The sequence below is a fragment of the Clytia hemisphaerica genome, unplaced genomic scaffold, assembly GCF_902728285.1.
Source record: "Clytia hemisphaerica strain Z4C2 unplaced genomic scaffold, Clytia hemisphaerica genome assembly, whole genome shotgun sequence".
Classification (NCBI taxonomy): Eukaryota; Metazoa; Cnidaria; class Hydrozoa; order Leptothecata; family Clytiidae; genus Clytia; species Clytia hemisphaerica.
Genome location: NW_027103358.1, coordinates 374,736 through 512,795, shown reverse-complemented (window position 1 = coordinate 512,795; position 138,060 = coordinate 374,736). Strand labels below are relative to the sequence as shown.

The window sequence follows — 138,060 nt, the reverse complement described above, 5'->3', positions numbered from 1 at the left end:
ATCTTTATCACATGTTGTTCTTGTTGTTAGCTTTAGAACAATAATAATAATGTCAGCCATATGTAAAAGTTCCAATAAAATTGGTTTGTTGGTTCTCTCTTTTTTGCATAAAATTCTCATTTCTTGACAGAATGTTTGGTTGGTTTGATTACTAATGCTTAGAAAGATTAAAAAATAGAAAAAAAACGTATAATTATAAAAATACTAGTCCCTTTTGATGTTTAATTTTTATTTTATTTAGTATTTTCAACACTTGCTCTCCTTGAGGTCAGATCTCTGATCTTCACCATATATATTAGAAGTTTAGCTTCACAGAAAAAACACACACACGTGTACAATATTTCGACGTTTGTCTTTGTCAAGTTATGAAGTCTGTACAAACTGAGGTGGTATTTACATGATTTCTGGCTAACAATATAATCGTCAAGGGAATAAAAAAAAAAAAATTATTAAAAGAATAAAAGGGTTTGTTTGATAAAAGAAATACTTAGGGAATAGAAATTAAATTTGTAAAGGAAAAATTAATTGATAATGATAAAAAACTTTATGTACAGGTATTTAAAAGTGTTAAAAAACAGAAATGATGAAAAATTCTCATGAGAACAAGCTAAAATTAGCAAGGGAGGCATGATGAGCAAGCAGATACTCCTCGACAAAAATTTAAAAACATATTCTATTGTCTCCAACTAAAATCAAGACAATAGAAAAAATAAAAACACATTAAAGCACTATTACATTTATAAGAATAATCTAGGTATAAAACTAGCTAAATGTCTACCGGGTGCACCACAAAAAAGTTTCTCTCTTTGAAACTCATTTTCTCGAAATCGAAAAATTTTAAAAGAATCATTCCTATTCCATTGGAAAGAAGAAAGATACACTTAAATTTTGATGGGTCATTTAATAAATTCGGTTCATTAGATCAAAAGTTATAAATGCTCAATTGAATAAAAAAGTTACTTTCAGAAAGTGCCCGAAACCGTTAAAAATCGACATATCAAAATTTTATTTTAAAACTAACAATCGCAATAGGCTTTACATGATTAAGAACATTTTTCAGTAATTAAACACATAAATTTTGAAATTGATGGGTCAAAAGGGTTGAGAATCTTCATCAAAATCATTTTAATTTACTTTTACCGAGATTTCCTTCAGATTTTTGGTTGTAGACTGGATAAAGTCTATGTAAGGCTGGATGTATCTCGAAACCCATATTTTATCAATTTTTTGGCTTTTTTCGACAAATTTTCTTCCTTTTAATGTAATTCAACCTTCCTTTGTATAACAAAAGGTCATTTAGACAACCAATTATCATTTTTGATGACTAAAACGAAAATACTGATGTATCATGTAATTATGCTTCTGTTTAATTTGATAGGTCAATTTTTAACGTTTTTGAGCACTTTCAGAAAGTAACTTTTTTATTCGATTGAGCATAACTTTCGATCTGATGAACCAAATTCAATAAATGACCCATCAAAATTTAAGTTTATTTTTCTTCTTTCCAATGGGATAGGAATGGTTCTTTAAAAAATTTTAGATTTCGAGAAAATTAGTTTCAAAGAGAGAAACTTTTTTGTGGCGCACCCGGTAGTATATAATGGGCCCTTACTCGCTAGGCTATTGTGACCCACCAAATATAATTACATATTTGCAGAGAAAACTCAATTATAAATGTCCAAAAGGCAAAAATAGTACCGACCAAAAATAAAGAAAAAAGGAATTATGTAATTAAAAAACTAAAAAATCGGAGTGCGGATTAAATCTAGCCAAAGTCCTCTAACGGCACATCTCGATCATTAAGACCATAGGGAGCAAATGAGTTTAGTTTATATTGCCAAAATGACTCCATACGGCGTACTGATGGAAGATCTGGAGCCTCATCGATTAGAGTAAGTTCCCAATCATCCATACTGTGATGGTCTGCCTGTTCGAAATGTGCATGAAAGGAGGCTTGGGTAACGATAGAACCTGATTTGTGTTTCCTATGGCAGCACTTGTAATTGTTAAACCTAGATCGAAAAGGAGTGCTAGCGCTACCAACATATTGTATACGGCAAGTTTTGCAGGTAAATAAGTATACAACACATTTGGAGTTACAATTCAAGTTCTTCGCCCTGATCTTATATTCTTTGCCGTCCTTACCTGAGAATGAACCTGTCTCTTTTATAAAGGGACAGACGCCGCAGCGTTTTCCTCCACATCGACCACTACCCTCGTTGCCCTCTGATTTAACAGGCAACTTAGCACGAACAAAAGATCTTTAAGACTTTTCCCCCGCTTAAAACCAACAACCGGGACGTTTCGGAAAAGATTGCAGTGTTCATTGTCAGGTGTTAGCAAGATATGGATCTTAGATAATATCGACTTTAGCCTAGAATAAGAAGGATGGTAAGTAATATTCAACACTATCCCTGGGTTGGTCTTTTTCCCCCGTTCTCGAAAAAGGAGATCGTCGCGTTTATGTTCACGCGCTCTAAGGATCTGATCACGTACCATCTTCTCTTTATAACCTCTCTCCAAAAGCCACTGTTGAAGCTGATAGCACCGTTGGTCGAAAAAACTAGGCTCTGAACAGATGCGATTGAGTCGAAGAGCCTGACTGTATGGTATCGAGCGTTTCCAGTGATACACATGACAGGAAGACGCATGGAGATATTGGTGCGTATCAGTGGGCTTTATGTAGAGATCGGTTACTAGACTATCCCCATGACGAATAACTTTAACATCCAGGAATTCAACTGAATCTTGAGAAAAATTAGCAGTAAACTTAATGCTAGACTCAGCTTGGTTAAGATGATCTAAAAATAACCGAAGTTTTTCTTCCCCGTGTTCCCAAATGAAAAAAACATCATCAATATACCGCCACCATACTAGAGGCTTGTCAATGGCACTCTCGAGAAGGCTTTGCTCGAGTTCGTCCATGAAAAGAATCGCGTATGATGGCGCCATCTTGGTACCTATGGTAGTCCCCCTCTTTTGTTTAAAAAACCTACCATCGTGCTCAAAGATGTTATTCTTAAGCACGAGCTCAGTGAGTTCTAAAAGAGTGTCAGATGAAATAGACTTATCCTCTCGACGCTCAAGAGCCTTACGGACCGCAGCTAGACCCTCGTCATGGGGAATATTTGGATATAATCCTACAACATCTGCTGTGCATAAAATGGCATCTTTAGGCAAGTTCTTAATGCCCTGAAGTTTACAGAGAAAATCATTGGTGTCCTTGATAAATGATTTAACCTGTTTAGCTAGGGGCTGGAGATGATGATCAACAAATGCTGAGATATTTTCTGTGAAATAACCAGAATTTGAAATAACTGGTCTCCCGGGGACACTATGCAGCCTCTTGTGTATTTTAGGAAGCAAGTAGAATCGACCCAGGCGGGGGTTATCAACAAGAAAATAATCCATGGTTTGTTTAGGAACATCACCTCTAGAACTTATCTTCAAAAGACAATCCTGTATAGTAGCTATAAGAGGACTGATACAATCGCAAAAATCTCCTCATAAGTAACTTTATCTCCAAGTTGATTAGATGCTTCTTGGAGATAATCATCCCGATCCCAGACTACAACCGCAGAACCCTTATCAGCCTCTTTAATTACTATACTAGAATCCTCTTTCAAAGATTTAATAGCCTCTCGTTCCTCCCTTGTTAAATTTGAATAATTAAGTTTTGTGTCTATAGCTAAAATTTCTTCTTCCAGACGACTAAGGTAAATTTCGATCGCAGCATCTTTTCCTCTAGGATTAAATTTTGATTTGGGACGGAAAAGATTGTAGTCTGTCCTCTCTTCATTTCGATAAAACCACTTCAATCTTAAAAATCGACCAAACTTCTCAAGTTCCTCCTTCAAAAGCGCACGGTTTACAAAGTTAGGAGTGGGAACGAACTTGAGTCCTTTAGAGAGCAAAGAAATTTCAGCTTTAGACAGTTGCTTTTTGGAGAGATTAAAAACATTAGAATTAACAAAAACACCCGTGAGTCTCTGATTAGTATTAGTATCATTAATATCTTCTATAGATTTTTTCAAAACATGACTTTCCGAAATTTCAAAATCTATAGAAGTGTCACTCATATTAGTTTCATCACAAACAGCATTGTTAGAAGTATTACCATCATCATTATCATTCTTCGTCTTTACTTTAGATTTACCCCCAATAAGAACCAAATTAAGCAAATTTTCAAAGTCTTCATAAATACTTTTGCAATATACCAAAAGATCTGATTTAAACAACAAGCAAGATATGTGTTCCTCCATTCTTTCCAAGGCCATTTTTCTCTCAACTGGATGTGAAATCAACTTACAAAGTTTTTTGCGTTTCCTCTTCAAGATGTTTCTCTCCTCCTTTTCCAAAAAACAAAGTAGCTCCACGAACCAATTCTCAAGTGTTTCGCTCTCAATCTCCTCTGCATACTTTGCGACATTTGTCCAGAACTCCACTTCAAAACAGATAAGTTTGTCGTGGATACCATACAACAATGTTTCAAGTAGCTGACGTTGAGTAGAATTGATTGTATCCTGCCATGATGCAAGAATTCCGCTCGAAACAAACGGAATGAACGGTTTCTTTTCCAATCTTAGACCAGCAGGAAAAACATTAAATTGCTTACATGTTTCCAAAAACGAGATATGATAATGATAAGTGATACATTTAACAGCACATCGAAAGGTAGAAGTAATGCCAGCCAGAGAATCAGTGTCTGTACAGTTAACTTTATGCTGGATTGACATGATGAAAAAAACGTAATAGTCAATGTTCCATAGTGTTGCGATATATAGCTTCCCAGAAAAAACACACACACGTGTACAATATTTCGACGTTTGTCTTTGTCAAGTAATGAAGTCTGTACAAACTGAGGTGGTATTTACATGATTTCTGGCTAAAAATATAATCGTCAAGGGAATAAAAAAATAAAAAAATTATTAAAAGAATAAAAATAACCATCATATTGTCTTCTTCGTACCAGCAAAGAGAGGCTCCTCTGGTCGCCCCTACGGAGGTACAGCCATGCTTATCAATAAAAACCAAATCAATAACAAACCGGAACACATCCTTGATGAAGACTATGCAACAGTAATCAGAATCAATACATCGCAAAACACTTCCTTACTATTAATCGGTGTCTACCTCCAGTCAGTTAACCAAAGCCCTAACCTCAAAGAAACCTATAATGCACAACTCTCAGCTCTATCTGGAGTAATATCTCACTTTGAAGACATCTCGGACATTGTTATCTTTGGGGACTTTCAAAGTTGCCCACAAACCTTCGAATCAAACAGACTCAGTCGCCCAAACGTTCTCAGTGACAGTCTGGACAACTTCCTCGACCGCCAGGCCCTGACCCCTACCGACATCACCCATGGCACAGGCCCTTTGTACACATACAGTCACCTAACTCTTGACAATAAATCTTATATTGATCACATATGTATTTCACCCAATCTCACACAAGCTGTCTCGGATACCAAAGTTCTAGACCCTCATCATCTTAACACAGGTGACCATTTACCAGTGACGACAACATTAAAAATGTACTCTTCAATTGCTGACCTCCCTGATGCTGAACACACTGACGATAACGACTTTGTCCCTACTTACTTGTGGACAAATAAAATCTTTACTGAAAAATACCAAAAGACAGTAAATGATGCTATTTCAGAGTACAAGAACCAAGGTGTAAACATTGAAAATGATATTTTATTTCTTCATCAAACACTTAAAGAGAGTGGAATAAGAACTGCCTCTGAACTACGTAAGGACAATTCTTTCCATAAAATAAACCCAAAACCTTGGTGGAACAATGAACTTTCCAAGAAGAAAAAAACTCTGCAAACAATGTTCAACGCATGGAAAGAAAAAGGTTTTACCAAAGATACAAAAAATACAGAATTCAACCGTTACAAATTAGCCCGTAGAGACTTTCGTATCCTAATTAAAACCTGCAAAAATCAAGCAACCGCAGAACACTATGTGAAACTGGATAAAATTAAACATTCAAACCCAAAATCCTATTGGAAAAACATACGTCTAGCAAAGGGACAATCACAAAAGCTATATACGATCAATGGCAAAACATCAACACAAGATATAAATCAAGAATTCAAAAACCACTTCGACAAACTCTTAAACACGCCAAGAATTCACCAGATTGACAACAATGAATCCAACACTCAACTCCAACATATCCTCGAAGATTTGATAAATGACCCATCTGATGATTTCCACGTGATTAATACGGAGGTTCAGTCTGCCATAAAAGAACTAAATAAAAATAAAACAACAGACCCATACTCAATCAAAGCTGACCATTACCTTCACGCTGTAGATGAACCTTTTCTATCCTTCATTACCCAGCTGATCAACGATATTATAAAGTCTGACGTAACTCCAACATTACTTGCCACATCTCACATCGTCCCAGTGATCAAGTCATATCGTAAACCCCTTAGCGACCCGAACAATTACAGAGGCATCAGCCTCATCCCTATCATCACTAAACTCATTGAAAAACTTATTCTGCTCAAATGTCCGAATCTCAAAAATCACCAAGATGCTCAATTCGGCTTCACGTCTGATGGCTCCACCACGCACGCGGAATTACTACTGAGAGAAACTATTTCCAAATACAACAACGAGAACACTCCAGTATATATGTGCAGTCTTGACGCTGAAAAAGCTTTTGATTGTTGTAATTGGCTGGCACTATTTCAACATCTTATTGATAAAACCACTTTACCAAAACAGGTCACCCGCTTTCTAATCGACTTGTACCTGAAAGGAGAAGCAAATGTCAAATATAGAAATCACTTCTCAGATACGTTTCGTTTATCCCAAGGAGTTAGACAAGGGTCAATCTTATCGCCATACCTGTATAACCTCTACACCGAGGAGATTATTGAAAACATCCACAATCTCAAGGTAGGGACGCAACTCGAACAATCTCTGAACACTTCAATAATAGTGTTTGCGGACGATATCATTTTACTCAGCCCGACCCTCAAACAACTTCAAATTATGATAGACACCTGTTTCAACTATGGCCAGAAGAAAGGCATCAAATTTAACACAGACAAACAAAAAACTCAATTTTTGATATCTGGAAAGCACCCATTTCCTAATCCAACCCTAAATCTAAACGGTGAAACCATCCACCCTCAAACCAACCTGAAACACCTTGGATTTCAATGGTCAATCAAATCTCGACATCTTTCTCTCTTAAGACATTTTGAAGATCGTGTCTCTGAATTATGGGCAGTCAGTTCATCACTCATCTCTTGTGGTATCCGGAAACTACATCCAAGCTCGATTGTAACACTTTTCAAATCAATAGTGATCCCTAAGGTACTGTACGGTCTGGAAATCACTAACTTGAATGTAACGCAAAGTCAACTACTTGACCGCCAACTTCGCTCTGCACTCAAATCGTTGATGGGACTCTCAAAGCACAGCACCAATGAACTTCTGAAGTACTTTAACTTGACTACAGTTACAAACCTTCTGAAGCAACGTAAGATCAATCTTGTAAACCAACTGATGAAGAATCCAATGACATCATCTTACTTGTTCTCCATTCTATCTCAACCAAACCGCTCACACTCGTTGATACAAGATTTATTAGACACCTGTCAGTCGGAGGGTATCAATGTGATCGACCTCCTGCTAAGCCCCAAGAAGCACAAGTTGACCATGGTTACCGAAGATAGCTTGGACCTGGAAACTGAAACTAGAATAAAAAACATTCTTGAAAATTGGTCTGTCATTGAGAACAGACAAGAACTGAAAAATATGCTTACAAGATATATATAATTTTTTACTGTTTTCTTTCTGTTTGACAACTTAGGCTACGTGTATCTATATTCAATTCTCCTCAATCATTTTGCAAGCAATTCCCTTTTTTTCTCATCTTTTATCCAATCTGACACTCAACCACAATTTCCTTTATATTTTGGACTTTCAACTCTTGGAATTTTTGTTTATTTTTTCGGGGAATCCTCCTCGGAGGCACCCCGATTTAGTCCATTTAGTCCATCCAGCTCATTTTCGCAATTCCCTGGCGGGTGATTCCTGCCTCCAAGACCCTCTCTAGACTAGGACCAGATATATAGATAGAATTTTTATTTTATCCTTAATTTTTTCTTAGTATACTTTAGTCCTTATTACTCTCAACTCAAGTCCGTCTTTAAGATTTTTTAGTCTCGGTCTACACTGACCCTTAGTCTCTCTTTCGAGGTGATTCCTATTTTCACCTTACGCCATCGTACCGCCCCCACTTTCACTGTAGCTCCCCTTCTGACACACATTTTTTCCCCTTTTTATTAGTACATAAAGGAAAAACGAAAACGATGTAAATATATTTTTATTATTATTATTATTTTTTTTTTTTTTCTTCAAAAAGGAAACCTTATAAATTATACCGTAGATTTTTATGGTGATTAAAGAGATGTTAATAAATAAAAAGGGTTTGTTTGATAAAAGAAATACTTAGGGAATAGAAATTAAATTTGTAAAGGAAAGATTAATTGATAAAAAACTTTATGTACAGGTATTTAAAAGTGTTAAAAAACAGAAATGATGAAAAATTCTCATGAGAACAAGCTAAAATTAGCAAGGGAGGCATGATGTGCAAGCAGATACTCCTCGACAAAAATTTAAAAACACTATTCTATTGTCTCCAACTAAAATCAAGACAATAGAAAAAATAAAAACACATTAAAGTAAGCACTATTACATTTATAAGAATAATCTAGGTATAAAACTAGCTAAATGTCTAGTATATAATGGGCCCTTACTCGCTAGGCTTTTGATACCCACCAAATATAATTACATATTTGCAGAGAAAACTCAATTATAAATGTCCAAAAGGCAAAAATAGTACCGACCAAAAATAAAGAAAAAAGGAATATTAGAAGTTTATATAGTGACCTTTTTTAATCAAAAGATTTAAAAAGACTATTCTCTCATACTTATAATGTAGATCCAAGAAACAGCTTGGTTCAAGATGAGCATCGAAAGAAGATATTGAAAGATAATCTCACTCACAGCATCAAAAAAGTATTTTAAATTTCGTTCCTCTTTTGATATGTACAAATTTAATTTCTTGGCTTCTCATGCTGAAGCGAAATTTTGGTTGAAAAGTCTAGTTGTTTTTTGGTAGTGACCCAGAAAAAATTAAAACCCATTGTGCAGTTTTTACTAAATCTTCAGAGCCATAATTAAAAAGAATTTGTGTTTTTCAGCTCCAAAAGACTCACGTGAATAAATCAACATCTGTCATTGAGAGGTGAGTTAGTCACTAACAATATAGAGTAGATTCCATCACATCTTTAAACAGAAATTCCTTGAAAATTATATCATTTTTGTTCATTTAAAACATATTAAATTTCATTATTTCGTTTTACTTGGGTGGACATTTTCCAACTCGCTGAAATTTTCAGTTCATCAGTTTACCCTAGGTTTTCCACAGCATGAAAATACTAAAACACCACCCACCCAGAGCCATATTTTTAAACATTTTAATTTTTTTTTCCATTTCAGAAATGATGAAGATGGCTTGAAAGTTTGTATTGCGTTGGAAGCAATATTTTTGCACGAATACCTCTATAAAAGTCAGGCCGTAAGTTGGAATATCATTATCTTCAACTTCAAAATTAATGTTGAATTTCAGGACAAGTTAGTTGTAAAAATGAACATCTAGAGGGACTGAACACTGTGAAAAGTCTCTAAACCTGTCGAGAGTTTCTAAACATCGACAAGAAATGGCGACCACGACCAGCGACCACGACCGGCGACCAGATAAATTTGGGTTATCGAGTTTATCTGCTCTCTCCACCGTAGAGAACATCCAAAGTCCTGATGTGACTTTCAAATGAACCACTGAGCACGTGGCTGAGAATTACTCTAGCTGAGAATACTAAAAGTGACCTTTGACGTTACCAGTCATTTTCTAGACAAAGTTACACTTTTTGACAAAAATATTGACAGGGCAATTAAGTGTGATGCCTGTAAACTTTATTACACCAAATATTTTAATTGTACCGAATGAGATGCCTTTAGTATAAATAGATAGAAATTGTCAGTAGGCAAAAGCTGGGAAGGCCAGTTTTAGAGATATGAATCTCATCAATTATTCTATTGTCCTTACATTGTCAAAATGACTTATTTTGACAAAATAATGATCTGATGATCAAATATAAAGCTTCCTAAATAAATTCCAGCACAAATTTTGCCACTAATTAATTTGATGCCGAAAATACAAAAGGATAGAAATTGACAATCTACTGTATTCAAGCTCCAAGAGCGTTGAAATGGCTGCTCTACACGTTTTGCACGTGGCTTTATAAGTAATCACTGTAGGTGAGACAGGGGTGAGCTTTACTCTTCAATTCGATAAATAGATTATCATAAGAGAAAGACTCTACGGTGGAGAAAGAGAAAAAACTCAATAACCCAAATTTATCTGGTCGTGGTCGTCATTTCTGGTCGACGTTTAGAAACTCCCAAACCTGTCTTTATCTCGTTTTTTGAAGGAGGCATAAATGAAATTAATCTTTTATATTGACATTCTATAGCAAAGTTTCAACATTTTTCTCTTCTTCCTTTCTTCTAGATGGACTTGAAGAATATGTTTGTTGATGGTATTCGAACTGCAGATGATGATGTTCTGCATGTGGTATGTTAGACTTCATTACAACCAGGTGTCATTCCTGTTAAACACCTGTTGCATTGCATCTATACATTCAGCCAATTCAATTGACATTTTTAAAAACACCGCTTTTGTCTTCTTTGTCTTCCCTGTTTTACTTAAAGGAAATACAAAAAGATTGCCAATATAATGGACTAAACATAAACGCTAAATAAATTATAAGCAGCCCTTTTTGATTGAGAAACTTATAACAAAATTCGAAATTTCAATGTTAAAATATTACAAACTTGTGGCGAAATTATACATCGCTACGCTGCCATTTTGATTTCAGATAGTGTTATTTTGTTTTGATATTTCAAGGGTGTGCAGTTTCCAATCAAATTGTTGATTGGGAATTGTTGTATTGACATTCAAAGACAAGACATATTTTCGAAAGGTTTGGCAAAATCAGCATCAAAAGCTCAGAAGAACATAAAGGTCTCGTGTCTTTGTGTTTGAAATAATCCTTTTTTTTATTTTTTAGTCGTTTTGGGATTTAGTGAAAGAAGTTACACATAAAGATGTGGTGACTCAGTTGAAGCATCTGGTTGTGACCACAGATGTCGGCTTGTGTCGGGTGAGTATCTAATAACATCTTGAAAATGTTTCTATCAGTGATTGTGGAATTGATGTTTAGGTTAATAAGGAATTTTCAGTGCGAATCACCACACTACAAATTCATTCTGTTTTTTCGTGCTAAGAAGAATCTTGTTTTATCAAAGTACTATACATATCTTAATGTCTTGTTTCTTGCTTCTAGTCATGGATTAGGTTGGCTTTGAATGATTGTCTGATCGTGAGTTACTTGGATGCTATTTTGGCCGACAAAACCCATCTCAGGTAAGACGTGATTTTACTTTGTAGTGATTTTTGGGCTACCATTAACAAAAAAAAATCGAGCGGGAACTCCTACTAATTAAAGCTAATTATGCAAGACTCGGTTTTGGCAAGCGGTCTGTCGTGTATTCAAGAAAGACTTTAAACTTTGTTATAGTGAATATTTACTCAAAACTCTATCCATCTTTCCTTTAAGCCGATATTATGCCCCGAATGCATTTCTAATGGATTCTGAGCTTCCATTCATATTGAAAGACTTTTTGCAAGGTATGTCTCTTATTATGTGTCTTAAAGAAAAGATATCAAAAATGATCGTTTTTTACTTCAAAAGAAATTTACTTACAATGGCTTATAAATTTAAATGATACAAAAGATGGCGATAATTTTTTATTTTAAGAAACATTTACCAAATAGCCTACATCGCTGTGCTCTCTGAAATTATAAGTTTAACAAAGTTTCATAACAAGTGCGTAAATAAATGGCTCTTCTGCAATGAATAATATTAGGACTTGATATCAGGAAAAGACTATCTTGCGTTCAAGTGATTCCTTTCCCATTTGTTGGTCTATCCGGGTCAATGTGTCATCAGTGGATTCAATAGGTAGAAACAGAGAAAATCTTTGTCGAGAAAATCATCTAGAAGTCGTGGTCTAGTAATTTCGAACAAAACGTTGTTACAGAATACTCAATGATGAATATTGATTTGCTATGTACATCACAAGAAAACAAAGTAGTGGAATAACTATTTACATATATTAACAAACTGTTCAATTTGCGGAAGAATTTGTCTGCTGGGAAACTGCCTGCCTTTTTTGTTTCTCCGAGAAGAACGTTTAAGCTCCAGGCTTTTAGGCGTCTCGAGCCAGTCAGGCCGCACTCCACTTCAACTAAATGCATCGGTTAACCAAAAATGAACAAAGTTTGATTTCACTTCATTTTTTCCGTCTCATCAACATTTTTGTCTCTTTCAACGATTCTTTATAACCCCTCCACTCATTCCAAACGATACCTACGGCTGATTGCGTAACAGTCCCTGGTGAAGCCCTATATAGGCCGTTTAAATTGATCGCAAAACAATTGCGCATCCACCAACCAGATGGGAATATAGCCGCACAATTTGTTGATTGATAATCATTGTCGCTATCCAAGGTACTGAATGGAACACCATCCATACCTGACCAACTTTTACCGAGATTCCTGGATGCCAGATTCGTTGGATAACCACTTTTCAATTTATATTCCGATGCTTCGTCACCGACAGCGAATCCTTCGAAATGTGCGCATCTTTCTTCACCATTGAACCGCTTACCACATATCAATAATTCAGTCGTAGCCCGACTTTTGGTGAATCGGTGGATTTGTTCGAGACCTAGCCAATGGTTTTTCCCAACTTCACCAAAACCATTTTTGTATTTTTCCCATCCTTGAGAGAAGGGTGTTTGCGCATCGGTCCGGCGCTGAAAGGCCGTCCAGCCGCCCCCATAACCCGCTTGGTCTTCCATGATACAATAGGCCTGTGTAGCTTTCCCAGCTATCATATGGCTGTAGACATCGTTTCCGTGGTGGCCCTTCTCATACCAATCTAAGCATTCTGATCGATTGGATGTTGTGGTTGATAGATGGTGGTCCATAGGTTTTTGAACTTGCTGGCTCAAGTCAGGCTCGTTGAAAACCATGAACAATTGACTTCCCTTTCGCTCAGATAACTTTGAGATGACATCATCGACATCGTTAAAAAGGTAGCATCTGAAGAGAGATTTGTATTGAATTGAGAATTGTGCGAAAACACATTTGTGTCTTTGGCAGAGAAGGGAACATTGAAGCTTGCTTGTTACTCTTCCTTCGTAAAACGGTTCAATGTCTTGAATTTCAACATTTTCACCGATTCTGTTGAACAATACGTGGGTTGCGTTAATACATCGAATAATATGAATGAAAATGAATAAAGTCTTTAACATGGCGACCCCTCAGTTGTCATTTAAAAACTGCTTCCCTCTTTCTTAGATGAAATGGTTACACCACCTTATAAGACTAGGTAGAGAAACATGTATTCCTTAGCTTCCCCTTCAGGCTCTTGTTGTGTGAATTTTATTTCGAATGCTATCTTTCTTATTGACAGTTAAAATGAAATCGATCTGATTGGGACACCTTTTGCACTTTCAATACATCTATTGATATCATGTGTAAAACATTTGACACTTCCCTCATAAAAATATATTGTATGGTATTTCGCCCTTTACTGTCGACTCATCAATTGGATTTTATTAAAATTCTTCTATTTATGTTTTCTTGACTCTCTCAAAGAAATCTCCATACATCAAAAAGATAAAAATTTTGATTTTATCTCAATAATAATTACACCGTAAGAATTTCCAATGAATGTAACATCATCAGTTTGAGATGTCGTTCATATCATCCTCCACCTAAAAATTCAAAAAACATACCAAAATCCAGGTCACTGCACATTTAATTTTGTTGACATGTATCTTCTTGCGTTTTTCCTTTCTCACAAAGAGCTCACCATTTTCGGGTTTTTCAGAGTTTTCTTGATAACTTGCGAGTTCTAACAAATACAATGAATTTAACTTCCCCTTCTTTTTAATCTCATAAGATATCACTTTCTCTGTCTACAGCGCGGCCTGCTTTTCTCTAAAGAGATGTATGACCTGCTTCTTAAGCGACTGGCCGTATACTCGATGAAAAATATCAAAGCAGTCCTCCAACTTAAGTAGATTCTTTTAAGAGTCATGGTCTTTAGAATACGCGTCTTGCACAGAGTCCCTAGAATCTGCTTAAAGATCACCTTCTTTGTAAACTTTTTCGGATGTGTCAAATTCGCAATAAAACCTCTAGAAAAACATAATTTTAGCTACCTATTTTTCTCTGACTGCGTTTAAAAAGGTTCTTTTATTCGACTTTTCCCTTTTTTCCGTCACCCCCCCCCCCCTTTTATAAATTTGTTTCCAGAGGATCCTACAGCTTCGGAGATCCAACATCTTATCTAGACATTATCATCTTTAGCCATAATCTTTTTTCTTCTCAGGTTTAGGGGTCTAACATTTACTAAGAAGTAATGCTAATGCAAAAAGGGTTTGATTTTAATCTCACTTACTTTTTTGTAGGTCTGATGCATTTCGAATTTCGTTTAAACTACAATTCATCCAAACTGAACACGTGGGAAATGGAACCGCTTGAACTTGCAGGACTCGTCAAAACTGATAAAAACCAGACTCTCAAAGGTGAGGGAGTGACAACTGATAGCAAATCAGCACAGACAGCCAAACTGAAAGACGTTACCAAGCAAACAAACAGTCCAACAACGGATAAAAAGATAAAACACAAGAGAGGTCCGGCACAATCGAGCTCAAGAAAATCTTTAGGATCGCTGCCAAAAACTTCATCGTTAGGTAATATTGGAGGAATGTTTGCGTATTTTTTCGATAAAAATGGTCTTTAAGAGTGGTCTAGAGACACACGCTCTTATAATCCAAGTATTCATGATATGCAACATTGCAATGTCTTCCACGGACCCAACAGCTAATTGGTTGAAAGTGAAGTATTGATCGATTTTACGTCACTTACAACCAATCAGCTATTGGGTCCGTGATGTAATGCCAGAAGACATTGCAATGGTGCATATCATGAATAGCTTCCTCGATCTTGAAGCGAGAAAGATTTTTTTTCGAAATCTAGAATATTTCTTCACAAAATACTTTAGGCGTAGAAACTTTCGCGAGCAGAAACTTTCGCGATTTTCGCGAATTTTGGCCCTTTTCGCGAAAGTAAATGTCTTTAAAAATTCTAGGAAGGGCCATTCGCGAAAGTTTATGCTCGCGAAAAATTCTTGACAAAATAGAAAATCTGTAAAACTTCAAACTTTGAATAAAATGTAACTTTTATGCCACTTTTTAGACTAAAGTCAAAGGACAAATGTTTCAAGCCAACCCAAGAAGTATTTGTGTCTCTAAGCCATTTTTTCATGTTAAAATTCTCAATTTTACGTCCTGATTCGCGAAAGTTTATGCTCGAGAAAAATATTTTTCCGTTAAATTCGCGAAAGTAAATGTCGTGAATTTCGCGATTTTTCATCCTCGCGAAAGTTTCTGCTCGCGAAAGTTTGTACGCCTAAAGTACACTATTTTTAGTCGATTGGGCTAATATTTTAGTTCGAATAATAGAAAGATTCGAGTAAAACAGATCCGAATTAAAATAATGACTTTTTATCGTGATGTTTTTCAGTAAAAGAAGGTTCAACGAGCAGCATGAAATCCATCGATGACGAACCAAAATTGAAATCTAGAATTACAGCAGTTGAAGATTTGCCTATCGCGAAATCGAGTTTTCTCGAGCGGAATAAAGAAAAGGTTAGCAGGATATGTATCACCTTTTCAAAATGTTAGGATTTGGACGTTTGAGGTTATGGCTAAAAAAATTGGATTATTTTTGCTCATTTGCTGTTTGAAAATATTTCGAATAATTTAAGAATGGTTAACTATAAAAACCTTTTGATTTTTATCACTTGGAACGGGTCGAGAAAAAAGCCTGTCTAAAAATGTCTGTCTAATTCAGGCAATATAAACCTCAAATATTTTCTCAAATTTCAGACTGATTCAGCTACTGAAAAGACTGGTGACAATTATCAAATAGAAAACAAATGTAAAATCACTCTTGAAAATCCAAACAATGAAAATCAGTCACGAAGCTCAACACCAAAGGATAAAGAAATAACTGAAAATGCTGAAAACTTTCAAGAAGACCCAGAATCTATAGCGACCGTAATTCAAGAAACACCTCCGAGGGTATTGGGCAATAGATTGGGTGGTTTGGGATGGTCTGGTTGGTCTTCGCAATTCGAAGAAGACGAAAACGATGGCCAGATCTCCAGAGATGTAGAATCACCAAAAACACCATTACTTCACAAAGAAGAATTCAAAACATTCGACTCCTTGTTGAAATCGTATGGTAACAATACCGAAACGTTGAGCAGTAGTTTGGAACTTTCCAGTGATGCACATCAAATAGAAGATGATGTTGTCGAAAATGTGAATGAAGATGGTGATTCGAAATTGAAAGGAGACAGTGAAGCTATTAGCGATAAGGTATACTTTCAAAGATTGTGCTCACAATTTTCATATTCAGAAGAAAAATTTGCTATTTTACATTTTTAAATGTTATAAATTCAAAGCGTGTTTGTGCTATCACTACCGTCGGCAGGGGCGGATCTAAAAGAGGGTTCAAATTTTTGATAGAGAGTGTTTCGTTCAGCCAAACTCCTCATAAGGGAATAAACACTCTCCGTCTTATTTTTCATAAATTTTTACTCTTCTCCGATCCGCCACCATGATTTGACGAAGTATAATGTAGTGCTGAAGAGAGATTACCAAAAGACAGAGATTTAACCCTTCTTATGGAATCTCATATTCGAAACTACTAAACGCCGATCCGAGTCTGAAAGATCGGTTGAGGCTACACAGTATTCACAGGTTCTGCTATGTTGATTGATTCATAACGCTAACCAAAATACTGTTATTTCAGGACAAATCTCCAGCAACATCTCCTACTGCAGGTATAAATCCTCTTTCGAATAATCGGGTGAAAAGCAAATAAAATCATTTTTTAGGCGTACGTGTGCCATATTTTCCCTATTTTTAATAATTGAAATGACTGATGTGGAAACTAGCCATGAATATCATTTCTTTGAATTTAATTGATGAAGATTACTTTTTTCTTTTTTCTCAGACCCAGCTGTGAACCAAACGTTTGAGGTATATGTTTGTTTGTTTGTTTTATTGTACGAGAGAAACAAGACATCTTTTATAAAGGTTTTGTTCTGGTATCATTTGCTTAATTATCAAGCTCTTTCATATTGAATTGACACGGATGCATCAAACAAGTTTTTGTTTATTTAGCACGAAATCAAACACAATATAACAATAGGAGACACCGGCCTGATATAAAACGGGGACACTTAATATAACACTAAACCTGTAATTGCTCGTTTTTTTTTCAAATTTTCCTCTTCTCCAAAAATAGTCTGTATTAATAAAAACTGCAAGTAACACACACCCCCTTCTATCATTGTTAATTTTTTTTACGCATAGATTGTTCCCATGGACACGCAACTACAAGGAGAAAATGTTGATAAGGTAATTTCTTTTCTGGTTTCTAGATAGATACTTGTCTAACGTGTGCAAAGTACTTGCTACTCGCTCTCCTTTCCTCGTACTGGTTACCGCACCATATTAGGCCCTCTCTTACCCTCATGTAAGACAGTTATCGAAAGATAGCTTTCGGTTTGATATCAGCTCTCGTTGAATTACTAAACCTAAGTTTGATCATCTCACATGTTTAAAATTTCTGTTACCAGAGAACTCAATCATCACTCAGCCAGCTGACAGAACTTGGTTTGGAATGGGGTCTGGACAAACAAAACTTCCAATGTAGACATTGCAATAAAGCCATCGGATTAAGTATGTACACCTTTTTGACAAAAAAAAGGATTTGAAAGGTTTTTTAGCCAATTTATCCTTAGATATTCCTGACCTTAATTTCAGGGGAAGCCAACGTAAAAGTGGATGGATAAAAAAACACGAGACTTTTGAATGACAAACGCTACAAATGAAAGAATTTCTTTTTGGCTAATTTCTCTTTTCTTTCATTATTTAGTATACGGCCCGTATCGTGTTTGTCATTTTGACGGAGGATATTATTGTTTGGATTGCCATGACGACGAGCAATATTACGTTCCTGCTAACGTCATATCCCAATGGGAATTCAAAAAGTTTAAAGGTATCAAGCATCTACTTAACCATTCTTTGCGACACCCCGAAAGTTCTATTTTACTGGCTATCAGTTTCTGAACATCCCACCTTACGCAGCTTTATCTGGCTCTGCTGTTGATGGTCTTTATATCCTATTTATTGCAACTTTTACCTTTCTATCGCAACCTATTCTCTTATTTCTTAATGAAGAAGTTTGAACCTTAGACTTTTCAGCTTTTCCGAGCTTTGCCTTTCACGGTTTGACATACATAAAAGTTCAGTTAAAAACAAAACTATAGTTTGCAATTACTTCTTCCAACAGAAGTGATCCGAAGTTTTGCTCAGAAACCAAGAGATGTGAAAGAATACCTTTTTCTTTAGTATCGCGATACAACAAATTGTTTCTAATGAAGATCGAAGAGGAGCCACTTTTTCATATGGATGAACTGAACCCGAAACTTTATGAACATATCGCTTCACTACAAGAAGTCAAGGTAATATTTATTCAGAGCTGAAATCTTATAAGGGTATGATATAAAAAGTGGTAAAGCAGGAATGAGTGCTGAAATCGGAGAACACATCTTAGCGGCACTCGTCTTTCGAGCCAATGAAAAGATTGGCTATTCCAGAAATTGTTTGTACCCCCTATGTCGAGTTGTGACGTCCAGGGTGGTCCAAAAAATACAAAATCCATTGGGGTTTATTTTTTTTGGGTCAGTAAAATGAGATTGAAATCTAAGGTGAGCAGTAAAACGAGGTCGAAAATCCAAGATGGTCCAAAAAATGAAAAAAAAAATCCAGGGGTCACCTTTCCCAAAAAATGACCACCTCGACAACGGGGGTACAAATCTTTTCTGGAATAGCCCAAAAGACTTCTGTACTTAGGTACTGTCTCAAACCACCTAGGCTGTGCGCATTCCCAGAATTTATTTTGTTATAGGGGATGCGTATCGTGTATGAAATTCTCGTCGAAGAGTTACCTCAAATTTGGCGGGTAACCAAAATTTGCATAAATTTACATAATTTCGTCACATCCAATCAAAGAAAGAAAAAAATGAAGTCATTGTGCTGTTGTTTTCATAATTATCAATTTTCGTTCATTGAACGAAGAAAAAAAGAAGTCATTGTATTGCTATGACGCATAATCAAAAAAGAAAAAAGAAAAGACGGGGGTAAGTTGGGACAGAAATATTTTAGAAGATACGCATCCCCTATATCAAATCATATCAGAGGGGATGCGTGCGGCCTACCAACCACCATGCTACTAAATAGCAACTCTCAAAAGTCCTGACTCCCCTTGGGTAAAATATCGGAAATTGGTGTTTATTTTCGGGTTTGTTTGGCATTGTATTACCACACTTTTTTGTTTTATCCAAAAATGTCCTAAATTGTGATGACTTGTGAGTCTTTACATCTTCGTTTCAACTAATTTATGAGGCTGGGAATTTATAAAAGTCACTGAATAGTCTTTTGTACACACTTCTCGGCAGAAGCATGAACAATGATCAGAATGTGTTACAATTTGTTTATGGATTTTATATTAGTAATACTACCGAAGGAGTTCCTTTATCTTCCGTCGTTTTGGCAAGGGGCTGAACATCGAGAGAGATGATGCGATGATTCTTTCGATCAAGGGTAAAGTACTTAAACCAACTCAAAAAGCTTTCATTAATCGTTAATTGCATCCAGTAGAGAGCAATAAATCGTTAATCAAACTCTTCAATACTGCGCCAATGTTTACAAAATTGATTTCGATGTATATCTTACATTCTTTTTTTCATCGAAAGTCTTAATTGCATTAGAAATCCATTTAGTGAGAAAGAAAATCTATAAACAACAATAAAAGAAAAATAGAGAGAAAAATTTAAATCTTTCAGTGTAATTTACTTTCCTTTTCCTAATGGTAAAAACGTATTGAAACCCATTATGCGATCAGCTCGTAATCACACAATAAATTGTACAATTCGAATTGCACTCGTATCATGTGATTACATATATTAATCGCCGCCAGTCTACATTTTGATATAATAAGTACTAGTAATCGTATGGTTTGGAGTGCAATTAACAATTAATCACGAGTAACAAAGGAGAAAATAGTAATTTGCACGAGTCCGAAGGACGAGTGTAAATTACGGTATTTTCTCCTTTGTTACGAGTGATTAATCGTTAATTGCACGACAAAACATACGATTCCGAGGTAATCGTCAGTAAATAATCATTAGTAAATCATAGTTTTGAAAAAGAATCTTTTTCTAACTTTTATATTTTTGTAAACATTCGAAAACCTCCTTTTTTTCTTTTGTTTAAAAAGAAAACATTGCAGTGTAATTTTTCTTTCTTTTCAATTAAAAGAAGCTATTGTAACGTAAAATTTCTTTGTTATTTTTCATATTGAAGAAAAAAAATGTCTTTGTTTTTATTATATAGTAAAAAAAAGTCTCTGGAGAGAAAAGAATAAGGGGACAAAAGTGTCCCCCGCCGAAGAGTGCAAAAAGTGGTAATAGTGCAATTAACGATTAATTGCACTCCTCTAAACCAATCAGATTCGAGTAATTTTGCACGGCTGACGATTACTGTTTTAATAACCCACTCAGCATTTTATTTTGGATCAGTGGAATGAGAAAAGCGTTCAGCGATCAAAGCGCCTGAGCCTTGTTCGCCGGCCATAAAATGCTGAGTGGTAGCGGCCTTTAGAAGCCAATTTTACAATTCGACAATAAATTAGATTTGCTTGCCTTTTGTTTTCTAGAGTGACATCAATATACCAATTTATCTCATTTTTTTTATGAGTGAGGAATTTGTAGAGATATTGATGCTTTTTGAACTGCATGGAATTTTTATGTGACATTGATGGTGTTCAGTAGCTTTTTACTGGTTTCTTTCGTGGGCTTTTCTTTAATGCAGTTACTTTAATTTATATCAAAAGTCGAACGTCTTTTTAAGGATGTTTAAAATACACATCGGGTTTTTTTCAACCTTTCTCAAGTAAGAGGAAATGACGCCGCATTTCGGAAAACATATTTAGTCTAGTGTTTTTTTTTGCCTGGAATATATTTTGAAATCTTGCGGTAAGTTTTACTTTTAAACATATCTAAATACAACACAGTCCGGGCTACTTTAAGGAAGGGAATGGATGGCTTCAAATCCTACGTAGAGAATTATTTCTAGCCTCCTAGCCTCAAATGTAGGAAATTTATTCGTTTATTACTATACTTCACCCCTTTTAAGGTATTCATTTCAGAAGTCTGGAAAGCTTATTATGAAATAAATAATAAAGCAGGCCTCTACCATGAAAGTAATAAAGATAGATGGAGGGTCGATGCCTTTGTTCTACACGCTTTTTTTTTTATAAGAATACACTTTATAAGAATGTCCATGATGAAAATGGCCAAAAAATTAAGAATATGGTAAGAATATCACCATCATGGAATTTAGCAACCGAACCTAAGAATGCCATTTTTAATGCATTTTAACCTGTAGATTGCCAATTTCGATCTTAACCTAAGAATACCGTAAGAATATTTTTGGATGATTTTCGCCAAAAAGTTAAGAATATTCATGATGAAATGAAAAAACACCATTCTTATAAAAAAAAAACGTGTATTCTGATTTATCATCGGAAGCAAACAGCTGTTTGGTTGCTTTGGGAATAAGATGATTAATTTTGGGTATACTCGTGGGAATATTTAAGATGAATGAAAAGACATTACATTTTTAACAAGTAAGTATATTGAAATATAATAGCCTTGTCATGAAAAATTGAAAAAAACTTCACATAATAAGCACAATACTCTAAACTTCGAGGAGAAGCTGCCCATAAAGCCATCGATAGATTTAAAAAAGAATTACGTGTTACGATTAGTAAACTTGTATCGATCATTTTGTCAGAGTATGAAAATCGCTGCCCACTTAGGCGTGAAGATTTCAAGATAAGAAACTTTCAATGATAATGTGATGCGACTCTCAATGTTCACAAAATGCCAGCCCAAAAATATATCCTTATGAAATTAATATATTCTTTTATCCTTAATTCAAAATCAACGGACCAGCCTCTTTCTGTTCTTATAAAGTGATAGATTGATCTTTTTTGCTTCCAATGATGGTACATCAAAGAAAAGCCGCTTTGAGTATATTTATAAAAGATTTCAACGACCATTTAGGTCATTACCGAGACGTTTTCTCTCCATCTGAATCTTTATTACCTTCATGCGTCTACCAGGCCGCTACCAACTCAGCATTCTATGGTCGGCGAACAAGGCGCGCGGCTTAATTATTGCATAAATTACATAAATCAAGCCTTCAAAGGCTGTGGCTTTGAGTGCAACTGAAACTTTTCAACTTTTTTCGCTGAGCTGTTCAGCTTCCCTTTTGTTCTTTTTTAATTAGCCAATCAGAAGAGACATTTAACTCTCTTGTACCGTGTGCAAAAGAATTTAAACAATAGAAAAAAGAAAAAAAGTGCAGCATATCTCCCCTTTATTTTGGATGAGTGGAATGGGAAAAGCGTTCAGCGACCAAAGCGCCCAAGCCGTGCGTCTTGTTCGCCGACCATAAAATGCTGAGTGGGTAGCAGCCTTAAAAGGTAGTTATTTCTGGAACGGGATGATAATTTTACGGTCATTTCTCGTCTCTTGATTAAAAAGATTTGATTAGAGAATTTCTACCTCCATACATTTTGATAATATATTTTCAAAACTTTAGTCACTTAATTAGCCTGTATCAAACCTACCCAATATAAAAATTATCTTACTTCAAGGGTCAGCGTAGCATAAGTAAGAAGGTCTGTCCAATAAAGGAAGTTGATATCGTTGAATCTCGCCCGGGGGGGGTGGCATTCGATTTCGAAACGACGGTATGTGCCGCGCAAAATCTGTTTTTCGTAATCTTACCCTTACAGTGCAGTTCAATATGGCTGAAAAGGTACCCTTTCAGTGCATTTTCTCATGATTTATCCAACCCTTATAGTGCACTATATTTTTCAGCTGTAAATCTGCGTGATAAAAGTAGCTTGGGAAATTTTCTGTTTCAAAGAAAAACTGAGAAAATTATTCTTGTCAGCTGTAATTATCTGACAAGAGAAACTTTTTCAAACAAACGAGAAGTAAAAACCTTTCTTTTTATCAATTATTTTGAATTTGTTTTAAAATTCGACCCTTGCAGTGCAATCTCACAGAAACACACACTTACAGTGCATTTTGGAATGTTGAAAAACCTCACCCTTAAGCGCGGCACATGACGTAGGCCAGATCATATGAGTGCCGAGTGCCCCCCCCCCCCCCCCCCCGAGAATCTCGCCGATTTACTAGCTAGGAAAATCAAATCTTGTTTACGCAGTTCGAAAACAAAATTGAAGGCTAGATTTAATTCATCGACACGAAATATTAAAGTTAAAATTTTGACTTCACTTTATTTTGCTTTGAAAAATCTTAAGTTAAAATGAATCATTATAATGATAATAATAGGTTTTTCACAGGCTACACTTTTTTTTTATAAGAACCAGTAAATTTTTGCTGAGGCTCGGCTGTTCAAATTTTTTTTGGCACTTTGAGCCTTGAATTGTTCTTATTTTGTTCTTATTTTTTCTAAGGTAAAAAACAAGTTTTGGCTATTTACTTTACTATTTAGAGGATTTTAGAAACCAGTGATTCTTTTTGCTATAACTCTCTAACTTCAGCCTCTCCACTGTTCTTAAATTGTTATTATTTTTTGGCATTTTTAAGCCTCATTGTTCTTATAAAATGTTTCGTATAAAAAAAAATTCTACTCAAGATTGTCATTAGAACCGATTAAAACAATCATTTCATTAGTAAAACTATTTTGATTATGGAGTGTGTGACGTAAATTCCATTTTAAATGAGTACAATTTTTCTCATTTAGTTTATCAGAATTTCTTTAATAGAGATGAAAGGGGTTAAGAATTAAAATGGCTAATTTGATACAAGAATTAATCAAGTTGGCACCTCGAGCAATCGACCCTTCAAGATGTACATCTTCGACATCGTTACATCAACAAATTACTACTGGGTCAGTCGTCAACCAACAGAAAGTCCTTGCAAACCAAGACCGACAATTTAATGTTGGCAACGGACAAACGTTTCAAGATCCGATCCTTGCTGCTGAATATCTTTTAGAGAGAGAGTACGGGGAATCTTTCGTTTTCGACTCAAATCACCATGAACCAATCTTTATACCATCAGAATTTGTCTGCAGTCAGTATTTTAAAGAGTCGTCAACTGCAGACCTTGAACCTGACATTGAAAATCAAATGAGACAAACTCTTGAGAATCTTAAAAAACAAGCTCCAAAATTTTGGCTTACCAAGGACTTAGACGTCTTTCTTCAAACCCAAAAACAAGGTAGTGAAATCGATCAAACAGAATACGAAAAGTGGATTCTAAAAGTGAAAGTGATGTACCTGTTAACTCAGGAACTGGACGTTAGTAAGCTGAATTTGCCAATGACAACATCACCTAATTTCACCCAGGAGTGTATTAAAGAGCTGAACAGTATCGCACCGAGCTCTTCCATTTTGAACATCTTGACTGCGAACAAAATGAAAGTGAAAGTGGAAAAACAAATAGCCAAACTACCGCCACAGGATCCGATACTCAGCTGGTTTATCAATTTGAAGTTGGCTAGTCGTGGAGAGAAAAACGAACGTTCCTTCTTCGAGAAATTGTTTTCACTAAAGAATGATGAAATACTGCAAGACATTCTAGTTTTATCATCAGTCAATTTCATGACAGATGTCACTAGTCAGATGCACCAAGAATTTGATATGCTCATCTTCTCTTGGTCTTGCAAGCTCATCATTGGTGTGGAAGTGAAAAGAACACTGACGAGTAAGACAACAGCATTCAAACAGCTTAACAAGTATCATTCAGCGCTGGAGAAGCAACTCGGTGATCAACTTGGACCAGGGTGGTCCTTCCATCCTGTGATATGCGTAGAAAAAAACACCATCAACTTTTCAAATCACCATTTCATCGACCTGAGTACTGATTTAAGGACATGGCTATCAAACGTTTTAAACAACAAACATTCAGCATGTCAGTACCGGATTCCTCATCCACATCCTCTGGAACAACTCAAGAAGGTCCTCCAACTGATAGTGTTCTCGATCCACATGTCAACCAAAGACCAGCCAAGACCAATCACTACGACCTATCTGTTTGAATATGTTAGAAATGCAATCGATTCTCTCTCCAATACACACAATATAGTTTTCTACTCTAAACAGCAACTTCCAGTAATAAGCAGCAAAGATCCATGTTACAATAAAGTTATATTTATGGCTGGTTTTGGAACAGGAAAGACTTTCTTATTATTTGAAAAAGCCATGATATTAAGTAAAAATGATACATTTAAAAGTCGAATACTCTATGTCATTTGTAATGGAGAAGGCTTATTGTACCACGACCGAAAAGCCCATCTTGAAGAGAAAGGAATCACTGTTATTACTGGCAAGTCTGCAATCGTAAGTCATTCATTTGTATTTTGTCGACCTGTGCATTTTCATTTTTGATGGTTGTGTCCAAAATTATGTGAATTTTTACTATATCCTTTTTTGATTGTCAAGACTTAAAATTTGGCATATAGCTTTTTAAAATTGGTACAGTGGTTCTAATGTACGCTATTCTATGCGGAAAACCACATTTTCACATTTTTAATGGCTTTTACGACACAATGATCTCAGCTGATTTTTATCAATTATCCTAACAAAAAATAGGAAAATAGTAATTCTGAGCGATTTTTCAAAAAGTTTTTAGTAAAAATTAAATTTTTAAAAAATAATTTAATTTGATACCCCATTTTTGACATGTTTTGGGCTTTTTCAAAAGCAAATTTTTGACTTCAAAAGTTCATGATTTGAGAACCACTGAGCAAAATTCAAAAAGTTTACAATTATAAAAGAATTCATTAAAATGACAATATTTGCCGTTTTTGCTGATTTAGAAAATAATAATATTGTATGTATGCAAAGTTAATTTTTTTGTTGTAAGCTATGTCAAGTAAATAGCAAAATAATTCCACAGGTCTTATCTATTACCCATCTTTAGAATTTTTAGTTCTATTCTAGGGCCCAAAATAGGGGGCCACCTACAATTTGGGGGCCATATTCTGTAACTAGTGAAAGGAAACAACCAGAACTGCGACAAAAGACTATTCTAAAATTATGCTGAGAACTTACCTTGTTTCTTTTGCAGGAAAGTTTGAAGATGCCATGGATAAGACAGCACTTCAAAGCGATCTTCTTCGACGAATGGAATGAAGATGTTCAACAAAAAATTGACGTTAAATGGTTGGACGATCTTCCCGTGTGTTGGATCGCACCAAACTCGGCTTACCGAGCGAAATCAAAAGAATTGAGTTTGCTGAAAATTCATTTCAAGGGTTTTGAAATCATTCACTTAACTTGCAATCTGAGAAATACAAAAGAAATTGTGAAGAAAACGAAAAGTATAGCTGAAACACAACTCTACGAATATGCACATGGTGTTTCAGAAACTCCCGTGAATTTCCTTATTGGAAGTCCAGCCGTGCATGTATCCTCTTTCGGCGAAGCCATATTTGAGGAGCGCTTACTGCCAAAACCAAAGGAAGGACTTCTTCTTGTTTCAGACAGCGTAAATTTCCCTGTTCCACCAAACGAACAAGTTAAATTCTTCCATTCCTCAAGAAACGATTTCAACAATGATGAAAATCCATGCGACTTCCTACGTCAAGGAAATGTTCTAGTTGTCTCTCGAAATTACGTATCGGGCTTCGAATGGCCGGTTGTGGTTTACGAAAACGCTGAATGTTGGAGGAAGATCTGGAGCACCACGAATGTAACATTTCAATGCGATGCACCACAAAACTTTACGTTGTTGGACAAAATTCTGATTCAAATGGAACAACACCCTATGTTGAGATTGTTAGCCTGCTCCAATCATATCTTGAAGATAGCCAACTTCTTAGTCGATTCAAGATTTGTGCAAGTGATTACCTTTTAGACCATGTCAAACATTTTAAACGACGTGATATTTTCACGCATATTTTGCCGGTCCTTAAAGAAACAGTTGCAAATCTTTCAAACGTCGGTGACCAGCAGAATTTCTCAGCAGAACCTATCGTAAACGTATTAAGTCCATTTTTAAGCGTCGTAAGTTCATTGCTCATGACAGAACGATTATCAAACGAGCATAACCGAGACCTTTTGAGAATGGATTGGTTCATTCACAAAACCATCGAATTAGACCTTTATCTCTGCACCACCGTTCATCAATTCCAAGACACTTTTGAATGTACTTTAAAGTTTCAATCATTGCTCAGGACCTTTGACGAATATGCCTTTGGAAAACTGAAAAGATACACTCTGCTGAAACAATCGGCGTCAATTGATTTTGGATCACTTGATACTTCATCTAAGACAGACAATCAGATTTTACAAAACTTTAGACCGTATATTAGGCAATATATTTTGGATCATTTTTTACATTTCGGAGAAATCGACTGGCTACACGATTTCTTTCCTGTATTAGAAAAGACCATTGAAAAGATGTCACGTGTTTCAACCTCTCTTTCAAAACAGAAGCAATTCTCTTTGCTTGAAAACTTGATTGAATTTATCATTGGAGATTTGGTGACGAGGCAGGGACATAAAGATGAGTGGCTCAGCAAAGAATCCATTAAAATTTATTTGAGTGTGGGATGTGTTTATATCGAAAACAATTTATTCTCGGAAACATTCGTTCATTCTCGTCTTATAAGCTTCAAAGTCCTCATAAAACTGTCTATGGATTTCGATATTTCCAAACTATCAAACATGTTGAAAGGGAAAACCCCACTTTTCGAAATTAATTTTTGGATTAAATTTGATTCCAATATATCATCAGAGCTATTTTTACCCCATCTCGGTATATTGCATTTGTCGGAGGAAGACAACGCTTTCACAAAAATGTTTAAAGTATATGCAGGAATCTTTATCAGAGATCATTGTATGTATTACAACGAAAGCTTTGAATGGTTCAAAGAGGTCCAGCCGATCTTGGAAGGTACATTAAAACAAATTTCTTGCTCCAATGTTACCACCTTATCGAAATTGGAAATAATACCGTCATTGCGTGGTTACTTGAAATTGATCATTTCAGATGTTATGAAACGAGAAGATGCAAGGAAAGTTACATCCAAAGAGTTTATCGATGAAATTATTGACGATAGTTCTATTACTGACAAACGATTCCTAGAATTTCATTGAATTCACAAATTCATCAAATATCCAAAGAAAGTAAGAGTCACTTGCGTGTAATCCGGTATCCTTATTGAGGGCGATCATTATTTGCATAAAAGCTTGAAAGACGTAGTAATTTTTATTATTAAAATGTAAGATAGGTATTTCATAAAGAATAAGGGAAATTTTCATGTTGAATGAGGTGTCTCATTTTGCGTGGTGATAGTCTTAGAGCATTTGAAAATCTCCCTAAAATATTTCTTTGCTCTCAGTGGAAATTATTCAATTTATACTTTGACTTTTGAAGATTTTTTTTCATTTTATTAGTACTAGTAATCGTATGGTTTGGAGTGCAATTAACGATTAATCACGAGTAACAAAGGAGAAAATAGTAATTTGCACGAGTCCGAAGGACGAGTGCAAATTACGGTATTTTCTCCTTTGTTACGAGTGATTAATCGTTAATTGCACGACAAAACATACGATTCCGAGGTAATCGTCAGTAAACATTCGAAAACCTCCTTTTTTTCTTTTGTTTAAAAAGAAAACATTGCAATGTAATTTTTCTTTGTTTTCAATTAAAAGAAGCTATTGTAACGTAAAATTTCTTTGTTCTTTTTTATATTGAAGAAAAAAAATGTCTTTGTTTTTTATTATATAGTAAAAAAAAGTCTCTGACACAGGACTTGGGAGAGAAAAGAATAAGGGGACAAAAGTGTCCCCCCGCCGAAGAGTGCAAAAAGTGGTAATAGTGCAATTAACGATTAATCGCACTCCTCTAAACCAATCAGATTCGAGTAATTTTGCACGGCTGACGATCACCGTTTGAAACGCTTTTTATAAATAATACATTAAATTTGGATTTTTAATTTAAAAAAACGGTTCGTCTGTTAATCACATCTTCTGTTAATCAGATCTTCTGGTTCGTTTTGATCTTGGTCGAAATGTGACCGGGACCAATTTATTGAAAGTTAGTTTTCCATTCAAAAATTCAGTTTTTCGGCTTTTCTTCAAAACAATCTAAAGGTTGCGCAACGGTGAATTATTGCCTTATTTATGAAATAATCTTTTTTTAATCGTTTTTGCGAGATTTTGCTTATCGAAAGTGTATAATCGTTTCTATCGAGGAAGCCGTGATACCTGCTCAAATCGCTTTTTAAAGGTCGGTGTACTCTCGGGTACCTAATAGATGGGAGGGTTGGGAAAAATCTCAAAACTTAATGAGTAGGGGGGGTTAGAAAATTTCGTATCTCGTGTCTAGTAAATAAAAAATAGATTTTGGCAAGAAAAAAAACAAATATCCTGGCTGATAGAAATACTTTAATGGGATTAATTTTCACGGGAGTTAAATTACGCGATTGAGCTCATCCGCCAAATTTTAAGATTTTACAGAGACTTAATTTCGCGGATGGAACTATTGGGTGACAATATTTTCACGATTTTGTCCCTTTCACTGTCAACCGTGCATGCTGGTTGCTGAAAAACGCCTTATTGGCGCTTCTTTGATGCCAGTAAACATTCAAAAGTAGTTTATTTGACATATGTTAAGTTTTGTTTCGAAATTTTTCGCGGATAAAGCCTCCAAATTTCCATTGGGACTTAATTTCGCGGATGATGCCCGAATCCGCAAAATCCGTGAAATCCCCGTGAAAATTAATCCCCGCAAAAATTAATCCCATTTAAGTACCAAAAATTAATAAGCGGACGGGGGTTGGAATAAGAATGCCCCGGTTGGAAATTTTTCGAAAAATTAATTAGCGGGAGAGGCCAAGAGTAGGTAGTTTGTATTTTTGGCCTTAAATAGATACTATCTAAAATGTAATAGAAAATTTTATTAATTCTTGCACGAGTGTAAGAAATGGAATTTTTCGTAAGGGTATAGGCGATTACTCTGCCCACTGTTAGTAGGTAGGTCTAATTCATTCATTAAAAGCGGATATTTAACGTGGATAGCCCTGTAACCTATGACGTTAAGACAGTCTTTTAGTTGTTTTAACGAGGTCTAGGGTCAGCTGGCTTGGCCATCTATGAGCTGAACAGAATTGGAAGGAATGGGAACTTTGAACTGATTTTGAACTTTTTTCTTATAGACATTACGTCAGCAACTTCAGTACGTCAAGGAATACATTCAGACATGCAGAAATGAAATTGCTGAAGATTTCCGCATAAGGTACGCTAGATAAAACAATAAATTAAGATGCAACATAACACATACGTTGTCAACCTGATACCTTAAGTGGATAAAAAAATTTCCAAATTCGGCAATTCGCCAAATTAAATCCCCGCCAAATTTTTTCGAAATTTCCCTTTCGCCAAATTAAATCCCCGCCCAAATTAAAGGGAAAATCATGTTTTTTATTCAGAAATTTCAGAAAACTATTTTTGCCTTTCTTAAGCTGATCTTGTATTTTACCTTTATAAACGATCTTATGTTACACGTACTCTCGGGTACCTAATGGCCAAATTAAATCCCCGCCAAATTTTACAAAATTGAGCGTTCGCCAAATTAAATCCCTGCCAAAAATTGCATTTTGGTCATTCGCCAAATTAAATCCACGCCAAAATTTATCCACTTAAGGTATACCATTTTTGAATTACTTGACATTAAATAAGATTTACTTGGTGATATATAATACCATGTGCAATACGCTGTCAAAAAGGTAACAACATCATATTGACCCTTAAAACTAGTGTTTTTCAGCCAGAAGCAGCTATTTTTTCCACTTTTTGAAGCTCAATATCTCCAGTTAGGTACAGAAATCACCTATACTCGCAATATATCTCTAATCTTAATTTTTTGAGAGCTTTCCAAAGATATACAACAGGTCTTTCCTTTCTCAAGCTAAAATTTTCATTAAATTTTGACCCTATGATTTTTGCCTGAGACCGTCATATTTGTCCGAAAAACACACCAAAGTGTCCGAAAAAAAATTGGCACCTATTACTTTAATCGTACAAATTTTAGCGAGACTAATTTTAGCGTATATTAGCGGGTCAGAAAAATCTTAATTTTTTTTGGATTTATTTTAGCGAATCACGATTTCAAAATATTTCGCGTGGATAAATTCTAACGAATACTCGTATTACATGATTGACTGAATTCGTCTTCTAGCATTTCTTTGCGTTGAAACCCTTCCTATTGATAAAAATGTATCAAGGCAATATAACCAGAAACTTCGCGTGGATAAATTTTAGCGATCTGTCGATTCGGCGTGTTTTAGGGAGATTTATTTTAGCGAAAATAGGAAAAACTCGCTAAAACGCTAAAATTTCTACCGGGTGTCCCAGAAAAAAGTTCCGCTCTTTGAAATGAATTTTCTCCAGTTCTATGAATTTCTAAACAATCAATTATTTTGCATTGGAAAGAGGAAGGATAAAATTAAATTTTGAGGGGTCATTTGTCAAATTTAGTCAACTGGATCAAAAGTTAAGCCAAAATGATAAAAAATTCTTTTTTTTGTAATTGCTCAAAAAACGTTGAAAAAGCGACCTATCAAATTGTTATAGAAGCATAATTGCATGGATCATGATTTTCATTGTTGAAGCAATAAAAACCTAATGGAAGTATCTTTTTATGAAAAACGAAGTAAGATTTTAAGTGAAACAAAGAAATTTATCTGAAAAACTGAAAAATTTGACAATTCCAACCGATATTTGACTTCAATAGCTACACTGATAAAATCAGCCCTACTTTTGACTTTAGGGGTCCTTAAGCCAAAACTTGAAGCTGAATTCCATAGAAAATAATTTGAAATGACCCAAATGAAAATTTTTAGTCCTTTAGAGAATTATTTCAAGCATTTTTTGTTTTCATTTCCACTTTAAATTCTTTATTCCTGCGAAAAAGTAATAATTACGTTATAAAATTTGATAGGTCGCTTTTCAACGTTTTTGAGCCTGAAATTTTTATTCATTTCAGCATAATTTTTAATCTAGTTGACCAAATTTAATAAATGACCCCTCAAAATTTAAGTTTATCTTTCCTCTTTCCAATGCAAAAGGATTGATCTTTTAAAAATTCATAGAACTCGAAAAAACTCACTTCAAAGAGCAGAACTTTTTTTCTGGGACACCCGGTACGATTAAACTACTTTGATTCCCCTTCCCCTTAACTTTCCAAAAATGTATAACAAGTGCTTTGACTAAAAAAAGTCGAGCGAGTTTACAAATTCCCCCCTACTAATAGCCCAGGCGTCAAATCAATATGTTTATCTTTCAGGTTATGGCCAAGAGAATATCTTTGTGATGATATCCATCAATACTCCTTGTTGGTAAGCCTTTTTATCTAGTTTTCAGGCTCAAAAAACTTAGTCTAGATGTATGTTCAGAAGCGACCAAAATTTGGGCAAACTTTCTTAACTAACTTTTTTAAGTTGCTATTTGGCAACAGCCCAGCTGACACACAAGGTTGTTTCAACGCTTATCTAATGTTCACAACGTCCATATCATGTTAGATGTTAGATGAACGTTGAAACAATATTGTTCGCCAGCTGGGAGTAGCACTGTTAGGCTGCTGACATCCACTAACGGATTCGTGCTCCTTATAGACCTGCGATTATACGCGCTCACTTTTATTCGCAAAAATTTCTTAAAGCTCTGAAACGAATTTCTTTTTCGAATTTCTCCACAAACACAGGATTTGATACAAGTTCACAGTGGACAATTGTCACACCATTTGAAAAAAGTGATCGCACAATTCACTAAACACATCTACAAATGTACTGTAAGTTCAATACCCTCTCTAGTACAACCGTCGTTTTGCTATCAAGTGCACCGAGCCTTTTAAAACGGGTTTGTAGCACACCCCAAGCTTTGACGGGATTGCATTCGAATCGTGGCCGGGGTGTAACCTCAATGAAGCCCTTGCAGGTGAATTCTATACAAATGTGACGACAGATTAAAATCAAATAAAAGGAATGCCGGGAAATAGTCCAATCGTAATTGACTGTTAACAAAAAAAAACCCTATGTTTGGTTCAAATTGCAACTATCTCAAGATTGCCAGGAAGAAATTTTTTGTGATTCGATAAATTTTGATTGTTGAAAATGTTTCTTTCTTTTGTTACAGCTTTGTTGTCAAAAAGGTTTCATCTGTGAATATTGTAACGACACTCAAATCATCTATCCCTTCCAAATCGACATCGCTGTTCAGGTATCGCTGTTGTCTTTTTCGGAAAATTTTCTTAATACATCCATCAACCCATTTTGCTAAGCCCTTCATGGAAAGATTTAAAACTCGAGTTTATCAATACTTGACGCCAGTCGATCTAGTAAATTGAAACAAGAACCCGATCCCTTGTGACAAAAGGATTTAGTTTATAAAGGTTCACATACCTACATTGGATATAACCCAGCTGGCACACAACGTTCATCTAGCGTTATATGGACGTTGTGAACGTTAAAAAAACGTTGAAACAACGTTGTGTGCCAGCTGGGAATTCAGGCTTTGATTCAGTGTGAAAGTCATCTCCGGTAAAAAAACACTCTGAATTCCATCCATATTAGAAAACTTTGCCAATTACCAATGAAGAAAAAATTTTGAGAATTCCAAATAGATATTTAACGCTGTGAACAATGGAATTTGAAATTCCCGAAAGAAAGACATTTTACCAATCCACAGAACACTAATTCGAAGGTATTTTCAAACTTTCTGATGATTAATTTCAGATTTTCTTTCCTCTATCTCAGTGTCCTGGTTGTTTATCAACATTTCATCGAGTCTGCCGTCAAGATAAACGCTGTCCGAAATGTGTCCGAATTCATTTGCGGACACAAAGCAGTCAAAAAGATGAAATGGAAAGGAGGCTGACTGTAACCTCTAAAGAAAGTATTGGCATTGGTGTCTTTTGATTGGCCAGTCTCTATACTTTGGTGCGTTTTGATTGGCCAGTCTCTATACTTTGGTGCGTTTTGATTGGCCAGCCTGTATACTTTGGTGCATTTTCATTGGTTTATCCCTCCTGATTTGATGATTAGAATTGTTTGACGATGACTGGTCAGTTTGGATGTCACGTGATGTAATCTAATTGGTGGATGTCTTCCACGGACCTAAAAAATGTTTATTGGCTCGTTGGGCTTTTCCAAAAATAGTTGTGTAGGGGTGTTGAGGATATCAATTTATGGTCAGTTTTAGATTGTAAAATTTGACAGTTTTGAATCTTCGATGTTTCAAGAATGAATCCTCCAGAATGGTGGGATTTAATATCTCCTCATTTTTGCATTTACTGTTGAAACTATATGACTCCCTGGACTTCCACGAAATTTGGACTTTGATCTATTGAAATGAGTTTATTGTTCGTTGCATTAATTAAATGGTTTTTTTTCATTTGCAGACTTCCCCAGGATGTCCGGTATCATAAACACACCCCTAAAGTATTTTTGTGGAATTGCCCATTACGCAAGAATCTTCTAATTCCAGGATATAACCCAACAAATAGGTTACTGGGTGCGAATGCTGTTGAAAGTTTTTATATCTTTTAGCTTGAATTTTCTATTACATTTTAGAAACAGCTGCAATTTTTTATAAATTTCCTTTCTTGTACATATTGGCAATTTCTTAATAATTTATGATGTATATTTGAAAGTAATTTAGATCTTTATTTTAGCATTCTAGAATTGTCTTATATTCTGATAACATTGAAATTATTCTAATTAAGTTGACTTTTTCAAATTAATCGTAAACAAAGGAATTGCTAGATTCAATCTGTCGTCAAAAATACGGCGCATTTTTTAAGGCTTGACTTTTTCTTGCCTGAGAAAGGTTAGAGATTGTACTCTAGCCCTTCGGGCTTTAAACTCAATGGTGGCAACTACCAACCTCCCCCTTCTAAACTACGCTAAATAAAATGAAAATTACCAAAACCATCTCCTGTGAATTACACGCTTTTTTTTATAAGAATATCTTCTATAAGAATATCAGGGTGAAAATTGGCCAAATCGTAAGAATACCCTAAGAATACCATCTAGGGTGAATTTCACAGAGTTTGATAAGAATACAGTCATTTTGTATTCGGTTAACAGGAAAAACTGCTTCCTTTGTTAGAGATAAATAGAAGCTTTGAGGAAGAAATGTAATTTTAACCCAAATGTCCACTAAAAAATCCAAAAACTCTCAAATTGATAATTTGTCATGTTTTTAAAAAAGTCAAGTTTAAAAAAGTAAGAATATGTTAAGAATATTTCACCCACCCTCAATTTTGGCACTTTCTTAAGAATACTTGACCCTCATCCAAAGTACACTATTCTTATAAAAACCAACAAACTGTAAACAAACTTATTAACTCTTTAAGTGCCACGGCTATTATTCAAAGACTCTTTCTATTTGCCACGACCAAAAAAAAGTGTTTTCAATTATCCCAATGACTTAAAAATATGTCATTTGTTTGTAAGATGGCATAATTGTAAGGTTATGTTTTCACTTTTGATTTTTTAACTCTATTGCCAAATGACGATTTATAATGAAGAACACTTTTGAGCTATTTTGCCAGATGACAAGTTATTATGAAAAATATTTTCTCTATTGCCATATGAGGTAATTTGTAAAAGAAACTTTCTTGACCAAATGGAGCTACGAGGGGGTTCATGAAATAAAGACACAGACAGCTGCATTTGCATTTGCATATGCATTTATACAAACTCAACACACAAACTGAATGATTTTCTAATAAGTTGAAAGCATCAACCATAAATAATGAGTTAAAAGGCTCTTATAAAAAGTTGCTTTGCTTTAATGAATATGTCAAGAGAAAAGAGAATAAAAAAGACAATTTAATTCCCAAATGGGCTTTAGTTTTTGGGCCTACCCCGGTGGAGGTCCTATAAATTGACCGTTGTACGTTCGTTCGTTCGTTCGTTCGTTCGTTCGTTCGTTCGTTCGTTCGTTCGTTCGTTCGTTCGTTCGTTCGTTCGTTCGTTCGTTCGTTCGTTCGTTCGTTCGTTCGTTCGTTACCAGCTTTTCTCGAGATTGGCTCATTAGTTTTTTTCTGATTTTTTGCACAAACATGCATAACTATAAACCCTCTGTTGTGCGCAGATATGTAATTTTTGCGCAGGTATGTAATTTCTGCGCAGATATGTAATTATTTTGCGCAGATATGTAATTTCTGCGCAAATATGTAATTATTTTGCGCAACTATGTAATTTCGAGCTGCGCAAATATGTAATTAAATTTTTGCACAGATATGTAAAACACGATCTTTAAAATCAATGGTACCCCCTTGATAGCTTTTACCATTACTTTTACCTTTTTTTCGACTTAAGGTATTTTAGCTAATTCCTATCAAATACAAGAGGTAATATCTTATAACAACAATTTTTAGCTTTCGGTGATTGGTTCTTTCAAAGCAAAAATGGAATAGCGCCTTAAATTAAACTAATTATTTTTCTTATAAGCATCATCTTTATAAGAAAATTCTCTATAACTTTTCAACCACTAAGTTTTAGCTTTTGGTGATTGGTTCTTTCAAAGGAAACATGGAATAGCGCCTAAAATTAAAGTAATTATTTTTCTTATAAGCATCATCTTTATAAGAAAATTCTCTATAACTTTTCAACCACTAAGTTTTAGCTTTCGGTAATTGGTTCTTTCAAAGGAAACATGGAATAGCGCTTGAAATGAAAGTAATTATTTTTTCTTATAAGAATCATCTTTATAAGAAAATTCTCTATAAGTTTTCAACCACTAAGTTTTTAGCTTCGGTAATTGGTTCTTTCGAAGCAAACATGTAATAGCACCTAAAATGAAAATAATTATTTTTCTTAAAAGCATCATCTTTATAAGAAAAATTATTCATAACTTTCCAACGACTAAGTTTTAGCTTTCGTTGAATGGTTCTTTCAAAGCAAAAATGGAATAGCGCCTTAAATGGATGTGACTATTTTTGTTATAAGCATCAGCTTTATAAGAATTAAATCAATAACTCTAGATAGACGGTCATATACCTTTCGGTAATTAGTTCTTACAAAGTAAATAAGGGACGGCGCATAATATGATCATATTTATTTTCTTATAAGGAACTACTTTGTAAGAATCAAATCAATAACTCTTGATAGAAGGTGATATACCCTTCGGTCATTAGTTTTTACCTTCTGATAAGCATATACTTTATAAAGAATCAAATCCCTTCGTTTATTAGTTCTTATAAAGTAAACAAGGGACAGCGCACAATATGAGCATATTAATTTTTCCTATAAGCAACTACTTTATGAGAATCAAATAACTCTTGGTAGAATAGTACTTACCTTTCGGTAATTACCGTATTCCTACCAATACACGCTCCTTCTCTGAGAAAAAAGACTCCCTCAATGGGAGGTTTTAAAATTTTTAATTAACATCCTTTTCTTTAACACCCTTCCTGAAAGTCTTAAAATTAAAAAGACGCCCAAGGCGTTTATTCGAAGAAATACAGTAGTTTTTACAACCTAATAGAAAAGTACAAATGAGATTTTCGATAGAACCTCGACTCGAGATAGTCACACCTATGTAAACTTTATTGATTTTGTAGATATGAATTGCATTTCTTTACATTACAGTGAGATAAAGTAAAATTCTATTGGTTGTCTTTACCAATACATTGACTAATTCATGATAAAAAAACTCCCTTTTCCTTTTCATGGCTCGATCTACGAGCAAAGTCATTAAATTTGATTGAATTATCCAATGAAATAGAGTGGGATTATCGAAGTTGTGATTCTCGCTCAAACTTTAAAGTCTAGAATGTTACACAATTCAGGAATATTTTGACACTGATTGTTAAAGATTTTTAAAAAATTATATGTCTTTCTTATTTTCCCCTTACAAATTAAACTAAGGCAAAATATTTGACTTTAAGCCATCTAAAAGGAGACAAATTTAATTTTTTTGAAGTGGAATTGGCATTCACAATGACACAATGGCTCTATCGAAAGAAATAGGGAATTTTGCTAAATCTAACATTAGTTTATTAGAATTTTATAAGAACAAGGTTTTTTTCTAAGTGGAATAGGCTTTCAGAGATTTGATTTATCAAACAAAAGCCAACAAATATTGTTTAGGAGTTATGAATTGTGTTCTTATAAAGTTGATGCTCATGAGAAAAACAAAATTTTCTAGCTTAAGCACTATCCTATGTTTGCTTTGAAAGAACCGATCACCGAAAGCCAATATTTATTGGTTTGAGAGTTTTGAATTGTGTTCTTATAAAGTTGATGCTTTTAAGAAAAAAAAAATTTCTAGCTTCAGCACTATCCTATGTTTGCTTTGAAAGAACCGATCACCGAAAGCCAATATCTATTGGTTTGAGAGTTATGAATTGTGTTCTTATAAAGTTAATGCTTATAAGAAAAATTAATTTTTCTAGCTTAAGTACAATCCTCTATTTGCTTTGAAAAAACCTAACACCGAAAGCTAATAATCATTGGTTTAAGAGTTATGAATTGTGTTCTTATAAAGTTGATGCTTACAAGAAAAACAAAATTTTCCTCATTAGCACAGTCCCCTAGTTGCTTTGATAGAACCAAACGCCGAAAGCCAATATCACTTTGATAAAAAGATATTGACTTGTTTCTTATAAAGATGATGCTTATAATAAAAACAACAATCGCCAAATGTTTGCCTTAGTCCAAGAACAATGTTCAAGATATTAATTCTTGTATGTGAAAAATTAATGTTAAAATTTAGTTAGTTTTTCAAAAAATAACCAAGTCAAAAAGGTCGTGTTTTACATATCTGCGCAGAAATTTAATTACATATCTGCGCAGCTCAAAATTACATAGTTGCGCAAAATAATTACATATTTGCGCAGAAATTACATATCTGCGCAAAATAATTACATATCTGCGCAGAAATTACATATCTGCGCAAAAATTACATATCTGCGCATAACACCCTCGAATGTGACGGAGCCCAATTTTCGATAAGAAATTTTTTTGGCAAATTTGGGCCAAAAAACGGGTGAAAAATTGGATCATTAATTTTTTTCAATTTTTTTGCATCAAAGTAGGGTACCATTATAGGTAAAAGATGGCTCAAGCAGATTTTTGCAAAAAGATTTTGTTGCCTCAAAAAATACATCTTTATCTATAAGAATCATTATTAATAAGCATACATCAATGTTTAGCCAAATTACTCAATATTTTGATGAGATCGATGTTTTTTTTTGCCCACGAAGTCTTGAATATGAAAGAATATTTCAACAGCATGAAATTTTGGTTTTTAAACGTTTTTTTTTTTATAAGAAACAAACGGCTAATTTTAATAGATCGTCACTGTTTGTGTTCTGAATGATTGTTTAATGGTCACGCTCACGTAGATATCAATTATATATGTGTTAAATGCATAACCAGGTAGGTCCATAAAAGTATCTCTTGTTCCTTTGTAAATTGTAAAAGATGGACTTTCTAATTTTCCCAAAGGGGCTTGAGTTTTTGGACCTACCTCCGGGTACCCCGGTGTGATTTTTGGCACAAAGATATCCTTATAATTGGTTGTTTTTTCGTTCAAAAACATTATTGATAGCAATGCCCACCATCAAGCATGTTTCAATTTTCAATAAAATTGATTTTTGAAGCCGGAACTATTTAAAAATCGCATGAACAGCTTATTTTTGCCGGAAAGACAGTATTTCTTTAATTTCTTGAGCTGTACTTTGTTTTTTTTATGAAATTTTTCACACTGATGCAAAATGACAATACCTAAAATGTGACCGAGCCCAATTTTCAAAAAACATTTTTTTCCGGCCAGAAAAACTGGTTTGAATTTTTATCTTTAGTTTTTTCTGATTTTTTCCAGAAAGATGCGTATTCGCAATGCTCAAAACATGGCCGAGTAAGAGTAATAGAAGGGGTGTAGAATTTTGATTGATAGAAATATTGAAGTGTGCAGATATAGACAATAGAATAAGACTACGCTTGGATTTGAACTCTCGTATCTCAATCTTAGATTGCTCTAACCGATTGAGCTATCTATCCATGTCATGAATGGAGCTTAATAAAAGCCGATGATAATAAAGTGCGCAGATAATAGACAATAGGATAAGACCATGGAATTATTATTGACACTGGATAAACAACTGACTGATTTTTACCGATTTCTCATGTTCAAAGCCTTGTCCGCAGTAATGACATTATTATTCACCTTCCTTCCACCAGTAAAATGATTCTGCATAGCATTCTTATTGCATTTCTCATCAAAATACACTTACCCAATTCCCAAATGAGACTTTAAGTTCTCCTCTGAGATTCAAACTCATCTAGTTAGTTACTAATTTATGTCGTCGTTATGACGGTTTAAAATTGCCAGAAAGATGCAAAAACATGCTTTGTATAACCATGGAGGTAATAAAAATATAGATGGAGATACCACTCCTACTATTCTATTGTATTGTATCGTTGATAGCAAACTGTTGCTTTGTTGCTTTGGGAAAAAGCCATTAATTTTGCTTTCGCTCATGGGAATCCTTGAGTCGAAGAGAATTTGAATAAAATCACGCTACATTTTTAATTTGTTCATTGTGTGATGACAGTTTTGTTTATAAAACATAAGAAGACCTTGCAAGAATAAGCACAGAACATCGAATTTAAAATGTTCGCTGCTCAGGGAATCCTTGGCAATTTTTGTAAATTTTTACATATTTATTAATGCCAATCTTTCAACTATATTCTATCAAAATTTTGAAGCAGCTGCTATTTTAGATCTAAAGATATTTATAGCAAAGAACCTTCCACAAACAACAAAGAATTCGCAAAATTTGAAGAAGTTTACTTCTCGAAAGTTTCCCGATAAAATAAAAACTTCTTTTAAAACTATAAAGAAATTATTACTCGAAAAAAATTCGCATTTTACCTAAAAATACGAGGTTTCGTTGGACAGAATAACTTTATTTTAGTTCTTATAATCTATATCTTGACTGATTTTTGCTATCAAGGATTGGTAATCAAAGGAGGCCGATTTGAAAGAAATTTCTAAAGAGTTTTATGACTTCTCTGGCTATTACAGAAAAGTTGTTACTCCATCTATTTTTCATTACCTCTATGGTATAACAAATTGAATATTGAAATTGACACCAGAAAATTTTAAACTTCAACCTCAAAAAATCCACTGTATCACCACGTACCACCAAAAAATTTTCATACCACAATGGAGCTATGAGGCTCACGTCTAATTTATGTCAATCTCAGCTCTTCTTGGAGAAATATTGGAAAGATATTCCCAATTCAAAATTTCGTGTCATTATACTCCAGGGGATTAAGGCGGGGTGAAAATGCTTGCAACGTTACAAATCATTTTCAGAAGCTCATTTTGGGCTCAAACGAAGCGTATAACTAAGTAAAATAAGATTCAGTCTTGGCAGATGTTTTTTTATTTAGAAATTTTGCGTAATTCGCAAACATCCTCAATTTTGCGCCATTTTGATGACGTCATCAAGATTTTAAAAAAAATTTAAAATATTTTGAAAATTTGTATTGAAATGCATCTATAGTGAAAATTTGAAATTATTTTGATGATTCTATCAAAAGTTATTGGAATTTCAATTTTAATGACGTCATCAAAATAGCGCAAAATTGGGGATTTTTTAGAATAACGCAATATTTCTAAATAAAAAAACATCTGCCTAGACTGAATATTATTCTACTTAGTTATACGCTTTCGTTTGAGCCCAAAATGAGCTTATGAAAATGATTTGTAACGTTGCAAGAATTTTGACCTCCACGAACACGCCTTATTCCCCTGGAGTAAGCATTTTGTTTGATTTTACTCGTCTGATGATGTTTTTCTCACACCACATTTCATAAATGTATTCGCTTGGTATTCTAGCATTTATTTTCAACATTTTGGCCAGCAAAAGTACGAATAGAAAAAGTTAGAGAGCTTTTTAGAAATAGAGCATTAATCCTTTTTATTCTAGTTCTTTGAACCACCATGGCGGTTGTCCTTTGCGGACAAAGCCTGTACATTTATTGTTTTCTGAAACAATAGAAAGACAATACTTTGCTCTTCACTGTTTCATTCGATGTTTATCCAGAGTCTCTATCTATAATAAATCCATGATAAGACTAAGATTGGATTCGAGCTTTTTATTCATGCAACAAAATAGAGCTTTTTAAGAACTTTAGGAATTTAGATAGAGGTATTAAGTTCCACAGTTCCTAGACAAACGGATAAGACTACATGGATTCGAACAACCCTCATGTCTCAATGTACGATACTCTAATCTAACCGTAGGCCCAGAATCTTCGAGTTAGGAATTTTCGAGTAAGGGATTTTCGAGCTAGCTAAATTATGACGTCATAAAAGTGCAAATTGTGACGTCATTTGACTCTACTAAGTCTAACTCGATTTTTCATTTTCATTTCAAAAAATGTTTTTCCGAGTTAGGATCAACTAGGATTTTTTCTCACACAACCCTTTTTTGAGTTAGCTAACTTGGATTTTTTCCTCTTTTTCCTACCATAAAAACATGACTCAGATCGAAGACCGGAGTGCGCATGCGTAGCTGAGATATGAAAACCGTATCGTGAAAGTAAAGTCAGAAATATTGAAATGCACAGCATGCACAGACAAAGAGGCAATAATCTTTCGGTCCCGTAAAACTATTCTAATGCGGGAAAGCTAATGTGCTTCATTGGTTTAAAATCGGAAATCCTCAAGCTATGAAAATATAGCCCAGTTTAGTCGGGTCGTGGCTTCTTCGTAAAGACGAAAGACAGATCTGGACTTACTTCGTACTTTCCAGTCTCTTGTTCGTAGTTTCTCCAGAGGAATGTAAAGAGATGGAAAAACAGCTTTTCTGATTACTCAAAGTTCAACGATCACTTCTATTGAAAATTCCATTGTAGAAACGTTGATTAGGTCATTAAATGAAAGTCCAGAAAAGACGGCTCGCCATACAAATCGGACGGTTTCTACATGATTTGACGATAAAAATGAAAATTTGTTTTTCCTTTTTTGCCGATTACTAGTTCAATTTTTAAGAATAAGGAGCAGTATTTTTACCAATGTATAGCAAAAGAAATTCTTAACGCAATGATACTAAATTGGTTCTTGTAAAACTGTTAGAAATCAAATAAAATCAAGATGAAATTATAATTTTCTCGAGCTCTATCTTTCCATATTATGGTGCGGTCATGACGCGGTTATATCAGTAGAATCGCTAGGAAATTCTGAGCAAGAAGATATATGTACCTTTTCGTATAGCCCCCCCCCATGGGGGGGATACATGTCTTTCGTCTTTACGAAGAAGCCTTCACCGTTTAGTCGCCTGACAGCCTATTTTCAATGTGAAAGGTTTGCTGCTGATGCAGGATTGGGAGCTTGCAGGTATATAATATGGTAAGTTTATTTATCAATAAAAGAATTGCTAAATCAAGATGCCCTAATCTAAACCCCATTTTTCAGAATAAATGGCAGAAACCGTTGAGATCTCCAGGGCAGACAAGACTCTTTTTTGAGGGACAGGGCAGATTTCGATCAAATTTCAATCTCAGCTCAGGGGACAGGGGCAAAAAAGCTCAAAATTTCCCTAATTTTACAAGGTTTTCAAAATTTTTGAGCAAGTTTGGCAATTTCAGGGGCAGGGTTTTCAATTTTCCACTTGTGGGGGTAGCCATGAGATGTTCTGAAAACTGGTGCTAAACCAGCCAATCATTTTAACATGGGGTGGATTGATTAGATGATTGATGATTGTTGCTCAAATCCATCAGTTACAGTCAGGGAAATCCCTCAATTGCGGTAGTAAATTTTTACTGCAATTGCAGTATAAACGTCAATTTTACAATTTTCATACACCGCAATTGCAGTACATTCAAGAATCAGAATTCAAGATTCAAGGAAAAAATAGGCAATTTTTGTACATAATTGATCATATCTTTTTAACGCACAGACAAAATATTTTTTCCCTAGATCAGATTCTTTTAATAAAGAAAAGCTTTCTTCTCGTAAGATTTTTTATAGTCGATGTTTGTTTATCTTTGTCGACCAGCACTATATGTAGTCGTTATAAGCCTTTGTAGGCTAAACACGAATGAAAACTACCGCAATTGCAGTATACCGCAATTGAGGGATTTCCCTGACTGAGTTAGGGGGATGTTAATCAAAAATTCGATTGTCGAACCAATTGAATACTGTGAGTGGTCCTAAATCTGACAGCCCTGCCTAAATCTGACGTGGTCTTTCAAAGTCAGATACAATCTAAAATAAAAACAAATCTTTTGCTGTGACGCAACGAAAATACCAAAGTGTCAACTAAACTGAGAAATTTGATACAGTTAACCAGTCGAACCAAATAATTAGGAATAATCGCTTCTTATACGAAACATGATTTTTATTGCAATATAGTATGTCCAACGTCATAAATGACAACAAAAGTAACTACTTTTCTTTTACAACTCACACTTTTTAATTATATACATTATTGACATCTTAACATTATAGCCATCTATTGTTAGATGTTTTGAATTTGTTTTGAGATTAACTTGGAGAGGGAGTGTTTGTAAACATAGAATTCTTTTCATAACTGTTATTTGGGGGGTCGGAAGAAGGCAGTGCTGTCGGATTTAGGACCACTCACGGTATAATCAAGATCAATCAAAGTGATTGGCCGAGTTGATCACTGAAGTCATTCGAAGTGATCAAGAGCGATCAATCAAACTCAATCGGAGTGATACATCAAGGTCCATATTACAGATTTCTCTGTTGACAAAGATATTTTTTACTGACTGACTGTTGGATATCTGGCCTGTATTTTCACTTACTGTTTAATCTCTTTGACAACAAATTTGTTATGATAACTCAACCAAGTTTATCAATCATACTTTCTGTCGTAACATGCCACGGTAACTTTCACTTATAGCGCCCCCTTTTTAACTTTTTTGTTTTCATTCAAAATGGCCGGATGCCAATTGTAGAATAGAGAACCGTTCTCTAGAGAACGCCCACTGCCTAACCGCCTATCACCCAATGGGATTAACATATAACGAGTGTGTAACTTACCGTGCGAGTGACGTCAAACGCTCCATTATTTTGCCACTAATTTGGTCTTCTTTGTTCCAGACATTTGTGTGTGTTCCACTACAAATTTTTTTCATGTTTCAATTTAAAAGCCTACTCGGTGCGAAAGAGAAATTGTATATTTTTTAATATGCAATTCATTAACTCAAATCAAATAGCTTTGGAGGTTCAGTGAAATGGTGGCAGAATGGGCGTCCCATGTTTTGTCAGATCTTCCCAAGTTAGAGCAGTTGACGGTAAAAATATAATATAGATCTCTAAATGGAATGGATCAAATACACATTGTTTTTAATAAGGAACCTTCACTTTGCTCTGAGCCTGGAGCTCCTTATTTTTACAGAGAATTTCAGCCTCAAAGATCCTTATCGAGTTCCTTATTTAGGGGGGGTTTGAACTTTTACGGTGTGACGGGATTGGCCCTTTTTTAGTACAGTATTACGGGATTTGACGTAAAAAGAGACAGGAAAACGGTATTTTAAAATCAGACGGTGACAGTATTTAGGTACATTTTTGCCCTGTACAAGCCGGTGTGACGGTGTTATTATTTTTTCAATTTTCTGGATTCCGGGATTCAGCAAAAATTTTGACGGGAAAACGGTATTTCGAACCCCTACAAACCCCCAGAGTGGACCGTAGCGCAAGGTGCGAACAGCATTTCACAATTATAAGAATATTTTATGTGCTTAATTCTATTTGACTTTGAGAGCTTAAGAATTAGAAAGATAAAAAATGCGCTGGTTAATTTTGTTTAAATAGGTGTGTTCTATCATTGTTGAAAATTGGAGAAATTTCTAACCGACGCAGAATTTTTTTACAGCCCATTAAAAGCACAGTCTGCTTATACTTATAAGTTTGCTATATCATCTAGGCAAAAAACGGTAAAAAAAGACGCAAACGTAATTTTTTTATGAAGGTGGTTATGATTTTTTGATTGCGCCAGAGTACAGGAACTTGACAAGTGTTCCTAACTGTCATTCTTTGAAAATGCTAAAATAGGTCTTTGCTTAAAAAATTTTGAGAACGTGTGACAATTGAGATGTATATTTGGGGCATGGAATCAAATTTTTGCCACGTGTTGGTATCGTGTATTTTAGGGGTCTTCGACACGACAAAAAACTTTCAAATTTTTTTATTGGCATTGGGCCGATAAGTTTCAGACCCCCTCCCCCTTGCACTTATCTGCCAAAATTTTTCAAAACCAACTTAACTACATCTTCAAAAACACAATTTTGTCCAATCATGTCCGCCATCGGGTTCGTCTCGCCTTCTCACCTTCTCACCTGTCATCGTTGAATTTTTGTCTATTTGCGCCAACATTGAGTTTGTTCATACCTGCATTGATATTGTTAATCAAAACAAAAGTTAAGAATACACTATGAAGTTGCAACATTTTGAAGTAAACGGCAGCACGTTGGCCAATGAAAAAAGAGTTTTTTCATCATAGCTAATTCAAAACTGTACTTTTAAAGTTGCAAATTTGTGCGCGAAGGTGAAAGTAAGTGAAATTGTATATGCTTTCAGTGGAGTTTGTGGATGAAATCAAAAAGAAATTGGCTGAAAAGTTTTTCTTCCCAATACTTGTTTTTTTATCGGTATGTAGTTGTTTCAAAAATATGAAAAATTTTCAGGAAACATTGGAAAATTGGGAAAACTCTCAAGGTCATAGGACTTCTTGAGATTTTAAGGGGACCTCGACCACCCCCTAATTTGTTTCCCCTAAGATACTTCCTCTAGAAAAGGAAGATGCTCAAAGGGTTAAGATACCTCTGTACCGAAAAATTAAGATTTTAGCACTAAAAGGTTTTTCTCTATTTTTTATCAAAAATTACAATATACAGTCTTCAGTTTTTGACGTAATTACGTCAGTTGCCAGTGTCAGCGGTCGTAAGATTAAATAACATATTTGTAAATATTTTTATATTTCAGTAAGATGTCTAGTGAAACATCAGAGAAAACATTGAAGTCCCCTCCAAAGGGTGATTTGAAAATAACCAAAGTATATCTCATTCTGTACAATGTTTCTCTTATCATTGGCTGGGGTCTGATCTTTCTAAAAGCAATGATCTACATATCTGAAAAGAACTCTTTCTCTGGATTATACAATGAAGTTGAGTTCTGGCTCAAAGTATCTCAAACAGCAGCCTTGTTAGAGTTATTACACTCTATATTTGGTTTGGTCAGATCATCTATATTTACAACTTTACCACAAGTGGCTTCAAGAATCTTTGTCCTTTGGTTTATTGTGGATCCTCTCTTAATGCAAGACGAGGTTGCTAAAGAGAGCATTGGATTCCCTATGTTGCTGTTTGCTTGGAGCATCACCGAGATAGTACGCTATTCATTCTACGCCAATGCATTAATGGATAATGTCCCTTATTCTTTGCAATGGTGTCGTTATACGTTTTTCTTAGTGTTATACCCAATGGGTGTCACAGGTGAATTGATTTCCATTTATCATTCCATTCCATATGCTACCAAGACAGGAAAGTTCTCTATCAGATTACCAAACAAATTGAATTTTGGTTTCGATTTTGTTTGGCTTTGCTACGTCTTATATCCTGTCTATATTCCTGGATTCTATCATTTGTTTACATACATGCTGCGCCAACGCAAGAAAGTTCTTGGAAAACCGAAAGCTGAATAGATATCCTGTTATAAACTTTTGATATGATTCCATGTGATGAAAATAATGTTAGAACTTAGAAACTTTTTTTCTTGGAAAATTTCGCTGATTTTTATTTTGATATTCAATGATTTCGAAATTCAGATTCCTCTGCTTGAATCATTCCGTCCATCATCAGTAGTCATAGTCATAGTCATAATTGACAAATGAAATGAACGGGAAAAAATATTTTCCTTATAATAGAAGGCATTTTGTAAAATCGCTCGATTGTTTTGGTCAAAGCACTTGTTATACATTTTTGGAAAGCTAAGGTAGGGGAATCAAAATTACTTTTTTTTCGGACACTTTGGTGTGATTTTCGGACGAATATGACGGTCTCAGGCAAAAATCATAAGGTTAAAAATTAATGAAAATTTTAGCTTGAGAAAACGGAGACCTGTTGTATATTTTTGGAAAGCTGTCAAAAAATTAGGATTAGAGATTATTGCAAGTATAGGTGATTTCTGTACCTAACTGGAGATATTGAGCTTCAAAAAGCGCCAAAACTGGACAAAACAGCTGTTTCTGGCTGAAAAACACGGTTTTCAAGGGTTAATATCTCGAGTTAGGTCCGAAAATCACACCAAAGTGTCTGAAAAAAAATTGGAACCTTAGCTTTCCAAAAATGTATAACAAGTGCTTTGACCAAAATAATCGAGCGACCTCAAAAAAACGAACAAATTTCCCCCTACTATATTAGGCAAAAATAAAAAAATGTAGCGTTTTTTTATGAAAAAAAATTTTTTTTTTCTATATGGCTCATCATAAAGAAAATCAAGTTGACTGTACAAGCTATCAAACGTCGTTTGGTTAGATATTCCTGCTTGTAAATCAAGTTTTGTTTGTTAGTAGTTGATGGCATTCAAAAATTGTGTGAGGTTTTCAAAAACAGCAAAAAAAAAGAAATTTGAATTTCCTTTTTAAAAATAACTCTTTTCAAACGAAACTTCACAATATTAGTTCTAAAGTAAGTTGAAGTAGGTTGAAAAAAAAAATTTTGTAAAATGGGCCAAAATTGCAGCACAAATCAAGAAAAACACTATGTTGATAAAACAGCAGCCACAAATTTGTTCAATGGGTAAAATATTTTTTCAGATGAAACTCGTAGCAAAAGGGTTTATCCACAAAATATCAAAAATGGAACCAAAATTATTGGGTCATTGGGCTAGAATTGTGGCTCAAAGTTGACGATTTTTTTCATATATGCTTTGATTGAAGCCACATTTCAAGCCCATTGAAAACCCTGCAGCCACAAATTAAACCCATAAGTATCTTAAGACCTTAAACTACCAATTTCAAGAAAAACGGTTAAAAAATATTCAAGTCTTAAAGCAGGACAGCACATAAGCCAACCCTAAAAATGCCAACTAATACCTAATGTAACAGCTCAGAAGGTTATAGTTACAAAAAATGGTATTTGCAGCCACAAAATGTACACTCTTTCTTAAAATAACACTGTATTGTGTCAGATTGTGTTTGTTTTGCTTTAGGCTTTGCAAATATTCATGTTTCGAAAACAAAACCCAACCTGGAATGTGTAAATTGATAAATTAGTGATTGAAGTATGATTGAAGCCACATTTTAAGCCTATTGAAAACCCTGCAGCCACAAATTAAACCCATAAGTATCTTTATCGGACCTTAAACTACCAATTTCAAGAAAAACGGTTAAAAAATATTGAAGTTTTAAAGCAGGACAGCACATATAAGCCAACCTGTTGAGTGAGCCACATGACATACAGCCACAAAACCTGCCCTCACTTTGCCATCTAATATTTCAAAACTGAGTCACTCAACTTCAAAGAGGGCCACATTTTTGGAAAGCTCATCAATTTCCTTATTTTATGGAGTTTTGTACTACACAGCAGCCACAAGAATGTCAACAATGTGGGCTAAAAAGTGGTTGTGATTGAAAACCTCACTTTTTGGGGTTCTATTTTTGAATGTAATCAGTTGATACATTAGTATTCAGGCATTCTGGAAACACTGAATTTTTTTATTTTCGCCTTAGGTATTATGTCTTCCTATTTTTATGAAACTTGATGCTAGGTCTTCCCAGCTTTTTTAATATTCTTTTTCTGAAATTAACTAGTTAATAAATAAAAGATTTAGAACCATTTTGTATTATTTAGATAGATTATTATGAATAATGATTTTTATTTTCTTGACCACAGTACTTATGTTATATGAAACGTGCAAACTATAATTTTCATGGAGGTGTCAAAATAGATTTTTTAATTCTTATGTTTCACACACAATTGTGTTTTTTATCTAAAAAGTTTAAGGTGCTAATAATACTATTGAAAATGAAGATAAAATTAGGTTTGAAAAGATTGCAAATATTTTAAACTGTTCTTCAGAAATGTTGTGTCGTGATGTGGACGTTGCTTATCTATAAATTATTAGATTTTTTTTCTAACAATACCAATCCAAACATCAGAAATCTATGTATTGTATGGCATTTCAAGTTATTTTCTAGACCTTAACGGATTAAATGGATAGAAACATAATTAATATAATTTGATTAGTTATTGAATAAGCAATGACCTACATCATCTCCATGAGAACGCCCAACTGAAATGATCAACTTCTCTTATTTTCTTTTTTAGAGGTATGAATTACTATAAAACAAAATGGAATAAGACTTTATGATAAGGTGTCTGTTCTGTGACACTGGTATAATATTGGTTATTTACAAGGATGTCGAAAAGAAAGACACTTCTATCATGGCTTCAATCCTTTGCACCTGGTTTCCTTGCCGCTCTTTTCTATGGCCTGGTTTCTGGTTCCATGTCCTTTCTTAACAAGGTAAGAGTTTGTGCGTTATAATAGTTTTTTCCTTCATGATTCTAAAGCATTGGAGATACTTGGCACATTAGAAGTAGTTTGAGCTACTTTGGTAGGGTATTTATCTATTTTATTCGAATCTCAAACAAACATAATGGAATACAATTGAACATAATCAAAGCTTTCGATTGACACACCGTCTGGACCATTGCAATGTCAGATAAAAACAAAACCCCCTCTGGTTATTCGAATTAAATTCTTATCCCCCCTGGAGCTTCGAATAACCGGGAGTCTACTGTACTTTCAATCTGGCGTTTGTGTGAAAGCTACACGGGTCACACGTTTTGGATTCATTTTTTATAAGAACAAACTATGGCTGCTGGGGTAGCCAGGGAATAAAAAAGTGGCTTCATTACGCATCCAAGAGTTTCAAATCTCTAGCACCTTGAAATCTATTCATTCCTTATGTTCTCATATAGTTTGTTCTTATAAAAAACGAGAATATGTGATGAGAAAATCGTGTTTGGGTTTTTCACCATAGGTTGTGTTGACAACATTCAAATTCCATTATCCGGATATCGTGATGCTGGCCCAAGTTGTGCTGACGTCAATTGTGGTGGAATTGTGCAGGGTGACCAAGATGTGCGACATTCCACAATGGACTTGGCAGAGGTATAATAAACGGCACACAATTATAAGAGGTAGAAAATGATATCTCGCAATGGGCTATGATAAAACACTTTAAAGATTTCAGGTCAGAAGATCTTCAAAAAATTTACTTCGTAAACGCTATGGAAAATATTTCCTGGACTTGGACTGAATTTTAGGCTTTAGATTAAAATATCGTTTTCGTTTTAGGGGTAAAGAGTTCCTGATACCAAGTCTGTGTTTTGCATTACACACGACACTGGCATTGGCTGCTTTAGCAGAACTTTCCATCCCAATGTAAGTAGGCCTTTAATCCTCTTTCGTAAAGGATCCTTTTTTTGTTTGAACATATTCCGCAAGAACCTTTGCATTAGCATGAAATTGCGATTTTCTTTATTTCTGGTTCCAACAATATCAAATCAAAATCAAAAATCAAGAATTGAACTTTATAATCCATGAAAAGCAAAAGTTCCATTCAATGAAAACATTGACTGACTTTCTCTCTTCAATTCGCATTTCTCAGATATAATGTTCTGCGACGCATGTTGCCATTGGCAAGTCTTCTAATGGCAAGATATGTATTGAAAAAGACGCTCTCACGAAAAACTTATGTCGCAATCGCTTTCACTGTTGTTGGCACTCTTATGGCTGGTATGTGATTATGAACCTATGACTTGAATATTTCTTGAACTCGATTAGTTTTATGGTCCCTTGCTTCAGTTAAGGATGACTTATAAATCTTTTTTTAATAACTCGAAATTTCCTTAACTTTTGTTCCTCTATGAGTTTTCCATAAACTCCATTGTTGATGTAATTATAGTCCAGAACAGCGAGTTCTCGGGTTCTTTAGAAGGGAACAAGATGTCATTATTTTAAACATGAATATTAAAATTTTTATTAAAAAAACTTTTTAATCACTTTAGGCTTTGGCGATTTGCAGTTCAAATTATACGGTTATGTGGACGCCATTTTGAGTGTGATGGCGCAATCTTTCTACTTGACGTACGTTCAAAAGACCGGTATCGAGAAAGGTGCATCGGCTCTTTCAGTTCTTCATTTGAACAGTATTAATTGTATCCTACCACTCATGATGTATACTTTGTGGAATGGTTCTCTGCTTCAAGCCGCTCGCTTCGAAGGATTCAAAGACTCATCTTTCAACGTAAGTTAAAATGATCCATTCTCTCTTTTCAGGAATTCTTTATTTCGTCTTTTCCTAAGAAAAGTTTAGGTATAAACAAAAATATTAAATACTCTGAGGCCTTTGTGATGAATGTTCTGATTGTTTTCTTTCTGAGCCAATGAGCTTTCACGTAGAGGTGGTGTACCTTTCGGCTCACTCAGCTTTTTGATGGTGGCAGAGAAATCTACCCTTACCCATGACGAGCCAACAAAAGCGAAATTTCAATTTCAAAATTTTTCCACACCTTTATTTTGTAGATGTCGTTCATGATCAATGTTTCCATGGGATGTGTGTTAAACTATTCGCTTTTCTTGTGTGCAACTATGAATTCTGCTCTTACGACCAGGTGAAATTATAAACGATTTTTGTTAGGACCACTGAAGTTTGGCCTGAGGCTTGTCTTTTCGAAAGTTTTCAGGCTAATTTAGCTTTATTACTCACCTGAAGAGTGTAAAAAAACTAGGAACCGTCATTCACTTTGTCATATTTGAGATCAGACTACTCTAGATTTTCTTTCTAAGGCGCTTTGGACAAACAAGACAAATTATGTTTACCTTGTATGGGTCAGTGCTTGTTTTTCTAGGAACAACACCTATCACTATAATGCACCCCCGCCCCACTTTTCTTCCCTTCAACTATTCTTCCCTTCAACTATTCGATCACATTCACATACTACGTACGCACTGAGGGGAAAGTAGCCCATTTTTTTGCATGTAAAATTCTGTGAAAGAGATAAAGAGTGAATTGCTGTCCTCGCGAAATAATAAGCGACCTTAAACAAATACATTTCATTTTTGTGTTTTTGACTGCTCATTCTCAATGCAAAAACATAAAAAGTTTCTAATTAAGTTGTCTTTTTGAAATATAGGCCCAATCCAGACGATTGCTTTTCAATTTCTTTTCGTTAGGGAGTGGAAAAAGTACTTACCAACAAGGGGGTATAGGTGTATATACGTTCGCTTGCGTACACCTCCCTTCGTGTAGTAGAGTACACGATTTTTGAAATTTTGTACGTACGTACTATGTTGACGGACCCTTAATGCAAATGATTAACCTGAAGTGATTAAAATACTCATCGTCAATGAATACAGTGAACACTTGATGGATTCTGAGAAGTCTTTTTAATTTATTCGATTTTATTTAATCTTTAATTGTTCTTTTCAGTGTTGTCGGTGTTGTGAAAGGCGTCATAACGTCCATCATTGGTTTCTTTACTTTTGGAGGAGTGCCACCCTCCGCCCTTACACTGGGTGGTGTTTCAATGAACGCCCTTGGAGGTGCGCTTTATACATTCGCAAAATATCGAGAAAAGCAGATATTGTTGCAGAAAGCTAAGACTGAATTGCCTCTATAATGAGGTTTTTCATTCTGATTTATAAAATTGATTTTAGCAAAATTTAGGTAGGCATACCATAAAAATTATGTATAGCAAAATCCTTATTGGAAATAAGAAATGTACTTGGAATGTACCATTACCTCTCAAGTATTGTAATGGCGCCTATTTCATGGGCTTGCTCTAGTTGAAGTTTTCGTTTTTTGGGAGTAGTTAACCCTTTAAGTGCCAATGTCGATATTGGACATGGGCTATATAGGAGGACGAAGCCCTCCTGTAATGCAGAAATCGTCATTTTTGGTCCAACTCGTAGGAATTGGATTGGGCTTCATGGTCAAGCAAAAAAAAAATTCAAAAGTGAGTCTTTCCAGCGAGATTTTAAGCCTAAAGGTTAAAAGAATGCAAAAATTTAACAAAGATCCACTTTTTTGAGATTTTGACCGTTTTTTTCACCATTTCTGGTCAACGAGTGATCAAAGAATCTCCAAATTTGGCCCTGCGAATTGATTTGAAGTTTTACCACTGGGCACCTTTCCGTCATTTAGTCTGGTCCGCGCAGGTGCCCAGCTTTAATTCCCCTTAACTAGCTAACCTTAACAGCTGCCGCCCAAAAAAAGAGGAGACTCTAAGCTATCCAACGAGCTATGAACGAACTTCTAACTCCTTCTAGATCCGGAGATATAAGCCTTTAAAGTTTGAACTAGCGATTTTCTTAAAAAACTTAGAGAAAAAAAGACCGTAGCACTTAAAGGGTTAGGGTAGTTTTAGTATTCTGTAGCTGATTTGTATGGCACTTTAGTAGATCTATTTTTACTTATCAGATTTTGGAACTACCAGCAATAAATTCCTATCAAATTCTAATTTTTGAAATAGTTTTATATTATTTATAAAAGATTCTATTTATATTTATTGTACTTTTGTTGTTATACCACACTTTTTATAGCTAAAGATCTAAAAAAAATCTTTACATCTAAGAGTACATTTTTTTAAGTTGTTGCCCTTATAATTACTATAACTGAAAAATGCTAAGATTCTGTGTTTATAGCAGTTCCGATATTTTATATTTTAGGCTTTAAATCTAGCTTAAATTGTCTTTCAACTTGATGTCAGTTTTTCGTTCACGACAAACATTAACCAGTTTTCCAGTTCAATTTCCTTTCATTCTCTTCCTTGGTCTCCCTCCACTACTATTGTGATCTTTCTTCGAATGGCGTTTCCTAAATTTACGTTTCGAATGTTGGAAATTAGCTTTAACATCACAGTAACGTTCTCTGATGTCTTCTAAAACGATTTCTAATATATTAACACGGTCTTTGAAATCTAACGAAGGTTTGAATTGAACTTTATATCGTCCATTCCTTGTTGTTGTTAATTCCCAACAATTCTCAGATAATAAAGTCGACAACGCTGAATTAAATGGCATACCGGATAAGTGGGATGGGGGAACCTGGGAACCTAAAGTGGGAACCTAAATGAACACCTGAAAAGTGGGATGGGGGAACCTAAGTGGGAACCTAAATGAACACCGGAAAAGTGGGATGGGGGAACCTAAGTGGGAACCTAAATGAACACCAGAAAAGTGGGATGGGGGAACCTAAGTGGGAACCTAAATGAACACCGGAAAAGTGGGATGGGGGAACCTAAGTGGGAACCTAAATGAACACCGGAAAAGTGGGATGGGGGAACCTAAAGTGGGAACCTAATTTTTTATTTATTTATTTATTTTTTTTTTATTTTTTTTTTTTTTATAGCAATATATTTCGCACGTCTATTGACCTCCTATGAAACAGAACTTTTGATTTTACATTTTATAAAGTTTTTTCTCCCTTTCTTTTATCAAACGCTCTTTGGAGACTTGTAAGGATGGTGCTTCAACAATATCTTCTTCTAGATCATTCCAAGGTTTCACACTTCTGTAAAAAAGAGAGTTGCTTTGGTAGCCTCTCATACCGTCATTAGCAAAGTTCCTTTGAAGCTCGTAATCATGCTGACGTCGTGGTCGTGTTCGAGGAGTAAATTTCTCTGATCTTATAGACTCGTCATAAATGTGGAGGTTCTTGAAAACTTCCACCATATCACCAACTTGCCGCCTGGTCTTTAGGCTAGGTAGATTGATGAGTCGTAGCCGATCTTCGTATGAGTAGTTTCTATAGCAACTAACTAGCCTTGTAGCTCTTCGTTGGACGCCCTCGATTGCATTGATATGTTTGATTAGCCTTGGAGACCATACTACATGTGCATATTCCAAATGGGGTCTGACAAATGCAATGAAAAGCGTTCGAAACATATCTGGTGAGAGAAATTCGAAGCTCCTGCTAATCAAGCCAACGATAGAGTTAGCTTTCTTGATTTTACTGAATATATGGGCTTCAAAGGTCAGGTCACTATCGATTATCACTCCTAGATCTTTTTTTTGGTCAACATGTTCTAGAACAGATCCTGATAGGGATGGACATATTTGATGTTCCAAAATTTACCCAGTGTTAAAACATGACACTTGTTCGGATGAAATTCTAAAAGCCGGACTGGCTTTGACCAAATTTTAAACCCTTAGAGTGCACTTATTCTCATTTTTGCTAATTTCCACCCTTACAGTGTACTTTGGGAAGCTTGGAAAAAAGGGCCGCACGTACGGTAGGTCGTTTACCTTGAGTGCCCCCCCCCCCCGAGGATCTATGCTTATGTGTATTGAAACGTGGCAAGCCGTGCAATATGTTCTATTTTACTATCAAACATTTTTAATTAATGAAGTGTATTCACACGCTGTACTGTTTGGTTGGTACAGAAAGAAAAACGAGCTAGAATCCGTTAAATGCTAAGCGACCCCAGCCCTGACCCGAAAATTGGAGCTGCTAATAAAAAACAATGTGTATTGCATCAAGAGTGAACAAAAACTAGATCGTAAATAATGTTTTACTAGATTCTGTATTCAAGCAAATTAGATCCGTGCAAAAGAAAGAAGAAGGTCTAAGTTATCCATCGAGCTATGAACGAACTTCTAATTCCTTCTAGATTTGAAGATATGACGGTTTAAAGTTTAAAGTTTAAAGTCAATTAAGTCAATTTACTAAAAAGAACCTTTCAAAAAGATGCACTATAAAACTGCTGATAAATAAACATGCTTTTTTGAGCTAATTGAATAAATAAATTCCCTTTGTTTTATTTTCAACATTATTGTTTGCGAACCGTAATGTAAAAAGTAAATAACTGGTGTTCTTATTATGATAAAAGGTTTTTTCTTTCCTTGCATATAATATCTTTCTTATCTTTATGTATTTGTTTTTAAAGAAAAATAATAATAATAAAAAATTAGGTTCCCACTTTAGGTTCCCGGGTTCCCCCATCCCACTTTTCAGGTAAAAAATATGGGCACATCTTTTCAAAATTTTCAAAATTTGAAAAGTAAACACAAATCGCCATTTTCAATAGACCTATTTATTTAAACATAAAGGAATTCTTCTTAAACTACGATAAGACTTGCTATCGAGCAAGTCTTATTTTTCGCTTATGTATTTGTTTCTAAAGAAAAATATTTCAATTCTATTAATAATTAAACAACTTAGGTTCCCACTTAGGTTCCCCCATCCCACTTTTCCGGTGTTCATTTAGGTTCCCACTTAGGTTCCCCCATCCCACTTTTCCGGTGTTCATTTAGGTTCCCACTTAGGTTCCCCCATCCCACTTTTCCGGTGTTCATTTAGGTTCCCACTTAGGTTCCCCCATCCCACTTTTCCGGTGTTCATTTAGGTTCCCACTTAGGTTCCCCCATCCCACTTTTCCGGTGTTCATTTAGGTTCCCACTTAGGTTCCCCCATCCCACTTTTCCGGTGTTCATTTAGGTTCCCACTTTAGGTTCCCAGGTTCCCCCATCCCACTTATCCGGTATGCCGAATTAAATCTAGTCTCTGCTTGCTCATTTTCACTGATTTCTTCGCTCTTTTCAATTTCTAATGACGTATTTTCTTCGATTGGCATTCGGTTTGCTTTTCGTTGTTTCGCTCGATAACAATCAATCCTTGTTTTGATCTCTTCCTCCATTTTCTTTCATTCCTCCATTTTTTATATAGATTATAGACTACTTTTTCTTTGAGCTTGTTTATATTCGAGCAACCTTGAATGTGTATTTCAGCCTTAGTTGTTCATGTGTAGTGTAGTTCAGCCCTTCTGCACATTTTCGGCATTCTGATTGTCTAATCTTCGGAAACAAGAGAAACAAAACACTAATTAAACCGATTAATGAGCACGTTGGTTGATCACTGCGTGGTGAAAAAAGCAAAATATCTGTGGTTGAGACGATTTCTCTTAAAATCCTAAAAATCAAAATCTTTAGTAATCTTTATGTGGGATAAATTTTCGCAATTGATTTTTCGCGCATGACATATCGGGAGACAAAGTTTTTATAATTTTGTGTCTTTTTATCCTAATTATATACCACTGGTTGTTGAAAATAATACGCATTATTGGTGCTTCTTTAATGCCAGTTAATATTTATTTAAAAGAACCTTCGTTCATTTTAAACTCAACACTCACTGTGCTAACAACACTTAAAACCCGAAAATCCTGCGTCAAGAATAGGTCCAAGACTTTTCGTTATAGCTCCTGTCCACTTCCAAGGGACAAACGCTTTTTCAAAGAGTGTAAAAAAATACCCTTCTAATAATGTTACACGTTATTTTTATCATAAGAACAAGCTATATAAGAACAGTAGGCTTCGATGGCCAAAATGTGAAGAACAAGTTATTTCTTAGGAAAATGGTCATAAGTATTCACAAAATGGTCAAAATAAAGACATGTGTCTAACTCTCAAACTGCAAGCCTTTATACTCGATTATATACTAGTTCAAAAGGATGTTGAACCTTACATACATACATACATAAATCATCCACTTGAAAGTGATGACATGACCATGTCTTTCTATCTGACCCTGTTGTGCGCCAAACGAACCATCTCGCCTTTTGTCAAGTCCAGTGTCTTGTTCTAAGACTTTGAGTAGTGTCTTGTGTGGACGACCTCTCTGCCAAAGAAGAAGTTTAGATGCCGGCTCATTTCCACTGATGACGTGACCTGCTAACTGCAATCTTCTTTTCTGGATAAGACTGCTCAATCGGTGCAGCTTACCGTACAACACTTTGTTAGTAATGTGGGCATTAGACTGGATGTTTTTGACTTTTCTCAGCATTCTCGTATACGCTCCGTCTAGTTTCTTTGTCAGAGTAGACGTTAGTGACCATGATTCACAGGAGTATAGGAGGATGGACTCGACAGTTGACTTGAAGAGTTGCACTTTTATACTGAGTGAAGCTTCTGATTTCCAGATTTTCTCAAGTGAATTAAGTGCCGACCAAGCTTGGGCAAGTCTTATCTCTATGTCATGGTTAGAGTTTGTGTAAGCTCCGAGGTATTTGAAATCGTCAACCTTTTCCAGGGCGATACCATTAACAGATTGGATGCCATCGCTTGTTGTAGGGTTGATGTGCATATATTTGGTTTTCTTAGCGTTGAGAAAGAGACCGATAGATTGAGTTGATATCTCTAGCTTGTGTAGGAGGTTTTCAGCTTCGACTACTGTTTCATTTAGAAGAGATATATCGTCTGCAAAGTCAAGATCTGCTAATTTCTCGGTATGATGTCGTCTACTTCTGCGTTTTTCAATAGTGAATCCATCTTCAGAAGTAATGGCTGTCCTCAGAGCATAATCGAGCACAATAATAAAAAGGTAAGGTGCTAATGGATCACCTTGAAGCACACCAGTTACGACATCAAAGAATTCGGTTTCTCCTTCAGATGTCATTACATTGGCTCTGTTGTTGGTATACATAATCTGGATTGCGTTAACAGGCTTATCTGGAATGCCGTAGGCTAGGAGGATTTTGAACATTGACTCTCTGTTAACACTATCAAACGCCTTTTTAAAGTCGATGAATGTTAATACAGCTTCAACTTTATGGTTGTTGACTTCTTCTACAAGGCGCCGAAGGGCAAGAACTTGTGATGATGTCGATCGGGGACGGACGAAAACCATTTTGATTGAAACGAAGCTTTTGATCAATCTCAGGGCGAATTCTGTTTAATATTAGTCTGTTGTAGAGTTTGGCAGCAACTTGAGTTAGACTAATACCGCGATAGTTGTCAACTTTGGTTAAATCACCCTTTTTGGGCACAGGTACAATACAGGATAGGCCCCATTCATCTGGGCGCTCACCGTTTAGGGTTGCATTGCAGAAGTGTAGAAGAACGGTACTGAGAGAATCAAGTTTCCAGAATTCCAGAGGTAAACCATCAAGTCCAGCAGCTTTTCCGTTTTTCATCTGTTTAAGTGCCTTGTTGACTTCCTCAAGAGTAAAGTCATGAATATTGATTTCCTCGTTCAATTGGAACACTGGATCAATTTCATTGGCCTCACCATTTACGTTTTCAGGAATATTGTTTAGAAGGGTTTCAAAATGATCTTTCCACGACTTTTTTGGGTCGTCACTTTTGATAGAGATAGATGCTGCTTTTTTCTTCCCGCTTAACTCCTTGACAAGTTTCCAAGCATTTCTTAGACCATCAGTAGATTCTGATTTGTTTGCCTGGTTGAGTATATGAGTTATCCTTCTTTCTTCTTCTCGGACATAAACGTTTTTCAGATTGGTCTGGTTCCTCTGAAGGTCGGTAACTTTGGAGTGTAAGACCTGTCTGCGTGCGTTTGTTATTGATATGGGTTCACTGTCCTTGGTCTTTTTCTTGACTGGTAGGTGGTTCATACAAGCAGCCATACCGATTTCTGAGAAGTGCTTATAATCTTTTGTGGTACATTCAGTCCATTTGGTTTGAATTTCATTTTTAACAGCTGTGGCAATGGTGGGGTTTTCTAGTATATTCCAGTTGAGTCTATTTAAAGGTTTCTTCTTGGTAGAGCGAAGGTTCAATTTGCATTTGCTAACGACGATGCGATGATCTGATCCAACGGGATCGGATGATGAGTGGGCTTGGCAGTCGTGGATGCTATTTCTCCAGCGCTTTCGGCATAGAATATAGTCAATTTGTGATAACTGGTTGGAAGGTGATTTCCATGTCCAGAGGCTAGTTTTCCTCTTTTGAAAGCAAGTATTAGACGCGAGAAGATTGCATTCGTTCATGAAGTCCTGTAGATACGAACCGTTCCTGTTGTTTTCTGAATGGTACGAAAAAGCTCCTTTGAGATGGGCATTGAAATCACCACAAACGGATACGAAAGAGTGACGAGGAATAGATATTAGATGGTTCGTGAGGGGTTCAAAGAACTGTTCGACTTCAAGATCAGAGTGGCCAGAATGAGGCGAATAGCAGGAGATGATTGTTGTTTTTGGGTTGCCTTTAAATGTGATAGACACAATGCGATCCGAAATCTTGTCGATTGATTGTATTAGACTGAGAAGTGTATTAGACTGAGAAGTGACTAGAATCCCAACACCGCCAATTGTCGCGTTAACTGAAGACTTCCAAGCTGAGGCTGTAAAGAGCGTATATGGACCTATAGTGTTGGTGCATATAGGCGGGTCACCAGCGGAGTGCATTATTCTATGTTCTTGTACAGCACAGATTGAGATTTTGTATTTGAGGGCCATAATTGATAGCTCTTTTTTTGCAGACAAAGAGTTGAGGGTGCGACAGTTGAGCTGACCAATAAACACATAAGAGGTTTGTTTTAAGAGTCCTTTTCTCTTTCTGACATCAGTCTTTACCCTCCCAAAGGGGTTTTGGATATCAACTTCATTACGAGTCCTTTGGACACGATCAGACATGAGTATAGAACGAGATAATTCAGGGGCTTCAACCCTGGTGCTGTTTTGAGACATCATGTTTTCTTGTAGCCATGAGATGCAACGATGATTGGCCGGATCTGTCGTTGCCTTGGAGTGCTCTGTCTCAGAGCAGTGCACCAAAGGAGCTGCAATGTGAACAAAGTCGATATGTTGACACCTGCCTTTGACACTACGACTACCCCCAAGAGATAGAAGTTGTTTGGTTTTGAAATCAGAGATTTTCCTTCTCCTAGGATAACTGCTGGTAACACTAACGAGCGCATCCTACCCGGGTTTTGAAATCAGAGATTTTCCTTCTCCTAGGATAACTGCTGGCAACACTAACGAGCGCATCCTACCCGAGTTTTGAAACCAGAGATTTTCCTTCTCCTAGGATAACTGCTGGCAACACTAACGAGCTTATCCTGCCCGGGTTTTGAAATCAGAGATTTTCCTTCTCCTAGGATAACTGCTGGCAACACTAACGAGCTCATCCTACCCGGGTTTTGAAATCAGAGATTTTCCTTCTCCTAGGATAACTGCTGGCAACGCTAACGAGCTTATCCTGCCCGGAGCACTGGTTATGGCGCCAGTTGACCCGCCTTTCTCCCACTCCTATCGGTTTAAACAGCCCCACCACGAGAAGGTTGGAGTGGACTTGACTACCATAGGCTATATATTACGCAAGTCCGTCTGGAACATTTTATAGATATCGACTGCTCATTTTCGATATCACCCCGGACGATGGTAGACCAAACAAGTTGAACCTTTTCTTAGGCAAAAATGGATGATGGGTATGTGCGGACGGTAAGGGTCGGTTTTTTCACCTTTCAAAGTCTCTCTAAGGGTGGGAAAAATCAGAAAGTTTTAAATTAGTCTCTCTAAGGGTCGGAAAATTCTGGATTTTTAGGAAATTTTTTGATTTCCAGAGAAAAAATTGTAATAAAGTCTCTCTAAGGGTATGACTTTTTTCAAAATCAAAAAAAAAAATCAAAAAGTCTCTCTAAGGGTCACCTTTTCAGCAAAAATCAGTCTCTCTAAGGGTCGGTTTTCGGAGGTCCCGTCCGCACATACCCCTCACCAACCCTAGTACCCCCCCCCCCCACGGGCATTCAGTACTCCACCTTTTTAAAGGAATTTGAGGATAAAGTTTAATGTTCAATCGGTTAAATTCTGAACTGAAGGGGGTACACGCTTTTTTATAGAAATGGTGTTTTTCCATATCCAATCCATGAATATTCTTAACCTTTTGGGAAATATAAACCTAGAATTCTTAGGTTAGCACCTAAACGTGATCTAAATCTTTTTATAAGAATATACTTTATATCTATGATGAAATTGCCCAAAGAAATAAGAATATGGTAAGAATACCACCCCATAGCCATATCATCGTGGAATTTGGCGAATGAACCTAACAATTCCATTTTTATAAAGCATTCTACCATTTTCAATTGTCAATTCTTCCCAGCGATGTTAAAAGGTTCCACAAAAATGCCGAATTTTTACTTGAGATTCTAGAGGCCAAGTTTTCATCAGAGAAAATATTGAATCGATATTTATTTCAGAAGCAGCCGGCGGAGAGATTTTTTAGAAATATGTGGCCGGGGGGGGGGGGGCAGCCAAGCAAAATGACTGACGGGTATGTGCGGGCACTAAGGGTGTGTTTTTAAAGGCATCCGAAATGCACTGTAAGGGTGGGTTTTTTGCCGCCTGCACTGTAAGGGTACGAATTTCTAAATTCTAACAAAAATGAAATTGTTGAGTCAAAGTTTTTTTAAGGGATTTAATCCCCTTTACCTAATTCTTTTTAAATATTGAATCAAGTACGTATTGGATCCCTTTTTAGATGCAAAATTACATAAAAAATATACTGTAAGAAGAATCACACCTAAATTCACAAACGAAATCTTTGTTTGACCCATTTCAATCACTTCAGGGAAAAAAGTTAGACTGCACTGTAAGGGTATTCAACTTGGCGAAAAATGCACTGTAAGGGTGTATTTTTCGGGAAAAAACACTGCACTGTAAGGGTGCGATTTTGAACGCCAATTTTTAGCCCGCACATACCGTCGGTGCAAAATCCGACTGCCCCCCCCCCCCCGGGATATGTGGTCTTATCTTCTAGGAGACCAATGTTATGACCTTCAGTTTTCTTATACAAATGATGTGTTCTGATTTCTAGGAAACCTTTCAGAAGCAGCCAACGAGCTCATTTCCCTGAAATATCTGTTTCCCTTTTCCAGGAGAGAGCTTTTTTTGAAAAATGGGGAAACAGATCCGATTTTCTAGGAGAGACCTTTTCCTTAAAACTATCTGTTTCCCCGCTCCAGCTGATGACGTCATGATGACATAATAAATTGGGAAACAGATATCTGTTTCCAAAAAAAGATGATATTGCATTGGAAACATCCTATTTGGGAAAACAGATCAAAATTTTAATTCTGAAAATTGTGGAAACAGATCAAATTTTCTAGGAAAGATACTTTGAGATTAAAAATTTAGGATTTGCGGAGAAACAGATCTTCATTTCTAGGAATAAGATTTTTGAAATATTCGGCCAACAGATCAAATTTTCCAGGAAGGCTATGTCTGGGAAACAGATATTTAAAAAAAGGTCCTCGTTGGATGCTTTCGACCTTTATCGCACTATATTTATTGTCTCCCCAAACTTATTACTACTTTATTGTTAGATGTGTTCTAAAATGGGTCTAAAATCTAGGAAAAACATTTTGCAAAGATAAACTTGTAAGATATTTATTTTGTCCTCCACGTAAGATGTGTTCTGAAACTTTCTAGGGTTACCTAGACAACAAGAACACGTTTGATGACCTTGATTATACCCCTGTCTCATCAGAACACAGCTGATTAATTTTCGAAGATCTTATCAGAACAGATCAAAATTCCTAGCTGAAACATACTCTCAGAACACATCGGAAAAGGTCGCCTCGCCGGCTGCTTTCGTTATTTGAGCTGTATGGTGGCCGAGTTGGTATTTTTATGCTTCTTACTTAGCATTGCTGCTGAGGAATAATCAACTGCGCTCGCGTCGATTGCGCGGGAACCTCGTTAACTTGAGTTGGCCTTCATATCTAAATCTCGACATCTTTTGCTTGAAAGAAATCAAAAAATTAAAATTATTTTCAATAAATGTTTTTCATATTTTATGATTGTAGTTTCCCAAATTTCTTTAGACTTCATTAGACTTCATTAGAGTCCATTTATTTATAAATATTTGGAGTTAGTTAGTATGTCGAGAAAAATTATGTTTTCTTTTCTTTTATAATAGAAGTGTTTATTTTTCTTCCTGATCGGCCAGCCTGGAACGAACTCACGACTTTGAGCGTGAGGCGGCGTTCCTGAAAACAAACATTTTTATGGTTTCAAACGAAACACCTGTTTGACATGTTGAGGTAGTACTGTGCTTTTGTCATCTTTTATCATTTTAGGTTAAATCAGATTCGATTTTTTTTAGTAAACCTACCATATAAAAATGGCTGAAAATGAATTGGCGAAGAAATTAGCTCACAGAAATGCTGTAAACGAGGGAGAAGAAGGGGCTGTCATGAGAAGCACACCAAAAAATGTTTACACAGAGTTTGAAGAGTTTACAAGGAAACAGATCAAAGACTTTGAAAATATGTTTCATAAGTAAGTATTTATGTTCTACCTCTTTATGACTCAGACAAAAACACCATTAGTTTCTTATTTCTCTAGCTCAAGTACCGTAACTTGGTGCCAGTCTGGAATTCATGCACAGTGGACAGTACGCCGAATATATTCGGCGTGAGAATGTCCTCAATTGGGTGTAACCCTCTTGATCCTCAAAATATCTTCGGCGTGGCTTTTGCATGGATTCCACACTGGGACACCCCTCCTCTAATTCCGACACCCTTTTCATCAGCTGAAATTTACAGAAAGGTTGAAACAGTTTTTCTTTGCTTATAGTGGTCAGAGAAGAATAATTCTTTTTCAATCAGCAATTCAAGCTTTCATATTATTCCATTCTCTTTTTTCAATTCAATTCAATTCAATTCAATTCAATTTTTTTTTCAATTCAAAGTAATTTATTCGCCTGCATATCATTAAAAATTTACATATTTTAAGTTTGTATAAATTAGGGGAGGAATGCAGGCCAGGAGTCCATCCAATAGACGTACCGTCTAATCAAATGGAATGAACACCTGGTCGCGTGAGCTGGTCATGTCGAATATCATTATGGGAGGTATCTTAAGGGTTATTAATTATTTAAACATTAACAATCAGAATAAAAACAATGTTTACATACCTAACCATAAATTAACAATAAAAAAAGGAAAAAATAATAACAATGCATACAAAAAAATATGACATCAACTATTGAAAAACCTGAAAAATATTAATTGTCATTGTATGTGAATTTCAAGGTTTTGTAGAGATGAACTTTCATTTTCAAGGTATGCGAGAGGATTAGATGTGAAGGAAGTCTCTAAACCTTCTTTTTGATCGTATTTTCAGATAATGGTCTAAGATCAGTCTTTGTATGTAATAATAGTTGGTTCCAAATTAAAAGTGATTGATAGATATTTTATGGATCTCAATCCAAAGTTGAGTGTTTTTGCCTTGGGGCGCTCTAAAGAAGGGTGTCAGAATTAAACAAGGGATGTCGATATTAAACCAACTTACGGTATTCCATACATTAAAAAATAGCTTCTTTTTCACATCACTTCTCAAAAAAAAACATATTTTCTGTGGACACAATGGAGCAGGAAAACTTGGGTGTAATCCTATCACACATGTAAAACTATTTCTTGTAGAAGGTGGATCAATTTTACACGAATTGTCAGCATGCAATGTCCAGACGGTGTCAATCAAACAACTTCAAACAAAAATTTCACTTTTTAGCTTGGGCGGCTGAGGACTTAAGTACCGCACGAAAGCGAAAAAATCTAATGCAATTGAATCAATTGAACGCAATCAAACATAATCAAAGGCAATCGAACATAATCAAATACAATGAAACGTAATTAAAGCAATCGAATTGCAAATTCTGGGTAATATTCAATTGCGATTCAACTGCATTGAACAATCGAATTACAATTAGTCGATTGTGTTCAATTGCGTTCAATTGATTCAGCATTCCATTTGTTTGATTGACACTGTCTGCTAATGTCTAAACTTTTCACTATATTATCAAGTATTACTAATATACTATACTATATACAAGTATTTAGTAAAAGAATCTTTCTAAGATCAGTATAACAGTTATCTACTGCCTATATATTTCTAGAAATAAACCCTGAAAAAACTAAAACCATTGATAAATCAACCTTAGTATGCGAAAAAATTATGTCAAATTTTTTGTGGTAATGCCGATGGAATTTAATTTTGTGTTCAAAAACCTGCTGCACGATGTTTTCATAATTTGCAATTTTTTATATAAGTTGTCATTATTTTACCTTCGCCTGCACAAGAGAGAAAATTTTGTTTGTGAGACATATTTTTCAACTAAATCCAACCATGGCTTTTTTGTTCCTGTCAACTGCTCCAACTTGGGACAATTGGTCGAAACGGGACTGTTGATATATGGCCTGTATTTTCACTTACTGTCAAATCTCTTTTGACAACAAATTTGTTTTGATAACTTCACCATGTTTAATAAATCATACTTTCTGTCATAACATGTCATGATAACTTTCACTGATAGCATGTCCTGCTGCCTAACTGCCTATTACCTGATGGCATTAACAAATAATGAGTGTTGTAACTTGCGGCGCAAGTCACGTCAAACGCTTCATTGTTTTGCCACTAATTTTGGTCTTTTTTGTTCCAGACATTCGCGTGTGTTCCACTACAGATTTTTTTCATATTTCAATTTAAAAGTCTACTCAGTGCAAAAGAGAAATCATGTGTTTTTTAATACGCCGTTCATTAGCTCAAATCAAATGACTTTGGAGGTTTAGTGAAATGGTGGCCGAATTGCCGTCCCATGTTTTGTCAGATAGTTCCAAGTTAGAGCAGTTGACAGTATTTTTACATACAATTCAATATGGCGGATGAAAAGGCGAAAAGGTTTATTCAGAAAGTGGATCTTAGTTGAAATCCAATTCCATCGGCCTTAGATAGATTTCATAGGAAAATATACAAAACTAATACAAAAAGATATCATTACTGTAATATAAAACTTAATTGGCATTATATCAAAGTGTACTCTTGGGTACTTAATAAGCATCCCCCACCTGCTAATTAATGGACAGGACATCCATATTCCGGGGCTTAGTGGTGTAGTGGTCAATTCCCACTGTAGTATTAGGGTTCACTTGGCAAGTGAACATACCTTCGAATTACTACTCTGATACAAAAGTGTGGATGATATGCCAGCCATGGTGGTGTGTGGTGTCACTCATCCCCTTCTGCATCTGGGACGAGCTATTAGCTCTTCTGCACAGTTCGAGTGTCACCACTATGCATCATGGTATCTGTGTCTCGTTTGCACAGAACCAGTGGTGTCTGGACAGCGATAAGCGTTCCAACTTGAAAAAGGAGGAATTCCTACTCCCAGTGGGGAGGGCCCATATTCCAGCCCCAACCCTCCCCATCTTATTACTTTTTGGGAAAATGTTTTTGAAGTTCTCTCTTTTGTCCTAATTCTGCTGTACTTTCCTCCTAGGAATCCTTTTTTGTCATCTCTTAGAACAAGCACTGCAAATAACCATGAAATTAGATGAAACTAGGATGAAAAATCAGCATTGAAGGTGCAGGAATAATCCTTATTCGGATGGTAGTAAATTATTCTTCTCGGAATAGCACTGCAAAATGATGTTTTATATTTAAAATTATTATTAATAATTAACTGTAAGCATATTCATAGTGGGCACCCCCCCTGGATTCTGGGGGGGTTGAGGATTTTCAGATTTTTAAAAATAGGTGGGGGTTGGGTTGATGAGAAATTTCAGGTGGGGGTAACCCTATGTAGGTGGGGGTAACATTTTTGAGGTGGGGGTTGTCAAGTTTTCTGTATTTAACTTCGTTTGATTTTGTACTTTTTTGTCTTTTTCAACTTTCCACATACTATACTAGATAAAAATATAAACAAATGACTAATTTTAATGAGTGAGTGTTCAAACAAAGCACATCTCTTTATATCCATTACCTATGACATATGTTTCCTAAAGGAAAAAAGGATAAACTGAATTTTCAGGTGGGGGTTCGAAGATTTTACAAATTTAGGTGGGGTTGCTGAAAAAGGTGGGGGTTGGGCTGATATGAAATTTCAGGTGGGGGTAACCCTATGTAGGTGGGGTGACCTTTTTCAGGTGGGGGTTGGAGGGGTGTTGCCCACTATGATATTAAGACCACAGACAGAATATACTACCTCTTATTATACAAAACTATTTGACTTGTGCAATATTACATTGTAGTATACTAAGAGGTCATAGTATGCTAATTTATTGTTGTCAAAGTATGCTTAGAGCGTGACAATTTTCTCAACTAAAGATAAATAAACAAATTCATTCATCAAGAACTCTTAATTAACTGATCCATAAATTGAGTGGTCATGAGAGCTATTATAGCATTACTTTAGGTGTACCAACTTTCGTGAGCAGAATCTTTTGCGAGGTTGAAAAATTGCAAAATTTACGACATTTACTTTTGCGAATTTGAGGATGAAATATTTTTCGCGAGCGAAACTATTCCTTAAATCCGCTAAAAACAGTTGCACTTCGGCTATTAAAAGGCATTAAAGGATAATAATATGCCGATAATTTGATATTTATTATTTGATACTTTTTTGAGAATTTTTCGCGAGTATAAACTTTCGAGAATTGCCCTGTTTAGAATTTTCAAAGACATTAACTTTCGCAAAAAAGACAAAATATTGCAAAAATTGCAAAAGTTTCTGCTCTCGCGTTTGTACGTCTAAAGTAGTTTGCACCAACAGAATATTGTCTTAAGAGTATTTTATATATTTTATTCTTTTAGATATGATATTGACAAAAGTAACTTCATTGATCAACATGAACTTCAATTAATGATGGAAAAACTGGAAGCACCACAAACTTTCCTTGGCTTAAAAGCCATGATAAAAGAAGTAGATGAAGATCTTGATGGGCAAATTAGTTTCCGAGAAGTATGTTAAAATTTACAACAAGTCTATTTTCTTCAAAACTAAGAACTAACCCTTTAACTAGATGTCTATAGGCCACGTATCAAAAGAAAAACCTTAACAATTAAAAAATTATGTGAACAACATTGTTGCAGAGTGGGTTTGTCTTGTTTTGGCTAGGTATATTTCAAGACTATATCATTTTTATATACAAAATTAATTATGTTCACTTAGATAAACTTACAATCATTTTATCACTGTTTTATACCGGGTGTGCCTCAAAAAACGCCTCTATTGTCCAATTTTTGACGTACATCTTTCTATTGAACTGCTAAACTATTTTTTCATTAAGGAGGTGATGTGAATGCATAACAATTAATATTGTTTTACTTCAACTGATTTTGCTTTTCTTTTCTTTTTAGTTTCTTTTAATCTTCAGAAAAGCTGCATTAGGGGAATTACAATGTGAAGGCCTGAGTCAGTTGGCACAGCTATCTGAAATTGATGTTGATCAAACTGGCGTTGGAGGTAATGTTTTGAAATAAAAAATTTTTATACTTGGAAGCCTTATTGCAATTATGATCAAGGATGATCGTATGATCATATTCAGCAGTACTTATCCTCATTGGAACTAATTTTCATTGTTTTGTTGAAGACAATTTTCATTTGAAAGTTATAAAGACCTATCAGAAAATGAAGGAATGTAATTAAGGTTAAATTTAGTTTCCATTAGCAACAAATTTAGTTGCTATTTAAAAACCCTAATCACAAATGAATTTTATTCCCTAATTTAAGTAGAATTTTGATTGTTCTTTTTCCCAATTAAAATTTTCATCTTATTTTACAGGTGCAAAGGATTTCTTTGAAGCCAAAGCAAAACAAGTGAATGCTTCAAGCAAATTTGAAGATGAAATCAGAAAAGAGCAGGAAGATCGTAAAAAAGAGTTGGAAGAAGCTAGGGCAAGAAAAGCAGCATTCAAAGCCAAGGCTCAATCTTTTGATAACTTATGAGACACTCGAACTGTTAAACTTTGGGTATCCTATTGATGTACAGTATTTTAAAATACTATTTAAAAGCCTACACCATTTTGCAAGGTTTAAAAGTTTGTTTTACTCTGTACATAATTTATTACGATTAGACACTTTTAAACATTTTTTTGGTGGTTTTATAAAGAGCTTAGTTTTGATAAAGAAGAATAATCATAAGTTTTCTTTCACATCAATTGCTACACATGTTCTGTTCAATTTTTACTAAACTTTATTTTCTATTGGGTTTTCGATTTCAACAGCATAGGTATCTTTTGTATCTTTTTGAAATGATATAGCTGTCCGTTTTTTACATTGGATTTTTTCATAATTTTTCTATTTTCTAGTCCCTCTTTGCCTAAAGTGTACGTTTATTGAATTGTAAAATATATAAAAAATAACATTTCTATAATTTTAGAGAATAATATTTCTAGCTATAAATATATTTCTAGCTAAGTGTATCTTTAAGAATCATTTTATGAATAAACGAAAACCTCCCCCCTCCCCATCCCAATTGTGAATTGATAGTGTGAAAGACATGTTTGAATAATCTGATTCATACGTCACATTCCAAAAATGCGTTATATTTAGAGAATTTGAAAAATGATATCGTTCAACTTGTTATTCCTTTCTACTGTAATTATTGTCTATCAATTTCAATCTGAGGATATACATTTTGTTTTTTTAGCAAGAAAAGTAAATAAAAAGAAAAAAAAGATGACACAAGCTGTGAAGGATGTTGAAACATTATACAAGTTGATGATCAGGTGAGATCTCTATGTTGATTTTATCTTCATTTCTCATGCAATATTTCTTTTTTTAAACAGTTTGAATTAGCATTCTGTTGTCATTTCTGTTTTCAAAGACTCTCTTCGAGATTGAAATTTGAACTGATCATCTTCCAAACAAGCTCAAACTTGAATAACAAACTAGCTTCAACTCTCGCTTTATCTGTCTAGAAAGTGAATCTCGTTACGATCCACCCCACAAGGCCTTGTTGTTAAAGTACCCAAAACTTATCTTGAATTGTTTTTCATTGTACTATAAAACTTGGCTTTAAAATTGAATGTCTGGCTAACTCTAACAAAATACATACTAAACATCAATTTCATTTGTTGACATGGCGAATCCCTTTACAATTCAATCCACACAGGGGCGGCCAGGGGGGGGGGGAAAATCTTGCACTTACTTAGTGATGTGGTGGTAAAATCAGCACTTTTGAAAGAAATTCTCCTGATAAGACCAAGGTTGGTTAGAGTCTGTCAAAATGTCTCCAAAAATTTAAGTACATGGGTACTAATATGTCCTAAAAAACACTTCTCAAAGTGTAAAAAATTCTCAAAAATCCTTTCCCCCTGTCCCACAAGGCCTTGTTATTAAATTACCCAGATTACCCAAAACGTATCTTGAATTGTTTTCATTGTACCAGATTGTTCTAAAAAATTGGCTTTAAAGTTGGCAACTAAATTGCGAAAACAATAACAATATACTGAACATCAATTTCATTTATTTCGTAACACCAACCTATTCTAGGATAATTATGTCGCTATAATGTTCACTGACCTTGCCCCTGTTCCACCATAATCTCTAACGTTGAATATCTTTCATTATAATAATGTTTATTTATTGTTTTCTAATTTTGTCAGATTTTCTCAAACTTGAAAAAAAATTGATTTAATGCTCTACAGGTTACTTTGTAGACTTTCTGCTATAATTTTCATTCTTTATAACCTTCTTTCAGTCAATTAAGATACGATGGACTGGAGTTGGTGGCAACGAGTCTTGCAAAATGTTGCAATTTGGATGAATTACCTCTAGCCCCATGTAACAGATTGCTTGAAGTTGTCAAATTGGGTTTGGCTGAAGAAAAATCAGGTATTTATTTCTATTCTCTTATTTTTTAATTACATATAACTCATTTTATTCTTTGTGACAAACAAAATAACCAGAACAGAAGCATTTTTGTTTTTTACTAAAAACTATATATATTCGACCTCACTCACAAGAGGTCATCATCAGAGTAAAAATCTAATTTATTCTTTGTCTTTTGAGAACTTTATTATGAAGAATAAAAAGCCTTTTCAGCCTTTCTTATTTGTAACATTTTGACTTTCTTTTCAGGCAGGGAACCAGACTTAATGAAACATCCTGGAATCACTCCAACATCACAACCAGAATTGCAAGGACTGGAAACTAGCGTTAAAATGGGCCTGGATCTAGAATATGAGAAAGATGGTAAGAAAGCCTTCATTTGAATGGATTTTTTAGCTTTCTCGTAAATCATATTTGAAGCAAAGTCTAAAAAAGTTTGGAAATCTGAAGCAAAACGAGAATCAATTTCAAATCTAAAAGTTCTAGTTTTTCAATTCTTAAAAATCAGCCAAAAAATTATTTTCGATTTTTGAATTGATTCTCTTTTGCTTCACTTTTTCAGATCGCCTTCAAATTGAATTTGCTTCCAATCCTCCTAAAACACCGTTCAACACAACTACTCCAAGCACGGAACTCTTCCAAAACTTGGGTCTCCTCTCTGATGTTTCTCTTCTTATACCCGAAGAAAAAATCTCACATCAGGACCCTTACGGAATCGATGCTAAGTTAGACTTTTTGTGTGGTTTGCAGCTACTGCCAACACCTCTGGTCAAGGAATGTCCCAATGCAACTAAGAAATGGTTGAAGGCGACTATAAGTGTCCCTACTATAAATGACCAACTCAATACAGGAGGAACTGGCATCAATTGTTTTGACCTGCCAGAAAATTTGCTGAAGAGCGTTCGATTTGACCACGTGTTTTTGGATGGCGATAAAGAACCTTTAGTTGAAAATGATATGACGCATAATATTATTCCTTATGATATTGGGATGGTAGCAGAAGAAATTTACGTTGAATCAAGCGGAAATCAGGAGATCTTTCAATCTCTTAAGACAAATGACTTGCAGCATCTTCACGAAGAACCTTTTCATCATATAGAAAAACTAAATCAATTTATTCAGGGTGCTAATGCAATGACTATACCATTTCAGCAGCCTGGTACAACGATACAGACAAATAAACTAAGTGGCCCTGTGGTAGCTAAAAATACTTCACATGTATTTCACAACAAAGGCAACAAAGGCGACCAAATGCAATCATTAAACCTAAATTCTGAACTAATTCAATCAAATAATGCTATTCCTAAAAACGTCACAGAAAGACAAAACCCTCTGAAAAGGTCTAACGCCTTGCTGAAAAATGAAGCTGTCTCATCTCAAAGTCTTATAAACCCAACTTTTGTTACACAAACAATATCCAACTGTAGACAACTGCATCAATCATCTTGCAATAAAATGGCTTCAAAACTGGACATGAACAACTTGGCAGATCTGAAAGATCTTCCCAAACTTATTCATAAAGAGATTTTTGAGCAGGAAATCAACCAGACGGTTTTCGCTTCGGCATCCATTAACAAAACTCAAGGATATTTGTCAGAACTGTTAAAGAAATGTATTGAATCAGCACCATCACCTGATCACGTGACCCCTTGTTTTAGAAACATATTAAAGATGAAACAATTTCTTGACAAACCTATTATTGAAAGAAAATCGTTATATATGAAAACTAAAGGAAGCATGAAGAGGACAGGCAAACAGCCCGAAAATATGCAAAATGCTTCAAAAAATAGAACGAACATTTCAAAGGAGACGAAAGAGGGACTCGTCATCTTTTACAACTCAAAGCAAGGCATTCTGAAGCCATCAGATATCACTCATCTTGCTCAAAAGTTTGATCTCACGGAAAAAAACGTCAAAATCTTCTTTAAAAACATGAAACTAAGAAAAAAACTTTGATGAAAAGGTAATCCTTGGGATAGGGGTGCAATGAAATTTTCATATTTTTGTAACTTTCAAGGAACCTGAAGAAATACCGGCTGTCCCAAAAAAAACTTTACATGATTTCAAGCAGGTATAAACTGACGTTTTGACTTCTAATCAACACACAATTTTTACACAAAGGAGCTTTTTGTGTTAAAATCATAGACATCAGTTCATAATTGAATTCGCTTTATAAAATTAAATTGACCTGAAATTTCGTACAAAGATATAAATATGAATTCATGAGAAACTCTTTAAATTTCGAAGTGTTTTAACAAAAATACTTCAAAATATTAGCATTTGAAGACATCCGGTACAAATTATGATCAGTAGATTTAATAACGTTCATTTTGTTTATATATAGACTTATAGAAATATAGAAATTATGTAAATTCCAGCAGTCGTTACGAAAAGATAATAGTCCGAAAAATGGGAAATTCTAAATCGGTATTGTTAAAAGAATCAATTTCTCAAAACTTTTTCTCTTTTTTTCAACAGAGTTTGGCACCAGTCCGCCAGTGACGCAATACGAGACGAATTATGTGACAGCTCACAAAGGACCAGTCACTGCTGCTGCTTTCACCAAAGATGGTAATGACGTCTCCTTTGTTTGTTTCTTAAAGTCTTTTGAACTGGAAAGTGCAAAGCAAAGTTTTCAGTTTCATATATTAAGTTTTGGTTAAGTTTTCCGATTTTTTGAGAAATGTCCGTTGCATTTTAAACAACTTATAACTTATATTTCGTTTTACAGGAAGACTTTGTGCTACTGGGTCTGTGGACACTTCTATCAAGGTAATTTTGTGTTCACCAAAATAGTTTCCCAAAAAAGTTTTTTTTTCCACAGCTCAAACATGAAAAAGGAAGATGAAAACGCATTTAGAAAAATGCACACTCATTTTCGAAATAAATACTGTTTCTGTGTAGATTCTGGACATCAGTCGTATGTTGGCGAAGGCGGCGCAATCGAAAGAAGAACGACAAGCGGAGAGAGACGCCGACGACGGAAATTCAATGAAAAATCATCCAGTCATAAGGACTATGTATGACCACGAATCGGTGAGATAGCCTACTTTTTCTATTGACTGTTTTTGTTTTGTTTCCCCTTGCTTTCAAATTCTTTTTTGTTATTTTTCATTGAATTGGTTTCTTATCGAAATGGACCCAAATTCCGGATTTTAAAAATTTTTTTGGTATTTTTCATTGAAATGGACCGGCCGGTAACTAACTGCAAATTAGTTTTAAATTCACTCTTTTACAATTAGCTGGGTTCTAAATTCGAAGTCTACTCTCGGGTACCTAATAGCCGGGGGGCCCGCTAATTAATTTTTCGAAAATTTTCTACCCAGGACATTCTTATTCCAACCCCCCCGCTTATTGATTTTTGGGGAAATTTTTTTTTTAAAGTTCCCTCTTTTGCCCTAATTCTGCTGTATCAGCCTCCTTTTTGAACATTTTCCACCCAGGACATTTTTATTCCAACCCCCCCCCCCGCTTATTAAATTTTGAGATTTTTTCCAACCCCCCTGCTTATTCCAAACCCCCCGGCTATTAGGTATCCGAGAGTAAAGAGCTACAGGTTAACTTCTTTCTTTCTCAGGCTTGAAATAATGAAACCCTTCACAATCTTCGTTTGTTTCAGTGCGTGAACACCTTACAATTCCACCCTCAATCCACCATTCTCGTATCTGGCGGTGAAGACAGACGTGTCAATTTCTTTGATTACACAAAATCGACCGTCAAAAAAGCCTTCAAATGCATTACTGTAAGTGATCTTGTCATTCGAGTTTATTAACGGGTGAAGATATAATTTCGGATGCCTTTGACTCAAACCAACTGTTTATGTTTTAATCTCCCTTTCGACTATGTTTATGGGTCATTCATTCATTCATGGTTCCACTGCGGTCAGTTTTAGTGAGTTGTACTAATTCTGTTATTGGTGGAACCTAAATAATCAACCAATCAATATGCTCTTTCATTAATTGAAAAGACATATTGATGACCTAACAGGTGCAAGTTTGTTTAAAGTCCGACATGCTTGTGTATACATGGTCGACATCCTTTTTTTTTGGAATTACCGCGGGGTAGCTAAACTTTCTCATTTCCGGGGAAACATTCTTGGCGTATTTCCGAAATCTGTCCCCTCGTCTTTACGGGGCAGCCGATAAAAAGTGCTTAGACAACACGAAACCATCCTGAGACTGGCGGCCGTTTAGCAAGTTTGGGTTACTTTTGTACCTATACCAAAATGTTGGACTTCCGTAAAGTTTCAACAGGAAAGTTTTTCCAGGAGTGAGAAGCTAACTCATACTACGGTAGTTTTTTTTGATTGCTCAATTCGGGCTAGAGATGGATTACAGAAAGGGAAACTGAAGTTGGAGAATTTGAAAATAATCTTGTGACTGAAATATCAGATAACCAGAGTAAGAAATTTGGGATGTATTTGATTTTAAATAACTAGCTTTCGGTAGGACTGAGGGAAATGAGAATAAGTGATGGGCCCGGGAAGAAATTGTTCATTATATTAGTTTTTTTAATGAGCTGGATATTTCGTTGCAGCTGGGCAATATATTTTCCAACCCCTGGATACAATTTGTGCTGGAAGAGCACAATTTTATAATAAATAGTGTTTCGAAACCAAAAATATCATTATATTCGACTTTTCTCTCATTAGGAAGTGGAGCCAATCCGTGATATTTCAATCCATCCAACAGGCGAATATATTTTGGTGGCCACAGATCACCCGACCAGTAAGCTCCCCTCCATTTATCACGTGATTTTCTTTTACGAATTTCAAGAATTCAACTTCTTTCATAAATTGGCTAAAAGTTTAATCTATTTTGAGTGACTTAACGTAATTTTGTTTATAAAAATTTAAAGAATCCAGCTTCTTTTATGAATCGTCTTAAAAGTTTTATCTAGTTCAATGTGATTATCTCAAATAGCTAATTATAACCTTTATCTCGCCATGATCATTTGAACAAACTTATTTGATTGAATCATATGATTGTTTTCGATGAATTTAACAATTGACAGGTTTTCGAACTATTTTTATGGAACTTCGCTAATTTCTGTCGGATTTTTATTTACCGCTATGGAATTTCACTGCAATTTTAGATTTTCCTCATCCCATAAAGAACTGAACAAATAATTTTTTGATTACCCTAAACTACCTTTCTATTCCATCTTTGTTAAACATTTTCATTAATCCCTCTTTACAGTTCGTTTGTATGATATCAACACATCACAATGTTACATTTCACCCATGATGGATGATCAACATCAAGCACCACTCACTTCTGTAAGAATTCATCTCTTTCAAATTCATTTATTTATGAGCTGAAAAGTTTAAAGGTTTCGTTTATTGATAGTGGTTTTTTACCCCAATCTTGATTTAGTTAAAAGATAAACTGCATATCAATAGACAAGAGTCTCGGAAGTGGAGGAAGTGTCAAGTCTTGTCAAGTCATGAATGATACCCAGTAAGTCTGTGTAATGCCTGTGTTTTGTCTTTTACGTTTTTCCAGGTTGAATATTGTCCCGCAGCTAACCTTTACGCCACAGCTAGTTTGGATGGATCGTGGAAGGTATTTCTATTTCCATTACTTAATTTTACTAGTTGGTTAATGAAGTAAATTTGAGTTCAAATTATCAAAAATTTGGGACTAAGTTTACCATTAAACTCTCTGCGCTTACATTGTGTACATATCTCCTTACAACATTCATAGATTCATAATTGCTATTTAATTGATAGTGTGCACGGCCTTGTTATTTTTTTGCTGTTTCTTTTCAGTTATGGGACGGTGTAAGCAATAGATGCGTGCAAACTTATAAAGAAGCTCACGACACCGCAGAAGTTGTCTCCGTTCGTTTCACCAAGAATTCCAAGGTAACATAGATAAGTGCATATCAATATTATCTTCATAGCCTCATGATACGATGAGAAAAGTGACTCTCTTTAAATATGCAAAAGCAACTTAACAGTTTTCTGAAAATGTTTCTGAATCTTACTCATCCAAACATATTTTTCTTCCTTATTTCAGTTCGTGCTAACATCTGGTCGAGATGGGACTGCAAAGTTATGGGAGCTATCCACAGGTATAGCAATTACATGTTACATGAGAAATTCATATCGGACCAATTTTCCCTTGAAGTCTGTCCTTTATGCGAAAGTCCAATTTCAACTTTTTTGTTTGGCTCTTTTCTCATTTATACGCTGTACAAAACCTATTTTGTGACTATAAACCAATCACGACGATATGTTATACCCTCTGTTAGGGTATTATTGCAATTCGCAAACATTTATATAATATTGTTTTATCCTCAAATCACGTTTCATCTCAACCAACCATGTCATTTCTCGGTAAATGAATTATAATAAATTTTTCTTTTCATATAATGTTTCAGGCCGTGTCATCAACACTTATGGAGGAGCTGTGTTACATAACAGTAATCATTGTCCTGCTGTCTTCAACTTCACCGAAGATTTTGGTAAGAAATGAACTTTATTTTTCTTTCAGGTCCACCTTATGATATCAAGATTTTGTTATCTTTGGAAGTGTTACTTTAAAGAGAAACAAAGTTCCTTCCCTCGATACTTCCATTTTATTGAAGAAAGTCAAGGAATAAGAATTTACTGCAGAAATTGTTATCTCTGTAACATGTTCACTTCTGAAAAGGATCGAATCTGACTTATGAACTTTCTTATTCTCTTGCTGAAAGTTGTTCGTTCATCAAAAGTTTCATCCTAAAAACTTTCTGTGTTTTTCTTTTCAGTACTATATCCAGATGACAAGAACACTTCAATAGGATGCTGGGACAGCCGAACTGGCGAAAAACTTCAAAGTTTGACTTCAGGTACTTAATAGTTTAGTACTTTAGTAGCGTTAGATGTGCTTTATTTTCAAAAGCTTTTTCTCTTCTTACTTGCCATGGATATTTTACATCACGATAAAAGGCAGATTGAAATTTTTCAGGTTACCATCAGAAATAATAAAAACAAAAAGAAAAAATAATAGCATCGTAATATTCAGCGACAATTATACCCTGAATCATTAATTCCTGCTTGAACCTATGGTAAACATTTTCTGCTTGCTATTTCGTTTTAGGACACAACAATTCAATCAGACATTTAGTGCACTCGTCCTGCACACCTGCCTTCCTCTCATGCAGTGAGGATTATCGCTGTCGTTTCTGGTACTGTCGTGGAAGTTAGATCGGCACGAAAAGACGATATTCTAAAAATGAAAGCACCGAGACTGAATCGACGGCCTGTTTCGCAAAGTAATCATAGAAACGAATTCTAGAAACACTATGGCTGGTGGATTTTTGGACCTACCTTTGGAGGTCCTATAAATTAACCCGTGTTCGTTCGTTCGTTCGTTCGTCCGTTCGTTACTAGCTTTTCTCGGGATTGGCTCATTAGTTTTTCCTAATTTTTGGCACAAAGATGCAAAATGGTAATGCCCAAAATGTGACGGAGCCCGATTTTCGAAAAAAATTCATTTCCGGCCGAAAATGCCGGAAATATGCCGGAAAAACTGTTTTTTTGGCATTTTCTCGAGATTTCATCATTAGTTTTTTCTGATTTTTTTTGCACAAAGATGCGTATTAACAATGTCTAAAACATGGCCTAGTCCGATTTTTGAGAAAAATTCTATTCCGGCTGAAAATGCCGGAAATATCCCGGAAATCGCCGTTTTTGCAGATTTTCATCGGACTTTTTCCAGATTTTCATCGGACTTTTTCCTTATATTTCGTTGTTTTTTCACACAAAAACATTATTGATAGCAATGCAAGCATGGTTTAATTGTCAATAAAAGTGATTTTTGAAGCCGGAACTTTCTAAAAATCGCCGGTTCAGCCTATTTTCGCCGGAAAAACGGTATTTCTTGAATTTCTCGAGCTGTACTTTATATTTTTTTATGAAATTTTGCACACTGACGCTATATGACAATACCTAAAATGTGACGGAGCCCTATTTTCGAAAAACATTTTTTTCCGGCCGAAAATGCCGGAAATATGCCGAAAAACCGGTTTTTTGACATTTTCTCGAATTTTTATTTTTAGTTTTATCTGATTTTTTGCAGAAAGATGCGTATTCGCAATGCTCAAAACATGGCCGAGTTCGATTTTTGAGAAAATTTTTTTTCCAGTTGAAAATTCCGGAATTTTGCAGATTTTCATTGGATTTTTACCTTATATTTCTATGTTTTTCACACAAAAACATTATTGATAACAATGCTCACCATCATCAAGCATGATTCAATTGTCAATAAAACTGATTTTTGCGACCAGAACTTTCTATTTATTTTTTCCCTACAACCTTTCCCTTTCCCCCTACCATCAATCAATGATGAATTTCTTGCGTTATGCATTTTCGCTAAACGCTATGTTTTCTGACTGTTTTTTTTCATTTTTCTCCTTGCATTGCTATCTAACTTTCATCATCAGGTAGGTCCATTCAGCATCTAGCTTGTTTAGCTGTGAATTCGATGACTTTTCAGAGCATTGTTGTGAGACAAAGAGCAAAGCGAAAGAAATGTCAAAAGAACTAACCCACTACTAACGAATAAGCGATCTCCCGATAAAGAATGGCTTCAAAGGAGTCTTATATAGAAACTAGACGATTGTAGTTTTTATTACATTTTTAACTTTTTTTAGACTTTTTAAATGGAGATATTTATACTATATAAATAATAATTCTGCATGGATTTTTGAGAAAAGGTGGAAAAGAAAACTTTTGAAAAAATTAAGCGAAGAAAGAGGCTGATTCAGAAAAAAGTCCACACAGAAATTCATCCACTTCAGGGTATTAAAGATAAGTAGTTTAACTGCATTTGATGATTTTCAATCTTGTGAAAATCCCAAACTTTGTCAAAACGTTTACATGAAAGATAAGTTGTTGGTGGATGGGCGTGTAAATATGAATGCTTAGCGATAGTGATTAAAGATAAAATGCAAAAGATAAAAAATATAAAATAAATTTAACTCGTCTTTTTTTGGTGTCTGTTTCCCAAATCTCAAGGATTCAAGTTGTGGAATGTTTCGAATATTTCCGAAAAAGAATTCTTGGTTTTGTTTACATTGTATCTTCAAATGGCTTTAATCGAATTTTTATTTCAAGTAAATGTAAGTAAGAGCTGGTTTGAGATAATTTTTTCCATTGACAGGTGAACAAAATTCATATCCACCAGAATAATCTTCAACCAGCTTGTGGCACCACATTGGTTTTCGGATTCCGATTGCAACCATGGTCGAGCTGAAGTTCACAGTGCAATCATTCTCGTTGGTTGCAATCCCGATTCGAAAAGTTCCCCAGCGCTGCAGGAAATTGAAGCCTTGTCTGGATGGACATTTATCCGTCATTTCAGGCATTTTGATCAACTCGCTCCATTCATCAAGAGGGACGTCTGTTTGATACGGTACCGTGTAATTAAACACGAAGAAAAAGTAACTGAGCGATGAATAAGCTACCGGTAGCCGAACATAGCCTGTCTCCTCCCCTTTAGTCTTCATTCCAATGCAGATCGATTTGAATGGTAGAAGATTAAAGGCTTCGTATTTGGCAGAGATGGTCAGCGGATCCTTCAAACCTTCAGTTTCATTCAGAAGAGTATCATACTCCCATAGATAGATCTCATCGTACTTGAATTCTTTCTAAAAATTACACCAAGAAGAACATAAATAGAGTAAACCTACACCGTGGCGTGCTGCATTTAATGGATTTAAAAGAACATTATATTTAGACTGCTTTCAAAGCTGTTTCGCTCTTGATTCCTATAATTACTTTGCAATTTCGATCTTTAGACTTAATGCGTTTGTTCGTTAGCCACTTTGAGGGGTGTGTATATTTAGAGCTAAATTTTAGCTCATGTTAATTCTGCAATCAGCAAATCAAACGCCCGGCATCATATGGCGTGTTAAAACTGCACGCCCACTCCCACTCGTCCCAGTCCCAGTCCCACGGACTCCGACTTGTAGCGTTTGAGTTCGGTCATTCAGTTCACTTCATCCCCTCATTCAGTCAACACAAATATTTTTGCCTCCCACCCTCCCTGACACCCTTATTTATTCCTATGATCCTTTTACTTGTACTTATTTCCTTTCGCTGTTTTTTTTTCTCTTCTATTTTTCCATGGAGGTAATAAGAAATAGATGGAGAATAAATGACTTTTATTTCATTGTACCTAATCATTGGAAGCAAACGGCTCCTTGGTTGCAATGGGAAAAAGTGATTAATTTTGTGTGCACTCATGGGAATATTTAAGTTCATAAAAAACTGAATAAAAAGGTGTTGGATTTTTAACAGCTCTATTGTGAGATAATAGCTTTGTTGATCAAAATGAGAAAAAGCTTGCCGGAACAAGCACAAAATCCTATATTTTTAAGGGCCCTTCTCATAAAATCATCGATAGATTTTAAAAAAAATCTATATTACGATTAGGTAACCTTTAAATTAATCATCCATCAGAATTTGAAAGCCCCCTCCCTTTTAGACGTAAAGATTTCTAATGAAGAAATTTTCAAGGAAAATGTGCTGAAACTCTCAAAATTAGCAATATGTTTGCCCAATATTACATCGATATGAAATCATAGAACTATTGTAACCTTACTACGAGAAAATTATTTTTGTATCGCGTTTGAACAAGAACTTTTTGCATAAAATGTTTATTTCAATCAGGATAACATTCTCAATTCTGTTCTTATAAATTTACATTTCGGATTTTTTTGCTTCCAATGATAGTAAATCAAAGAAAACCGATTTGAATGAAAATATAAAAGAAATTAACGATAACTTACTAGGCCATCACCGAGTCATTTATTCTCCATCTATTTCTTATTACCTCCATGGAAAAATAGAAGAGAAAATCATCAGATCAACCATCACCGACGGCGGGAAGAAGAAGCGCGCGCCAAGTCATTTCGATCAATCCTAGTCCCAGCGGTTTTTCCTAGTTTTTCCACGCTACAGGTTTTTTAGCCCAGGGATTAGGTCGTTTGGGATGCATCTTGAGCTCGATCAATACGTGTTTGTTAGGTTGCTCGTTTTGTTTTTCTTTTATTGTTTTCTTTTTTGGGTCGTTTTCCTTTTTTCCTTCCTTTTTTTTACCTCTTTTCTCATCGCTCCGTTACCCTAATAACAATGTCATGGCTCCGGCTCTCGTTATAGGCTTTTGTTCTTTTTTTCTTTTACTCCTTTCAACAACGTCACACGGGAGGCTCCGGCTCTCGTTATAGGCTAAGGTTTCTATTTTTATTTTTTTTATCTTTTTTCTTTGATTACTCCTCTTAGAACAACGTGGAGGCTCCGGCTCTCGTTGCACTCTTTGGGGTTAAACAACATCACGGCTCCGGCTCTTGTTGTAAGGCTTAAGTTTTTTACTTCTAGGCTAGAACTTTTTAGTACTTACAATTTAGGGTTAGAACTTTTTAGTACTTACAGTTTAGGGCTAGAACTTTTTAGTACTTACAGTTTAAGGGCTAGAACTTTTTAGTACTTACAGTTTAAGGGCTAGAACTTTTTAGTACTTACAGTTTAGGGCTAGAACTTTTTAGTACTTACAGTTTAAGGGCTAGAACTTTTTAATATTTACAGTTTAAGGGCTAGAACTTTTTAGTACTTACAGTTTAGGGCTAGAACTTTTTAGTACTTACAGTTTAAGGGATAGAACTTTTTAGTACTTACAGTTTAAGGGGCTATAGACCTTTTTAGTACTTACAGTTTAAGGGCTAGAACTTTTTAGTACTTACAGTTTAGGGCTAGAACTTTTTAGTACTTACAGTTTAAGGGATAGAACTTTTTAGTACTTACAGTTTAAGGGCTAGAACTTTTTAGTACTTACAGTTTAAGGGCTAGAACTTTTTAGTACTTACAGTTTAAGGGATAGAACTTTTTAGTACTTACAGTTTAGGGCTAGAACTTTTTAGTACTTACAGTTTAAGGGATAGAACTTTTTAGTACTTACAGTTTAAGGGCTAGAACTTTTTAGTACTTACAGTTTAAGGGCTAGAACTTTTTAGTACTTACAGTTTAGGGCTAGAACTTTTTAGTACTTACAGTTTTAAGGGATAGAACTTTTTAGTAACTTACAGTTTAAGGGCTAGAACTTTTTAGTACTTACAGTTTAAGGGCTAGAACTTTTTAGTACTTACAGTTTAAGGGATAGAACTTTTTAGTACTTACAGTTTAGGGCTAGAACTTTTTAGTACTTACAGTTTAAGGGTTAGAACTTTTTAGTACTTACAGTTTAGGGCTAGAACTTTTTAGTACTTACAGCTTAAGGGCTAGAACTTTTTAGTACTTACAGTTTAAGGGCTAGAACCTTGTAGTATTTACAGCTTAAGGGGGGGGGTGCAGGTTACACGTAAACCCCATCTAGTTCTATTACATCAGATCAGATAGGCTCAGATCCACGTCACGGCTCCAGCTCTCGTTGCGGTCTTCACAACCGTCCGCGGCTATAGGCTTTAAGTAGATTTATCTCTCGATGCATCCCAAATGTCACGCCAAACCCAACACACTTTCTTACGTTTCATTTTATAGTCAAGAGATCTCATTTAACAATTATACATTTGTCTCCTTTTCATTGTTTCCCCTTGTTTATGTTTAGGGTATCTTATCACTATTTCTGGGTACTTCGACCATCATCAAAAACGTATTTTTTGGATTCCTCACTAGGCTAGGTTTATGCTACTCTTCACTCAACAGTCACATTGATAAGGAATTAAACGTCAAAAATCGGTCAAAATTTCCTCATATCAAATGAACCAAACCGTGCCATTCAATAACCCTTTTTTATGAAAGTTTAAAAATTCTTACCTGAGTTCCATCTGCAAGCATGGCTAATGTCCATCCTCCAGAACCACACGCTCCCAACATGTCCATGTTGCAATAATGCCATCTTAAATCATTGTCTGAGTATGCATCAGTGAGGTAGTACAAACCACTTGTTCGTTCACCTTGGTTGTACGCTTCTTCGCAACTCTTGAATTCTAATAGCCGTAGATAAAAATGATGAATTTTATTTTGAAAGCTTTTCCGCTGATGGAATATTGAATCTATGATTGCTATTTTAGAGCATTTTTTAGCATTACCCAGTAATGCTTTAAGACTTTCACAAAATTGTCATATTACTGATTTGGACGTACAATAGAAGTGAGCAAGTAAAAGAGGTGCTTAGTACTACAATACAAATTAAATTGAGTTTGCCATGGATTCTAAACATGTTGATTAATATCTATGATAAAACGGAATAAACACTATTTTTGTAAAAAAGCGGACAAAAAAACTTTTGAGCGTGATGATTCGCTGTCTGTTTTGGGTTTTAGAGATTCAAAACACGGGGAGGTAATTGCTCGGGTGTTATAGTGGATATTATGTACTAAAATGTTTAAAACAAAAGTCATATCATTTAAATCAGGCTCTACTACGAAGAGCAAATTTCTGGCATGTACCCAGATGCAGAAATTTCCATCCACCTAAGATTTTTGCAGTAGGAGGCCGAGCCCCACCCAGTTTTCTCAACCGAAATATTAACAGGTCTATTTACGCAGAATGGTAGTTGAGTCGACTAGGGATGCAGCACATCAAATACCGACTATCAATCCTCTCCAATGAGGGACTTTAAAGAAATATGAAAACGCTTTCGAAAATTACAGGACAGCACACGAGAAATATGTTTCTTTCGAAATTCGAGAAAGTTTCAGCTCTCAAAATTAAGCCAATGGGCTCTTCCAGAGAATGTCCGTACATGGGGGTTTTGAATGTCCAGGGGGTCAAAATTCACAATGTTCGAGGTAAATTTCTAAAAAATGTTTATATCCTTCATCCCCCATATTCAAATCTTTTCTGGAACAGTCCAATATGCTAAAAATGAATATACAAATCGGACATTTAAGAATGGATAAAAAATGAAACTTACCAAATTGAGGTTTCTTGACCATGTAAACAAACTTTTCTCCTCTTTTACTGTGATCTTTCTCGTCAAACAAAACAGGCTCTTTGATTGTCAGTTTGGTTTCGATATTTTCCTCCGTGCGACACAAACGACGTGTATTATACGGACCGGAATAATCACCCATCAAAATGTAACTTCCATCCTTCGTTTGCTGACATTTTGCTCTCTCGATGTTGGTCAGTAAAATACACTGACCTTCATTATCCGCAATCTTTAGATGCGCGATGTCGGTGCATTTCAACAGACGTTTACATCTTTGCGCGCAGTTGATGTATGAACCATCTTGGTATGTTTTCAAGACCACCTTCTTTCCGAGAGCTTCATAACTTGTTGGTATAAAAGATGAAGGTTCGATTGCAAGGGTAAGAGCAAATTGAGAAAGCACAAAAATCAAAACTTGTAACCTCTCCATTTTGCCCTAAAACACAGTGGATGTCAACAAGTGATTCGTCTCGAAGATCTTTTCAAAATCAGTACAAAAAACACCATCATGATTAATTAATCCGGAAAGAATTTTCATTTGCTTTTTATTTTGAATGTCAGCCAAAATAAAGATTTATAGAGAGGAATTTTTTGAATGGTTTCTTTTTCAATCTTTTCTAGGATAAATAAGTAAAAGGCCTCTTTCAAGCCCCTTTTGGGCCCAAATTTAATGAACCAGAAGAGAAAGTCAATGGTTCATTTGATTTGACGGATATAGTACTTCTTTACGCCCAAAAAAAGTTATACGTAAAATTTATATTTTTCTAATTACACTTAAAATAATACTAATCTTTAGAATTAGAATTGATTTTTATTAAAACATTTATTTTTGACTAGAAATTAGATTTAAAGGGAAAAAAATTAAATGAAACTACAATTATTATTTGGGAGACGACTCTTTAGAGCCATTCGATTTCAAAAGTCGTGAGCAAAAACTGAAATGATCACAAAAAATTTTTTGCCTTACTTTTTTGTTTTGGAGAATTCGAAAACACGCAAAACTTTTAATCGGAGAAAGATTTTTTACCAATTTCAGTAGACGCTACGTATAATAAGTTGACCCATTCCCAAGATATTGGAAACTCCAATAGGTTCCAGGTATAAATAAGAAGTGCTGAAAGTTAACAAGGCAACAAGGTTATATATATCTACAATTTTTAAGAAATAAATTAAATTCCACATTTCAACAAAGGATTCATTTTTAAAAAATATGATAAAAAGTTGCGGTATAAAAAATAAACCATGCCGTAATGTTTTCTCTGCCAGGAAAATAAATACCCTATAAGTCTACGGATAGGGACAGAATGTGAGATTTTTCGTTCAAATTGTGGGTTGGAAATTGAGTGGTTGTTGTTGTTGTGGTTGCAAGGGAGGAATTCCGCTTAACTTGAAGAATTCCGTTACTTGTTTGGGTACTTCCGCTAATACTTCTTTAGCAAGTTGACCGGGAGGCGCCTGAAAGAAAGATTTTAAACCATTGCAAGATCTAAGCGCCCATATTCACGCGGGGAAAGATTTAAAAATTGTGAACCCTCTAGTTCTATCGTTGTTATCAACTTTCACAGACACAGCCATATTTAAGAGATAAAGGTCTTTCTCACATTTTATGGTTTCAGATACAACCCTTTTTCGCAGTTGCACTCCCGTTTCAAAGATGTACCCATGTTTAAAAGAGACTAGGACAAGCCATCCAGCGATGGATAACCAACTATGATTGGTTGACTTAAAGAATAACCAATTATGATTGGTTGACTTAAAGAATAACCAACTATGATTGGTTGACTTAAGATGAATAACCAACTATGATTGGTTGACTTAAAGAAAAGGAAAGCTTACATTTTTGAAATTTCTGAAAGGTACAAATTGAACGATATCTCGCATTGCATCACGACCATCATTACTGCGAAGTCTGAAAAATTGGAAGAATTATCACGACCGATTAATAAAGTAAAAACTGTCATCTTTAAAGCGTGCATATTATCTCAACTTTATCTCATCTAAACTGGCGCTGGAGTAATTAAAAGCAAGCAACATGCTGAATGGACCTACCTAATGATTAACATCAGATGAAAATAAGAAAAAAGTGACAATAATTGTACAACAATTCAGAATGGAAAAATAAAGCTTGTGTGTTGAATAATGTAAAATGGTAAAAAGGAATTTCCCCAATTACGTTTAAAAACCATTCAGGCCCAAAAAACCTTTTAAGCTGTTTTTGGCCCAAATTTGCCCAAAAAAATTTTCCTTAAAAATCTGGCTCCGTCACATTTTGGGCATTACCATTTTGCATCATTGTGCAAAAAATCAGAAAAAAATTACGAGTCAACATTGAGAAAAGCTATATTTTCTTATTTGGTTAAAGGGAATTTCCCCAAAATACGAAAATCCGTCTTTTAAGGCGAACAAGAATTTTCCAGGAAAAACCACTTCAGCCATTCTTTAGAGAATCTTGCCCTCCATCTTTGTACAAAAAATCAGAAAAAGGTAATGACAGGATTTTACACAAAGTCCAAAAAACCCTATTTTTAGGCAGTTTTTGGCCCAAATTTGCCCAAATATATTTTTTTTCGAAAATCGGGCTCCGTCACATTTTAGGCATTGCCATTTTGCATCATTGTGCAAAAAATCAGAAAAAAATAGTCAACATTGAGAAAAGCTGGTAACAGACGAACGGACGAACGGACATGGGTTAATTTATAGAACCTCCACCGGGGTACCCGGAGGTAGGTCCAAAAACTTAATCTAAAAATAAATTAAGGGAGAAAAACGATATTTGTTTCAGCCCGTTCACTGTTGACGTTTATGGGGAGTAAAAATTCTTCATAAATAAAATGTTCAAAAGCAAGAAATACAACAAAGATCACTTACTTTCCCTCGTCACAATCGAGGAAGTCCATTTGCGCAAAATCTGCGTTCCCAACACCGACAATGATGAGAGAGATGGGAAGATACGACGCGTTCACGATCGCTCGCACTGTATCCGCCATGTCAGAAATCACACCGTCAGTCAACAGTAACAAGATGAAATAATTCTATGGGGTAAAAATAATACTTCTGAAATTTTTTCTGAGATATACCTGTGAGCCTAATTTACCTCAAAAGGACAAATACGTGTTTCATGTTTCCAGTCAATAGTTACAAAAGCCCTCCTCAAATGAGGGGCAAAATTACAACCATGCAAATGAATTTTGATAGAGTTTGAATTAAATTACGAATTTGCGCTTGCTGATTATGAATATTTAAAACATTTTTTGAAAACTTTTACAGATCTAAAAATCTCAAATGAAGGCTAACTACACCTCAAACTTTAAATTTAAAGGGCATTAACGGCTGGGTGTAAATCCTTGTAAATAGGATACAATTTATACGAAATGTACCGAAACGTACCGGACAATTTACGATACTAATCCCTTTCTTAGATGACCCGGCTATATATTGAATAGAAAATGGGTAGGGCATTATAGTAGAAAACAAAGAAAAATAGCCAGTGACAAATATGCCGGCCATTCTGTAGCAATATTCAATCTTTCGAATATTTAGTTCAACAATCCCCATATCAATCCCTATATTCGTTCAATCCAATCCCGATATTTTTTTATTCAATCCCTATATTTCGTTCATCCAATCCCGATTTTAATCTATTTTATTCAATCCAATCCCGATATTTTTTATTCAATCCAATCCGATATTTCATTCATCTATTTTTATTCAATCTTTTTTTCATTTTCAATCTTTTTTTCAATCTTTTTTTTCAATTTTTTTTTATCAATCTTTTTTTTTATTCAATCTTTTTTTTAAATCAATTTTTTTTAAATTCAATCTTTTTTTAAATGGGGCACGAGTACTCCTGAACTTCTTTATTCAATCTTTGCAAGGCGTATTAACATCACTCCAGAATGTTCCTAATGATGAGGAGGAGCTGTTGTATCAATGCCATCGTGTTGACGAGCTTTTAAGATTTTTAAACAATTTATCAACTGACAATATTCTTGAAATAACGACTGACGACATCTCAACAATATCTAACCTGTGTAGTGCCTTTACTGACCTAAGGGAACAAGTAACAAGTGTGTGCAGAAATAAGAAGAGAATTGACTCGACAGAATGCACCATTATCTTGACAGAACGTTCAAAAAGTGATGTAAGAGGGAGACCTAAGTTTTCAATCCAGAAAGATGTGCTTGAAGAGCTGCGTGGCTTGGGATTTAGCTGGGTAAAAATAAGTGAGATGCTTGGCGTGTCAAGGTGGACTGTTTCCAGGAGAGTTGAGGAATTTGATTTGTCTGAACTACAAAGATTTAGCGACATCAGTGACCAAGAAATTGACAACATTATTAAAGATTTTATCAGTAGACACGGTGCAACATCTGGCTACACGTTTTTTTTTTTATAAGGAACCTTTGCTCTGAGCCTGGAGTTCCTTATTTTTACAGAAAATTTCAGCCTCAAAGTTCCTTATCGAGTTCCTTATTTACATAGCTGCTAAGTTTGGATAACCATCTCTTACTGTTCCTTAAAACTTGTTTTCTTATTCTCAGCCTGAGCAGTTCCTTAACAATTCCTTATTTTTTGGACCATTTTCAGCCTCGAGTTCCTTATAAACGTGTTCCTTATAAAAAAAAAACGTGTATCGGTTTATTGGAGGTTTTTTTCATTCTAAAGGTATCAAAATACAACGAAGGAGAATAAGAGAAAGTCTACATCGTGTCGATCCAGAAAATGTCACTTTTAGATGGGGTGCCGTAGTATCAAGGCGAACATATTATGTACCGTGGCCTAACTCTTTATGACATGTCGACGGACACCATTCCTTAATTCGCTGGAAATTTGTCATCCACGGATGCATTGATGGGAAATCGCGAAAGATAATGTTTTTACACGTCTTAAATCACTTCAAACCATGTGGAAACTGCATTAGGGAGGTAATAATTACGCTCGTACCCAGGAAGATTGAATGAAAAAAAAAGATTAAATAAAAAAAAGATTGAAAAAGATTGAAAAAAAAGATTGAATAAAAAAAAAAAGATTGAAATAAAAAAAAAAGAATAAAAAAAAAAAGATTGAATAAAAAAAAGATTGAATAAAAAAAAGATTGAATAAAAAAAAAAGATTGAATAAAAAAAAAGATTGAATAAAAAAAAAAGATTGAATAAAAAAAAGATTGAATGAATTTATTTACGGTTTCGGATAAAATGTCGATTTTGGTTTTAATTTGCGTTCCGAAAATTAAAGATCAGAAGCGTGCAATTCAAAAGGGTGTTCTGAGTGATGCTATTCACACGTCGGCAAGCTCTCAACTAGTAACTTCTTGCAAACTCTAGCAACTTCGCCACAGTTCCATTAGCTATTAGTTACTTCCCTTAGCAATTTATGTAGATTTTAAGTAGACGAAGATATATTATCATACATAAATAATTGTGAAGGAGTACATATACGGTGCGAGGGAGTACATTATACGGTGCGAGGGAGCACAAGACAAAAACTATTAAATCATTGTGTATACTTTTATAAAATAAAGGTAAGTGGACAGTTAGAAGAGGATGAGGGTATCTGACTATGAAGCATAACTCGAATTTTCAATTCCTTACGGTTTCTTCCAAACAGCTCAGTTTTCAGAGGCAGTCTGGGCACCCAATTTTGACCACCGGGGTTTGGAAGTTTTTGTCCGGGGGATGTCGAAATTTCAGTTGATGATAACCTTGTGAGAATCGAAGGGTAAATGGAAGGAATGTGTTTGTGATAATAAATATGTGACATGAGTAACGTATAATGGTATGCAAAGGATAAGAACGGGTGTATTTATAAGCGTGTGAAGTTGATTTTTATGTAAAGATGAGTAGCTAATATTTCTATTATATTTAGTATTTGGTAAGGAAAATAAATGTATTTATTTTGAGAGGCTTGGACCCGACTATTACTATTAGAATAAGTGTGAAACCTGTCTCGTAAAATTTGTGTCTTTTTCTTCCTATCCTTTTTGAGGGGGGGATGATAGTCTCATTTTGGAGAAATAGTAAATAAATAAAGTTATTTTCGGTTCGAAGATAAGAAAATAAATAAAAAAAAGATTGAATAAAAAAAAGATTGAATAAAAAAAAAAGATTGAATAAAAAAAAAGATTGAATAAAAAAAAGATTGAATAAAAAAAAAAAGATAAAAAAAAAAACGATTGAATAAAAAAAAGATTGATAAAAAAAAAGATTGAATAAAAAAAATTGAAGATTGAATAAAAAAAAGATTGAAAAAAAAAGATTGAATGAAAAAATAAGATGAAGAAAATAATTGAATAAAAAGATTGGATGAATGGATCGGGATTGGATTGAATAAATATAGGATTGGATGAATAAAATATAGGGATTGGATTGAAAATAACTGGGATTGATTTAAGATTGAACAAATGAAATTGATTTGCCTTTTGGCCGGCATAGACAAAGTAAAACTTCTATCGAGCCCACTCACCGATGCAGTGTTTGGCGGATGTTGTGCCAGCACTGATTGGGTGAATCGTGTCACGTGATTTATAATAGGCGCCACATTGGTTGGTCCGTACAATTGTATTGTTCTGACACATGACTGATATGCTGCTACTATATTGTGGATACCTAAACCGTACAAAATGTAGATATCTATGTTTCATTGCATATCTAAACCGTACAAAAATGTGCTTTTAAGAGTGTTTCGTTGCATATCAGTGTAGGAGGATCAACATACAGCCTTTTTACATTAATTTTACTATTTCGATCCTTCAATTTGCCTAAAATTCCGTCATTCCGGGCTCAGCATTGTTCTTATAAAAAAGAGTGTTTGCAAGATAGAAGAAGTTTTTTAATACCCAGTTTTTCAAAAAAAAAAGAAACGCGCCGAATGTCTGAATCATTAGCATCAACTCCGCTTGGAAGATTGGAACTAAATTTTTGAAAGCAGAAATGAACCCGTAAGAGTATACCTTGGCAGTACGGGTTCTGTGCGTTGAAATTCAGTGGAAACTCGAATGAAACCTGAAACAAATAAAATATGCTTGGTAACCATTTAAAATCTCAAAGGAGTGATTCGAATCTTCAACCTTTATCAAGCAAGAAAAGGTGAAGCTTTGTGAAATTTGCGCGACTTTCGGATGATGGATTGAATTCGTGGTAAATGTTTTTTTCAATCCAGCATTTGTACGAAAACCACGCGGACCGCGAAATAAATGCAGGAAATAAGTGGGTTTAAATTTTACATAGGAGATTCAACTCTAGTTTTCGGCTATTACTTATTACCGAGTTTGTGTATGTGTGTTTTCCTGTGACGGAGACGATAAGGTTCTAATTTGGCAAGATCCTGACCAGCTGAGGACGACTATAAATTAGCACTTTTACCGTCCTCGATTTTGCGGGTCAGAACTGTGGGTTATTCCAAATCGCTTCAGTCACTCTACTGTCCTCAAAAATGCAAATACATAAATACATTTTTTTCCGTCAGCGGTTTAAACCCAACTTTGTTTTTTTGTTTTGCTTTTAATTCATTAGATCACTTCCAAGTCCTCTAGAAAGCATTTTACCCTTTTCACACGAAGAAAAAGAAAAATAAGATTGCCATGATTTTGCAATATTAAAATAACAACGAAAAAACAATTTCTTCCTTTCCTTTTGAAAAAAGTGCAAAAGATAATGGTATTTATCAGTTCATCTCTCACACCAAGCACAAAAAATAGGTAGAAAATAGATCGATTAACAAAAGATTGGGGCTGGGGTTGAGACCATCCCATCGAACGAATTCTTTTCCAAAAAAAAAAGGAAACAAATACTCGAAAGAATTATCAGAAGTAAGAGAGATGGTGTAGGGACAACTTCAGAAGAAATTTTCACTTTAAAGACACTTGCGAGATAGTAAGAATGTCAAATTCGAGCAACTTAACGATTTCAAATCAACCGGCCATCAAATACAGCGCCAATGTAACCATGGTCTTCTTATCTGTACAATGCATGACACTTCTCCTTCAACTGGCAGTTCAATATGCAATCCACAAAGCTCGACTCCGAGACAACCAATACCAACTGATACGTTTGATGTCAATCATCGAAATATTATATGTTTTAACAACGATGACGATCACAATTGACGCTTTGAGAATACACGGACAAGGCGAACAAAACAAGCAGTTCCTAACATTCATGACTTTCTTAACGTACTTATGGAACACGTTATCTATGATCAGCAACACTCTGATCTCAATCGATAGATGGGTAGCAGTTAAATACTGCTTAAGATATCATGTCTTGGTGACAAGGAAAAAACTGGTCACTGTATTTCTCTCGCCTGCTTTTGTTAACGCTACTGTATTATGGTGCGCCTTTTACCTTGGTCATGTCACAAACAAAATTCTGGGCAATTCTATGGCGTTCACAAACCGTACCGTAATAGCGTACTCCGCGTCAATACGCACTCTCGCATGCGCTATCATGCTTATATTAGGCAAGAAGACAATACATTGTAGACAGGAAAACGAACAGCGCCTTCAAAACTTGACCAATTTACACGGAACTCAAGCGGAAGAATTGGATAAATTAGCTGTTCTAAAGCGTGGTATTAAAGACGTCTTCAAAGTGAATTTCTGGACCTGCATTTTTCTATTACCAATAATTACAATATCTTTTCTTGTTGCTAGTGAAACTTTAACATCGAGAGGGATCATTTTCATTAAATTAATTCTAATAAACCTTTGCGTCACAGCAAACCCTATAATCTATTTATCGTGCTATGGGAAGATCCGAAACTTTTGGGCTCGATCATTCAGACGACGGGCAGCGAGTTCAGGACGCACAACAAGAGAATAATCCGTGAATTTTCTTTGTTACATAAATTACTTTTTATGAAAAATCAACATTTTTTCAAACAACTCAACTAACTTTCAAATAAATAATGTTTTATTTATGAAATGGTTTATTCAAGATGGTAGATTTAATGGGTATTTTTGCCAAATAATTCTTGTCATGGCCCTATATAGGAATTAGTTCCATACAACTCACTAGTAGCTATCTTTTTTAATGTCAGCCACCATCTATGATAAGAGCAGAAGAGTTTGGCAGTAAATTAAAACTAATTTTTTAGATATATCATTCCCGTCAAAGATAAGAATAGTCTGAAAAAATTTAAACGGATCTTTACAGACTGAAAGCTAACTGAATGTGAGAGACAGTTGCAAAAAGTTTCAACACGAATCGAAAGTTCAAAATGAAAAGCAATACAAAAAGATCAGAAAATATAGATAAATACTAAAAATTAATACCCTCTTTTTAGAGGAAAAAATGAGCATAGGAATTATGACACGATACTTTCACAGTACTTTAAAGGAAGAAACTTTCGCTAGACGAAAAAATCAAGAAGTTTTGGGAATTTACTTTGCAAAAGGCGCATTCAACTATATTTCGCGAGAGATAACTTTCGCGAATGACAAACTCGACCATATTTCGCGGAAATTAATATTCGCAATTTGGCAGAAAAATTGCGAACTTGCGAAAGTTTCTTCCGCGAAAGTATCCTTTAAAGTAGGTTGAAAGTTAGTTACTCGATTATTACCTGCCAGTTGGGAGGAATTTTAGCTCCAAAACCAAGCGCTGGGAATTGTTTATCCCTGAACATAAAAAAAGTATATAAATGTTTGACTAAAAATACGAAAAACAAATAATTCACCAAATAGAGAGGTAAACACTGTCCTGTTCAGCATTCTGCACACTTAAAAGTAATTGATGATTCTCGAAATGAAACATCAAAACTGCAAAAGTGCGTAAAAATACCGAGTTGCAGTTATTACCCTGAGAATCTCAACGACCTTTGACCGCCCTTTATTCATTCAAAACAGTCTTAGGTCCGTTTTTTTCTTTACAGTTAAGACCATACGTCATAATTCAGCATGTCAGTTTTTTTAACCACAAAAAAATACAGGTGTACCCTTATAATGTTACAAGTATGAATTTTCATTGTCTGTTCCAAAAGTTATCAGCAAATGGAATCTTCAAAGTTGATTATCTCAAAATGGTGGAAAAGTGAACTTATAAAAATATCTTACGTATCATAATCTTGACAAACTTCCCCGACAGCCGTAAGTGCTTGTACGTAATCATTCGGCCCCGACGGGTTGAAGTAGTGAAGTGAAGACGGATCGGTCGGGTTACCGTTCGAAGCCGTGAAATCCACGCCGACCTGTAAGTAACAAGAAATCACGTCATATTAATCAATAATTGAACTTTGATCAAATTCTCATAATTATCTCGCAATTGTCAGCTTGATCAAGGTCGAGAAATACAAATGTTGTAATTGTAATTGCAATTGTATTGACGCGGTCTGGCATGTGGGGCAGATTTCTTAGAAACCCACAAAATATTATGCACTAGTCAGATGTATCATCCAAAAGAAGGCATTCATCTGAGTCCTTGAGGTGAAACAAGAAATTATGAAATTTTCCTTACAGTGAAATTAATTTGGCATCCTGACATGACATATTCTAAGAAAGTACTCATTCGTTCCACCTGAAAAACATAATTAATAATAATGAGAAGTCATACGAGAAGGATACGCTTCGTTTATTATTTAAAGGATTTAAAGGGACACTCAATCTGAAAAAAGATCACATGTGACTAAAATTAATGCTTCTAAAACCGCCCGTTTACAATAGGAGGACTATTACAAGAAAAATTTGGAAAAGTCAATACTTCTGGTGCAATTTTCAAAGATTTTTACAAGATTCTTACAATACAGGCAAAAAATTTTATCATATATTTTATCCTCAACTTGGAAAATATGAGTAATATTATTATATCGGCTATAAGGGAGAAAAATTATTTCCCGTATTTCATATTTTAGACGTAAAAAATGCGAAACCAGGTTAACATTAAGGGGCCTGGTAAGGTATTTAGATCGTAGTTGTACAGTTTTATGCTAGGAAATGTTTCAAAAGAATGGTTTAATATCTTTTTAACGACCATTCGATTTCTTTTTTTAATGTTTTATCATCGAAATACATAGTGAAGAGAGGAAAAACAAGAGATAAAAATGCTAATCCGAAAAAAATAGTGAATTTTCGACATTATATTGTACTCTATACCATACGATAACAATCATTAACACATTAAAAAAACATATTTTCTCAACTTTAATAAGTAAAGTGGGACGGAGTCATATTCTCTAAGAACCAGGCAGGTGGAAATAGTATGAAATTTTGTTTGCCTTCATTTTTGGATATTTCGCAGAGAATAGTGAAGGCTAGTGAAAAACTCAGAATCTCAAAATTTAGGGTCGTAAAAATCAATCATGACGGCTTGAGGGCCGGTTGGAAATTTTGCTTCATTTTGCTAAGTGTAAAAGTCTGAATTGAGAGAAAAATTTCAAGTTGCAAGTACTCATGGTCAAGTGTCAATAAACCCAAGAAAAACTCATATGACCTTGATCGTATTTCCATAACAGCGGACTAAATATAGCACAAAACTCATTTTTGATAAACTTAGCCTTGATTACTCAGCCTGGGAGAATTTTAGGGATTTCATTTTTGCCAAAAGACTACTAACAAAGATCAAATGTTGAAAATTTTAAATCTTTCACTCAACTTGGCTGGGCTCTCAGGGCCTTAAAAGAAGGTTCTAAACTCATAAAGTGTGATATTTGCCTCGTTTATTCAAGAGTTGCAACTAATGTTTGGAAAAACTGTTTATTGGCCATGTTGGAGAAATTCCTAATTTCAGGAATAAAAATAATACATTAAGCATTTTGGGAAAAATTAAGTCAAAGATTTTCTGGGCTGACGTCACAAAAATAAGGCTCTGGCTACACCAGGAAAAGTTTCACAATCCCAATATCCAATCACTGTGTAAGCCTGGAATTGTCAGTAGCCTATGTAAATCCCTTGAAAGAAAGGGAGTGTTTCATTCGTACCTTTCAAGACTTTGATTAAGAGCCTTATCATTTGCAACATTCAGATCAACGATCTTCTGTGTGTTTGGAAGTTATAATAAATATTGGTAAAAACAGAGAATAGTACAAAAGTATTTCTCGAACTTCTCAATATCAGCTTGGATTATTAGTCTTTGTATAATCTCATAACAGATTTTCATTCTGCGCATACCACGCTCTGCTTTAAACGGATATGGCGAATGTGATGATCTGATGATCGAATATGATTTTATTTGGCGCTTGATTTTGGTGCGATTTTTTGCTTTAGCCAATCAGCGCGCTCAAACTCTCATTTAATATTTATCTCAAAACTGGATGAATAAAAGATAAATGTTTACTCGAACTCAAAATTTCTATTTGGCGATCTGCAATAAGAAAGCCTCACAAAGTCAAAAATCAATAAAATATTAACTTTAGGCTAACCAGGAAACATATACCGGTTTTTTATTCAAACTTGTAGCATATAAGATAAATCTTAAGAAATAGTGGAAAGGTTTCTCAGAAAATCAGAAAGAAGGCCAACAAAATTTCATACAACAGTAACCTACAGTAACAAAATTGTTCCAAACTGCCTGGTTCTTTTAGAGAATATGGCTCTTAAAAACATACCTTGATTGAGTCGAGAATGATTATTCCTGAATTCTTATAACTCTTCTTTTTCTTTTGTTTCTTGGGGTTGATCAAATCCCATTGTTTCTAAAACGGAAAATAGAAATGAAGGGTAAAAGAAAAACAAAGAAAAGAAGAAGAATTTTCCAAATTAACGCATATTATATAGTATAGTAACGTCGGATGAAAATGTTGCAAGGTATCGGATCAGCAAAACATTAGATAAAACTTAATAACCGACAAAGCCTGTAATTATCCATCCGCCGCATTTATAACAACGAGTTTATGTATCGGAGGATATCGACGGCGACGGTAAGTGTCAACACGAAACAAAGTCGATAGTTGATGTACCAGGATGTACGACTCTATATCGCCCTTGCTTAGGTGACGGTATTTTGGTGTTTATACCGTCGTCGAGCAAAGTGGACGGCGGTTTTAGTAACAGGTCAACTTTGCTTTATGCCGTCTCCTTCGTTTTATCTCGAATACATAAACTCGCTAATTCCATGTCAATTCACATCGGGAAAATCAATGAAATTCTCAAGAGGAGTCCAATCAAGTATGCGGTCGTAAATATTGGTGAATCAATATTCTATTGTAATTATACCTTTTGTTGGGAGGACATCTCAGATAGTGTTGTGTAATATTCTCCTATTAAGTCATGACCCCCGTCATCGTCATAATCAAAACATTTGACCTACATTGAGTGAGAAAACAACCCAAATGGAATGAATATGGGTACCTGGCCATCACAGGAGGAGAGCTCAGTGAAAGTGGTGTGGAAGTGACCAATCAGGTCGCAATCATCATTTTCATCATAGTCATAAACAGCAATCTAAACACAAATAAAAACCATTTTGTGGTTTCTGGTTTGTTTGTTTGTTTTAATTACTACTGTAGCGTAAGGGGCCATTCTTTAGTACCCGTGACAACAATTTCCACAGTGACAAGGGAGACAAAATGCGTAAAAAATCGACGATTTTGTGAAGTTGAATTCAAAGTAAACGATTGGTACCATCGGATAGAGCACAAAATTCTGAGCAAAAAATGCGGTCATTTGAAACTCGAAATCCTGTCAGATGCAGTGCAGTTTTGTTAAAGTTTGACGTCATTCGTACTCAAAGATAAAGCGTATTTTCTCCCTCAAAATTACTGCTGCCTGTAACGTCAGTCTTTAGGCCATAAAAAAACTCCAAAAAGTCTCAAAATACATTGTTTTTTCCGTTCTTTCTAATGAGAAAAACATTGCCACTCCGGAAATCTTTGTCACGGGAATAGTCTAATGCATTGTAAAATTTATTGTAGTCTTTAGTGCAGATAAACTTATTTGTTTTTAAAAAATGCTGTATATGACTATGATGAGATAACGATCCATCTTTTGCATATGGTATCGTAGTCAGTGGTATTGCATATGCACTACTGTACTATTCTATGTCAGTACGTGTTCAAATATTGTTCCGTTATCAGTATTGATAGTTGAAACAAGGTTGCTGTGATTAAATTTGTGAGCAGCCGCAATATTAGGGTCCAGGTTCTTCAAAAGGACAAAAACTATTTTAAAATCAATCTATACTGCAATAATTGTTAAAAGCGCAAATTGGAAACTAAACATGAGAAATTAGGAATTGGTTTCACGCTTTGAGCTTGTTGGAGCGTTGGAAAAATTTCATTATACGATTAAAATATTTAGTGGCCTGGACCCAAAATTGGAGTTGCAAATGAAAAAAATAAATAATAAAAAGTGCATGCAAGCAGAGGTGAAAAATAATTAAAACCAAGCTGACTTTAAAATATATCAAAAATTTACCCTGATTTGAAGATCATAGTTTCCACTACATAATGTTTTTGTATCTAATTTGAATTCCGGCCAACTTGGGTTCAAAGTGTTATCAATATGCTGTTGATAAAAAAGGAAAGGAAGATCAATGGAGGTCATTTAAAGTTCTAGAATATGAACAAGAATTTCTCGACAAGGTATTTGTGATTTCCCTGAAAATAACTGCTGTAGGATGCTTGCTCTCCATAATGAACATATTATTGCTCTCCGGGACACTTTATAAGAAGTTAAAATAACACATACATTGGTGCGATGAACTGTGATAAAATTGCCATCACCACGGTCTTTGGCGAACTCCAAATACGGATCTGATTTCGAGAGGAAGTCCTGAAAAAATGTACAAACCAGTGGCGAATGGTAGAACAGGGGAGTTATCAAGCAGAGAAAATAGTCCAATCGAAAAAGTTTTTCAAATAGTGCGAATGTTTTTACCTTTTACATGTTTCATGAACAGAGAGGGCTTTTTCAAGCAAATTCGTTTACCAAGTTTCAAATTTCTAGCTTTACTGATACTAAAAGCTTTGGCCTCCTACTTGCACTAACTCTACATAAAAAGGCTTTCGATGTGGTAATGTGGTAAAATAAAAAGGGTGGTGTGAGATAAACCCTAACACACAACTTTTGGTCTATTCAAAATTTAGAACATCGCGTCAAATTGAGTAAATTAAGAGAAATCGAACAGAGGACAGCCAAAAGGTAAACTTTAAACCTTGAAAAATTCAAAAATGGACAAACCTTTTTATCGAGATTTTGTCCTTGAAATTTGAGGGAGACTTCGTTATTGGATTGTCCCATCTCTTCTGCGACAACCTGAAATAAAAGAATGTTTGTATACGGATGATACGAATTAGACAGCCGAATTCATTAGACTGGAGTCGTTCATAATGCGTGTAATACGATTACTGTTACCGGATTTAGTTTTGTGTAAAATTTGTTCCCATCATTAACGTCTGAATTAGTCGTCTAAATTGCTAGACTAGAATTACTTTTAAAACCATATTTGTTTGAGTTTCAGTATATTAAAGATGTTGAACGTTCAAGCATACAGTTGTTTTCAAACTTATCGTATTGTTTTTTCGTTTTTATTAAAAAAATCACAAAAATAAATGAATATTGATCAATCAAAAATACAATTTTTTCAGTTTTCAGTATTTGATGAGGCGAAGCTAATTGGTATGTCCTCATGCCCTCGTATTACTTGAGTCACACTATAATTTGAGTAAATTCGAATTCCACTTAGAGGAGAAAGGCTAATTGATATCTTTCTATAAACTAAATTCCTCTATAATTCGAACAAAGAAAATTTCCCATTCGAGTTCGACGAGTTAAGGGTACTTACTTCCAATACAGCAATTGGTCCTCTGACCCTAACTTTTACTTGAAGAAAATGGGAGATAAAATGGTTAAAAAATTAACAACTTAACACAAGACAAAAAATTACGAGACTTACCGTAACTGTTCCAGCTGAAGAACCAGATCTGTACGTCAATTCTTTTGTGTAAATTCTCGATGCCACAATCTGTCAACGAGGCAAGGAGACGGTTAAACGGAATAGGCATATTTATTCCGCACAGATATTCAGTATGTTTATAAAAACTTTGCAGCAAAAAATATTTGATATACTTCAAGGCTACTCCAAAAAAGTCTAAATCAAATCACACGAAAATGATTACCAAATAGTGGACAAAAAGCTTTCTTTTGAATAAATCGAATCACTTGCATGGTATCGAATTTTAGAAGAAAATCCTCTGACTACCAAGAAGATATTAAGAGCCACATTCTCTAAGAACCAGGTGGTTTTGGACAATTTTGTTAGTATGAAATTTTGTTTGCCTTCATTTTTGGATATTTGGTAGACAATAGTGAAAAACTCAGAATCCCAAAATTTTGGGTCCCAAAAATTCATAATGGCGGCTTGAGGGCTAGTTAAAATTTTGGACTTTTTTTGCCAAGTGTAAAAGTCTGATTTTGAGAGGAAATATTTCAAGTTGCAACTAAGGTCACATGGGTTTCTTTTGATTTTCTGAAAGTACTCACAGTAAAGTGTCAAAAAGTCCAAAAAAACCCATGTGACCTTAATCGCATTTTTCATAATGGCGGCCTAGATATGGAAAAAAACTCACTTTTTAACAAATTTAAGCCTCGATTATTCAGCCTTGGAGCATTCTAGGAGTTTTATTTTTGGCAAAAAGTGTTCACTAACTAACAAAGATCAAATGTTGAAAATTTGAAGTATTTCACTCAACCTGGCTGGGCTCTACAGGCTCTACAAGAAGGTGCAAATCTCAAAAAGTGCGTTATTTGCCTCGATTATTCAAGAGTTGCGACTAATGTTGGGAAAAACTGTTAATTGTTCCTGGTAGAGAAAGTTGCCTAGTTTCAGGAACAAAAATAATACCCATGTGATCTATAAGCAGATTTGAGAAAAATTAAGCCAAAAATTTTTTTAAGTGTGATTTTTCTAGGCTGGCGAGACAAAAATAAGGCCCTGGTTACACCAGAAAACGTTTTAAGGTTTTGAAAATCATTGAAAAGTATTATTTTCCACCGCAGGAATGAAAAAAATCCAAATTTCTAATCACTGTGTAAGCCTGGAATTGTCAGTAGCCTCTGTAAATCCCTTGTAAAGTAACTGGATTTTCGGGAATTATGGGGGGTCTGTTGTTGATATAGCAATTTTTCAGGGACTTTAATCAAATATTTGAACAAAAGGAATAGCTGGAAATGATTTTCTGAGGAACCTCACCAAGATCTCTCAAGATTTCTCTTAAATGTAACAAGTCTTACAAACCAGTATCTGTTTCCTGGGTAACTGAAGGTTGTTTTAAACTTGAGATTTTGTAGATTTTTGGCTACATGAGGTTTTCTTAGTATTTGTAGATGGCAAAATGGAAATTTTGGGGTTCAGTAAATATCTGATTTTCAATAATATGTCAGTATACCATGGAAACTTTAGAAAAAAATCAACAACATGGGTCAGAATCACTTCTAAGCAGCTCACAGGACTCATCCAAATTGGACTTAACTCTATGAAATAAAGAGCCCTATAAAGACTAAGTCCTAGCAATCTAAGCCAATATTCAGATCCCGGGGGGGGGGGGCACTCAAGGTAAATGACCTACCAGACGTTCGGCCCTTAAGGGTAGGTTTTTCATAGTTCAGCTAGTGCACTGTAAGGGTAGGAAATTTGGCTTAAATTTGAATTTTTTTCCATATCTAGGCCGCCATTATGAAAAATGCGATTAAGGTCACATGGGTTTTTTTGGATTTTTTGACACTTTACTGTGAGTACTTTCAGGAAATCAAAAGAAACCCATGTGACCTTAGTTGCAACTTGAAATATTTCCTCTCAAAGTCAGACTTTTACACTTGGCAAAAAAAGTCCAAAATTTCAACTTGCCCTCAAGCCGCCATTATGGATTTTTGGGACCCAAAATTTTGGAATTCTGAGTTTTTCACTATTGTCTACCAAATATCCAAAAATGAAGGCAAACAAAATTTCATACTAACACCACCCACCTGGTTCTTAGAGAATGTGGCTCTTAAGCGAGATGCAACACAAATTCAAGGTGCTAGAAGTCCATCTGGCTCATTGATTTCCTACCTGACCCAATGTACATTCGTGACGACCAAGAAAATCATCATCACCTAGATTCTGTGTTGCATTGTCAACATCGTAAACCATAATCTTCAGTTTCTGCACTTCTTCAAAGAAGTAGTCTATTTCAATAGCTTTTGTAAATTCTGGGTTGTGAGTGTTCATGATGTGTTCTGTTCGACCAACCTACAAAAACAAATGAAAAATTATTAATAAATATAAAGAGAGAGAACAATAAATTGTGGATGGTTCTGGATGATTGGAAACTATATTTCAGAATATTTCCAAAAATGTGGCCATTCAGGAAAATTTGATTCTTTTCTTTTGATAGCTGAGATTTAAAAACAAGGAGTTCTTATAATATAGACAAATCTGCTTGAAATATTGACGAGAAATGAATTTAAACCTGCAATCATATCTCACCTCTCGCCAATTCTTCTGATGGTTATACGTCATGACTTGGATGATGGGGTCTGACTTGGATGTCAAATCTTTATCCAACAGCCCCTTACATGAGAAAGTCAAGGAGACCTTCGTTGCAAGTGTAGTATTAGGAGGAGGTGGGGCAGCCATTTTTTTTTTAACTAAAAGGCAAATTAGAGATAGAAAGCACTTCAAAAAATAAGAAAACAAAATGTCACTTTACTACTACCAAGAATCGTGCGCTTATCTTTCATGTCTGATAATTTTAATTGGTAATTAAGACTAACAAAGACCTACCATCAAGTCAGAAAAAACACAATGAAACATAAAACATTGGACAAAATCTTACCATTGAAAAATAAAATCCATTCTAAATACAAAAGGGATAAAAGCAGTAATAAAAACATAGAACTAGCCTATGAATAATGAATGGAGGATTAGAAATCTACACAGTACGCCTCAAAATGGTGGTTTAACCCTTCTTCAGTATGTAAACGAAACACACTAGTTAAGCCTCCACTCTGGGAGTTTTTCATGGAAAAAAATACTTTGGATACGCGAGAATGTAAAAGAGCCATACTGCACATGACACATGGTTCAGCGTTGGAATACACTTCAAAATCTGTACACAAGTAACCATCCATACTCTGCAAAAAATCAGGAGTTTTTGAAGTACTAGTTTTTGATACCGATATAGCCCCTTCAATGTCATCACTTTTTATGTACTGTAAATTTTTATAAACGCCTCCTCCTTGTAACCAAGCAACCATATCAATAGCCACCATTATGGAATGCTGAAGAGGGTCTCCTTGATGTGAGCAATCAGGTGCTATTGCAAGAATGGATTCTGTTTTAGGATTCACAACTAGGCAAAAACAGCAATCTTCGGAGTTTTCATATTTATTCAATATTTCAAAATATTTTGCTGTCTGTTTACGTTTTTCATTTGTCATATTTCTGCCTTCAACTAGTTCTTTTATTTGTTTATTTTCATGAAAGGTGCATGGCCAATACGTTATAGCTTGTTCAAACTGTTTTCTTGTTAATGGACAAAAGGCTGGAACTTTTGAAATACGAATATCTTTCAAAAATTTTGGTATATTTTCATTTGCAAGTATCCTATCCTTTTCAGGGTCGTCTTCTCCACAAATTATAAAGTCTAATGTTCCTTTTGATTTAGAACCACCAACTCTTTTCAGATGTTGCAATGAGCTATCCAAGGGAAAATTATCTTTAAAAAGAGTCATCAAATTTTTTGTCTCTCTTTTATCAATGATTGTACCAATACAAGCATTTGTTGTTTCCATATCTTTTGACAAATTATCAGATAGTATGGGCTTGATGTTGATTGAAGAATTCTCATTTAACTCCATGATGACCTTAATGATTCTGCATTAAATCAAGTATGTGATGAATATAATATTTTTGACATGCTTTTGGTGTGTCTTATTTTGATTTTGTTATGTATATCTTATATGCCCTGTTTCAAATTATTTTTAAAAGATTCAGAACCATACCTCTATCTGTACCTATGCTGTAGTATCACAAAATTGTCAGTATATTATTTGGAAAACTCTGACCAACAGACCTTGATAGTTACTATTTTTTGACATCCTTACTTGAGAACCTACAACTGATGGAAACTTCTTAACCTGACTTTATTCATTGTTTATATCGGGAATATTCTTTAATAGATAGACCGTATATTTTATAGCCCGGGCTTTTACGGAAGATAGCTAAGAAACTCAATAAGGCGATATCTCGAGATTGGAAAGGAGTTAAGAGATGGTTGACCCCTCATTGGATCGGGAATTTAATAGGGAATAAGTTGGGAAAGGTAAGAGTGGGTATAAAGAGACTTTCGAAAATAAATATATTTGGGCATGTTTGGCCCAATGACGTCATCAGAACCTAAAAAATAGAATATCTAAAGTTTGAGAAGGATTTAAGCAATGGATTCATTGATCTTTATTCTTAGAGACTAAAAGTCATAAATGCATAGTGCGGAAAGGGGTCTGATCCCCCTTCTTGGCATCCCCTTAACCTTTAAAAATGCCTATCCCCAAAGGATTTTAGACAAAAATAGGTAACAAATATATGTGAAATATCTATAGAGAGAGAAAGCGAAATAATAAACTTCTTTCTTCTTTTTGACTCAGACTACTCTAACAGAAAACTTCCTTAAATTTCATAACAGTGCTTGAAAATAATCTACAATATATATGTAAGCCCCCCTTCTTAAACTAACCCCCCCCCCTTCCTTGCTAATCCCTCCTTTTCATGAAAATTTCTGATCCCCCCTTCTTCATTTTTTTGGGAGGTGTCATCCCCCCCTTAAGAAAGGGGGGAACAAACTATGAAATGCTGATTATTAAAATTATCACGACCATTATCAGTTAGGGTTAGGGTTAGGGTTGAGAGTCATAACACATTTGGAAATAAGACTCGTGGAAACAGGGATCAAGCTTCATACTAGTAATTATTCGCTTTAATCTTACTAGTCCTACAAAAGATAACGCAACTATTGACGGAAAAATACTACAATGGCTCAATTCTTAATTCTTACAGGAAGAAAGCAGTCAGTGCTTGTAAATGCTGTGAAATAAAAACTACAAGATGCCCTATCAGGAATCCTCAAGGAAGTGTCCTGAGTCCTTTAATCTTTCTCATACTCCTTGGCAATATTGACAAAGGTATCTTATACAGCTTGTTGAAAGTCCTTTGCTGATGACACCCGTGCAACAAAACAGGTCAAGGCAATTAAAGATGTCGCCTCACTGCAATCTGACTTAAAGAAAATCTACAAATGGACAGGATGACAATAATGTGAAACTTTAACAACAACAAAAAAATTTGAGTTCTTGAGATATGGTCAAAATCAAATCATCAAGGACCAAACAAACTATACATCACCATCAGGCAATATCATTAAAAGCAAAATTGTTGTATATAAAAGATTTAGGAATCTTCGTGTGTAACGATTGCTTATTTTGAAGAACAATTCAACCATTGAAAAAGCAAAAAAAATATAACTTCATGAATAATACTGCAAACTTTTCATTATGATTAGCTGAATGACTACCGTCAACTGCTCTAACTTGGGACGATTGGTCAAAACATGGGACTCTTGATATCTGGCCTGTATTTTCACTTACTGTTAAATCTCTTTGACAACAAATTTGTTTTGTTAACTACACCAAGTTTATCAATCATACTTTCTGTCTAACATGTCACAATATAACTTTCACTGATAGCATGTCCTTTTTAACTTTTTAGTTTTCATTCAAAATGAGCGGATGCCGATTGGAGAAATAGAGAAACATCTGCTGCCTAACCGCCTATCGCCCGATGGGATTAACAAATAACGAGTATGTAACTTTCATCCAAATGACGTCAAACGCTCTATCTCTTTGCCACTAATTTGTTCTTCTTCATTCCAGACACTGTCACATGTGATCCACTACAGATTTTTTCATATCTATATATTAATAGCCGTAGTCTGTGTATGTCTGTTTGTACTTGTTTTCGCAAGCAATGGTTTTGTTCTCTATAAGTTTGTTTTGATTGACAGATCGGATAGAGCTTGGTTTAGACTTTATAAAGAATAAATTCAGCCTTTGTTTTTAAATTTAAGGCCCATCTACATTTAGTAATTTTAATTTCTGCCCAGACTTGCCTTTTTCTCTCTTCTTTTGTTTTCAATGTTTTTAATGTATTTAACGATCATATTTATTAATGACATTCAGATTCTTTTCAAAACAAAACAAAACAATTTCATTTCATAGAAAAGAACATATTTCAAATGTAAATCAAAACATAAAAATCAAAAAGCTTGTCACTTTTTCCTGAAGAATTGTCATTTCAACTGGACGGCATATTTAACGCGAGCAAACGAGAAAAATAACTACCTGCAGAGTCGTTTCAATCGTAAACGATGCTCTTTCTGATAACTTTTGACTTAAACAAAAAATTATGTCACAGGGGGACAGTACACGATCCAAATGTGGTTAAAAGATACCCGGGGAGGGTTAGACTCAAACATTGTAGAGATTTCTTTTTTTTTCAGCCTCCATTTCACCGAACCTCCAAAGTCATTTGATTTGAGTTAATGAACGGCGTATTAAAAAATACGCAATTTCTCTTTCGCACCGAGTAGGCGTGAGACTCACAAAAACTTGATTTTTCACGCAATCTCATGCATTTTCCATGTTTGAAAAAAGAAGAACATGAAGAAATTTTGGCGCAAAAATCTCCCTGATTTTCAGATTTTTCTGAAAAAATATTTTCCTAATTTTCCGATTTTGGGAAAAACGTTCCTTTCGCTCAAACGCTCATTCAGAAACTTGAAGACATTACATTCAAAAATCCTTTCTAAGAATATGAAGCAAGGTAATAAAGATACAGATGGAGAGAAAACGTTTTGGTAATGACCTAAATGGTCGTTGAAATCTTTTATAAATCTATTCAAAGCGGCTTTTCTTTGATGTACCATTATTGGAAGCAAAAAAACATCAATTTATAACTTTATAAGAACAGAAAGAGGCTGGTCCGTTGATTTTGAAAAACTTAATTTTGCGAGAAATCTTAGTTAAAATGCGAAATAGTTTCACAACTATTTTAAGGATAAAAGAATATATTAATTTCATAAGGATATATTTTTGGGCTGGCATTTTGTGAACATTGAGAGTCGCATCACATTATCACTGAAAGTTTCTTATTTTCACGTCTAAGTGGGCAGCGGTTTTCATACTCTGACAAAATGATCGATACAAGGTTCCTAATCGTTAACACATAAATTCTTTTTTTAAATCTATCGATGGCTTTATGGGCAGCTTCCCCTAGAAGTTTAGAGTATTGTGCTTATTATGTGAAGTTTTTTTTAATTTTTCATGACAAGGGTGAAGGGATAGTACCTAGCCTGGGAATCCAAGCTCATAATCTTAGAAAAAACAACAAATACCTCACCTCACAAAGTTCTAAGATTATACAGTGAAGGCGGGTAACTTGTATCAGTGGAGGCTAAAATGCATAGCCCTCAAATGAATTAACTGACTAGTCCTTAAAATACAAAGTTAAATCAAAACAAAAATGGTAGAGTAGAGAAATTTTGCTGCTTTGATTGGTCAGTCATTTGAGGGCTGTAATGTTAGCCTCCACTGATACAAGTTACCCGACTTCACGGTAGAGCTTGGTGCAGGTAGATTAGTCGGCTAGTACAAAACGCAGGTTAAGGTTACAGGTTTCAGGGCCAGGGTTCAGGTTTCAGGGCCAGGGTTCAGGTTTCAGGGCCGGGGTTCAGGTTTCAGGACCAGGGTTCAGGGTTCAGAGTTCAGGTTAAAATTATCTACAATACAGACTTGCCTTTTTCAAATTACTGACCTCTTTACTTCTCTTTTCTCTTTACTCTCTTTGTGTGGGGGGAGGGGGATCAAACAAAAAAGCGAGGGTTGAATGGAATGCATTCACACCTGACCTTTCACATCTTTATTTGATAGAAATTTACAGTTAGTATTTCATTTGAGTAATAAAAGCTTTGTTGTTAAGAACGCCGATAAAATTTTTCTTTTAAGAACACAAATTCAACAAAAAATTAAGTTAGTTTTACCAGGTTTTACCAAAAAGAGAAAAAAAAATTGTCGTCTTCTATTCCAGCCAATTTCATCTTACCAAATAAGTTTTATAAAAAGCTATTTCTTTTTAAAAAATGGGTGGGTGATACTTTCTTGCTTTGAAAGAAAAAATAATTTAATGTTACGGATGATTTCCACTGGTTCTGATCTTACTCTTACAAAAAACGATAAGTGTTTTGCCATATTTCTTTTTACAGGAGGAATAATATAACTTATTATTTTTCGTTATTCTTCTGTTCAATATAATAGTAAGTAATTGTTCTTGGTTAATGCTTTGATTTATAATTCTGCTTGTAATAGAATATTTTAATTTCAATAATCTTAATGTTAATTATTGTTTATTCAACGAGTTTTGTAACAAAAAGATAATTTGTACTACGTCAATTGAATTATGAAATATTTTCAAAGCAACGCTGAAAGTAGTAGTGGTATTACCTGCTGTCTCATATTTTAAAAAGTATTGTTCACCACCAAACTATTAAAAGTTTAAAAAGAAAACACACTTGTATTATATAGAACACGAAGCAAATGGTCTGCAGAATAAATAAATATGCCTCGGAACATTCTGGTCTGCAATGTACACAATTTTAACATGAACCCTGAAACTTGAACCCTGGCTCTGAAACCTGAACCCTGGCCCTGAACCCTGGCCCTGAAACCTGAACCCTGGCCCTGAAACCTGTGACCTGGGCCTGTGTTTCGTACTAGCCGTAGATTAGTCTGACACTGAATGTTATAAACAGTCTGTGTGTGAACCCTTGTTGATAGACTTTCTGAACTTTGGAAACCCAGGCAAACACACATAATCAACTTACCGTGAGAGGTCCTAAAGCCGATAGCCCAGCCTAAAGCCGATGGGGTCTTTCAAAGATACAAACTAAAATAAAAACAAACCTTTTGCTGTGACGCAACGAAGATACCAAAGTGTCAACTAAACTGAGAGATTTGATACACTGAACCAATTGAACCAAATAACAATAATTGCTTCTTATAACAAAACATATTTTTTTATTGCAATATGCACAACGTCATAAATGACAACATTAGTAACAGCATCATAGAAAGTAACGAGATGTTTTGATTTTCCAAAGCACACAAAAATATAAAAGAGGTCTGTGTACGAGCGTGCTCATTTTGAAACGTTACATAATCAAGCCTGGTTTCTATTACTTTACACTGGCACTTGGCTTGATTGCGGGGCTAGGACTTTGTGTAAGGATACATATAGACGACGTATATCACATTATATTCAACTATTATATATTACATGATAAGAATACAAATAGACAACGTATATTACAATTATTATGTATTACATGACACCTTGCTCCTATTCTAGTAAAGATAATATGATGTCCTCAAAGAGTACACTTACATGAAGAGCTGTCCGATTGCGGGCCTTCCGTAAATAAACATCCAGACTTATAGGTGGTAAAGAGGGCGTTGATAGTTGCCGCCTCATTGATTCGATGTTTGTTATTCAAATTAGTGCTATCACATCCGCCCTTTTTTCAACTTCGCGCCATTTTTACAATTTAGTCTGTTTGTTTCTTGATGGAAACCAGTCCAAGTTATTTCGCACAAGTCACTTTTATTACAAAACTGTTATCGTTTTAAACATGAGCAACTGATCCAGAATAAAAGGTAATCATTTTTACAACTCGCACTTTTTAATTACATTAATTGACATCTTGACATTACAGCTATCTTGTTAGATGTTTTGTTTCGAGAGTTCTAGCAATAGTTTATCGTTCAACTTGGAGAGGGAATGTTTGTAAACATAGAATTTTTTTTCATAACAGTTATTTGGGGGGTCGGAATTAGGCTGGGCTGTCGGCTTTAGGACCTCTCACGGTACTATAAAAACTCTTTCACAAGCTCTAAAGACTTTCAAAACTAAAAAAAAACACATAATTAAAACATCAGCCACGTGTATTTAGACTTTCACTCAACAGCCATTTTGTTTCTAAATGAATCTAAGTCTTCACTTTCATTTGTTTTCCTTTTTTCTGCAAAGTCAGCTCTTTCCATAAATTATGCGCGCACATTGAAATTATCAAAATGCGTGCGAAAGTACTGCTAATAATACGCTGAAAGCTGGCCAATCAAACTGAACCTGCATTGCAGGGAAAAATCTCCCAACAAGCAGCAAAAATATCATAAACTAGACTGTGAACAAAGTTTAACGCTTGGATTCCCAGGCTAGATAGTACATAATGTGAACATAAAAAGCTTACGAAAATCCTTGGCTTTGCCTCCTTTGGCCACTTTTAGAATTCAAATTCATTACTTGACCAGGGGGGGATACAAAGGCAGGGTACTAACCCATAGCCGGGTGGTGGTGTCTATTTTTGCATTTCAAAAAAGTTAGTACCCGGTACTACTTTAGGGGTGGGGGTGTGTATTTTTGACTCTTCTAGCAAGTACAGGGTACTATTTGGGTACTTTTTCACAGAGTTTTGCTCCTTTTTCAATAAAAAAGTAGTCTTTTGTAATATTTTGACTTTTTTCAAATTATTATTTTTTTGATTTGAAATTTTTTTTAATTGAGAAACTTTTTTTACTCTTTTGAGAAATTTTTTGATTTTTGTGAAGACAAAACTTCCGAAATGGTCAAGAAGTGTGTTATTAAAATCAAAGGACAAAAGCCTCTGACTTAATCAATGACAGTTTGTTTGAATTATCTGTTCATTTCAGTCAGAAAAACTAACACAGTACCCTCTCTTTTGATCTAATCTGTAAAATATAAGATTCTAGGGGGTGGTGTCTCTATTTTTTACAGCAAAAATGAAGTAGTACCCGGTACTAAATATGGGTGGGTGGTACTAAAAAGAAATTGAGTGAAAAATCAAGTTAGTACCCTATGGGTTAGTACCCTGCCTCTGTATCCCCCCCTGACTTGACATGAAAAATATCTCCTGAAATTCTTCTTCTCTCAACAGATTGATCAAACAAAACTAACAGAGAGGCGTGGTGTGGTTCATCACCAAGAATTTTATACCTGAGCACATTCGAAAGCATCCACCGAAGGAGGACTTCAAAATATCTGTTCTGAAGGCACGTTCCAGCTGGATATGGCGGTCTGTTCTTACCGAACTAAAGAAAAAAGTCTGCTGGAAAAAAGTGGTCTGTTCTAATGAAGATTGGGACCAGCTGGAAAAATATGGTCTGTTCTACTGAAGATTGGGACCAGCTGGAAAAATATGATCTGTTCTACTGAAGATTGGGACCAGCTGGAAAAATATGATCTGTTCTTATGAAAAAATAGTCTGTTATCTTATATTTATAAATAACGTGTCTAAGAATTTCCTATATCTGTTCTGAGGGAATTTAAAAAAAGTCCTGAATGTGGTTGCCTGGAGTGGCAGCTGAAAACAGTCAGGGACAGTCGCCTTATTAGGAGACGTCTCCTGATTAGGAGACATGTAGGTCGCTTGGGGTCGCTTGATTAGGAGACCCGTCTCCTAATTAGGAGACATAAAACTTTGATCTCAATTTTAAGGGCTTTAGGCTTTTCCGCGCATTTTGAAACTAGTTTTAATGGAAAGAGCAGCCTCGAATTGGTAAAGTTTTAAAAAAATTATCAAAATTTCTCAGTGCAATCGATCACAATCCTAATATAAAGCACTACAAGGAAGCCCCTCTTGATTGTTTTCATGTCCGCCATTTTTCTTTTTGAGACGCTTTTGTTCAGGTGAAAGCTTCTTCGTAAAGACGAAAGACATGTATCTATTTTTCGGATCCGGTATGCAGGAATAGTGTCAGGACCTGCAGGCGACCTGGTAGGGTTGGGTTTGGGTGTGGTTTGGGTGTGGTTACGTATCAGATTAGCTAGGAATTGGGTTATTATCAGTTAGGGTTAGGGTTGGAGCTCGAAAAAAGCACTCTTTTGTGATTTTCTCTTAATACAGTCTGGTCTGCAGTTTGTACAATATAAATAGCCATCAGAAACGCTATCTCGGCATGAATCCGTGGCGCAGTGGATAAGGCATTGGGTTTCAAAACATCGGAACTTTGCATTTAGTGGGTTCGAATCCCACCGGTGACGATCTGTCGGTAAGTCACTCAGTAAGTTAGAAAACATAGTAAATAATTCACACAGAACCAGAAAGTCAGAAAAACTACAAACAAGAGACTGGAAAGTACGAAATAAGTCCAGATCTGTCTTTCGTCTTTACGAAGAAGCCACGACCTTTTGTTCAGAAGACAGATTCTTACTTCTGATTGGTTCTTATGGATTATTAGAATTGTGATTGATTCCACCGGTGGATTTTTCTGAAAATCACCATATGGAATCAATTTTTTGTGCTCTTTCCATTGGGAGCAATTAAATCATGCGCAGTTTGCTCGTTCACGAGATAATTACACCCGTCTCCTGATTAGGAGACGTGAACCTCCTGATTAGGAGACGGGTCTCCTAATCAGGAGGCGTCTCCTAATAAGGCGACTGTCCCTGACTGGAAAATTCTCCATCTGTTCTACAAAACATCTGGAAATTGTGGATCTGTTCGAACTGTTAGCTGGAAAATTAAGTTTCTGTTAATTAGTAAAAGTCCTTCAATGTCAAGCTGGAATTTAGCGATCTGTTCTTATAAGATTTCAGCCCTGGTAGATAAGAACAGTTAACTCGCGTAAAATCAATCGCCTGGTAATTTCGTATCTGTTCTGAAAGTTTTTTTTACCTCCTAGCTGGAAAAATATAAGTTCTGTTCTGAAGTAAAAATTTCTCGCCTGGAAAACGAGGAACTGTTCTTAATTTCGTGGAAATCCTTCCAGCTGGCAAATCAGAACAGATATTTGCAAATTTTAGGTCGGTGGCTGCTTCTGCACATTGGACTTTGTGGTTTGCTCGAAGACCTAGCTAGCTACACAAGTCCGACAAGTAAAAAAAAAAGTAAGTAAGCAAAAATACTAACCAAAAAAAAGCCAGAGTTACTGATAGTACATAAGTTTCAAAAGTTTCCTGATTTAAAGGACAAGTAAATAAGTGTAAGTAAAAAAGACCAGAAAAGAAAACATACCTCCCAGCAACCCAACACAAATCTACAAAAACAAATTGGGCAGTCGGCATTAACAAAAGAATATACTGGAATGTCAACTTAAAGTTACTTATAATCATATTATTCGGTTGAACACGACTGTACAGCGATGGTTGATGTTTGATGTTTGTCGCTGCAAAACAACAAGAGCTGCAAAGATGCAGATACGGAAGAATTTAGTTTTGAAAAAGTCCAATCACGCATCACTAAAGTCTGTCCAGATATAATTGGCAGTGGAAACAAGAATCCCTGTAACTTTTGATAGTCAAATATATTGCGAAAAATTTTTTTGCTTGTTTCAGAGAATCAAAAGCGCTATATTTGAATGTATTTTTGGTTGAAAAATTCGCGATTTTTAGCGGTTAAATTTGCGATTGCAAAAATTGAGCTTTTTTTCTACCTATGCTATAACGTTCATTTTTACACCAGTGGTAGTTCAACCTTAGGTTAAGAATTTTTTTAAATTTCAAGGCGAACAGAAAAGTCCTTCGGAAGATATGGGACCCGAAATACCCCTTGGTAGCACTTTTCTGTGAAATATCAAATCTCCAACTTATTACTAAAACGGGGGTAGTGACATGATAAAACAGTTGTTCGATCATAACACATTTTACGATCTCTTTAATGACCTCATAGCCAAACTGTGTTTAGTGTTTTGGGAATTAGCAAAGTTCTTTAATACCTTAAAAATAGCAAAGGCAATATAAGTTCATGCTTATCTTTTCAATAAAAACAATTATACTGTGATTTCACTTAGTTTCGAAATAATCAATGATACCAATAATACCAATGCACCAACACTTTCCAACTTTTAATTGCACTGCTCAAAAAATATAACATAACCCCCGTTTTTAGTGATCAGTTGGAGATACAACATTTCACAGAAAAGTGCTACCAAGGGGTATTTCGGGTCCCATATCTTCCGAAGGACTTTTCTGTTTGCCTTGAAATTTAATAAACTTCTTAACCTAAGGTTGAACTACCACTGGTGTAAAAATGAACGTTATAGCATAAGTAGAAAAAAAGATCAATTTTTACAATCGCAAATTAAACCGCTAAAAATCGCGAATTTTTCAACCAAAAGTACATTCAAATATAGCGCTTTTGATTCTCTAAAACAAGCAAAAAAAATTTCCATAATTATATTTGACTATCAAAAGTTACAGGCATTCTTGTTTCCACTGCCAATTATATCTGGACAGACTTTAGTTTAGTTTATTTCATGTTGACGAAAAGGTAGCAACAAAGGCTAATAAAAGTCAACGCTACTTTACAATTTAAAAAAAGCTAATGTTTTGTTGGCAGCTCATCGTCGCTGCTACTGAGGCTAGATATTGACAGCTTTTGCTTGGCAAAATTTTTGTTTGTTTTTATCAAGCGAAGGTTATCTGTTCTGGGACTTCCTCTCACACGTCAAATGAAATCACCATCGCATTTGGAGTTCCATTTCTTAGCTTTTTCGCACATCACATCTTAGTTTCAGTTGCTAAATTCCATGATGGTGATATTCTTACCATATTCTTTCCATATTCATTATCTGTTCTAAAAGTTGTATAATCATTCCAGCAACGGATTAGAATAGGTGGATTAAGAACTCATAGAAAACACTCCTCGTTAGGTTATCAAACTTTTTTACGAGTTTGCTAGCAATTAAAACTTGATAAGTTGTAAAAAAGTTGTAAAAAATCATTACTTTCAACATTTTCATTGGTCATTACGTATCACGTGGTACATTTTAAATAAGAAAATGCACTTTTTTAGCCCTTTCTATCCAATGCAGAAATTAGCCAAATAATTTGAAATTTATTTTCCTAATTCTAAATACAGTCTTCTTTCACCAGTATGCAACCCATTCGTGACCCATCGATAGTTTCTTAGTTATAGACCATACGTTAATTTTCACTTATCTGAAGATTGCCATTGACAAAAGATTAAAAATTTACATTAAAACTGGTCTAGCGTTTGTTGATGCTAAAACTTAAGTGCAGGATTTAAAATATTTGCAAAATCATCAAAATTGATCGAATCATAGGACAAATTCGTTTTCGAAACTGTATAAATTGGAAAATTGTTCTTATAAAAACAATGAAAAAACTAAACGAGGAGTGCGCAGAGTCATTTACAGATTTTTCTTGTAACAATGAGAAGACAATGGATCTCTCTTGGGAGCAACGAGAGAAGTTAATCCACCTATTCTAATCCGTTGATTCCAGCTAACAACATCCCGGATATGCTCAAATTCAACGTCGGTGGCAGTATTTTCTGATTTATCAGAATAATAAATAAATAATAATAATAAATTGTACCATCCCCTAAGGGGAATTGGCCTAAAAATTGTTAGGAAAAAAAAACTAACAAATTTAGGATATTCATTGCGCTGCTAGGTAAAGAAAAAAATCAAGAAATTATATTATATTATATCAGAATAAGGAAAACATTATTCCAACACTCCCGCTAGACAACTATTTAGGATTTTAGAGGAGCTGATTTGTTCAGGGCACATTAAAAGAATTTAACGTTAACCATTTTGTTGACTAGCTTGAAATTATGTTCATCTGAATTGTATAGCATGAATTTTCCTTTCCAACGTTATATACTAAGACATGAGGGATTTGTTTGTAACTATAAAATTTTTCATGACTTCTTTGACGGCTCGTAACTTTTATTTATATCATTTTCATGAAAAACTGTAAGCAAAAAAGTTGTTCAGGATGAAATTTCCAACGGTATATTATGCTTGATGGTTTGGACACTTTCGACGTGGTGGCTCTGTCAATGCTTTTTTTCTCAAACTGATAAGTGATTATTGCGATAAGTCACTGCACTAACAGGTGTCAAAAAATAGTTCAACGAAGGGACTTTAATCTTACTGGTAAAATCTTTTTCTATATTTATATTATGAATTTTTTACAATTTTTAAAACATTTCGTGATATTTTGAAATTTATAAAATACAAACAAATTTGAAAGAAAACTAATCGAAATTTGTAACTAGATGGAGCAGTGACCTTGTGTATCTCTTTCCGCTTTGGTTCATCGCATTTCCATTGTTACATCCTTTCTTGAATCACTTCGATGGCGACGAACACAAAAAATCACCATGACAGAACAAACGAAAATAAACATCACCGAGATGAGTGCAATGAGAATGATATTGGTCGTGGTTTGAAAGAATTGATCATTGTCGCTGGATTGCGATTCTTTGGTGTCTTGTTGAGATGAATCGTTATCTAGAAGATGAAAATCAGATTTCAAAAAATTTGGAACACTTTCATGATTAATGATTCACTTACCAAAAGAATGAAAATTCAGAGTTTTACTTATAAGACTTTGTTTACAAGAAACAGAATAATTTTTTACGAGGCTTGGCTTTTTCCCCAGAAAAGATGTCACGGGATCCAAGGCTTACTATAAGATACGAATATCTCCTTTTAGCAAGTTAGCAACCCACCATTCATGAAATATTCTTTACAAGAACAATACTTCACTTTTTGCCCAGAAATAAGACCAGAAGACTCTGACTAAAACACACAAAGAAATACAGCCATTTAAAGTTAAAAAACATACTTTCGTCAGTATACGATCAAGACGAGATTTGACGTCAAATCACAGTAGAGCTGACAGTTAGTTGGTCTTATAGCGGCTGTATTCCTTTGTGTGTTTTAGTCAGAGAGTTCATGCTTTATCAGATGGTACAAATCATTTTCGTTTATTTTGACTTTTGAAAATCAGCTATTTCTCTACCCCGATTTTCCCTTGCAGTTTTGCCTATGGCGTCACTATTTTGGTCATAAAAAGTTTTCCCGGGCCTAATCCACGTCCTCCCTCTCAAAAATATCTTGTAATATACTGTTCTTTGGAATAGACTAAAAATGGTTCGGTCTTAGAAAAGATGTCACGGGACCCAAGGCTTGGCCCCCTACTATTAAGCAGGTGACTTGAACCCAAACTTTGATTGAATTTAATTGATTTAAGGAGAATTCAAAGGTTTCTTAGCGAGGTGTTAATTGCACTTATATCATTTGGTTAATTTGGTTTTACAGTATCCAGCACTTTCAATATTCCAACTTACTTCTGGAACTTTCGGTGACAATAATCAACCCAGTTCGAATGTCATAATCTTTGGTTAAATCAAGTTGTGTCAAGGCATTATCCTCCACTGAACGTCTTCGTCGTCTGGTGTTTCCCTGACAACCAAATTGACAGTTGGTGTCGTTGCTACCTGTCAAACATACGTGGGCAGAACAATGAATGTACACCATACCATTTGAGTTTTTGAATCGGAAAACATTGAGTGAAAATTGGAATTTCTTGCCATCGTCAGCTTTGGTTTCTACTTTGAAAACGTGGTCTTGATTGGGACATCTGAAAAGCAATTTAAATAGTAAGGAAAAATTAAATAAAGCGAATGAAGACCCTAGCACCTTTAGCAACGGCGATATCCAACTGTTCAGTCAAGGGGTATTATCAGACATAAATGAATTTTCATTCGGGAATTAAAAGCAACCCCGAAGCAACCCAATCACTTCATCAGCTCAATGGTTCATAACATACATGAAATGTTTTTGTACGGAAACACCCCGGTTTTGTAACAGTAGTGACAAATTTAAAATACGCTAAATTCAATAAAACAAACTTTGAAGTTAATTTCCCAGGATATCTATCGTGGACAGGGTAACGAAAATAAACGAAAATACAGTACAGTGAATATACGACCATCTAGGAATACAAAGTCATAACAATCACCAATTCTAGAAAAGAACAAAGCCGTTGCATTACCCGTCAGTGACCAAGGCTTCTCGAATGGCATCATCTCGATTCGAAGTTGAAGTACCATAGCAATTTCGTGGAATGATGTATAAATTTGCAACAGTGTCGATCTCAAGTTCCAAATTGAAACGTCCTAATGTATCAATAACTGCAGGATAACCGAGACTTCCGGCGAATTCTGAGTCGCTATGGAGATTCATCGAGACAGTGAATTGATCGGTTGAACCTATAAGGGTTCAAATATGAGGCTAATAAAAAATCTTGCTTTAATTTAAATTTTCATTACGGACCTCATAAAAGCTAAATATCGAAAACGTTAGATTTTACAACGAGACATTCTTGCTAGAACGTGCTCCCAGGCTACAAAAGGGCTGTTAAAAAAGGGTCAACGCTGCGCGTCTCTGTCAATCCAATACTATGTTAATCCAAGTATTCCATTGATCGGCTGGTTTCCTATACATAAACACTCTACTTTGTCACAGACACGTTGGGACCTTAGCCCCACTGGAAAATTAGGCCAAAATTTCGTCTTCGGTGGGAGAATACCATACAAAGTTCAACCCCACTCAGAAATTGGCTTTGATTTCGTCCCCATTCGAAATTAAATGTTTAAAAATTTTATTCCAAAACCATCCTCATTGCATATTTCAAGCTTGGAAATAGAATTTTTATCCCCATTGGGATTTCATTAAGAATTTTCATCCCCGCTGCCTGCGAGGAAAGTTTCCAGAGCTGCGATATTGACGCTATACATACTTGATACTCCTTCAATCAAATCAGCTTTGGTGATATTGACTCCATTTTCTTGTGTCACATTCACTCCTTGCGGAACATTGCATTCAACGGAATATGTGGCGAACGTGTCGATCCTCTCCAATAGATCGTTTTTGTACGAGTTTGTTTTGTTCAAATTAATGGATACCTGGGGAATATAAAAACATTTTGAAGTTGAGATTCACTTGACGTTCATTTGGCATTCATTTGGTAACAGACAAGCTGTGACAAATCGACAAAAAAACACTTAGAAAGTAATCTTTAGGAAATATTTAGAATCTTCCCCTGGTCAAAATACCAGAAAGACTGAATTAGATTCGAATATGAGAAAAGAAACAACACATTTTTTGAAGCTTATCGAAAGATTTCACGGCTGTCAATCATTCAAAAAACATAATGGTTGCTATCCTTTATTTGTAAAATCAGCCCTACCTTATTCTTGAATATCACGTGATCACCCTCGGTAACAGCTTGGGTACCACAAGACGAATAACCGGCCACCAAAACCAAATGTGTATCATTGGTACTTTCACTTGGTCCGCAATTAGGATCATTCCAAGAAATGTTGTATTGAGAAAGATCACTTTCAGGGATTGAAATTTTATCTTTACGAATATAGATAGTCATCTTTTCGGTGTCGCAATCGCTAATGAAGTCTGAAGTTAAAGAATGGATTAAAATCACAAAATTACCGATTGTTGGGAAAATGTTAAAACACAATTATGATTAAATAATTTCATCAAGTTCTCAAAATTCATTGACTTAATTAATGAAATTTTTGCCAATAAACTAATGTGTTTTTGACTTGATTCTTTCCGAGCGCACGTGCCAAGAAGTGGGACATACTAGTGACCATACTTCAAACAAGAATATCTCGAAAGTCTTCTCAAGAGCTTTTTCAGCTACTGCACTTTCCCATAACAATCCTGAAGTTCCCTAAACATCAAAAGCACCAACCAAAATCACCAAAAAAAGTGGATCTCTGCAATTGAAGCGTTTTTCGACTGTTAAGGGAACTTTTGGATTATTATAAGTATGGTGTCGTTGGAAACATCAGGAAATTTCGAGTAAGGTAGGTCTATTTAAGGCACCGTGCGCACTAAGACGCTTACGCAAGACTCAAAACATTTGATTTTTTTTTACATTTCTATCGTCCGGAAAGGCCTAAACTCTTCTACCTTGAGCTCTCGTTATTTCCCGCGTCATTTTCAGTTCGTTAAATTTTTAACTATGGTAAACAATCGAAAATTGATGATTTATTGGATTTATACCTGGGCCTGTTCCAGATGACGTTGCGTTGGACGTTGTATTAGTCGCTTGGACACGATTCGACAGAAACGAGATACAAATGATCGATAACCATAAAACCGCCATATTTCTGTAAGATAATGTAGAAGACAGTTTTATTAGAAGAATCACAAGGCTTAAATTTGCAAAACTAATGATGTTTTAAGGATAAGGAGTCTTAAAACATTATCATAATTTCTATTCTTCAATTCGAATTTTTATCAGTTTGTCCTTATCAGTTTTTTTTGTAATTATATTTTTCTACCTCAGGTAATTGTTTAAAATTTAAAATCAAATGTGGCTCAAAAATAAAACTTGCAGCAAGAAGAAGGAACAATAAATATAGAGAATCCATTCCATGAACTATTTCGAATTATTTTGTTTGTAGAGTTTATCTGATCTGGAAAATAGCAAGTCTTACATTGTGTTCATTGTAGAATTTATCGTCTTTTTGATATTTCTTCTCGCTGGAACCCTTGACACAAGTCACTATTTCTCCACTGATGTATTTGTATGTACAGACAGTATTTCAAATTTATAGTATAACTGCAATTCAATCGATGAGTTGAGAATTTGATGTCCCAAGGGATTGTTTTGTATGTGACTATTTAGATTATTATATTATCTTTTATTTGATAACATGATTCTCAAAAGGCATGTAAGGTTGTGCCCCGACGGACGTTGAATGCTAATTTTTTTAATTGCTTAACCTGAACACGATCATTGTGTTTTCGAATTGACTCGACATTAGCTCCCTAAGGACTCTCTCTTTCCTTTGTTTTTGTTTTCACACACGAACGATAATGAATTAATTGAATGTTCAATGATCCTTTCGGCCCCCGTACCACTTTGTAAGTCTGCCAAAATTGGCCCGAGCGGACGGAAAGTTAATAATTCTTCCCCATTCAAAATGATTGGACAAAGCATTTTGACTTTAGCGTAGCCTACGGGGTCAATTTGAGCTTTTTTTGATTGTTTGCATGGCGCGATTATGTGGCCTGGTATTATGTATATGATTTTCAGATTTGCTTAGTCGGATTGTAAAGCAGTCTGCCAGAGATTCTAGTTGTTTTGGAAAGGTAAAAATAGGATGAAGCAATGTTTTGAAAATAAGGGATTGCAAATCAACTCTCAGTAGTTTCTTTTGTTGTTGTTTGGAATTTTCGTGTTTTTCAGCGTCCACCAGCAAAATTATTAGTGCAGCCTTTAGTCTAATTTCGGCGCAGATTAATCTTATAGAATCTTAGCATAACGGTAACCTCATAAAAGATGGTCATAATTTTCTTTCGCGTTAGCCTCTGAGGACGCTTGAAAACTAACTATCTGAGAGAAATAGTCAATTCTATAGCAAGAATCTTGGTTTGTGCCAGGAAGTCAAAAATTGAATTTTTTTCATAATACAGCAATTAAAAAATTTCGCAACTTTTTTCTCGTTCTCAATCCATTAGAAATACACAGTTCATACAAAACCGATATAGCTTATTCGTCAGATCGTTTGTTATCACACATCCCTTTAGAGCTTCAGCGTGATTGGACAGAAAACAATGACAATCTGTTTTGAGGTCAACTGTACGGTAGATATAGAAGAAAATGTTATTTTTAGCCATGGTTCTTCTTTCTAACTATGTACATACGCAATATAATACAGAATTTTACATTATTATATCGAAGACAATGAAAAAATAATGGTGACAATTAAATAATCCCCTAGAACATAATCAATCACAAATATTAATCTTTACAATAAAATACTCAGTTTACCAAAGGCTTGGGGACACGAGAAGTTTTTTTCGCGTTGGTGCAATGCAACATGCTCAACCTGAAAGGCTTTTTCGTGTCTCCACCCCATTTTTCTTTTAATAACATTTGTGGTTCTCTCACTTTTGTCCCAGGGACAAAATCAACGTGTCTTTTGGGTATTTCCCTCACTTTTTGTCCCATGAAACAAAAAAAAAACACCATGAGACACGCATTTTTTTTCTTGTGTTGGTGGGATGGAATATGTTGAATTGCACCAACGCGAAAAAAACTTCTCGTGTCCCCAAGCCTTAATTCGCTAAGAAGTTCACTTCTGAAATTTTCCATAAGCTGGAAACGCAGTGTTTATCTTTGAGTTCTTGTTGTTTAGAATGTTGATTCCTTCTACAACAAACCCTATCTAGGTGAGAAGGGGAGAACATCTATAGAGCTTGCGGGAATAAAATAAAGAGCTATCTTATCGACCCTTTTTATGCCAGTCCTTATTACGCAAAATTTTTCCATTTTTAGCCCGGCCCAATACACAGGACAAATCACGCTTTTACTCGAAATTTTTATGTGCTTATTACATGACATTTTTTTCTGATTGGTTCGAATTTATTGACACTAATAAAAGTTATCAGCTGTAAGTTGTTAAGCATGCAGTAACATGGGAATAAAATCACATGAACTTTTTCGAGTAATCGCACGATGGGTTATTTTTTCTTATTTGGCACGCCCTTAAAGAGGGCAATTAATCGTTAATTGCATCCTGTAGAGAGCAATTAATCGTTAATCACACTCTCCAATGCGGCGTGTTTACAAAATAGATTTTAATGTTTTTTCTTACATTTTTTTTGCATCGAACGTTTTAATTGCATTCGAAATTTATTTTGTGAGAAAGAAAATCAATAAACAACAATAAAAGAAAGACATAAAGAGAAGAGAAAAATATAAAACTCTCAGTGTAATTTCTGTAATTTACTTTCCTAACTGGGAAAAAGTAGTGAAAGCCATTGTGCGATTAGCTCGTAATCACATAATAACTCGTACAATTCGAAAATTGCACTCGTGATTTTTTTGTTTCGAATTAATTAAAATTAATAACAAAAAAATCACTCATGCAATTATATTCGAATTGCACTCGTTATCATGTGATTACAGTGATTACATATACTAATCACATGTTTTGACTGCATTGATACAATTTTGCAGCCCGTGTATTTAATCCCGATCCCTTACGCCGGCCCTTGAGCCAGCGACAAAAAAGTAACGAAGTAAGGGCCAATAAGGGCAATTAGTGCTTATAATATCAAGCTGGAATAGAATGATTCACAGTTTAACATTAGTGCATCTACCCATGCAACCTATGTCCGTAGTTTCGTACAACCAAATGTAATTCTATTCAATTCGATTTTCAGTAGTAGGAACGCTTAGATTGATATGGATCTACGAACCAGCGTCAATGGAATCAGCGGAATGCCCTTTTATTAATCAAAGTAATCAAATTGTCTCAACCACCAAGGAGAGAGCGTGAAATACTTCCACAAAAGGAAAGTGGAATATGGTAACACCCTCCATCACTGTGACAATCTATGAAGACACTGATGAGGACTGATCATACTCGATACTTTCTGTTTTCAGTTTATCAACAAGTTCAATTCAAGCAAGTACCATTAAGGCGAGGTTAACTAGAAGACCATCTGAGGAAAAGGACTTGGTGTATATGACTTTATAACTCAAACCAAAAAAAGGCAAAAGTTAATGAAATGTCCATAACATTCATCTAACGACAGATAAACGTTGTAATAACATGTAAGTTGTCTAAAGCAGAAATATCAAGGAAAGTTCTGTCAATGATAATGTTTGTTGTGTCGTCCATGAAGAACGCTTCGCACTTGCTCCCAACGTTCATCTGTCCCGATTTTTTCGGATTTCATTTTCGGATGATTTGCTCTCTTCGGATCTAGTATACTTGGGCAATCGGGTGACGAATCGGGTTTAAGTTTGCACCGTATGAAATCTTTGGTGTAGTCTTGTAGATATTGCAATGGAGCCGAACCCTAAGATACAGAATGCAAGCTGAATTGATGAAATATTCTTAAGGCCTGAAATTTATATATCGAACCTGTACATATCTAAGAGCAGCTCAAGAGTTCAAAGATTTTTACTTTAACTTGAAATTAACTACAGTTCCTCTTGGACCTATATAGGACTGATAATTAAAAGGTTCTGAACGCAAAAAAACTCTCTTTAAACACTTTTTGAGCGCCACAATTCAGTAGCAAGCAGCAAACCCATTTTGCCCACGTAACATCGGATTTCAATCTAAAAAAAAACTACAAAAATCTACCTGCGAAAGTATGATGTAATGAAATTCCTTTTCATTGAATTCATCTCCAAGGGCGTCTTCCACCTCTTTTCTCATTTGAATGATTGCTAGTTGTCCGATGGTATAAGAAGTAGCTTGGCCCGGTAACCCCATGTACCGGACAACATCGGTGTATGATTGGTCCGTTTCGTCCCATGCAAATTCTGCAAACAGTTTCAGTGCTTCGTTTAATTTCATTCCTGTTGAAAAAAAATTCATCCATAAATACGATTTCTTGTACCCAATCCCTTCACTCATTTTATAAAAACAAGTTTTTTGATAAGCAAGTGTCTGCTTAGCATTCTATTGTTCTTAAACAATAGAGCCATTGTTTAGGTAACAAAAACTGAGCCCACATATGCTTATAAACGTTATGCTTATAGAAAAAACATGTAACTCGTTAGTTTCCATTCACAATTCAAAATCAAAAAGTTCTTTAAGTTGTTCTTGTTCGTGAGATAGATACTTTATCTTGTTACCGGTAAGTGTTTTTATCAGTTAAATTAAATCTAGAGGATGATAAAAAAGAATCTCTAATTAGGGGTCAATTTGATAAATTGCAGAATCCTCTAAAAGCCGTAGTTTTCCCCATCTATATGATAATAACCGTACGTGTTTGAAGCCTTTCTCTGTAGCGTTTTGATTTCGCGAGCGATTTTAACTATATTGTAATTTATTTATTATAATTTATGAATTTACTTTATTTAATTTTAATTTTATTTCACAAATATAAATCATTCAACTATTGCTTGGTTAAAAAAACTCTTCACAGAATTAAGCTCACTCATTCCACCAGCATTGGCTCAATGACTCCTAATCGATCATAGCGTACCAGAGTGCTAGTTCAATTTTTGATCGGATAGAAAATTAGAGGAAAATAATTTGCTGTGGTTAATCTTCTGCTCGAATAAAATTTTACTATCATTTAGATTCTATTGAAATTTCATCATTTAAATTATCCACGGTTCAAGTACTAAATATTTCATTTAGAAATTGAATAGGAATTCAAATCCCCCTTCCTTTAGCCTATTACAAATATTTTGGATTGTGAGAAAAGTCGCCTGTGACGACATCTGGAACCGCTAGTTTTAGTTGATAGAAAAGAATAGAATTAATACCTCTAAAATGCAATCCAGTGTCAACGACCAATCTTAAGGCGCGCCATATCTGCCATTTTATCATACCATATTCTTGCAACGGCTCATTTTTATAAAGATCTGTTTCGACCGCTAACAAAGGATTCTCAGCGTACAAAGCCCAACCCTCGGTGAACGCTGAATAATAAGTGATCGTGTTCAACCAATCGATGACGTCATTATTTCCACTGGATGAGAAATGTTCGTTGAAGCCTTGACTCTACAAAAAATTTGAATGAAGTTTTAAAAGAAAGGGCAAGCTTATCGATGAGGTTGTATTAAGACTTATAAGGATCATTTTGACTCGATGAAAACAATTTTTTTGGTTTGGTGCTACAGTGGAGCCTTTACAACTCGAACACGCAAAAGAGCACAAATTTGATAAGGATAATTCGAAAAATGAAAATGAGGTTTATAAAGCATTTTTAACTGAAAGGACCAGAAAACTTGTTCGAGTTAAGGAGACATTCGAGTTAAAGAGAGTCCGCAGTATCAAAATGAATCTAGACATTTTTACGCGATCGGACCTAAAGTCTATTATCTCTCTAAGTGTGCACTTTTTGTAAGCTACCGCATGGAAACCAACCTTAAGGACTTTGTCTAGGTAAAGCGATACAGTTCCCACATGGTAGCATAAAAGAGTGCACATTTAAAGTGACTGGACACGTTAACCCAACCCTCGCTTGTACGCAAATTGTTAGTGGCAAGGGTTGTACAGAATGCCTTCAATTAGTTTTGAAAATTCATTTAATATTCTTTTTCTTTTTCTTGACAGCCATTGTATTCACGAACCAACTTTTATTTTGATTCCTCTTTGGAACACACTTTGTAAAAACCAATTTGATGAAGTTTATCAGATAATTATGTTTTACCTGAGTATGGTGTCCAGGCCTTGTCTCATGTCCAACCACCGAATAAATTCCGTATTTCGGTCCCGGTTTTTTTGTGAAAAACGGAATATTATAATACGCTTGCGTGCTGCATTTCGAGTCACTCTGCGTGTAAAAATGCGAGGTCAACCCTGGGTTGAAGTTAGCTCGCAAACCAATAGCACAGTTTGGAGTGGTCACTTTATCACCGGCTTGGTAAAACATATTGACCAGCATCGGGTGTAAACGAGCCATCGTCATTTGAACGTACTCAAACCAAGCTTGCATTGCTTCGTAACGAACTGGACAATATTTTCTCGCTGTTTTCATATCATGACAACGTGAACCCCCGGTTTGTCCGTTTTCTTCCTCAGGAATAGGTGTGGTATTGAAAAAATGACGGGGGTGCTCTAAATCGATTTTTAATTCTCGGATTGATTCAGCTTCAGGCTTTTTAATGATTTGGACAGCAATATCTTTGATTCTTTTGTAAAGCTTTTGTTTTTCTGTTTCACCAAGGGAATTGATCGAACTGACGTCATATTTTGACGTTGTCGTAAAATACGGTAATATCATTTCATATGATTTAGCGCCCTTCAATATCTCGCCGGTCGGTAGTTTCTGTGTTGTCTCGATGTCAGTTTCTTTTTGGTCAAGCCACACACGTTTCAAAGGAAGGTTAGCGAGACCACTTGAGACACTCGATGGGACACAATGTCGGCTGTGATTAGTTTTCAAAAACTCGATGAACTCATGTAAAGGTTTTCCTAAATAATCGAGCAAAACATCCGACATTTTTTCGGTGATGTTTTTGACTTTATGTTGTGTTTTGAAAGCCTCCACATCCTTCACGCTGATCTTGTCGTAGTATTTGGAATCCAAGAGAGTCTTTGTATAACGCTCCTTCAATACACCTGAGAATGAAACAGTGTAAAAACTAATTAGGTAAAGTTGAAGATTAAACCAATTTTCAAAGAATTTCCTTCCAGAAACCTTACATCCGAAATCTTAAAATCATTCTCTTAAATTCTTTATCCTCGAGTAAAGATTCGAGTTAAATACATTATTGTTGATTTTTCATGTCCTGATAAGGATATAACGAACCAATGATATTACTTATAACAGCAAAATTCTCTACCATGGACTAGCTTTTTAGCCCTTTAAACTGCCGTTCGTATTTAAGGTTTGACCTATTTGCCACGGGAAAAAAAGAAGGTTCGACCTATTTGCCAGATGTCGGCATATGCCGACATGGGCAAAAGGTAGCGATTTTGACTTAATTTTCTGAATAATATATGAAGTATCAGCCAAGGACTATAATTTTGAGTTGAACATTCTTGAATAGTTATTTTTCAACATAGAAAAGCTTTTAACTATTATCTTTTTTCATTTCAAACCATCTAATACAAAATCTAATACAAGTCCCGACATCGGCAAAGAAATGGAAAGTGCCCATGTCGGCAAATCCCGACATCGGCAAAGAAATCGAAAATGCTCATGTCGGCATATGCCGACATCGGCAGTTAAAGGGTTAGCAACCTAGTGCATTACTCGAAACATTTCTGCTCAGAAAATAATAATTCGTAGCTAAGGTATGTCAATATGATACAGGAAGATAGAAAATGACTGAAGCATCTCATCTCAAATGGAATTCGCAACATCCAGTGCAAATAGAAACCTACCTTTAGCTCCAAGATGCTTCACTTTTGGGGAAAGGCTAACAAAAATATCGTAACCATTTTGGCAGACTTCAGACGGTCGTACCATCCCAGTACGAACACCCAACACAATATTATGTTTGTAATTTTCAATAGAGTTTTTAAACAGTTTCAATTTGGAAACAATTTTGTTTAAATCATTATATGTTTCCGGAACAAATTTCTTATGTTGAAATATTTTATCCAGTGGTTGAAAAAGTTCACAGAAACGCTGCCAACATCCATAATTGGTGCCTAGCATCCAGTCCCCTGTGTAATAGTTCTCATCGTAAGGGTTCCCAAATATGGATTCCAAGAAATGCTCCAGCTGCGCGTACGCTTTCTTTTCGCGCGGCCGCAAGTTGGATAAATTGATATCTAGGTCTTTAAGTTCTTTTTGTAATCTAATTGCGTGGTCTGTTCGTGACTTTAATGACTTCCAGGACGGATCATACGGGACAAATTTTTCGAAATATTGGCGGGGCTGCAATGACGGGTCGGTGTATGCTTCATTTGGATAATTCTCATGATAAAGATTAAAAGTGTCTTTGAGGAAAGATCGAAATTTCTTTTGGTCTTTATTCAACGAGATCGATCTACCATCTTCTTGACACAGCGATTTTTTATACGAATACACACCAAATATTAAAAACACAAGTCCCAAAATGAAGAAAAACAATGCAACACCCAAAACGATGTGAAAAATCTTCTGATGTTTGATCGCTGGTATTGGGTTCTTGATCAACGTCCGTACTTCGTTGGACTCTCCGTCTTGTTTTGTTTTTGATTGGCCTGGTATAAGTTCCGTTTCATGTTCGGAAGACATTTTGTATGTAACAGTTAATCAGACGTTGATATCTTTACAAAATCTCCTCATCATTTTCGACATCAAATCAGGAACAACAATAAGACAATTCCGACAGACAAGATGATTTTTTATGACAGATATTATATAGTGTGAATTAATCTAGAAAAGAAGAGATTTTTGAGACCTCATAAGACTATAATACCATGTTAAAATGTTCGAATATTAGAACTTATATAAAAATTAAGTCCATATAAGCGGATCGATTTAATTAGAGTAAACCTCACACAAAATTCCGACTTCATATTGGTTTCTTTTACTATTATACACCATAACAAATTAATTCGATCTTGCTATTTCCATTTTTGTATTTATCTTATTGCCGACGACAAGTTAAAACTAATACGTAAGTAGCAGTCACGGGGAGAAAATGACAGATTAAGATTCATCAAAGAACTATTGCTAGAAACGTTTCACCATTCTGCGTGATAGCTGTTTGTTTGAAACACGAAAATAGATTCACAGTTATGGGTTGGAAAAGATGTTCTTAGAATAGAGACCGATAACAGTATAGGATTAGATTCTCGTTTTCCAGTACTGAGAGGACTCTGCTATAACCTGTCACGATCCCGATACAAAAAACCAGATGGCATGCAATGTTGTTTCACCGTTCATATAACATTATCAGGACAATATGAACTTCAAAAAAGAATGTAAACTTTAGATTTAAAACTGAAACCGAAATAGCTTTGGGAAAAACAAGAGCTGCAAAGACAAAATTTGCACAATCGAATGCATTTGAGTGTTAATAACAACTACACCTAACTTGCAATAATATGTTAATGAAGCTCTGAAGAGCAACATCAAAAAATAAATGAACTACGCTCAAAGACCAAAACCTTAATTTTTTAGCCAAAACAAACTAATAAAAACAAGCTGTTGTGGGAAAAAAAATTTCCGAAAATTTCTTCTTCTCCAAAAGTCATACTACAGTAATGGAACCTTCGCCCGGGGGGGGGCAGCTGGGCAAAAGGACCGACGGGTATGTGCGGGCACTAAGGGTGTCTTTTTCAAGGCACCTCAAATGCACTGTAAGGGTCGGAAAAACTAGAGATGCACTGTAAGGGTAGAAATTTCAGAAAATTCTTGAAAAATCTAGATATTTTGACCAAAAATGCTAGAATTTTGACTATTTTTTGCACGAAAGGGATCGAAAATTTGGGGGAAAATGCACTCTAAGGGTATGATTTTCACTGATTTTTGCTGCACTGTAAGGGTGCAATTTTAAAAGCCAATTTTTGGCCCGCACATACCGTCAGTCCACAAACCCAGTGCCCCCCCCGGGAACCTTCGCCAGGATTCTTGATAAAAACGTTTGAATTTGAGATTCATTTTCACAATTTTCCCACTATTGTTGAGAGATGGTAAAGCATCCAAAGCCAATATTTTGCCCTTTTTGTTGTTTGAAAAAATGGATATTATTAATGGAATAAAATCAAAATATCAATATCAATAATCAATAATAGTGAGAGCTCCAGCAGTTTTCAAAGTCAAAATTAAATCAGAATTCAAAAAGAAATATATCAGAATTAGGTTTTATCAATGAAAGAGGCGGAATATTCTTCTCAGTTTTCCAACCTGCTAGTCTTTTGGGAAGAAAAAACATAGAGCTACCAAAGTATAGCTTGGTTGAACGCACAATAAAGAAAATATTTTCATCGCTGTGAAATGATTAACTGCTCTAACATGGTTCCCATCGATAGGATGATGCTTAACCATTGGTAGCATTTCTGCATTTTATACAAACAATTCTTCCGGGGGGATACTAACCTTGCCGATCGACGTGGGTGTGCCGCTGAAGGTCGAAAAATCGACCCTACGTGGGACTCTGAATGGAACTGAAATTCCAAAATTTCCTCAAGATTTTCCATATTTTTTCCAAATTCCCCCGAAAAGGCACCCTACGGGGGACTGATTTTTCTATTTTGGTGTTTTTGCCGGCCCTACCACAGATATCTGTAAAGCCCGAAGGGCTAGATAGGCAACTTTAAGCTTTCTCCAGCAAAGAAAAGTGAAGCAAAAATTTGACTTTTTAAATTTCGTGCCGATGGATAGGATCTAGCATTTTAATTGTTTTCGGAGCGCGAGATAAAAAAAAGTAGGCGGCAAACGCTATTTCACATCTCTCAAACCGGTGAAATTGCATATTTTAGTCACGTGACTTTGGTAGGAAATCCTTCCAAACCTAGGCTTCACTTTTCGATAAAAGCCGCAAATCTAGCCCTTCGGGCTTTACAGATCTGTGGGCCCTACCTGGGACTCATGGAGGCGAAAAAAGGTACCCTGACCACAGGCACATCCCCGTACCCTTTTTTCTGCCCAAGTACCTCCCCGGACAATTCTTGTATTTTCTCAATGTTTATGAACGATATCAAACTTAGAAGCCTCAAACAAAATAGAAAACGGACCCATGCCCGACTCAAAATTAATCTAAAGACATATCTTATGAATTTTTCAGAAAATACCAATTGTAAGCATATCGTACCCAGGAGGGTACTACTTTTTTGATATCACTGATGACCGTATTACAATCTCGTGCTGCTATCGTATTCAGAAAAAGTTAACTGGGTAGTATTTTAAGGAAAAAGCAAATGTAAATATTTGAATCCAAAATGGCAGACAAAAATACAGGTACTATCAAGGAACACAAATCCGTTAGTGGATTCCAGCAGCCTAACTTTAACAAATTTTACAAAACTAAAGATTCCTTTAAAATACTAACCCCAAAATAGATTATTTAACTAACAGTCAAGAATCAGATCTTGGAATTGAAATCCTTCGTATAAATAGTTACATGAGTATTAAAAGGAACAGTTATTTCCGACCCAACAGTCAACAACTCAGTTAATCAAATAATCTATTTTAGTAGTACTCACGTTTCCATTGAGTATTTCACACAAAAAAAAATCAGACCTTAAAATATCAGTCACTACCAATTCAATTTGATTCAATTTTTTGCAAATCCTCGGATGAAATTATAAACGATCCTTATCTAGCCTTATACGCAGTCTAGAAGATAAACACTTCAATTAATCAATCAATCAATTAACAAAGGACACTCTCTAAGTAAACAGCTTTAGATTACTTAATGTCAGCAATCTTTTGACATCATAGACCAGCAATCGACCAACCAGCAACCTCATTCTCATAAAGCTGTCGATTTGAAATGCGCCTTAAAACATAGTTAGAGTTATAAATATGGACGTCAAGTTGTTCCAGCTCAACTGGAGGAAGAAAAAATAACCACTTTTGGTGTGTAGAAAATGAATTCACACCCGATTTTGTCTGGAAATGCCCCCTTCATATCTTTTCCAAATCCAATGTTAATTTAAACTGATCCAGAAAAATGAAAAACCTAGCATGACATAAGACGTTGCAGGTAGTGTTCATCTGTCAAAATATTTGTTAAGAAAACGTCTGTCATATTTAACCCTGAAGTGTTTACTAAACCAGGGGTCATTCTTGTTTCAAAACTGCAATACACTATATTGAATGCAATGACAAAAAGTTGACCTGTACTCTAAATCATGAACGCCTCTAAATAGAAAATTAAATTAAAAGTACTTTTTTTCACTATCAGGAACACCCAAATATTGGGAAACTTTTCCTCTATTTCCGAGGAATTACTAGGCAAAAACTCTTTCAAAACCTCTCGTAAATGAAATGAGAAATATCTCAAATATCATTATATCCAAACATAGCAAAACCAAGAGTTTCAGAAACGTTGCACTGCTCTTCTTTGAAAAACTAACAAGCTTTGAGAAGGCTAATAAATCATTAAATCGAAAAATTTATTCGTCATTTTTTATGTCAAATTCTTTAATTTAATCAAAACCATTCTGATAAAGGGAGAAAGACCATCTTTAATCCTTGACTAAAAGTCATTAACTAGCTCCTCCATCCGGAAATTCAGATATTTTGTAAAAATACACAGACCGGAATAGATTTATGTTTTTTTATATGCCATCTGGTCGTGTGCCTTCTGGCATTCAGAACTAAATAAGTTTAGAAATTTTTCATAAAAAGAAATTTTTTGGGAGGGGTAATTTTCCAATCAAATTAGCTTTTAAAATTAGGAGAAGACATAGGAATTTAGAAAAAGATATAAAAAACAAATGACCTCAAAAGTTATGTATGTTACTGTAATTACTACTACTTCTAGCGAAGCTTCCATAGCTCGAACCACTACTGTATAACTCGGATGGCTCCTGTAAATCAGTCTTTATTATAAATCTAGAGTGTCAATAACTCGAACAAATACTTTTCAACCCTCCATCCGGGTTCCAGTTATGGAGCCTACGCCATATGGATTAAAACGAAGTTTCGACTTTTCATAATGTTTGTGGTGCCTTGCTTAGTGTCAACTCTCGTCATAATTAATGAGGATAATCCACAATAAGCTGTCTGTCCCATCAACTCACGTCTGTGAGTGAGCGAGTGAGTGAGTGAGAGAGGAAAATGATAGAAAGTGTAAAAACGACGACACGATCAAATTATGTTCAAATTAGACACAATTTTATTGATCTGTTTAAAAGCTTTGGATTGTTTCGCGTGTACTGCGCTTTTTAATCTATCAATTAACTCGAAGAGTAACCCGACTGGTATAGCTCCTCCTGTAATGTGACCACATCTATAAAAAATGTGTAAAAATCACAAATATCTTATGTAAAACACTAGATAGAGCTATACTCTATCTTTCACAAGTCACGGCAGGTGAACCAAAATACATAAGCAAACATCCTTTGTAAAAGTGGACCACAAAAGACAAAATTAGACCACAGTACACAAGTAGAAACCTTTTTCATTCACTTTCACGGCTTTCACTGTTGAACATGCCTATCTCAATCTACAATCCCATGCTCTAATGGTAAAAATAATTTTTGCTGAATTCGAGTTTTGAACAACGTTGAATTTTTAACTCATTTTGTGTTTTGCCATAAAAATAGCTAAAGTATGCTACATATTAGACTGGCACGCCAGTCGGGCTGGAACGGTATCACGAAAAGTGAGCGTAGGAGTTAGGTAAGCGAAGGAAGAAATTTTGTCGGCGGCAAGGGCTGAAAGTTGTTAATCAGCAGCCTCTCACAAATTTTTGCTTCTTCTCCTACGCAGCCCCTATTCTAGCAAACGCCCGCCGCCTTTATGACATGATTAATTAACAGACTAGTTTGCTAGTTTAGCTACATATCTCAAGGGTTGGCCCCCTACTAACCGGGTCGCATTTCCTCAAAAATTGGGAAGGCTCGACTTTAAACCTTTATATCTCCGGAAACAAACGAGCTTGGAAACAAAAGGGCTTGGAAACAAACCAAAATTTTGCGGCATTTGAATCACTCGTTAAAAATGTAGTCAAAACGGTCAGAATTTTCATCATTCTTCGCTGACAAAAAAAAATTATAACTGTCGAACCAAAATAAGGAATAAAATTCTTCGAATTCGACCAAAAAAGGAAGTCTCAAATTCAGATTAGGCGTTACATGATGGTTTCATTGTCAGATATATCCGTAATCGGTTTTGAAAGGGTTAAAGCGTTGGATACACCAATAGTATGAATATACCAATTGCCAAACTATTTCAAAACAAACGTATATTCAGAGCAATAAAATCCTTTTGATCGACAACTTCAAAACTTCGAAGAAAAAGAAGAATCTTGTCAGTGTTCTGTTTGTTTTTAAACTTAAACCGAAAGTTGCGGTTTTTCGTTATCTTTTAAGATTTTAGCCTGTGACTGACTGCTAAACTGTAAGGTCAATTAAAATTGAAAAGGTGGTCAGTTATCGTTGAAGTTTTTTCTACGGTTTAGACGAAAGATAATTTTCATCCTTTTTCATTTTGGAAAATAAAAGTTAATCTGATGATATGCAAGTTTTCACGGAAAAATATTGTTTAACATTTAAGGATACTAGTAGGCAAGTTTGCAATTTATCATGAACTGAAAATGACGGACTTTTCTGAGTATTTGGCAAATATCCAGATGACGGAAATTTTTCAAAGAACTTAGTTGTTAGCCTGATACCCTTCTTTAAGCTATTTCACCAGTTTCACCGGCTAAACCATACATACCCATAGGCTAGGAGACCCCTGTGAGCTGCGGTTTCACCAGTTTCACGGATTTTCAAGTACATATCTATAGCCATAAAACCCTGCAGGCTGTTTCACCAGTTTCACGGATTCTCAAGTACTATCTATAGCCAAAAAACCCCTGTAGGCTGTTTCACCAGTTTCACGGATTCTCAAGTACTATCTATAGCCAAAAGACCCCTGTAGGCTGTTTCACCAGTTTCACGGATTCTCAAGTACATATCTATAGCCATAAAACACTGCAGGCTGTTTCACCAGTTTCACGGATTCTCTAGTACATATCTATAGCCATAAAACCCTGCCGGCTGTTTCACCAGTTTCACGGATTCTCAAGTACATATCTACAGCCAAAAGACCCCTGTAGGCTGTTTCACGGATTCTCAAGTACATATCTATAGCCAAAAGACCCCTGTAGGCTGTTTCACGGATTCTCAAGTACATATCTATAGCCATAAAACCCTGCCGGCTGTTTCACCAGTTTCACGGATTCTCAAGTACATATCTACAGCCAAAATACCCCTGTAGGCTGCTTCACGGATTCTCAAGTACATATCTACAGCCAAAAGACCCCTGTAGGCTGCTTCACCAGTTTCACGGATTCTCAAGTACATATCTATAGCCAAAAGACCCTTGTAGGCTGTTTCACGGATTCT

At 35.2% G+C, this 138,060-nt stretch overlaps 10 protein-coding genes and 2 long non-coding RNA genes across 13 annotated transcripts; 6 read left to right on the top strand and 6 right to left on the bottom strand.

The window, feature by feature from the left end:
• Window positions 1-12,008: 12,008 nt before the first annotated feature.
• Window positions 12,009-13,608, bottom strand: LOC136821097 (fibrinogen C domain-containing protein 1-like). Its single transcript, XM_067077325.1, has one exon. The coding sequence runs from the start codon at window positions 13,480-13,482 to the stop codon at window positions 12,457-12,459; it is 1,026 nt and encodes a 341-aa protein (XP_066933426.1). The 5' UTR covers window positions 13,483-13,608; the 3' UTR covers window positions 12,009-12,456.
• A 10,531-nt stretch (window positions 13,609-24,139) lies between these two features.
• Window positions 24,140-27,281, top strand: LOC136821372 (uncharacterized). The gene is made up of 2 exons (XM_067077612.1): window positions 24,140-25,762; window positions 26,493-27,281. Exons 1-2 carry the CDS (start codon window positions 24,209-24,211, stop codon window positions 27,279-27,281), a joined length of 2,343 nt encoding a protein of 780 aa, XP_066933713.1. The 5' UTR covers window positions 24,140-24,208.
• Window positions 27,282-43,720: 16,439 nt separating this feature from the next.
• Window positions 43,721-50,482, top strand: LOC136821366 (uncharacterized). Its single transcript, XR_010848726.1, has 2 exons — window positions 43,721-43,804; window positions 47,408-50,482. It is a non-coding gene; the product is annotated as an uncharacterized lncRNA (long non-coding RNA).
• A 269-nt stretch (window positions 50,483-50,751) lies between these two features.
• On the top strand, window positions 50,752-55,010 carry LOC136821354 (uncharacterized). The gene is made up of 7 exons (XM_067077595.1): window positions 50,752-50,950; window positions 51,471-51,601; window positions 51,788-51,874; window positions 52,101-52,228; window positions 52,501-52,739; window positions 53,018-53,106; window positions 53,925-55,010. Exons 1-7 carry the CDS (start codon window positions 50,843-50,845, stop codon window positions 54,112-54,114), a joined length of 972 nt encoding a protein of 323 aa, XP_066933696.1. The 5' UTR covers window positions 50,752-50,842; the 3' UTR covers window positions 54,115-55,010.
• Window positions 55,011-65,300: 10,290 nt separating this feature from the next.
• LOC136821343 (EF-hand domain-containing protein D2-like) lies at window positions 65,301-71,473 on the top strand. The gene is made up of 4 exons (XM_067077584.1): window positions 65,301-65,508; window positions 69,820-69,967; window positions 70,366-70,471; window positions 70,791-71,473. The coding sequence occupies exons 1-4, from the start codon at window positions 65,351-65,353 to the stop codon at window positions 70,952-70,954; spliced, it is 576 nt and encodes a 191-aa protein (XP_066933685.1). The 5' UTR covers window positions 65,301-65,350; the 3' UTR covers window positions 70,955-71,473.
• A 184-nt stretch (window positions 71,474-71,657) lies between these two features.
• Window positions 71,658-81,803, top strand: LOC136821323 (cleavage stimulation factor subunit 1-like). Its single transcript, XM_067077561.1, has 16 exons — window positions 71,658-71,736; window positions 72,711-72,844; window positions 73,091-73,204; window positions 75,320-75,412; window positions 75,573-75,613; window positions 75,746-75,877; window positions 76,461-76,583; window positions 77,493-77,568; window positions 78,040-78,119; window positions 78,346-78,405; window positions 78,612-78,707; window positions 78,862-78,916; window positions 79,226-79,309; window positions 79,595-79,675; window positions 79,927-80,101; window positions 81,286-81,803. The coding sequence occupies exons 1-15, from the start codon at window positions 71,687-71,689 to the stop codon at window positions 80,031-80,033; spliced, it is 1,326 nt and encodes a 441-aa protein (XP_066933662.1). The 5' UTR covers window positions 71,658-71,686; the 3' UTR covers window positions 80,034-80,101; window positions 81,286-81,803.
• Window positions 81,804-81,858: 55 nt separating this feature from the next.
• On the bottom strand, window positions 81,859-87,203 carry LOC136821333 (uncharacterized). The gene is made up of 3 exons (XM_067077573.1): window positions 86,743-87,203; window positions 85,641-85,813; window positions 81,859-82,477 (listed from the first exon to the last, which is right to left on the bottom strand). The coding sequence occupies exons 1-3, from the start codon at window positions 87,188-87,190 to the stop codon at window positions 81,935-81,937; spliced, it is 1,164 nt and encodes a 387-aa protein (XP_066933674.1). The 5' UTR covers window positions 87,191-87,203; the 3' UTR covers window positions 81,859-81,934.
• Window positions 87,204-87,459: 256 nt separating this feature from the next.
• On the bottom strand, window positions 87,460-105,321 carry LOC136821308 (copine-3-like). 2 transcript variants are annotated; one of them, XM_067077552.1, is made up of 16 exons: window positions 105,153-105,321; window positions 104,736-104,915; window positions 102,582-102,650; window positions 101,867-101,941; window positions 101,375-101,458; window positions 101,102-101,191; window positions 99,902-99,991; window positions 99,295-99,381; window positions 97,209-97,268; window positions 96,809-96,942; window positions 96,319-96,373; window positions 93,707-93,758; window positions 93,220-93,362; window positions 89,629-89,792; window positions 88,597-88,669; window positions 87,460-88,215 (listed from the first exon to the last, which is right to left on the bottom strand). In XM_067077552.1, the coding sequence occupies exons 1-16, from the start codon at window positions 105,300-105,302 to the stop codon at window positions 88,081-88,083; spliced, it is 1,641 nt and encodes a 546-aa protein (XP_066933653.1). In that variant the 5' UTR covers window positions 105,303-105,321; the 3' UTR covers window positions 87,460-88,080. The 2 variants fall into 2 exon arrangements, with proteins under 2 accessions (XP_066933653.1, XP_066933645.1); XM_067077544.1 differs by lacking the exon at window positions 99,902-99,991 and adding an exon at window positions 100,037-100,129 and having other exon boundaries at window positions 87,899-88,215; window positions 105,153-105,309.
• Window positions 105,322-105,478: 157 nt separating this feature from the next.
• LOC136821297 (probable inactive tRNA-specific adenosine deaminase-like protein 3) lies at window positions 105,479-107,381 on the bottom strand. Its single transcript, XM_067077532.1, has one exon. The coding sequence runs from the start codon at window positions 106,523-106,525 to the stop codon at window positions 105,590-105,592; it is 936 nt and encodes a 311-aa protein (XP_066933633.1). The 5' UTR covers window positions 106,526-107,381; the 3' UTR covers window positions 105,479-105,589.
• Window positions 107,382-114,191: 6,810 nt separating this feature from the next.
• Window positions 114,192-115,196, top strand: LOC136821291 (uncharacterized). The gene is made up of 2 exons (XR_010848717.1): window positions 114,192-114,476; window positions 114,986-115,196. It is a non-coding gene; the product is annotated as an uncharacterized lncRNA (long non-coding RNA).
• Window positions 115,197-118,680: 3,484 nt separating this feature from the next.
• On the bottom strand, window positions 118,681-122,738 carry LOC136821280 (ZP domain-containing protein-like). Its single transcript, XM_067077515.1, has 6 exons — window positions 122,636-122,738; window positions 121,797-122,020; window positions 121,347-121,512; window positions 120,600-120,816; window positions 119,893-120,185; window positions 118,681-119,050 (listed from the first exon to the last, which is right to left on the bottom strand). Exons 1-6 carry the CDS (start codon window positions 122,736-122,738, stop codon window positions 118,854-118,856), a joined length of 1,200 nt encoding a protein of 399 aa, XP_066933616.1. The 3' UTR covers window positions 118,681-118,853.
• A 1,506-nt stretch (window positions 122,739-124,244) lies between these two features.
• On the bottom strand, window positions 124,245-131,453 carry LOC136821272 (uncharacterized). Its single transcript, XM_067077504.1, has 5 exons — window positions 130,447-131,453; window positions 128,768-129,678; window positions 127,878-128,115; window positions 126,742-126,959; window positions 124,245-126,451 (listed from the first exon to the last, which is right to left on the bottom strand). Exons 1-5 carry the CDS (start codon window positions 131,285-131,287, stop codon window positions 126,242-126,244), a joined length of 2,418 nt encoding a protein of 805 aa, XP_066933605.1. The 5' UTR covers window positions 131,288-131,453; the 3' UTR covers window positions 124,245-126,241.
• Window positions 131,454-138,060: the final 6,607 nt, after the last annotated feature.

Coding starts and splice junctions, on each gene's coding strand:
- LOC136821333 (XM_067077573.1), bottom strand. CDS start 87,190: ATGGAGAGGTTACAAGTTTTGATTTTTGTGCTTTCTCAATTTGCTCTT. Junction 85,814..86,742: donor GGTCAAGAAACCTCAATTTG/GTAAGTTTCATT, acceptor TACGGCTATTAG/AATTCAAGAGTTGCGAAGAA. Junction 82,478..85,640: donor TGCTTGCAGATGGAACTCAG/GTAAGAATTTTT, acceptor TGTAATTTTTAG/AAAGAATTCAAGTACGATGA.
- LOC136821097 (XM_067077325.1), bottom strand. CDS start 13,482: ATGTTAAAGACTTTATTCATTTTCATTCATATTATTCGATGTATTAAC.
- LOC136821297 (XM_067077532.1), bottom strand. CDS start 106,525: ATGGAGTTAAATGAGAATTCTTCAATCAACATCAAGCCCATACTATCT.
- LOC136821323 (XM_067077561.1), top strand. CDS start 71,687: ATGACACAAGCTGTGAAGGATGTTGAAACATTATACAAGTTGATGATC. Junction 71,737..72,710: donor TTATACAAGTTGATGATCAG/GTGAGATCTCTA, acceptor ACCTTCTTTCAG/TCAATTAAGATACGATGGAC. Junction 77,569..78,039: donor GGCCACAGATCACCCGACCA/GTAAGCTCCCCT, acceptor CCCTCTTTACAG/TTCGTTTGTATGATATCAAC.
- LOC136821343 (XM_067077584.1), top strand. CDS start 65,351: ATGGCTGAAAATGAATTGGCGAAGAAATTAGCTCACAGAAATGCTGTA. Junction 65,509..69,819: donor TTTGAAAATATGTTTCATAA/GTAAGTATTTAT, acceptor TTATTCTTTTAG/ATATGATATTGACAAAAGTA. Junction 69,968..70,365: donor GGCAAATTAGTTTCCGAGAA/GTATGTTAAAAT, acceptor TTTTCTTTTTAG/TTTCTTTTAATCTTCAGAAA.
- LOC136821308 (XM_067077544.1), bottom strand. CDS start 105,302: ATGGCTGCCCCACCTCCTCCTAATACTACACTTGCAACGAAGGTCTCC. Junction 93,363..93,706: donor ACAGAACCCGTACTGCCAAG/GTATACTCTTAC, acceptor TGTACGGTTTAG/GTATCCACAATATAGTAGCA. Junction 88,216..88,596: donor CTTTCAGAAATTTCAAAAAT/GTAAGCTTTCCT, acceptor TCTTTCTTTCAG/GCGCCTCCCGGTCAACTTGC.
- LOC136821372 (XM_067077612.1), top strand. CDS start 24,209: ATGGCTAATTTGATACAAGAATTAATCAAGTTGGCACCTCGAGCAATC. Junction 25,763..26,492: donor TTACTGGCAAGTCTGCAATC/GTAAGTCATTCA, acceptor TTTCTTTTGCAG/GAAAGTTTGAAGATGCCATG.
- LOC136821280 (XM_067077515.1), bottom strand. CDS start 122,738: ATGGCGGTTTTATGGTTATCGATCATTTGTATCTCGTTTCTGTCGAAT. Junction 122,021..122,635: donor GTCATCTGGAACAGGCCCAG/GTATAAATCCAA, acceptor CTTTAACTTCAG/ACTTCATTAGCGATTGCGAC. Junction 120,817..121,346: donor TTTGATTGAAGGAGTATCAA/GTATGTATAGCG, acceptor GAACCCTTATAG/GTTCAACCGATCAATTCACT.
- LOC136821272 (XM_067077504.1), bottom strand. CDS start 131,287: ATGTCTTCCGAACATGAAACGGAACTTATACCAGGCCAATCAAAAACA. Junction 129,679..130,446: donor GAAGCATCTTGGAGCTAAAG/GTAGGTTTCTAT, acceptor TTTCATTCTCAG/GTGTATTGAAGGAGCGTTAT. Junction 128,116..128,767: donor GGCCTGGACACCATACTCAG/GTAAAACATAAT, acceptor AATTTTTTGTAG/AGTCAAGGCTTCAACGAACA.
- LOC136821354 (XM_067077595.1), top strand. CDS start 50,843: ATGTCGAAAAGAAAGACACTTCTATCATGGCTTCAATCCTTTGCACCT. Junction 50,951..51,470: donor CCATGTCCTTTCTTAACAAG/GTAAGAGTTTGT, acceptor TTTTCACCATAG/GTTGTGTTGACAACATTCAA. Junction 52,229..52,500: donor TGTTGGCACTCTTATGGCTG/GTATGTGATTAT, acceptor TAATCACTTTAG/GCTTTGGCGATTTGCAGTTC.